Here is a 144,179-nt window from a genome sequence, read left to right as displayed (position 1 = left end):
TCACGGCGTAGCGGCGTCTATGCAGCGTACTAGGCCGGAGCCTGCCCGGAGTGGAGAAGAAGACAGTGGGAGAAGGACAGCCCGGACCGGACCACCCTCCACCCGGAACGCCCCCGGACACTACATGAAGGAAGGATGGATGGATGGCCCGGACCACCCCCATTACGGGTAAGTTTAATTTTTTTTATTGACTCGGAGGGTGGGGGAGGGGCCCGACCGGTATAGCGGTATGGGAAAAAATCCATACCGGTATACCGCCTAGCATCACGATGGGGGGTGTGACGCGGTGCAGTGGGTCGGAGGTGCGGTGCGGCGGGTCGAGGGAGTGGCGGTCGCGGTGGGGGTGGTGCGGGGGGCGGGGCATTATCGGCAAGATAATTGCCGATACCGATAATGCACAAAATCGTGATTATCGGTATCGGCATACCGATAATCGGTCAATCCCTTTATATATATATATATTAAAGAAAAAAAGAAAAAATATAGCAGCACTCAGCTTGATGCAAAAGTTAAAGTGCAGGGTGCAAGTCACTGATAAGAACCAAGTCCTTCGATTCAATAAAATCCATAAAAATACAATTCAGTGCAGCACTCCATAATATGGAAAAAGTGAAGTTTATTCCATCAAAAAAAGTGAAAACAGCAGCAACGTTTCAATCCTCTCCAGGATCTTTCTCAAGCGTTCACCATGTGGGATCATTTACATTATAGTTTTATAGTACACGTCATTATGGAAGTGGCAATACTTGTTATGTATATGATTTGTGTTTTCGATCTTTTTTTTTTTTTATGACAATACATGGGTTTTATTGGGAAAGGGACATATATATATATATATATATATATATATATATATATATATATTTGTATTTTTTATTTAGTTTTTTTACACTTCATACATGTATTGAACTTTTTATTATTTAATTTTTAACTTTTTACAGGTTATACTATGCTGCAATACATTTGTACTGCAGTACGGCATGACCTGATCTGCTGCAGATACTACACACTGTACAATCCAGCCTGGATCTCACAGGCTTCCGCAGTAGGCAGACAGGAGGTCATCATCTGACCTCCTGCCATAGCAACCAACGGCAATCCGCGATGGCATTGCGGTGCCGCCGTTGGTGAACAGGGGGGAGCGTGCTCCCCCTGTCAACACCATAGATGCCGTGATGACAATTGATCAAGGCATCTATGGTGTTAATGCTGCCGGGGCCTGCACGATCGCGGCCCAGGCAACTGCGGTGTGTCAATCACAGCCGGGTCCTGCCGCCGATCTCCTGCGCTGCCTGCGGCAGTGCAGAAGATTGCTAGGACATATGCGTGCGAACATGTCGGGTGCTGGGACATATGCATACGTCCTATAGTGGGTAGGGGTTAATAATACTCCCCACCCCCACGTTATCCACACTTTCATTTTGGAAATCTACACTTTGATTTTGTTCATAGATTTTAAGTAACAATATAATTAGACAATACTTAATTGCAAAAAAGTATGCACCCTTTCAACAGGGAAGCAAAGAAAAAAAAATTGGGAAAAAACTATTTATGGGAAAATCAATCTTTCAAAATGCGTAAATTGTAGAAAATAAATAATATTTTTTGCCACACATAACTCATTTTAGCATTGTCTGTCCTTTCAGCATTAAATAGCATTGTATAATTCCACCTTATCAGGAATACTTGTATTGATAACAATCTAGCCATTTGAATGCTAGTACCAGTGAAAATGTGTGATACCAGGAGTCTCGCTCGGAGTGGCAGTGACTCAAACTTTATTGACAATAAGGCCTGCCCTGTGGTGCAATAAATGTTAAATCCTAGTATAAACTCTAAAACCCCTCATGTCATGGAACATTTTTCAGAAGCCTATGTGGAGTAGAATACCAGTGGTATTTTGCAGTGTGTGCGTTGCAGCAGAATCCTCGAGACCTCTGCAAGAGAACAGACTCTGCAAGAGAGCAGTACCCCTCGAGACCTATGTCAAAGGCTTTTCATCTGTGTCAAAGAAATTGAGTATGGAATATGTTCTTTTATAATGATAGATAATGGCCCTGATTTACTAAGAGTGGAGTGTAGGTTTCTTTGTAGGTTTTAATTCCCTACAGTTTTTTTCTAAGGCTTCCCTACATTTTGCACTTTTTTTCCTACATATTGCTTTTTTTTTTTTTTTTTGCACCTGCTCTGATCTGTCTGGTTTTCCTCAACTCAAATCCACCACATTTTCTGTGGAAACCTTAGTAAATATGTTGGATTTTTCTGATAATGTCAGAGACTCTCCCCCTTTTCAGTAGCCACGCCCCTCTTCCTGATGGTCACGGGTTTTCACAGTAATATGGAAAGTTGTCAGGGTTTTATTTTGATTCTGGCACAAATTTTGGCACAGACAGGATTTCTGGTGCAATGGGCCAGAATCTGGCACACAACCTGACAAAACATGTCTGGTTTACAATAATCAGGGCCAATATGTTTTACACATGGTATTCAAGCTATATAACAAATAGACCTTCATGAAAGACATCTGAGAATCTTTGCAAGTTGTCCAGACTCACCTGAAGACAAAGCAAATCCTGAAATACAATTCAAATTCTGAGAACGCAATATACATTTCTGTCTCTAGGGGCACTGTTTCAGTTAAGTTTGGTTGTGGTTGGGCTCCACTGTAGTGGATTGTCTGTCCTCTCAGATCGGCCTGAAAAGGGTTATCCAATCAAGGGTTTTTATCTTTCCATTCTGCACACCCTGCAAAAAGAAAAATAACAAACCTTAATTTTCTGTCCGATGAGAGCATCCAGCATTTGTAAAATTAATGTTTTTTTCTGGAAAAAAACAAACCAGAAAAAGCAGTCAGCATTTCCAGAAATTTTACATCTCAGTTGACACCAGAAAAACAGCTTTCATCTGAGCCAAGATGCATACCAGGTTTCATTCCCTATACCAGTAGATCTTAGTGAAAAAAAATAAATAAATAAGAACCTACCTTACCCCAAGAACCTTTGTGCTGAAGCATTTGTTCGAGGGAATTTGTGGTTCTGCACACAGGAAGACAATGATCTAGGTCAGTGTTTCCCAACCTTTTTCGGCTTGGGGCACCGCTCCCCAAATTTTTTTTTCGCGGGGCACCCCTACCAAGGTTGATGAGCAAAAAAAAAAAGGGAAAAGCACTGCAATACATAAAATGCACAATATCTATTTATCTGTGGAGATGTAGATTAACGTGCGGCTTTAGACAGCAACTCACAAATGACATCTTCTCTAATCAGCATCGTTCCCTTTTCTTCTCCATCTGGTCCGGGCCATCATGACAATTTCTTCCAGCCACAATTCTTCACCATTAAACCTGCAAAACAAACCTATTAGGCTCTGCACTTTTTTTTCCATGGGTGACAGAGGGGTGTAGAAGGGTGTACATGGGTAACAGAGGGGTGCACATGGGTGACAGATGGGTGTAGAAGAGTGTACATGGGTGGCAGAGGGGTGTAGAGGAGTGTGCACGGGTGACAGAGGGGCGTAGGGGTGACAGAGGGGTGTAGAAGTGTACATGGGGGACAGAGGGGTGTAGAAGAGTGTACATGGGTAACAGAGGGGTGCACATGGGTGACAGATGGGTGTAGAAGAGTGTACATGGGTGGCAGAGGGGTGTAGAGGAGTGTGCACGGGTGACAGAGGGGCGTAGGGGTGACAGAGGGGTGTAGAAGAGTGTACATGGGGGGCAGAGGGGTGCACATGGGTGACAGATGGGTGTAGAAGAGTGTACATGGGTGTACATGATTAGAGCTCCATTAGACTCACTAGGCAATCTCAGTATTACACGTGTGTAGGGCAAACATAAACTGACCGCACGCCAACTAAATTGATCTGTGTAGGTGAGATTAAATTGGAAACATGACTCACGATTTCTTTGGAAAATTCTTCCGGATTTATTTCCTTATTTCTTATTGCACATCGGATTGTCTCGGAAAACTTTATAACAACATTTTAGCAGCATAAACCATATGTGCCATGACTGGTGGAACTACGGTTTATGCTGCTAATTTCTGCTGCTAAAATGCTGTTATAAAGTCGTCTGAGACATGCCAATGTGCAATATGAATAAAGAAATATGAATAAAGAAAAAATTTCCAAAGAAATCGTGAGTCATGTTTCAAATTGAAAGGGGTTCTCCGGTGCTTAGACATCTTATCCCCTATCCAAAGGATAGGGGATAAGATGCCTGATCGCGGGAGTCCCGCAGCTGGGGACGCCCGCGATCATGCACGCGGCACCCCGTTTGTAATCAGTCCCCGAAGCGTGTTCGCTCCGGGTCTGATTACTGGGGGCTACAGGGCCGGCGGCGTGTGACGTCACGCTCCGCCCCTCAATGCAAGCCGATGGGAGGGGGGCGCTGGGTGATGCCGAGAGACACTGTGGGCGCAGTACGCACGCAGGCTTCCCTCCCCCCCCCCCCCCCCCCCCCCCCCCTGCGGTGCCGTGAGTTGCAGACTGGGGCGGGAAATAAAAAAAATAAAAAAAATTTACATTCACGGCAAAATCCTGCGGCACCCCAGGCAGTGCCGGGGCACCCCGGTTGAGAATCACTGATCTAGGTGGTCTTTGTTCTGTAAGTGTAAGGACAATTTTGTGAGGTTACAAATGTTTTAGTATTTTCTCTCCTATATGCTCTCCCATAGAGAAAGTAACTTAACATTAAGTCCAATTGACCCCATTTCTTTAGTTTCAACATGTAAGGCTTTGAAACTGTAATTTTGAGTTACTTTTCATTTTTATTATGAATTACCAACAGGACGTGTTGTTTTCCACATTTCGGATTGGTTGCATCACCTGTTAATGGGAGGTCGAATCCTATTAAAAAACACCCTTGAGACCTACACTGACCACTACCTGCAATGTAAACTTGAACAGCTCAGTCAAGAGCATAGACTGGTTTCACTTATTACACTCCTTAGAGGTACGTATCTGAAAATCTTTTCTCTCCTTATACAATTGCAGACCACCATATTGATTATTATGAAATCCTAAATCCTACATTGTAAAATAGTTGATTTTGTTGATTGCTATTATTCTTATTTGATCACAATAAATGCATTTAAACAGCTTTATGAAGTGCTTTAACTCCCTCCTACCATAGTACATTTTTGTCAGCAGTGTGTGTTTTTTTTTTTTTGTACAAATAAAGCTTCCTTGACTCGCATTACTTGTCTTCTGTTTGCTGTAAGTCCCGTCTATTCCTATGTAATGCAGCTCCACCTGATCTCCCCTGTCTCCTATCACAAGCAGCAGGTAGTGTAGGCAGACTGAAGCATTATCTTTTAGAATACACTGGACTGCCAGTAGATTCCTGAGACAGGCAATGTGAGTGGAGGGGAGAGGGGGGTTATAACTCTGCAGCTAATCATTGCCTCCTGTCTACACAGTAATGAAATTGGGGTTGGCACAACACAGCTACCCAAATTAAAAGGGTTAAACATGTATTGATAAAGCTGGGCTGGCAAAAAGTAAATGACACTAGGTGTCTGAAAAAAAGTTTTTTTGTTTAGACTGAAAGGCTGCTGAAAGTAGTAAAGGGTACTCCAGGAAGTCAACATATCCCCTATCCAGGGCATAGGGAATAAGTGTCTGATTGTGAGGGGTCCGACTGCTGGAACCTCCCTGTGATCTCCAGAATGGGGCCTACGAAATTGTCCGTTCTTTCAGCGCAGCAGCTTCTACCTTCCGAGATAAGCAGGAGTGACGATTTGCTCAGCCAGTAACTGTCTGAAACAGGTGATTGGCTGAGCGGGTCGTCATTCCCGCTCTTCTCCGAGGGTGGGGACTGGAGGGCTGCAATAACATGTGGGTTGCTGGGCCCTGTTATTAAGATTGCAGGGGGTCCCAGTGGTTGGACCCCGAGCGATCAGACACTTTTTTCCTATCCTGTGAATAGGAAATAAGTAGACTTCCCCAGATTACCCCTTTAATAGTCATGAATAGGAATTTTTTTTCTGATTGTGCTTGTTTCCACAGGGGATAGTAGTTTGTGGACATAGATCATCAGTAATGGAGACGTCCCATGCTAAAATTTCTTCAGTACTATGCCTAGGATGCCTGCATATAAAACAATAAAGCGGACTCACCTGCCGCCTCTCCCTGAGTGTCCTGGTATTGTGCGCCAGTTTTCTGTTGGTGTCTTCTTCCGTGTTGCCCATGGTCAACGTGTCGCACCGCGACTCGGCAAATCACCGGCCGCATTGATGGCACTCCTCGGCTGACGATTTTCTGACCCACGCTGTGGCGCATTGATCACAGCATTGCAGAAGAAGACACCACCGGAGAACTCAAGCTCGATACCGGGATAACAAGGGAGAGAGGCTGCAGGTGAGTCTGGTTTATTGTGTGATAAGCAGGCAGCCCAGGCATAGTACTGACATTTTTTTAGCATGAGATATCCTTCTTTAAGGAGGAAACATACAGTAGTTTTTTTTTTTCTTTTCTTTGTAGATGCTGTGTTTTGTGAAACCACTGAACCGCGATCTGCAGTAGCCAAGCAGAAACGGGCAAAACAGACCTTTGAAGAAATGATGGCTTACATTCCAGGTTTGTGACACTTGTAAGAAAAATTTGTCAAAATCAAGAAAAGGACATGGCTTTATGCACTACATGTATTTCTTTCTATTGCTATAGCAATCTTCAATTTTTTGGAGCATTGCACCCTGTCTGTCAGATCAACGCTTCCCATGTCCTCTTAGCTTTAATACTGATATCAGCCTCGCTACCGACCCCACACCCACAGAGGGACACAGCATTGCTCTGGGATCAATCACTAGACTGTCATAACTAATACAAGCATGCTGAGCAGGAGAAATAGCTCTTCGCCATGGGAGACCCACGTGTTTGTACTCCACTGATTATAACGGAAGGGTGTCTCCTAGTAATAGGACCTAACAAAACTAGATGGAAATGCCCCTGTAAGCTGTCTTTTACAGTTCAGGCGAAACTCTGAACTGGGAAACTCTACTTGTGTTTAACCATTTCTACACCTGTGGCACTCTGCTTAACAAATCCCTTAATATATGGTGGATCTTTTATTTATTATTATTATTATTTTTAAATATAGCATTATGTATAAAACTCATTAAAGGAGTACTGCAGTCTTAGACACTTATAAGTGTCTGATCGCAGGGGGGGTCCGACCCTGAGATCTCCGATACAGGAACCTGGCATTGCCGCTCTCGCTGAGGTCGACGACATTCCCCCTCCATACAGCTCCTATGGGAGAGGTGGGGATACACAAACTCTGCATCTCCACCTTTCCCATAGAGATACACGAAGTGGGCATGTCGGCCGCGGCATCATGCTGTGGCCGACACGCCTCCTGCACGGGAGAGCCGTGCGAGGGCCCCTTACAGGAGATCGCGGGAGATGCCAGCGTTCGGACCCTCCGCGATCAGACACTTATCCCCTATCCGCAGATGGCTGCAGATCTTCTTTAAAGGAGTACTCTAGCATATAAAATGTATCCCCTATCCTAAGAATAGGGCATAAGTGTCAGATCGTGAAGGAGCTACCGCTAAAACCCTCCTATGTGATCTCCTGTACACGGCCCCGGCTCTCCTCCTGAATGGGGCGTGTTGACTACCAAATGAAGAGGCAATCGACATGCCCCCTCCATTCAGCTCTATGGGAGAGCCATAGCGCTCCACTCAGGAATCTCCGGCTCTCTCATAGAGGTGCATGGAGAGGGCGTTTCGGCCACAGCTTTGTGCGGTGGTCAACACACCCCATGTAAAAGGAGAGCCAGGTCACGGGGGGCCCCAGCGGTCGGATCTGATACATGTTCCCTATGCTTAGGATATGGGACACGTTTTTATATCACGGAGTACTCCTTTTAAATGTTTTTTTTTTATTTATTTATTTATTTTTTTTTTTAACATTCATTTTATCAGATTTTATGTTTAATTTTTTTATTGTTCCTTTTTAACACCTGAAAGGAAATCGGTCATTAGTGTCACATGCACGTTGGTACAGAGAGGTAGTGCAGACGACACTGATGACAAAGATACTTACCTAGTCCCATTCCATGCTGTGGTTCTCTGGCTATCCTCTTCAGTATCTTCAGCTGCAGGCACGACTTGGAGCATGGGCGGAGCTTTGTGACGTTACCGCTGTTGGGTCCCGCTGCAAAAAGCAGCAGTGACATCACACGCTCCAAGTCGGACCCAGTGCTGAAGATGCCGAATAGGATAGCCGGAGAATTGCAGCACGAAACGGGACCAGGTAAGTATAGTTGTCATCAGTGCCACCTGCACTTACCTGTCTGTACCAACAGGTTAGTGCAGGTGACACTGATGACATTTTAGTTTTTTTTTTCCAAAGGAAATCTGTCATTACCCTTTTTAAAATGAAACCGGTGAAAACATGTAACCTTTCTTTCAATGGGCAAATTGACAAAAAAAATTTAAGTTATTTCTCTTGGCGTGCAGTGAGCCAAAAATTACTTTTTTCCATAACTTTTTTTTCCCATAAACACATTATTGTACAAAATGATACTTACACCTTTATAAGGTATCACCTTATTTATATTGACCCCTTGAGTAATGTTAATGGAAGAAATTTATCATTGATATGCGCTGTGTATTTTGCGCTAAATAATCACAAAAGTTTAAGCAAACTTAGGCATGTATGCAGTTCGCACATACAGGGCCCATAAATATCCTGAATTTATTAAATACAACTTTTTACAGCAAAAAGTTGTATTTTGATGCCACGGGGGCCGTTTTTATTTCAAATCTTAAATCAAGGGATGGTGTATTACATGGTTTATATATCGGTGCACAGGCCAAAAAATATGAGACGTCTAAGTAATAATAAATGACACACTGGGAAAACCAATCTTTCAATAGCTCAGCACCAGAAACTGAGCAAATGATACATTTCGACAAGTGTTTTTTGTCTTGTTACCTAGTCAACATCCTATCCTTTATTCTGTGTTTTTTTTTTAGATTTAATAGCAAAATGTATCGGGGATGAAGCCAAGTATGAAGGAATTCGATTGTTATTTGATGGTCTACAACAGCCAGTGCTCAACAAACAGGTGATTTTATTAGAAACTCAAATTAGGCTGCATTCACACCACGATTCTTTCATATAGGGACCGGATCCAGCTGGGAGATGTGAAAACCTTGCGCTCCCGTACCCCAGCCGGATCCGGCCCACATTTCATTTATTCGAATGAGCTGACCGGAGTCAGATTGTGACTCCGGACGGCTAATTTTTGATCTGCATCCGGTTTTGTGACCGGACTGAAAACTGTGGTAAACTACGGTTTTTAGTCTGGTCACAAAACCGGATACAGGGCAGAAATGAGCCGTCCGGAGTCACTATCTGACTCCGGTCGGCTCATTCAAATAAATAAGATGGGGGCCGGGTTCGGCAGGGGTACTAGAGTGCCTGGTTTCCACATCCCCCACCTAGATCCAATCACCTTATTAAAGAATGGTGGTGTGAATGCAGCCTTACAGACTCTTTCTGTTACATTAGTTTAACATCTCAGCAACAGGAATGGTTTGGAGTACATAATTATCAAAAGTACAAAGCCAATAGGTATCAGTATAGAATAGGTAATCCAAAATAATATATAAAGCCTATAACAATTAGGGGTGTTAATCGCCAAGAATTTGGCGATACGATTCGAATCGCGATACCAGTGTGGCGATTCGATATATCCCGATATATCGCGATACCGTCTAGGTGAAGATACATCACGATATATCCCGATACATCGCCCACATGGGAGCATTCATAGATCCCAATAGACGCCGCTGTCAGCTTTGACAGCGGAGATCTAGTACTCCGGTGCTCACTTTTCTCATTTTATCCCGTCCGGGCTGCAAAATAAAAGAAAACGCACTTTATCTTACCTGCCAACGAGCCCCCGGAGCTCCGGTACAGGTGTTCGGTCCCCGGGCTGTATTCTTCTTTCTTCCTGTTAGCCCGGCACGTCACACGGAGCTTCAGGCTATCACCAGCAGAGGCGGGACATCGCTGCGGCCAGTGATAGGCTGAAGCTCCGTGTGACGTGCCGGGCTAACAGGAAGTAAGAAGAGTACAGCCCGGGGACCAAACACCTGTACCGGAGCTCCGGGGGCTAGTTGGCAGGTAAGATAAAGTGCGTTTTCTTTTATTTTGCAGCCCGGACAGGATAACATGAGAAAAGTGTGCACCGGAGTACTCCTTTAATAGCCAGCCGCGGCGATCGCCGCATGCTGGCTATTAGCGGCGGCCCCCGGCTACTGAAATCAGCCGGGGGTCGCATAGTACGGAGGGGGCACGAGTTGGAGCCCGCTCCATACACCCAGAGCGCCACCGTGTCAGATCCGGCCTGCCCGGCTCCACAAATGTGGAACTTTTATCTCCTGATGCCCAGGACATGACATGCTGTTCCGGGCGTCAGGAGATAAAAATTCCACATCCCTAAAAGAATCGATTCAAAAATATTTTGAATCGATTCAGTATCGGCAAATGAAAAAATCGCGATTATCGCGAGAATCGATTTTTTTCTTACATCCCTAATAACAATGAAGTACATGCCTCACCATATAGGTATCTCTCCCAATATAAACTTGCATTCAAACCAGCACCGATTCTTCTATGTACACTTACATACAGCTAGCTGCATTATCAACCAATTTTTACAAACAGATCATCCTCAGCACTCCATGACTTCAAACAAGTGGTCTGTTTATTTACTCAGTTATTTACTTATCTATTGTATGCATTTTTTCTAGTATAGTGTTATCTTTTTAGTGGGTATATATACATCACTACTGTCAATCTATATCAATCGAGCTCTGTTATACATTAAAACACAGTGAAATATATACATGTAAAAAATATGAAAAATACTTAATTGATCTAATAACCATAATAATAAAGGAGAGGGGAAACAGCATCAATTGAATATACAGATCACGGTAAGAAGACATTGAGTGAGAGTGTCTCTCTCTCTCCTGCACTCTCTCACTTTTTTACTCTCTCTCTCCCTCACACATTCTCTCACTCACTCTCAAATATTCTCTCACACTCACTTTCTCTTACACTCACTCTCTTTTACTCTCTCTCACACTCACTTTCTCTTACACTCACTCTCTTTTACTCTCTCTCACACTCACTTTCTCTTACACTCACTCTCTTTTACTCTCTCTCACACTCACTTTCTCTTACACTCACTCTCTTTTACTCTCTCTCACACTCACTTTCTCTTACACTCACTCTCTTTTACTCTCTCTCACACTCACTTTCTCTTACACTCACTCTCTTTTACTCTCTCTCACATTCCCTCTCACTCTCTTACTCTCTCACACTCTTACTCACACTTTTTTTTAAATGACATTGCTTATTTATATATTCACATTGTCATCTTTTAATATACCTTTTATAATGCTGTATTTTTGTTTAAAATGTTCTTATTATGCCTATTAATGTTAAATTAACACCAAGTATGTCATGTCATTTCAGCTATCTTATGTTCTATTAGATATTGTTCTGCTTGAAATATTCCCAGAACTTGGAAAGGTACAGTGTATTTTTGTATTTGTACGGTTATAATTATATTTTACCTAGGATGCCATACACATATTTGGCTAACTATGGGATGTTACGGCTATGCAACAAAACACGAAGGCTTTTACAATGAAAGTTGAGTCCAGCAGGTTATCTAAAGAGTAGAATTGTGAACCAATAATGATACAGAAAGTAGTGTTTTAGACTGACGCCCTATAGTTAGGCACTAGTTAGTCGCTGATCACTGCCCTGCCTTAATTGACCTAAACTTAAAAGAAGCTAGCAATGAGGAAAATAAAAAGCAGCACCTATAGGTGCGGACTTGGATATCATTTTCAAGTGCACAACTGGACTTTTAAAGGGGTATTCCAGGATTTTTTATTTTATTTGACTATGCTACAGGGGCTGTAAAGTTAGTGTAGTTCATAATATAGTGTCAGTACCTGTGTGTCACCGTGGTCTCGCAGTTCTTATAGGATTTTTCACCCCAATATTTAGTTTTAACAGCATAAAAAATGACTCGGGTCTCAGGATTTCCCAGGTTGCAGTGCGTCGAGACCTGACTCACTAGTCAGTTGTGTGCAAAGGGAGACAGCTGTAGGCACACTGATTATAAAACCCTGAATGGATGCAGCTCATTTGTGTTGCAATGGGTGGGGTCTCAAGCGTGAAACTATGGGATGTGTAGTTTGAGAACCAAATCCAACAGGAAATACCCAGTTCACAAAAAGAGAGCCTGGCAGGTATGTACTAAAATCACCTTATGGTGGATAACCCCTTAAGGACATAGCCCATTTTGACCTTAAAGCAGTACTCACTGCTCAATGCTCACTGTAGCCCTTGTTACATTCCTTGAGGGGTATAGTTTCCAAAACGTAAAGTCCATTTCAGTGAGGACTGTGGGGTCAATTTGGTTTCTTGGGTGGCCAACAAACCCAGAAATCAGTGGCTCATAACCGTCCGGACTGGGGTCCAGGCGGGGTCACCTATATGGGGGGACAGGGGAAATTGTATAGGGGACAGGGTCAATAGTATGGGGGACCTCTACTGTCATTGCCCTGCGGCGCCGTCTTCTGGGGGCTCATCATCACTGGATGATGATGGGGAGGAGAAAGAAATGTGGGGTCTTTCTCCTCTCCCTCATTGGCGGTCTCTGTGTCAGAGGCAAGCGCATGGCATATGCCTCATGCCTCCTCTACTGAAACACCTTTTGGGGTATTTATATTTTATGGGGGGGGGGGGGGGTTTTAAGTAGGGATCGACTGATATTGATTTTTTAGGGCCGATACCGATAATCTGTGGACTTTAAGGCCGATAGCCGATAATTTATACCGATATTCCGGTATGAATTATCGGCTATTTCACCGGTCGGTCACCGGTGGTCTCTGGCGGTGTGGTGGGGGGTGCGGTGCGGGGGGCATTATCGGATTATCGGCAAGGTAATTGCCGATACCGATAACGTCCAAAATCGTAAATATCGGCCAATAATATCGGCCAACCCTAGTTTTAAGTGTGTAAATGTAGTGTTTTCACTTTATTACAATGTGTAATGTAGGTGTAGTGATTTGTACGTTTATTGAGGTGCAGGTTTTTATTTATTTTTTACACTTTTTGGGGGGCGTATGCAGTCCGTGCAACCAGCGACTGTTCTGCGCTGTGTGGCTGGACCGGACCCCATGTTCAGACTACGCTGATTTCTGATCAGCATTTTTTTGGTGCAGGTTCTTTTTGTTTGCACTTTTTTGTGGGAATTTGTGCTCTGTGCCACCAGCGATTGTTTTACGACTCCCCTCCAAAAAAAAAGCAAAAAAAAAATAAATTGCCTGTACCCCAAAAATGTGCTGATCAGTAACAAATCAATGATCAGCAATGGGGTACGGTCCGGCCACACAGCGCAGAACAGTTGCTGGTGGCACTTTTCCCAAAAAAGTGCAAAAAAAAAAATGTGTACTTTTCCAACAGTGGTCATCAAACTATGGTCCTCCAGATGTTGCAAAACTACAACTCCAAGCATGCCCAGACAACTCCAAGCATGCCCAAACTACAACTCCAAGCATGCCCAGACAGCCGTTCCAACATAAGATGACCACAGTTTAGAGACCACTACATTGTGGGCTCCAAACTGTGGTCCTCCAGATGTTGCAAAACTACAACTCCTGGCATGTACAGTTAATGTACACCACAAACATGGTATAAACAGAATAATATACTGGCAGTGTAAGAAAATCTATATGATTGTATTTAGATGCGTACTTCATTTGATGTATGCAGTTAAGGTTAGGATTAAATGAAAAATAATAATGCTATGCAAAGGATGTTCAAGGTATGTTGCCATATGTGTATAAATGCAAATAATTGTATTGTCTTTTATTTTAGCCTCAAAAGGAGTTGTCCTCTTTGCCAACCTGGATGTAACAGACAACTGCAGTTCTATTACATTTCTCCTTGTTACTGGGATTGATACGGACCAACGCAATAAATGAATCAGTAAACAAGTCAGTCAGAACTCTAAAAATGTAAAGAAAGAAAAACCATCAATAATTGCTTAGAGATTTGCAGTATAATAAAGATTACATCAAGATTACAGAACCGAAATGTTCTATTGCCACAAGTTATAGGCCAAAGTACATAAAAGTTCATTAAGGTCAATGGTTAAGGTAAAAAGTAACTGATAACAACCACAAAGATAAAAATAAGTGGGTAAATACTCTGTCTATTAGGCTTTAGTGATATAGCCTGAGCCCTGACTGACTCAGTTTCTGCTTATTTAGAGTGAGAGGTTGTCAGTTCCAGTTTTGTAGATTTAGCGTCAGGTAAGCATTATACTTGGAGCTGACCAGCACAAAATTTATGTTGCAGGGTTAAAGGGGTACTCCGCTGCTCAGCGAGTGGAACAAACTGTTCCAAACGCTGGAGTCGGCGCCAAGAGCTAGTTAGGTCATAGCCTCGCCCCCTCATGATGTCACGCCCCGCCCTTCAATGCAAGTCTATGGGAGGGGGCGTGACATTCGTCACGCCCCCTCCCATAGGCTTTCATTGAGGGGCGGGGTGTGACATCATGAGGGGGCGGGGCTATGAAGTAACTAGCTCCCGGTGCCGTCTCCAGCGTTTGGAACAGTTTGTTCCACTCGCTGAGCAGCGGAGTACCCCTTTAACTTAGCTTCACATTGTGTGACATGCTGTATTTTTCTTGTACATTAGTTTGTAAATATTTGCACTGTAAACATATTAACACTCCAAAAACAAATAAAACTTTTAACAAGTAATAGTCTCATGATGTTTTTTGTCTGATCATAATACAGTACTTTGTCATTCAAGGTTCCACCAGTGAATTTACACACTCCCCGATGGGCAACTCTGAACCTGTGAGGTAGTGTGCGGTGAAGTGTCTTTAGGATTTGCGGATTTATAGATGTTAGTGGTTTTTTATCCTCCTCTGTATTTCATTTGGGTTATCTGCTATGCTTTCACATGTATGCAGACACTTTTAAAGGGGTTATCCAGAAAAAAACTTTTTTATATATATATATATATATATATATATATATATATATATATATATATCAATCTGGCTCCAGAAAGTTAAACAGATTTGTAAATTACTTCTATTAAAAAAATCTTAATCCTTTCAGTACTTATGAGCTTCTGAAGTTGAGTTGTTCTTTTCTGTCTAAGTTCTCTCCGATGACACGTGTCTCGGGAGCCGCCCAGTTTAGAAGCAAATCCCCATAGCAAACCTCTTCTACTCTGTGCAGTTCCTGAGACAAGCAGAGACGTCAGCAGAGAGCACTGTTGCCAGACAGAAAACTACTCAAAAAACAACTCCACTTCAGCAGCTAATAATTATTGAAAGGATTAAAAAAAATTTATAGAAGTAATTTAAAAATCTGTTTAACTTTCTGGAGCCAGTTGATATATAAAAAACATTTTTTTCCTGGAATACCCCTTTAATATCATTTTTTTAAAACTAGCACAATAGTCTCCTGTTTGAAATGATTTTTGTTTTGTTTTCAGAGTGCGGTGTAACCTTGTGTCCTGGGCAGTTCCTGTCTGTAAAGTCGATAAACTAAATTTGAGTATGTAGGCCCTTGCCAGACCAAAAGATCGCAACACTGCCAAGCCTGTAGTGGATGTCATTTGTTAAACAAATATTTCCGGAAAGACTGATGTACTGTGTTATGTCTAGTGCAGGGCCTAAGGGGGCAGTGCATGACTCCTATTCTGAGAAAGTGGCATTCCACCTAATCCGGCCCTCACTAGTCATACCATACTTTATCCATCTTGTTCAGCTGTTTTATCCCGCAAATGGCATCAATAGCTCTGGCACCGCAGCCACGCTATGTACTGATGGGCGGATTGGGCATTTCCTGTGTGCTAAAAGTGACACAGCTAGCGGTAAGCAGTGGGAACCTGGCACTCTTGCAGTGCTAGTAGCGGGGGAACAGGCAGGTGGATATACTGGCAAGGCTAGTCATGCTGCCCCGCTAAGAGGGATAAACGTGTCAATCATCAGCAGGTGGGGACTTAATGAATGCTGATGACTCTTCTCTCATCGCAGTGAAAACAGCGTTCCTGTCACTATATTATGCTACAGCACAAGTAACCTAACAGGTTACCTTTAAACAATCCTGATTACTTTTGCAGGTTTTTTTTTTACCTTCTGGGAAACTTCCTTTGATTAATGTAAATTGGAGTTTAAAATATAAAAAAAAAGGGATTTTTCAGTCCTCAGCACACCACCTATTGGATGTCCGTTGTTTTCAGAAAAAAATTATTCTTTAGACCAATGTTATTTCTAAACAATTTATTCTAAGGTACATTCCACACAGTGTATCCATTCAAATGGAACATTTCTGATTTAATAACATGCAATAGATCAGTAGAACGGAAAGGCCACTAAAAGTCAGAATCTCCAAATACAAATATAATCTTAAAGGTTGCCCGAAACACCCCCTTTCTAATCATTTTTCACAATTCCATAACAAGGATCCCTTAGGACTGTTCTTTGTAGGTATCCAGTTAGTGAGAAAAGATTGTCGTGGAGGAAGTTTTATGTTAAAGAGGTTCTCCTCTGCTCAGTGTTTGGAACAAATTGTTCCGAACGCTGGAGCCGGGAGCTTGTGACTTCATAGCCCTGCACCTCAATGCAAGTCTATGGGAGGGTGTGTGGCACCATTAGGGGGCGGGGCTATGACATCACAAACTCCCGTTCCAAACGCTGAGCAACGGAGTACCACTTTAAAGATGTCTAAGGCCGAGCGTCAGAAAAGATTTTAATTCGAGAGCTTGGAACCAAGGGGCCTTAATTCAATTTTGGAATTATTCGGATTTCTGTAAAGGGATGGGCTCCGTACTGGGGCTCACCCCGTGTAATGATAATCGGGTGACCTCCAGTACGGCCTCCATCCCAAAACTCTTTCTACTGTGATTTTGAATTTCATTGCTGTATGCTAGTTTTACTGGCATCATTTTATTTTTATTTATGTATTTCTATTTTTTATTTTCTTTATCAATTTTTATTTTTATTTTATCTATTTCATTCTATATATTTTTCTTGTTGTTTTCTTCAGAAAATTTTCTTGTATTTTATTTTTATATTTATTTTTATACTTATTTTTATTTCTACTTTTTATTTCTCAATATATTTTTTGAATTTTTATTTTCCTTTTGCTTTTCTCTAAGGTATCGATTATTAGTCTTTCTACAAATAACTTTAATGAAATATATGGGGAATGATGTTTCCTTTATGTGAGATAAGTTTATATAGTGAAGTGTATGGCCTCTATACTATTTGAGGTAGAAGGCTTAAAGGGTTACTCTGCTCCCCAGCGTCCGTAACATTGAGTTACTGAACAATGTGTGCGGGCTTCCCTGTTCACGCCCGCCCCCTCGTGACGTCACGCCCCGTAATGTGACATCACGTCCCGCCCCCTCAGTGCAAGTCTATAGGAGGGGGGAGTGACGGCCGTCGTGGCCCCTTCCCAAAGAATTTCATTGAGGGGGCAGGCCGTGAGGTCACGAGGGGGCGGGCGTGAACACGGAGGCCTGCACACAGTATTCAGGAACTCAATGTTCCGGACGCTCGGGAGCGGAGCAATCCTTTAAATACTCTTTGGAGGGATAGCCAGCAGGCTCCATTCGATCCATCCTGAATTTTGGGTGAGACCGGAAAGTAATCAACTCTATATTTTGTGTAAATTATAGATAAAAAACAGGTGTGAGATTCCCAGACCATATAAAAAGCTTGCTTTCTTTTATTGTATCATATACCACTGAAGAAGGGGTACAGAATTGCTTTATACACCCCGAAACGCATTTGGTTATGACAGCTACTCAATCCAGCACATGATCCCTATTCACATTGAGGATAACGACACTGATGCGATTTTGGTCATTTGAAGCAAACAGGAGGAGAGTCCTAGATTTCCTTGTGGAGAGGAGCGAAACCTGCATAAGAGCCTGCACAAGTTTGCCAGCATATTTAACAATCCCTACAATCTATTTAAGCCAGTGAACCTTAAAAAAAAACTATAGAGTGCGTGCTCTACTCTGCCCTGTCAGCTGACTGCCCACATCACACGCCACCGGAGTGAGCGCTACAAATCCATCACCGCCTCCACCTAGAGCTGAGAACCACCATTACCAGAACAGCACTGAGTGGTGAGTGCCGCGCTGTGCCCAAATCATTTACTTAGAGCCATCCACCCATTTGTGCTGGAAATGAAGTGCTATCATATAGCAGGACTTTGTCACTTCTATTGCAGGATGACGCTACATGCTTTTCCTTTGCATGATTCACAGTGACACGTTCTGCTACTATTCGTCAGAATTCACTACAACTTCTTTTCCCACAGGACTGGCCGTATACAATTTACAAAAACATTGCGTGATAATGAATTATTATTTGCAGGACTCTATTTGTTTTTTCATTGCAGGACTTTATTTACTGTACCGTTTGCAGGACTTTATTGATTACAGGACTTACAGAGCATTTATTTTTACACAATACTTACCAGGATAAATAGTACTAGACTGTGACAATAGCAACGTTACAGTACAATACTGCTATCTATCATCATTCCTTATATGTGTTGGTTATTATAGGATAAATTCAGGAGATATCTTTGTGTATATCGGGGTATCAAGTGACACCTACATTTATGATCAATTGAGTTATTTTAAATGCTTGCACAACCGTAGGGCCCTGCGGTTTGTGTATTCATCATTGTTTTATATTTTAGAATAAATTGTTTAGATATTACATTGGTCTAAAGAATCATTTTTTTCTGAAAATAACTGACATCCAACATACAGCTATTTTGAGGACTAAAAAATCCCTTTTTTTTAATATTTTAACCCTTTTTTCTCTCTCTGGGTGAGAGAATTCTTCAGTTTAATCTGGCACATTTATCGCCGTGAGCTGCATAATCCTATTTTACATTAAATTGGAGTTTAATTAAAAAATACAGAAAAGCTTCTCTATAAAGCAGGCACCTGCACCAGTCCCCCCACATAACAAGATGTGCAAAAGTTTATCTGAAGTCTGAACATCAGATAAAGAGGGGCTGGGGGGTGATGGCAAGCGAGGAGGCGTGCATCAGCTCCAGGAAAAGTACAGTTTGCTTTTATACCCTAACAGCTATCTAAAGTGAATCTGTCAGCTTTATTTGCTTCTTAGAGCTGCAGACACCATTGAATAGTCTTATTAAAGGGGTATTCCGGAATTTTGGTTTCTTTGAATGTAAGATAGCGGCAGTAAAGTTAGTCTAGTTACTAATATACTGTGTTTAATGGCTGGTATCATATTTATTTGTCTATCTTTACCCCGGAAGTTCATTTTCTGAAAATGACTGTTGTCTCGGACCTTTTGCCAGCTTGTTGTGTAGCCCGAACCAATACATCACAGGTCGTGCTAAAAGGGAGCTTGGCTGCTTTGTTTGTTGTGTGTGAAGCCAGTGCCCTTATGACAGTCCCAGCGCACATCATCCCACTGCTCCACAGCCACAGGGGGCGCGGGGGGGGGGGGGGGGACCAATGTGTGGGAGGGAAATAAATCTCTTCCCACCTTGAAAGAAAGAATTCTGGGGATTGTAGTCTGTGGGATGCCACAGAAATGGTAAGTAGCGAGTTTGCAAAAGCAATCCATAAGCATAATGGGAGAGACAGGACACGGCCATTTACCACCAACACAAGCACAGATCCTTCAGAAGCATTATCATTACCGTATGACGATTACTAAAGTCACCTTATGTTGGTGACCCCTTTACTTTTCAAATCCTTATCTGTGACATCAAAGTATTGCTGCTGACTTTACTTTTGTCTAGGCTTCCATTGTAATATTGTGTCTATTTATGTTTGTCTTGAAAGGATGTTATAATAGAGGAGAATTTGTTCTTGCTTGATATCTAAATGGATCCTGTGAACCAAAACATTAACTTGAAAAGCATTTGTACTAAAGCCACTGAACTTGTCAGTAAGATTATGTTTCAGATGCAAAGACATCATAGAAGGCAATTATAAAAGTTGTCCTAGCATGCAATGGTGCACTGTCCTTTTAGGCATTTTCATCTCTCTAACTCATTAATGTGATCTATCCAAGTGTTGGTAATGACACATCAATCCTATTAAACTGCAGAAAATATGTTTGGCAAAGTTCTGTAATCAAGATTCATTAACGTTCCCTACATGGAAACATTGTCAGACTGGGGTGCCTAGGACCCATCAGTAGAATTTACCCAACAATTATTACCTATTTATTTGTAAGCCTCATGCACACTAGCACTATACTAAACTCTATTGTATGCTGGACTTGTGATATCAAATCAAGTTTTCTGTAACATTGCTATTGATCATTTTTGTTATATTATCATATTTGGTTTATGGAAGTCTGCTTTTATACAGGCATTGGGGATTTTCTATACAGGCATGTATCTGGTACAGCAACTCAGTCACATTTAACTGAATGGAACTGGTCTGGTGTGCATTAAATGACCCTGAGGTCAGGCCCACACAATAAAACATTAAAGGGGTATTCCAGGCAAAAACTTTTTTTTATATATCAACTGGCGCCGGAAAGATAAACAGATTTGTAAATTACTTCTATTAAAAAATCTTAATCCTTCCAATAGTTATTAGCTTCTGAAGTTTTCTGTCTAACTGCTCATTGATGATGTCACGTCCTGGGAGCTGTGCATGATGGGAGAATATCCCCATAGGAACTGCACAGCTCCCGGGATGTGAGTCATCAGAGAGCCGTTAAACAGAAAACAACAACTCAACTTCAGAAGCTAATAACTATTGGAAGGATTAAGATTTTTTAGTGGAAGTAATTTACAAATCTGTTTAACTTTCCAGAGCCAGTTGATATATAAAAACAAATTTTGGCCTGGAATACCCCTTTAATGGCCTATCCATTTAGCCACTCAAATGTTTTTATTATTGTCATGTATACCACTTATATATTCCATAACTTTGTACAAAACTATGGTAAAATACAGACAATACAGGTACGAGCTTACAATCTATGAAATAGAGACAAGATCTGACATATAGAACAGCTGTAGGCCAAACACTTGACAGCTTTCTTCCTAAAAGGTTGCACATGAGAAGTCCTGTAGGTCATGCACTGGTAAGATTGAGGTAGTGCTTGTAGTGGCATTTATAAGAATAAATGGATACGGAGGCCAAGTAGATGCTGTAGAACTGAGTTATCGGATTTGTAGCTTGAAATGCTGGTTAGTTAGAAGCCAGTGAAGGTTATGACAAAGAGTTGTCATTAGATGAACGAGCAGAGAAAGTTGTTTGTCAGAGTATAGAATGTATTGATGTGCTGCCAGTTTGTATGATCGCAGGCCAAAGAGGAAGGAGTAGGAGTCAGGATATGAGGGCATGTGCCTGCATGCCAGCAGTGTCAGGAGTAAGGAAGCGGTGGACAAGAGAAATGTTTTAAGCCATAAATAGTAGGGTGTTGATGTTTGAACAAGAAATGTGTAATCCCTAGGCAGCATTATAAAGGAGGCTGGGTGATTGTAGGGTTAGAAAGGGTAGGTGTTTGGACAGTGGAGAATATGTTGATGGTAAATATTATATTTTTCCAGAAAAACATCCAGGCCCCCCTTGAACTTGTTTATTGAGTTATACGTCACATCATATGGAAGAGAGTAGGGATGTCCCGGGGACGATACCAGGTATTTGCATGTTATCGGGGACTCGTCTAATGTCCCCGATACCAAATCCTATACCTGGTGGAGTGCTTCGCTCCACTGCCCTGTTCTGCCATCCGCATCACTGCCGCTGCCCCGTTCTGGCGTCTGCATCATGGCGTCTTATTGAGGAGCATGTGACACACATGTCGCTCCACTGCGCCCAGCGTAACGCTACGGAGGATGTGACGTATATGTCACATGCTCCTCCATAAGATGCCATGATGCGGACAGCAGAACGGGGCAGCGGCAGTGATGAGTATGGGGCTGCAGAGTGGTGACACCGGACAGGTGCAAGTGAGAAACTACAAGGGGGGCTCTGCTATCTACAAGGGGTGTCCTGCTGGTTACAACGGGGGGTCCTGCTGGCTACAAGAGGGGCGGTCTGCTGACTACAATGGGGGGGGGCTGCGGTCTACAGGGGGGCTGCTACTAATGTCTGCGCCTATCTATACTCCCTACCTAAAGGCAATCTTACAGCAGAGTCAACTGCACTAACTTGAATTTATAATTATTATTCCCTGTTCTACCCAATGGAGAAGAGAGAAATCTGTGCTCATACTACAGCAGCCGCCTCCATTGTACACAACAAGGAACCCACATATCAGCACGGTAAGCAGCGCCAATGACCTGGTCACCCTGTTATCAGATTCCCTTTAAAATAAACGTAATCGTACTTGGTATAGGGACATCCCTAGTAGAGAGTTCCATGGTCTCACTGCTCTTAGGAGCTTTATAGCATGTGTTTCCATGACCGAGCAGCTGCAAAAATGGACAGGCACCGCTAAATAGTAATACGGAAAGCTTGCATAGTATTATATGGATACCTAACTAATATCTACTGAAAAAAGAAGGTATGCAGACAAGAAATCTGAACTCAAAGTTCATTTTCTGCAGCCTACAAAATTACTGTTGTCTCGGACCTTTTGCCAGCTTGTTGTGTGGCCCGAAACAATACATCACAAATCAGGTGCTTAAAGGGAGCTTGAATGCTTTTTGTTGTGTGTGAAGCCAGTGCCCTTATGACAGTCCCTGTGCATATGTGTGTGCATTCATCCTCCCACTGCTCCACAGCCACAGGGGGGCGGGGGGGGGGGGGGTGGGGGGGGGTGACCAATGTGTGGGAGGGAAATAAATCTTGTCCCACCTTGAAACAAAGGATCCTGCCTGGGCATTGTAGTCTGAGGGATGCCACAGAAAGTAGCCAGTTCCCAAAAATAAGGCAGAAGCATCATGGGAGACACAGGACACAACCAAATACCACCAACACAAGCACATAGTATACAGAAAGCAAAAATCGTCAGGCAACGCTAAATAGCCTAACTAATATCTACTGTAAAAAGAAGAAAATATGGTATGCGGACAAGAAATCTGAACTCTGGTTCAAAAATACAAGCTTAAATGGGCACTGTCAGGTTCAAAAACGTATTATAGAAATTATTATTAATAGAAAAAAAAGACCACTAGGGGTCCCTATATTATCCAGAACACAATCCTGTCCGGATGCATCATCATCCTTGTCCAAGCTGAAGCACAGGCAGTAAGTGAGGGCGGGACTAGCACTCTTAAATAAAAAAAAAAACACAAAGTGTAGATACCACAGTGCGAGGAAACAGCCAAAGGCTGGGATCCAGTACTATTTTAGGTTGTGCAAAGCCAACCCTTAAAGGGGTACTCCGCCCCTAGACATGTTATCCCCTATCCAATAGATGGGGGATAAGATTTCTGATCGTGGGGGTCCCGCCGCTGGGAACGGGCGATACAGGGGCCGGAGTATTGTAATGTCACCCCCCCCCCTCATAGACTTGCATTGAAGGGGTGGGCTATGATGTCACGATACTCCTGCCCCTGTATCGCCCGTCACCAGGCACGGAGCGAACTTCGCTCCGTGCCTTGTGATGGGCGATACAGGGGCTGCAGTATGACACGGGGTGCTGCAGGAGAGATCCCGGGGGTTACCAGCGGCGGGGCCCCCGTGATGAGACATCTTATCCCCTATCCTTTTGGATAGGGGATAACATGTCTAGGGGTTGAGTACCCCTTTAACATCACACAGAAGAAAAGGATTAAAGGGGTACTCCCATGGAAAACTTATTTTATTTTTAAATCAACTGGTGCCAGAAAGTTAAACATATTTGTAAATTAGCAGAAATATGGAGAGGCTCTGACTACCAAGTGGACCTGGGCTACCCAATATAGACATCTATACCCACAATATTAGGGGTCAAGGACTTTAATAATAATAATTTTATTAGTAATTATATTATGCACAATAGATGTAAATTGGATGGAATAGCGGAGTCCGTGTCACACAGGGCCCTTATGATAACACGGCATCAACTATGTGGTAATAACATTTTCAATTATATATCTAAAATATATGAATATATATTTAAACTGTGACCACCATAAAATATGTAAAATAAATAAATAACTTCCCAATCAAATATATTCAATTACAAGTTCATAAGAAATTCAAAGTTCATAAAAATCAGCTCCAAAAGTCACTTATTGTCCATATAGATCATATAGATCAAGTTCCAAAAGTGCTCCAATTAATAAAATGTCACTGTAGCAAATCATTTGTCAATTGCAGGAAAAAGTCTTAAGTGTTATAACCAATAGCAACTGCCAATCAAAGAGGTGTAACCAATGGCAACCGTCGGTTCACTCCTATAAATACCAGTACTCTGCAGCCAGCAATATTACAGCAATGGTCGGGCAACAGCAGATCCTGTACTGAATATGCAACTATCGGCAATAGATAAATTGTAGCAGTATATGATACTTTTAAGCTCACTACTAGAGATGAGCGAACTTACAGTAAATTCGATTTGTCACGAACTTCTCGGCTCGGCAGTTGATGACTTTTCCTGCGTAAATTAGTTCAGCTTTCAGGTGCTCCGGTGGGCTGGAAAAGGTGGATACATACCTAGGAAAGAGTCTCCTAGGACTGTATCCACCTTTTCCAGCCCACCGGAGCACCTGAAGGCTGAACTGATTTATGCAGGAAAAGTCATCAACTGCCGAGCCGAGAAGTTCGTGACGAATCGAATTTACTGTAAGTTCGCTCATCTCTACTCACCACCCCGGGACCGCAAGAGCAAGGATGCAGAGCAAGGATATGAACTTGCGGTCCCAGGGTGGTGAGCCTAAAAGTATCATATACTGCTACAATTTATCTATTGCCGATAGTTGCATATTCAGTACAGGATCTGCTGTTGCCCGACCATTGCTGTAATATTGCTGGCTGCAGAGTACTGGTATTTATAGGAGTGAACCGACGGTTGCCATTGGTTACACCTATTTGATTGGCAGTTGCTATTGGTTATAACACTTAAGACTTTTTCCTGCAATTGACAAGTGATTTTCTACAGTGACATTTTATTAATTGGAGCACTTTTGGAACTTGATCTATATGATCTATATGGACAATAAGTGACTTTTGGAGCTGATTTTTATGAACTTTGAATTTCTTATGAACTTGTAATTGAATATATTTGATTGGGAAGTTATTTATTTATTTTACATATTTTATGGTGGTCACAGTTTAAATATATATTCATATATTTTAGATATATAATCGAAAATGTTATTACCAGATATAGTTGATGCCGTGTTATCACAAGGGCCCTGTGTGACACGGACTCCGCTATTCCATCCAACTTACATCTATTGTGCATAATATAATTACTAATAAAATTATTATTATTATCAATGTCCTTGACCCTGAGCCCTAATATTTTTCTTTAATAGATTTGCAAATTACTTCTATTAAAAAAAATCTTAATCCTTCCAGTACTTTTTAGGGGCTATATGCTACAGAGGAAATGATTTTCTTTTTAGAGTTCTCTGATGTCATGACCACAGTGCTCTCTGCAGACATCTCTGTCTATTTTAGGAGAAAATCCCCATAGCAAACATATGCTGCTCTGGACAGTTCCTAAAATGGACAGCAGAGGTCAGCAGAGAGCACTGTGGTCATGATATCAGAGAAATCTAAAATGTAAAGCATTTCCTCTTTAGTATATAGCCCCTAAAAAGTACTGGAAGGATTAAGATTTTTAATAGAAGTAATTTACAAATCTGTTTAACTTTCTGGCACCAGTTGATTTAAAAAAAAAAAAAAAAATGTTTTCCACGGGAGTACCCCTTTAAGCAGGCCGAATACAGCTACTCCTGATGTACAATCAATATAGAAACTTGGAAACTCCGCCAACCAACAGGATGATCTCTACGCTGACTGGATAGGGTAAAAGTTAAAAATAAAATAATGTCTGTTTCTATATCCTTTAATGCAATGTATTTCTATGTCCATCCTGTTTCTTCATCATGCATGTATGATATATATGTATAACTACCACCAAGGAATATGATTTTTAGCGAGTATTCTCCATAATTTTATTTATGACTAGCTGAGTACCCGGTGTTGCCCGGTTTTTCCTTCCTAATCCTTGTTGGGAAGAAAAATAAACAAAGGAGGAAGCTTTTGACGTCATATCCCGTCCTCATGTATTGTTGTCATATCCCGACCTCCTGTCCCGTCCTCCTGTCCCGACCTCCTGTCCCGACCTCCTATCCTGTCCTCCTATCCCCACCTCCTATCCCGGTTCTCCTATCCCGGTTCTCCTATCCCGACCTCCTATGTCGACCTCCTATCCCGACCCGTAATATGTGTACCAGTTATTTAAACAAAAACCCCGACCCTCACAAAAGGGGGTAGTTAAGGGTTAAATTAACTATCCTATATTTTAAGTGGACATATAAGTAACATGTGACCAAGTATTATCGAAATATCTCGAGCCTTTTGGAAGTTATGCAGTAAAATATATTTCCCATTGACTTGTATGGGACTTTAAACATAAACCCTGCCCCTGGCAAATGGGGGTGAGAAAGAGTTAAATCACCTATCCTATGTTTGTTGTTGACATATAAGTAACATGTGTGCCAAGTTTCATGTTAATATCTTTAGCCGTTTGGACGTGATGCTGGAATATACACACATACATACATATATACATACACACATTGAGTTTTATATAAATATATAGATTAAAGGGGTATTCCAGGATTTTTTTTTATTTGACTTTGCTACAGGGGCTGTAAAGTTAGTGTAGTTCATAATATAGTGTTTGTACCTGTGTGCGTGAAGGTTTTCTCACAATTCTTCTGTGATTTTAACCCCAATATTTATTTTTAACAGCATACAAAATGACTGTTGTCTCAGATTTTTCCCAGGTTGCAATGCGGCCGAGACCTGACTCACTAGTCAGCTGATGACAGGGAGCCTGTCTGCTTCAGTGGGTGGAGGGATCACTTGGGAGAGAAATCAATCTGCAACTAATTCAAAAGCTGTAGGCACCCTGATTTAAAACCACAGGTCTTTTGTTTCAATGGGTGGGGTGGCTGATGTGTGGGAGGGAGGAAAATGGAATTGTGGGATTTGTAGTAAAAAAAAAAAGAAAAGTCTAACAGGAAATACCAGTTCACAAAAAGCTAGCCACAGTATTATGGTAATCTCACAATATAGCCATTTAGCCCCAAGACAAGTCCTTCCTAAGCATGTCCATTACTGCCTGCCAGGTACGTACTAAAATCACCTTATGGTGGATAACCCCTTTAACTTGTAAACCAGAATACGGGCCAAATCATAAACCTCAGAAATGGTTCCAATGTGTACAAAACACAATACTGAAAAAACATATCCAACCACACTAGACACATATAGGTTGAATCACTAAAAGATTTTATTGAAAAATAATGCATAAAATAAAATTAAAAGCAAGGAACAGGGGGAGACAGCAGCAGACAGAATGAACCTGATTGCACATGGGGTAAGGATAGATATTGGGCCAAAATCACATAGGCATATACATAGACTCCATGTAAAACTATCGTACACAGGTACAAATAGAGAATAAATATGTGCTGAAAGAAATTAGCTCCTGTAAAGAATGCTCTATAACACATGTATAAAATGATACACTGAGCCCTCACAAGTAACAAAACGCATGAAAGGGGGCCTGGTCACCGAATAAAAGTTGCTGGGTCCACTATGATTGGGAACTTATGTTACTATACCAGTGTTTCTCAGCCTCCAGATTCCCCTTATACATGTGAAGAGGAAAACGGCATATAAGTGAAAAGGGGTAACAGAGGGGTGTAGAAAGGTTACATTGGTGACAGATGTGTAGAGGAGTGTACATGGGTAACAGAGGGGTGAAGGAGTGTACATGAGTGACAGAGGGGTGTGGGGGATGTAGAGGAGTGTAGATGAGTGTACATGGGTAACGGGTGTACATGGGTGACAGATGGGTGTAAAAGAGTGTACATGGGTCACGGGGCATAGGGGGTGACAGGGGTGAACATTGGTGACAGATCGATGTAAAAGGGTGTACATTGGTGACAGATGGTTGTAGAAGAGGGTACATGGGTTACAAAGGGGTGAAGAGGAGTGTACATGGGTAACAGGGGTGTTGGGGTGTAGAGGAGCGTACATGGGTGTCAGAGGAGTGTAGATGAGTGTACATGGGTAACGGGTGTATGTGGGTAACAGATTGGTGTGGAAGAGTGAACATGGGTGACAGGGGTGTAGAGGAGTGTACATGGGTGAAAGGAGGGCCTAGGGGGTGACAGGAGTGTAGGGGGTGACAGAGGAGTGTACATGGGTGACAGATGGTTGTAGAAAAGGGTAAGCGGATGACATGGGTGTGGAAGAGTGTACATGGGTGACAGAGGGGTGTACATGGGTGACAGATGGATGTAGAAGAGTTTACATGGGTGACTGGGGTGTAGGGGGTAACGGAGGGTTGTACATGGGTGACAGGGGGCGTAGGGGAAGACAGATGGGTACAGGGGTAAAAGAGGGGTGTACATGGGTGACGAATGGGTGTAGAGGGGTGTACATGGGTGACAGATGGTTGTAGAAGAGTGTACATGGGTAACAGAGAGGTGAAGAGGACTGTACACGGGTAACGGGTGTTTTGGGGTGTAGAGGAGCGTACATGGGTGACAAAGAGTGTAGATGAGTGTACATGGGTGACAGAGGGGTGTACATGGGTAACAGATGGGTGTAGAAGAGTGTACATGGGTGAAAGGTGGGCATAGGGCGTGACAGGAGTGTACATGGGTGACGGGTGTAGGGGGTGACAGAGGAGTGTACATGGGTGACAGATGGTTGTAGAAAGGGTACACGGGTGACATGGGTGTGGAAGAGTGTACATGGGTGACAGGGGTGTACATGGGTGACAGATGGATGTAGAAGAGTTTAAATGGGTGACAGAGGGGTGTAGGGGTAACGGAGGGGTGTACATGGGTGACAGGGGGCATAGGGGAAGACAGATGGGTACAGGGGTAACAAGAGGGGTGTACATGGGTGACAAATGGGTGTAGAGGGGTGTACATGGGTGACAGATGGTTGTAGAAGAAGGTACATGGGTAACAGAGGGGTGAAGAGGAGTGTACACAGGTAACAGAGGGGTGTTGGGGGTGTAGAGGAGCGTACATGGGAGACAGGAGTGTAGATGAGTGTACATGAGTAACAGAGGGGTTTACATAGGTGACAAAGGGGTGTACATAGGTAACAGATGGGTGTAGAAGAGTGTACATGGGTGAAAGAGGGGCGTAGAGGGTGACAGGAGTGTACATGGGTGACAGGGATGTAGGGGGTGACAGAGGAGTGTACATGGGTGACAGATGGTTGTAGAAAAGGGTACAAGGGTGACATGGGTGTGGAAGAGTGTACATGGGTGACAGATGGATGTAGAAGAGTTTAAATGGGTGACAGAGGGGTGTAGGGGGTAACGGAGGGGTGTACATGGGTGAAAGGGGGGTGACATGGGGGGGGGGGTGGACATGGGATAAAGGGGGGGGGGTGACAGGGGGTCAGAGGGGTGGATGGGTGACAAGCGGGTAAAAGGGTGGACAGGGGTGACAAGGGAGTAAAAGGGGGGGCAGGAGTGACAAAGATAGGGGGTAGACATGGGTGACAGAGGGGTGGATGGGGGGTGAACATGGGTTACAGGGGGATAGATAGGGGTTACAGAGGGGTGGCCAAGGTAGACATGGATGACAGGAGGGTGTACATTGGAGACGGGGGGTTGAAAAGGTGGTAAAAGAGGGGTGGACAGGGGTGACAAAAGGACAGAGGGGTGAATAGGGGGTGGATATAGGTGACAATGGGTAGACTGGGGGATTGACGGGGGGATGAACATGGGTGACGGGGTGGACAGGGGGGGCATGGGTGACAGGGATGGCCAGGGGGTGGACAAGGTGGGCATGGATGACAGGAGGGTGGACATGGCTGATGGGGGGAGGTGGACAGGGATGAGAAGGGGTAACAGAGGGGTGGACAGGACAGAGTGGAGAAGGTACAGTACCTTAAGCAAGCCAGCTTGTTCCGGCTCAATGCCTTCTACGGGGCATCGGGAATCCGGCGCAGCATTCTCGGTGAATTCATCCCCTTTCTGGTGAGTCAAGAGCCCTGAGGCCGGGACAGGAAATGAAAAAAAAATTTGCTGGCGCCATTTTTTTTTTTTTACCAGAGCCTCACGGCCCGCCGGCTAGGGCCTCCTGCCACCCAGATTGGGAATCACTGGACTATACCAATTTAATTTACCCAATCCGGGTGCCACCTATTTGCAGTCGTACTCCATGAAAACAGCACAAGAAAAAACACACGTAAACAAACGGAACCAGCAAATCCCCTAACAGCATACCCACATGGCAGATCAGGACTCCTATGAAATTTCACCATTAGGCTTCCTCAGGGAGGAATTTTATTTATGACTAACTTGCAAAATCTATTTGGTGTCTTACTAGGTACGGTTTCCAAGATAGTCAGTCTCAGATTAGCTTAATTTTATGCAACAGGTATATCTTTTTTTTATTAAAACAATGTTTATTCATGCAGGTGCGCACTGTCTGAAAAGTGTGGCCCATGTAGCGGCGAATGTAAGTACACTCCAGTAGGTCTCCATAGGATAAACTGCATCCATGTTATCACAGTTAAAGGACCCCTTGATCTAGAATGTTTCATGTGTTTGATTAGACTGAAAAGACATGACCAATCCTATTACAACACAAACATCGTCTACCACATCTAGTTACACCTATCCGAATGGGAACATTTAAAAAAAATTCTTTCCACTAGTTTCAAACAACTGTATGCTAACATATTACCTAAGGTGATAGTGTCTCTAAGTAATCCTTGGTAAAATGTCTTTAAAGGGATACTCTGCCAAAGGGGTACTCCGCCCCTAGACATGTTATCCCCTATCCAAGAATCTCCAGGCCAACGCTGCAGCGTTACGGACACAGAATTCTAGGACTTCCGTGATTGGGGTGTTTTGTTAAGATCTCCTTAATTTCATTCGAACTACAATTAAAATTGCTATTAATAGTAGTCCATTAGCCATCTAAGATAATGGCAACTTTCGCACCACTCAGTTCTGATACCGATCCCATTCATAAAGCCTGAGGAAGGGCACCTAGCCAAAAATGTTGCTATAAAGCAAATAAGCACAGTGATGTATAACTAAACATGAATGAATACTAAACCACTACACAAGTCCCTATTGGTGTGCCAACTTTTCTCTTTTTACTTTGAATACTGTCTTGTGGCAGAGGTGCACCACATGGGTCTGGTACCCGTGTATACCTGGTATTAAAATTTGGTATGATGTTTGTTATATTTTTCTAGAGACAATTTTCACATCAAATATATTTAATGGTCCATTTAGCGGCATATTTACCCCTAGACATCTATTGTAGCAAGGATGGATCATGGATCATTCTCTACTATGATAATGCAATGAGCTAATAAAACAATAAATAAAATAATTGTGCACCATTTCAAAGTAAGGTATAGCCTATAGGTAGCTGAGGGAGGGCCTGATCACATACCTTTTTACAGTATGTTAACTCCCCCTGCCTCCCCCTTTTCTTAGCTATAACTTTCTAAAGCCCCTCTGATGATCTTATCAAATTACAGTACTCAGTGAAAGGGACGGGGGGGGGGACGGGGGGGGGGGGGGGGGGAAGTGGGGGGGGGTACTAACATAGTATAAACTGGAATATGATCAGTCCCACCTCAGCTTTCTATAGGTAACACTAAGTCATTTTAAGAGAGACCCACGGTCCTTTTAAGGTTATTTTTCTGGTGTATTCTTAATATGTTATTAAATATTAAATCATCTGAACTTTGGTTATTGTTTATCTATGTTCATACATACAGTGGTCCCTCAACATACGATGGTAATCCATTCCAAACGGACCAGCGTTTGTTGAAACCATCGCATGTTGAGGGATCCGTGCAATGTAAAGTATAGGACAGCGGTCTGCAACATCTGGAGGTCCGCAGGTTGAAGACCACAGTTAGAGGAAGTTGTACTCACCTGTCCCTGCCACTCCAGACCATCACCACTCGTCACCGCTGCCCGGGATGTCGCCGTCCATCGCTGTCGCCACGTCCCCAGGGCTCCGGCAAGGCCTCTGCCTCTGCTTCTGCTTCCCGCGCGCTCCGTCACCGCCATCACGTTGTTACGCACGCCGCTCCTATTGGATGAAAGGGACGGCGCGCGCAGCGACATGATGACGTCGATGGAGAGCGCCGACGATGCAGAGGATCCCTAAGAGGATGCGCCGGAGCCCCGAGGACAGGTAAGAGACATCACCGTAAACGGCTATACGGTGGCAGCTGAAGCAGTCAGCACTGCCGGATAGCCGTTTATGCGATGGCGCCGACATACAAAAGTATCGTATGTTGATGCTTCCTTCAACATGCGATGGCCTCTGAGAGGCCATCGCATGTTGAAATTATCATATGTCGGGGCCATCGTAGGTCGAGGGGTCACTGTACTCAGTATTGAGGACACGAGTTGCAGTTAACCTCCTTGATAGGTAAACCAGGAAAATGAATATTGCTTGTGTTAAAATATATACAGACTTGCTAGAGGAAGCATACTGAACTGTTACTGTCTTATTGATATGTACAGTAATGTTTTTCTCTATTGTTGTGACATCAGTTCTTTGTATCAACCACTTTAATATCTGATGTAATGATGTGTTTGTGATTTTCCTCTCTGTATTTCTCAGGTAAACATTTAATTCTCCCATAGAGGGGTATTTATCAACGGATTTATGTGTCTTATATTCCGTATGTTTGGCGCATTAGTCTTGAGTCCGGTGTCTTTTTGTGCCAAAGTTTGGCGCGGTCCTCTCCACTCTCTTTTTGTAAACTTACTAGGATTCTGACGGTCCTGTGTATGATTTTTGCAGTGATCAGTAATTTATAATTTGTTCCAATTGCATTTTGGCGCTAATATGCCTGTTTTTGATGCATGTTTGGTGCAAATCACAGCCAACAATATGCTGACATGGAAAACACACATACCAAAGGAAGAATATGGTATGTGCCAAAGCTACTAAAGGACATGTGCCAAATGATAAATTTGGCGCACGTTTGTAAAAACCAAAGAGAAACTGACAACAGGTAAAAATGATAAATACCCCCATAATATTTAAATGCTAAAGCTTCTACTGCACCCTGACTCACAGCAACAGTGTATGGTCACTTTCCCCTTCTGTAACCTCTTTACCACTATAGCATTTGTATTTTCAGCGGATAAACATAGTGATCTTCCCTTATTTTCCTGCATACATTATTGTACACATCTTCTGGTCCAGTTGTAAATACTGGTTTTGGTTTGGGTGTAGAATACCACTTCACATTGATGGCAATAATAGAGTGATACAAGGACTTGGCTGACATGGATATTTTCTATATGTGGTTGACAAACACTTTTTTTAAATAATTTTTTTATTTATTTATTTATTTACCATCTGTGGTTTGAAAATAGAAAAGCAAGAGAAATCCATGAACAACTTAGGCTGCATTAAAAACACTTCATTTTTACATTACGGGTGCCGGATCCGGCTGGGGGAGGGGCAAACTGGGCTCTCCCGTACCCCAGCCGGACCAGTGCTGAACTCCATTTACTTTAATGAGCCGACCGGAGTCAAACGGCTCATTTTTGACCCATATCCGGTTTTGTGACCGGATCTAAAACCATCAGCTCATTAAAGTAAATGGAGTTCAGCACTGGTCCAGCTGGGGTACGGGAGAGCCCGGTTTGCCCCTCCCCCGGCTGGATCCGGCACTTGTACTGTAAAAACAAAGTGTGAATGCAGCCTTAGTGCCATTTAACCCTTACATATACACTCATATCTAAAGAGGTTTCCATTCCCATGACAAAGGTGAACATACACTTTCATTCAGTAGATACAGTTGGCAAACAACAATTACCAGCAATGAAATTACGGGAAATACTGGCAACAAAAATGTTTTACTGTTATAGGGTTTAGACATCATGGAGATGTTGCCAAATATTACTGAGGTGATTTGGCTTTCCCGTTAGTCCTGTTTTTCCTATAATCTGGATCACATTTACACTGTTGCTCATAGCCTTTGCAGTAACATTGTTGCATCATTTTACAGATGTGTTCAATAAATAGCTTTATTATCGGCAAAAGTAGCACCATACTGTATCTGCTTTATTACTGGCCGTCTCACCCAGGTTCATGAACAATATTGGTGCTGAGAGGTCATATATACTCGATATACATTTTGGTCACCAACCAGGCACCCGGGGGGGGGGGGGGGGGGGAGGGGGGAAATCCATGTGAATGCTGTGTGGAAAATGATTGTGTTGGCTTACACATGGAATATTTGTCATCTTTTGGGAAACAATGAAAATAAGAATATGATTCCTATTTTATAATGTAACTATAACTAAAATCTATGAACATCAATGCACATTTATATGTGTTAATGTTTCTTTGGTATAGCTATATGTACATGAGGTATATACAGAGTATATAAGAACATAAAATAGCACCATTTGACTACATTGGGGCTATATGGAAATGCAGACATGGTATAATCATATTACTGGGATGCTGCTCTTCTCAACTTCAAAGTTAAAGGGGTACTCTGCTGCTCAGCATTTGGAACAAACTGTTCCAAACACTGGAGCCACCGCTGGGAGCTTGTGACGTCAAAGCCCCACACCCTCATGACCTCACACCCCGCCCCTCAATGCAAGTCTATGGGAGGGGGTGTGACAGCCGCCACGCCCCCTCCCATAGACTTGCATTGAGGGGGCGGGATGTGACGTCACGAGCACCCGGCTCCAGCGTTTGGAACAGTTTGTTCCAAACGCTGAGCACCAGAGTACCTCTTTAAGAAGAACCTGGATGTCTTGCTTGAAATATATATTATTACTATTTGTAGTTACTAGATTTCTGGAAGAGAGGCATTGATCCATAGATTAGTATTTGGAGTTGGGAAGGAATTCTTTCCTTGGTATTGAGTAATTGACATTTGTCTCCTAAGGCTAGGTTTCCATTTTTTTTTTGTACACAAAAAAAACGCCAGAAAAACTGCCACAGGCTTTTCCTGCGTTTTGGTAGTTTTTCTGGCTTTTTGTCTTTGAATGGAAATTGCATTTTTGGACACTTTGGCGTTTTTTTTCTAAATTTGTTGGGTACCCCCCCAAAAAAAAGATGCAGTAGGGATGGGAAAAAATCTATTTAACAAAATTTATAAAATTATATTTTATAGCGAAATGTAATTTTTTTTTAATAAAGTGTGTGTGTTTCACTTTTTTTTCTCTATTTCTTTCATTTTATAGGTAGTACTACGACTCCCAGCATGGAACAGACTGTTCCATGATGGGAGAAGTAGTACCTGTACTAATAGAAAGATCGCCCTGGGTGTCTCTCCTGACACCCGATGCGATCGTCCTATCTATTGCAGAGATGCGGAGAGGCTCTACTGTACAGCGATCGCATCTCTGCAATAGATAGGACAAACGCATTGGGTGTCAGGAGTGACACACGCTGTAATCTGTGCTTACCTGCAGGTACTACTACTTCCAACATGGAGCACACTGTGCTCCATGCTGGGAGCTGTAGTACCTGCATTAATAGACAGATCGCAGCGAGTGTCACTTCTGACACCCGATGCAATCATCCTGTATAATGTATAGATGCGGGCGGCTGCTCTTCTACAATCCCCTGCACTAATGTATTACACCTATTCATATTTCCCACAGAGTTGTGATTGGCTGGAACCAACTGACCAGCTCTAGGTGGGAAATATGAATAGGTGTGTATATATACAGCAGTGCAGGGGACCATAGAAGAGCAGCCGGCCGCATCTATGCATTATACAGAAGGATCGCAATGGACCCGGGGCGATCTATCAATTAGTACAGGTACTACTACTCCCATCAACGAACAGTGTGTTCCATGCTGGGAGTAGTAATACTACCTAAAAAATGAAAAACATACACACACTACATTTTTATTATTGCCGGCTACATTTTTAGTGCCCTGCCCGCACACATAAATTGATCCCTGTTTAAAAATCAATAAAATGTTATTATAAAAAAAAAAAATTGTTAAATACTATTTTTCCATCACTACTGTATCTTTTTTATTTTTTTTTCTAATGGTACCCAATGAAATTTTATTTAAAAAGGTATCTCCATCACTTTTTGGATCGCTTAAGTCCAAAAAAGAATAAAAATGCCGGCAAAAATGCCAGTTAAAACCCACATGACGTTTTTCTTGGCCTTTTTTCATTCCCATAGACTTCTATGGGACAAAAATGCCAAGATTTTCCTTAAAAAAAACGGCAAAGTCTCAACAAGAGGTAGTTTTTGAAAAACAGCCAAGGAGCCAAAAATTGCTGAAAAACACCAAAAGGATAAAAAAAACATGGCAAACTGAAAAATGCCAAGTGGATATGGCATTTTGCAGTTCCCTATTGACTTGCAGCTAACATCTGGCCGCAGCGTTTTTTTCACCCAAAAAAAACCCCGTCATGTGGCAGAATAGGCATTTTTATTGGCGTTTTTGCCAAATAAAACCAAGTGGAAACCTAGCCTAAGGATGTTTATCTTCCTTTAGATCATCACAATAGGAAGGGTATTGGTTGGAAATCCTTGATCTTTATCTTTTTGCCAACCTTATCAACTCTAGTAACTATGAAATGAGAAGGGTTGTCCTGTTGTCTAGAAGTACAAAAAGGTTCTTAAATGTATATACAACTTTCTATGTATATAGTGCTTATAGAATTATAGTACAGATTACTCCCTACAGGTTGTATGTACAACAGTGTTTCAACACAAAATAAGTCAAATTAAACCTATTTATAAAAGAAAATCCTCATAAAAATTTTTTTTCTATTACACTCCTTAAGGTAAATAAAAAATCTTTCTAATCTACTTTGTTTTTAAAAATGAAGTTTTCTATGTTTTATTTGTGTTTAAAAAGCTGCCACTAGGTGTCTCCCTACTTGTCCAGAGCAGATTTTCCCCCCATCTCTTGCACAGACTTTGGACTCCTGTTGGCCTGGCAGAAGTCCAAAAGCAAGAAATGCTGTTTGGGGGGGGGGGGGGGGGGGGCGTGCAGCCTTATCCAATCATAGCTCATCTCACACTGAACTGTTCTGGGCTGTGTGTAGCAGAGTGAGGGAGGAAGTACACCCCTGTATGGCTTCACATGATGTCACAGCTGCTGGGGAACGCCCCTTACCAGTCTGTGAATCTGACTGAGACTGAGCAGATAATACAGGGCAATATCAAGGTAGAAATCTAACAAATAATAAAAATAAAGGCAAGGGGTGGTTTATCATGATGAGGGCAGTGAGCTGGGAGGATTATAAAATTTAACAAGATCATGACAGGTACTCTTTAACTATTTGCAAAGAGAATCTGTCAGCATGAAATTACTCTAATTTATGTATAGATGAGAACACAAAGATTACATGCATATGTAGTTCTTATGTTTAATTCATCCGCAAGTCTGGAAAAAGCTAGTGCCTATATGGTAATTCTGTGCCCCCTGGCTGCTATTCTCTATCTCAATTGCTGAATATTCATACATAAAGAAAGATTCTTATTTTACAAAATGAAGATTATGGCTGGTACTATTGGGAGTGAAAAATCTATTGATAAAGAGGGAGAATAATGGGTATGAATAATTGTATACTCCAAAGCTCTGATAACAGAACAGCAGGCTCCATGAGACATTATTTGAATGCAAAGGACTAAAGATTTATGGCTCAAATTGAGCTGGAACAAAACCAGTCCATTTTTATAGGTATCGGTATACCGTATATACTCGAGTATAAGCCGTCCCGAATATAAGCCGAGGCCCCTAATTTAGCCCCAAAAACCCAGGAAAAGTTATTGACTCGACCTATAAGCCTAGGGTGGGAAATAAATCATCCCCCCCTGTCATCATCCAGACCCCCGTCATTATCAACCCCGTCATTATCACCCCCGTCATTATCACCCCGTCATCATCACCCCCTTCATCATCCCCCTCGTCATCATCACCGCCTGTCAATCCCTCGGGCCTTCATCATCATCCAGACCCCCCTTTTGTTTTCTACTCGCCACCCTCAGTGGGAAGGAAGGGTGAGCTGGTCCGTGCCATCTATATTCGACCAGCTATGCTGCAGGGACCGTCCGGTGGGGAGGGTTAGTCGTTCCGGACTGTCCATCTTCATCGGGAGGCCCTCTTCTCCGCTCCGGGCCATCCCTGAAGTAGTGACGTTGCCTTGACGAGGACGCGCAGCAGATGTCCGTGTCGTCCCTGCACGGTGGCGTCAATGCAGCGTCACTAGTTTGGGGCTGGCCCGGAGCGGAGAAGAGGGCCTCTCGGTGAAGATGGACAGCCCGGAACGACTAACCCTCCCCACCGGATGGTCCCTGCAGCATAGGTGGTCGAATATGGATGGCCCGGACCAGCTCACCCTTCCTTCCCATCGAGGGGAGGTGAGTAGAAAACAAAAGGGGGGCTGGATGATGACGAAGGCCGCAGTGTTCTTCAACCTGCAGACCTCCAGATGTTTCAAAACTACAACTCCCAGCATGCCCGGACAGCCATCGGCTGTCCGGGCATGCTGGGAGTTGTAGTTTTGAAACATCTGGAGGTCCGCAGGTTGAAGACCACTGAGAAGGAATTGACAGGCGGAGATGGACGGCCGGGACCATCCCCTCACAGCTAAAGCCAGAATCATTTTTTTGTTCACTTGAGTATCAGCCGAAAAATTGTGCTGAAAAACTCGGCTTATACTCGAGTATATACGGTATGTGTATTTTAGATATCTAAAAGTTTAAGCGATTTTGCTTCTTGGATGAAAATAGTTACATTTAATAATAACAAAGAAGTCTGAAATATAAAAATATTTGTATCAGTACTCTGGGAATATGGAATATCATATTATATGGCATATATATTTTTTTCTACATAGAAAAACAAGCCAGCATATAGTCATATGCTTTACATATGCATATAACATACTGTAGTTATTCTGAACTCTGAAATAAACCCTACTCCCCCACACGGCCTGCATTCCTTTTCTATCTATTTCATCAGTAGATCTCTCCAAGGGCCCCAATCACATTAGGAAACAAGGCAGTTTGGAAATAGTATTGATTTTTTTTTATCAGCTCCTCACGTACAATGGAATGGAGGGCCAGGTTTGTGCAACAAATTCTGGACATTTCAATGTTTTTCCTTACAAAATGGCAGGGTTAGTAGTATTACATTTACAAAACAAGTGAAAACAGTATTTATTACTAAGACTTTATCTTTGTTTCATATCTTCGATGAAGATTTTCAGAGAATTTTATGTATCAACAGAATTAAAGTTGTTAAATAAACCAAGGGCAAGTTCATCTGAATGGCGCTTGAAGAGGACTTGTCAGCGTCATCTTGTGAGAACTGAATCCTCCCGTCCACTGCAGGGTAGACTCTTAACATTTTACGGATAAAATTTCCAACCACTGCTACATCAAGATCACCTAGAGAAAAAATATAAGTATAAATAAGAGTAAAGATCTATACAGTTCAACACTCTGGGGGACATTTCTCAAAACCTGTTTCGAGGAAGAGTGGAGCCGTTTCCATATTTGTTTGTTTGTTGTTTTTCGTTTCGTTTTTTTCCATCCTCACCTTCTAAAAATCATAACACTTTCAGTTTTCCACCTACAGACCCATATGAGGGCTTGTTTTATGTGCAACTAATTTTATAATGACATCAATCATTTCACCACAAAATCTATGGCAAAACCAAAAAATATATATATATATTTGTGGGACAAAATTGAAAAAAAAAAAAGCCATTTTGTAATTTTTAGCAGCTTCCATTTCTACGCAGTGCACTTTTCGGTAAAAATGACAGCTTATATTTATTCTGTAGGTCCATACGGTTACAAATATACCACATTCATGTAGGTTTTATTTTTTATTTTACGACAAAAAAAAATTGTAACTACATGCACCAAAATTAGTATGTTTAAAATTGTCCTCTTCTGACCCCTATAACTTTTCCCGCATACGGGAATGTATAAGGGCACATTTTTTGCACCGTGGTCTGTAGTTTTTATCGGTTCCATTTTTATTTTGATGGAACTTTTTGATGACTTTTTATGAGATTTTTTTGGGGTATGCAAAATGACCATAAATACGCAATTTTGGACTTTAGAATATTTTTTTTTTACATATACGCCATTGACCGTGCGATTTAATTAACAATATCTTTTTATTGATCGGACATTTACACATGCGGAGATACCACATATGTTTATTTTTATTATGTTTACATATTTTTTATATGGAATTTGGGAAGGGGGGTGATTTAAACTTTTCGTATGAAAGGAGTTAATTCACAATTATTTTAACTTTTTTGACACCATTCTTTAGTCTCCATAGGGGACTATAACATGCAATCTTCTGATTGCATACATTGTTACATTGTTCAATGCTATGCCATAGCCTAGCATTGATCAGTGTTATCTGTGCTCTATTGCTCCAGCCTGCTGAGCAAGGCTGGAGCATTGCAGAAGAGATGGAATGGCGAGGAAGCAGGTTAGGACCCTCTCTCCATTCTCTAAGCTGATCGGGATACCACGGTTTCACTGCAGTGATCCTAATCAGCCTGACTGAGCTGCCAGGAATGTCTATTTTTTATTTTAGAGTTGATAGCCGCATCTAAGAGGTTAATGCTGGGCATCACTGCAATCGGTGATGTCCGACACAAAACACGGGTCCCAGGACCACCCTGCTATGTGAGAGAGGTTAAAAATGAAAGAAACAACGCACCACTCTTCCTCTGCACAGGTTTTGATAAATCCCCAACCCCCCACCCTGTTTATATGTAAATATTAGGTCGTATGGTCCCTATATACCTTTTACTATTCTTGTCAAAATGGCAGTTTGCTGCAAAAATGTCATATGACTCACTGACTGTGTAGAGTATGCAGATGGTTGTATTTTCAGAGGTCTCTTCCAACTGTATGTGGCCTACACTGAGATGAGAAAAAGGAAAATATGACCTTGCACTGAGGCAGTGCCGGTGCCATGACGCCACTCATCAGTGCCAACACTATGGAGGAGGAAAGACGCAGCAGACTGTACTACATATATATATATATATATATATATATATATATGTGTATATTTATATTCATACACAAACTACTGGTGAGGGCTAACTACCTAAGGACATATGAGCCTCCTATGGTGAAACTGCCTAATAAGGGACCTACCTACCTACTGAAAGGGGGGAGCTACCTACCTAAGGACATACCTTCCTACTAGGGGGACTACCTAAGAAGGGAAATGCCTAGCTACTGTAGGGGAAATACCTGCATAATTAATTAACTATTGTAGGGTACCTACCTACAAAATGAGGGTCCACGTTCCTACTCTGGTACATGCCTACTTAATGGATAAACTACCTGCCTACTGTGGGGGATATTCCTACTATAACCTACCCATATTTTCTGTGTGGTACATCAAGGGGGGCATTATTACAGTTTGGGGGCCTATAGATGGGGAAATTTTGTAGAGATGGGGAGGGTACTGGAAAAATGACAGGCGCCCAACTCCTTTAAAGATACAACTACATTTGTCCCACCATGCACAAAAGTAGACTTGCCACGAGCTTTGCAGCCCCATAAAGAAAGCTAGAGAGCCACATGTGTTTCCCAAGAAACTGGTTATAAACCACTGACCTGCCTACACCCTGGATCACAAGTTAAAAAACTTTGTAAAATGTTTTATTGATAAGTGGTAAATGTAAGTAATTTGGAATGGAATGGGCATTATGTTTATTATAGAACACAGAATAATATTCTTTATTTCTATAATGGGCAAACACCAAACTATGTGGTCACTGCTGGTTTAAAACATTTTACCTTAATGCAGGGTTTTCCAACCAGTGTGCCTCCAGCTGTTGCAAAACTACAATTCCTAGCATGCCTAGACAGCCAAAGGCTACAAAGAATTGTAGTTTTGCAACAGCTGGAGGCATACTGGTCGGAAACCACTGCATTAAGGTAAGTTTAACAGGCATTTCCAGCAACGGATAAATATTCTTACATTTTCATGTCCTAACAACACAGTTATAATACACTTCTCAAAAAAATAAAGGGAACACTTAAAGGGGTACTCTGGTGAAAACCTTTTTTCTTTTAAATCAACTGGTGGCAGAAAGTTAAATATATTGGTAAATTACTTCTATTAAAAAATCTTAATCCTTCCAGTACTTATTAGCTGCTGAATGCTACAGAGGAAATTCCTTTCTTTTTGGAACACTGATGACATCACGAGCACAGTGCTCTCTGCTGACATCTCTGTCCATTTTAGCAACCGTGCATAGCAGATGTATGCTAAGGGCAGCATGGTGGCTCAGTGGTTAGCACTGCTGCCTTGCAGTGCTGGGGACTTGGGATCAAATCCCACTAAGGACAGCAATAAATAAAGCGTTATTATTATTATAATAACGTCTACAGAGAGAACTGTGCTCGTGATGTCATCAGAAAGCATTCCAAAAACTAAAGAATTTCCTCTGTAGTATTCAGCAGCTAATAAGTACAGGAAGGATTAAGATTTTTTAATAGAAGTAATTTACAAATATGTTTAACTTTCTGCCACCAGTTGATTTAAAAGAAAAAAGGTTTTCACCGGAGTACCCCTTTAAACAACACAATGTAACTCCAAGTCAATCACACTTCTGTGAAATCACACTGTCCACTCAGGAAGCAACACTGATTGACAATCAATTTCACATGCTGTTGTGCAAATGGAACAGACAACAGGTGGAAATTATAGGCAATTAGCAAGACACCCCCAATAAAGGAGTGATTCTGCAGGTGGTGACCACAGGCCACTTCTCAGTTCCTACGCTTCCTGGCTGATGTTTTGGTCACTTTTGAATAATGGCGGTGCTTTCACTCTAGTGGTAGCATGAGGCTGAGTCTACAACCCACACAAGTGGCTCAGGTAGTGCAGCTCATCCAGGATGGCACATCAATGCGAGCTGTGGCAAGAAGGTTTGTCTATGCTGTGTCTGTCAGCGTAGTGTCCAGAGCATGGAGGCACTACCAGGAGACAGGCCAGTACATCAGGAGACGTAGAGGAGGCTGTAGGAGGGCAACAACCCAGCAGCAGGACTACTACCGCCTCCTTTGTGCAGGCCACAAATGTGCATGTGTCCACTTAAAGGGTAGTATGAGGGCCCGATGTTTACAGGTGGGAATTGTGCTTACAGTCCAACACCGTGCAGGATGTTTGGCATTTGCCAGAGAACACCAAGATTGGCAAATTCGTCACTGGCACCCTGTGCTCTTCAAAGATGAAAGCAGGTTCACACTGAGCACATGTGACGGAGTCTGGAGACGCCGTGGAGAATGTTCTGCTGCCTGCAACATCCTCCAGCATGACCAGTTTGGTGGTGGGTCAGTAATGGTGGGGGGTGGCATTTTTTTTGGGGGATGGGCCGCACAGCCCTCCATGTGCTTGCCAGAGGTAGCCTGACTGCCATTAGGTACCGAGATGAGATCCTCAGACCCCTTGTGAGACCATATGCTGGTGCAGTTGGCCCTGGGTTCCTCCTAATGCAAGACAATGCTAGACCTCATGTGGCTGGAGTGTGTCAGCAGTTCCTGCAAGAGGAAGGCATTGATGCTATGGACTGGCCCACCGCAAAAGTATTTCATACAATTAGTTCATTCATTCAGATCTAGGATGAGTTATATTAGTGTTCCCTTTATTTTTTTGAGCAGTGTACGATGCATTTCTCTTATTCTCAGCTTACCACTATCATGTTTCAGACTCTCATTTTTCAGCATGGCAAAACCATCTCCACCCTCGGCAATGTACGCAGGAAGCACTACTTTGTACACTTCATCCATTTGCACTGAAACATATTTTGGTACTCGACATTTTGTGCATATAACTCGTAAACTGACAACTCTATCTCCAGGTTTGTTATCTATATTGTAAACCACTTTTATTCCTGCAAAAGACAAGTAAAACATGCAAACAACATTATGCAAACTTCTGGAGTACTATTAAAAGGAAAGAGATTATTTTCTGATTCTTAAAGGGGTATTCAGGCTTTATACATCTTATCCCCTATCCAATGAATAGGGGATAAGCTGTATGATTGCAGGGGTCCCGCGGGACCCCTGCGATCATACAGCTTATCCCCTGTCCTTTGGATATGGAAATAAGATGTATAAAGCCAGAATACCCCTTTAAGATTGCACATGTGCAATAGACAAAAAAAGTGATAAGCAAAATGCACTGTAATAAGGATTTCCTGCCACATTTTTCCATCTCCATAGGGATCAATCATATCTGTAAGAAAATCAATTTTTCCCTAATTTGTACAGACAAAAATTGGACTATGTAAGAAAAGGTAGTGAGTGCCAAGAGATAGATAGTTTTGTGTCCTGTTGACATGTTAATGTCTTTTATGTGTGTTTGTTCTTTTGAACATTTACACATTTTTTACACTGTTAGAAAGACAACTGTTTTATGTGAACTTTTCTAAGTGTGCATGTTCTTCTAAAACAATATCCTATTGTTTGCAACTGTATGCTATCCATCAACTATTAACAGAGGCGTAGCTTGTAGCTTCGGGGCCCCAATGCAAAATCTGCAACAGGGCCCCCTATGCCAACTATTGTACTGCTCTCTTATGGGGCAGATGTGCTTTGGGGCCCCTTCAAGCACCAGGGCCCCGATGCGACTGACACCTCTTTAGCTATGCTCCTGCCTATTGACTCCCATCCTAAAAAACATAAACCATTCAAGATATATATACTGTGTGTATATTATATATGCTCACCATGACTCCACAAAGCATCCCAGCTAAGATTGGATCCCCATAACTCCAACAACAGTCTTCGAAAATCCGGCTGAAGGGTAAGGTCACACGAAGCACATCTGCCGCATATTTCAGTGGGTGCGCCTAGGGCAGTAAGAGGGAACTCCCTGTTTCGGCGGATTGCACTGTGTGTCCACTCGTAGTGGCGGATTTCCCACCATGCACCTGCTTCAAACAGGCACTGTGTCTACAGCGGGAAATCTGTGCTATGAGCAGACACGCAGAGCTACCCAGCCGCAGCAGGAAGCTTGTTTTAGTGACTGCCATTGGTGCATCTGCAATGTGAAATACGCTGCAGATGCGCTTCGATAAGATCCTACCTGAAAGCTGCAAAAGACTACATAGACCATGAGCCTCTGCGCTTGTTTCCTTTTATAAGCTGCGGGAGAGAGCTGAGCAGGTCACATGGTTAGAGAAGCAGTGAATATAAGTGAGAGAGGTGTGTGTGCCTCAGCCTATCAGGGACAATCATATGTCGCACACTGAAGCTCTTAGCCCTCTGAGCTGAGAAGAAGGGAGTGTGACATTACAAAGTGACTTGTGGGGCTCAGCAAACTGATGCTCAACAGTCATCATGTGTGCCTCCTGACTGGAGGAAAAGTTATATTATAGTTATAAAACTAACTATAATATAAGGTAATTTCATTATGCTGAAGATCTCTGGGTATGGGCTCATGTATGCCAAAAGCATTGCCAACTTCTTTTCCACACTGTAGCATCATACACTTTTATACCATACTATTAAAGGGGTACTCCGGTGGGAAAAAAAATTGAAATCAACCGGTGCCAGCAAGTTAAACAGATTTGTAAATTACTTCTATTTAAAAAAAATCTTAACCCTTCCAGTACTTATCAGCTGCTGTATGCTCCACAGGAAGTTCTTTTCTTTTTGAATTTCTTTTATGTCTGACCACAGTGCTCTCTGCTGACAGCAAAGCTATCCTGCTCCGGACAGTTCCTGAGACAGACAGAGGTGTCAGCAGAGAGCACTGTGGTCAGACAGAAAAGAAATTCAAAAAGAAAAGAACTTCCTGAACTGCAGCTGAACTGAAGTACAGGAAGGGTTAAGAGTTTTAAATAGAAGTAAATTAGATATTTGTTTTACTCTCTGGCACCAGTTGATTTAAAAAAAAATAATTTCCACCGGAGTACGCTTTAAAGGCTATGGATTCACTTAGTGAGCTTATTTAGAGATTTTCCAGGTTATACAGTATGCTTACAGCATTTCTTTTAATGGAGTGTACTGCCCTTTTTGTTTTTCCCCCACTATAAGCCAAATCAGTCTATATTGAAATTGCATGCACAAAATATTTGCAGCCCTGCTTAGATTCTGATTTTGGCTATGCTCGAAGAATAACAAATGATTGTAAACTTTTTAAAACATTTTTATCATATGCTAGATGATTTGTGCTTTGTTATTAATGACACTGGGAATGAGAAATTCAACATACCACCAACTTGCAAAAACTCTCCAGTACTGGCTCCATATCTATGTACGCTGTGCTCAAATGCTGCTTTGAGGGTTGAACCTTTAATTTCGATTATATCAAAAGTACCTCCAAATGGTAGTACGGATAACAAGTCTTCAAGCGTTATGCTTCCTGTAAACCAGACAACGTAAGTATTATAATAAAGAATTGACCATATTTTATTGTGTTTCGTCATAAAAACTGCTCAAGATAATATACAACGTTAAGGGTCTGAAATTTCTGTGACTGTCCTTTTCGTCAGCATGGGGTTTGCAGAAATCCCTGTACGTGCTGCAAATTAACTTCATTCGCTTGTATTGGGATGATTTTATTCACAGAAATTTCTATTTATACCTGTAGTGTGACGTAGTAAAGTGAAGGGAAGCCCTTTACCAGCAGAGACAGTTTTAACTATTACACTCTACATAGTGACTGTGTATACAAACAAATACAATACTAAAGTGACATCGGCAGTTGGAGTCTACTGCTTAAGAGTGCCCTGCTGTGCATGCAGCTTTTCCGCCTTGCTGTAGATTCCAGATGTCCTTCTCTTCTGCACTGTCACATGCTGCAGGAGTTTCTGACAACCATTCCTCTGTCTGCTTATCAAGCCTGCTCCACCTGGTGGCATCAGAGCTCCTCAGCTCTGCTGTTTTAACAGCTCCAGCTTAGCTATAACATCAAGTCAGGTTTGCTTCATCAGACTCTGTTGATGTGCTAATACCATTAAGGCTATGTTCACACGGCAGAATTTCTGCACGGAATTCTGCATGAAAATTCTGCAGTATATTCTGCATAAATTCTCGACAGCGGAATCCCCTTGAAGTGTATTGGCTATGAATGCAGCCTTAAAGTGTTAGCTTGCCCCACCTGCCTGTATCCCTATTTCTTGGCACCAGAGCATTCTAGCCAGCAGGATCGCTGATAACCACCATTACCAATGAGGTCCCAGCTTCTGATAACCGGTCAGTTCCGATCACCGTGTCGGGTGTCACAGTGATCGTGGAACCCTGCAATTTACACATACATCCTGTGTCATCTATGAGATAAACAAATAAGCAAGCATTTGGTATTTCCAGATGTGAAATTGTCTAAACTATTAAAATATAATTCTATTTCTGCATGGTGAATGTCAAACTTCCACATTGCAGCTTTCTGGACACATCATATATCTGCTATCCCTGCCCTCAATGTCAAGGAAGGCCCTACAACAGTACTAGGTTACAGAGAAATGAGGTCTAGGTCATACTAGGTCAACATGTGCAGGAAATGAGCAGGAAGGAATATCAGGAGAAGGAGGTAAGTTAACTAAATCAATGTATTAGCACAAACATTTACCTTAACATTTCTTACATTCATGTTAAACTACATGAGTCGACTATAAACCTATGTGCGGCCCCATGAAGTATAGCCGATTTTTATTTTGGCCCCCACCTACTGCCAACTTGTGCAGGGGCCTGATCTAAGGCTAGCTTTGGCCATTGTATTTCGTTTAGTACTTTTAACCATACCAGGAGTAGAACCATCACAGAAAAAGGTGCACATCTTTCCAGTATAGTTTTTCTCTTTGTTGGTTCCACTCCTGGTTTTGGTTTAATAATACTCATCAAGATGTTTACCAAAATACTATTTGTGAACAAAGCCTGATCTACACCCACAATAGTTTATTTTTCTGGAAAATATGTATCTATGTATACAGTCATGGCCGTAAATGTTGGCACCCCTGACATTTTTCATGAAAATGAAGTATTACTCACAGAAAAGGATTGCAGTAACACATGTTTTGCTATACACATGTTTATTCCCTTTGTGTGTATTGGAACTAAACTAAAAAAGGGAGGAAAAAAAAGCAAATTGGACATATCATACCAAACTCCAAAAATGGTCTGGCCAAAATTATTGGCACCCTTAACCCTCAACAGTCTGATGACTGCCGATCACGGGGCCGGAGTATCGTGACGTCACGGCTCCGCCCCCATGTGATGTCACGCTTCGCCCCCTCAATGTAAGTCTATGACAGGGGTGAGACAGCTGTCTCGCCCCCCTGACATAGACTTCAATTGAGCGGCGGAGCGTGACGTCACGATCACCGGCCCCGTCATCAGACCTGGAGCGGATGTTCGCTCCGGGGCCTGATGAGAGTGGGTGCTGCGTGCAAGATCGCGGGGGACCGCGCGATCAGGCAACTTATCCCCTATCCTTTAGATAGGGGATAAGTTGTCAGCACGGTAGTACCCCTTTAATATTTGGTTGCACACCCTTTGGAAAAAGTAACTGAAATCAGTCGCTTCCTATAACCATCAATAAGCTTCTTACACCTCTCAGCCGGAATGTTGGACCACTTTTCCTTTGCAAACTGCTCCAGGTCTCCCAACAGCAATTTTAGGATCTTTCCACAGGTGTTCAGTGGGATTTAGATCTGGACACATTGCTGGCCACTTCAGAACTCTCCAGCGCTTTGTTGCCATCCATTTCTGGGTGCTTTTTCATGTATGTTTGGGGTCATTGTCCTGCTGGAAGCCCAAGATCTCAGATGCAAACCAAGCTTTCTGACACTGGGCTGTACAGTGCGACCCAAAATCCATTGGTAATCCTCAGATTTCATGATGCCTTGCACACATTCAAGGCACCCAGTGCCAGAGGCAGCAAAAGAACCCCAAATTATCATTGAACCTCCACCATATTTCACTGTAGGTACTGTGTTCTTTTCTTTGTAGGCCTCATTCTGTTTTCGGTAAACAGTAGATTGATGTGCTTTACCAGAAAGCTCTATCTTGGTCTCATCTGTCCACAAGAGATTTTCCCAGAAGCATTTTGGCTTACTCAAGTTCATTTTGGCAAAATGTAGTCTTGCTTTTATATGTCTCTTTGTCAGCAGTGTAGTCCTCCTGGGTCTCCTTTCATTCCTGCGTTTCATTTAAATGTCGACAGATAGTTCGCACTGACACTGATGCTCCCTGAGCCTGCAGGACAGCTTGAATATCTTTGGAACTTGTTTGGGGCTGCTTATCCACCATCCAGACTATCCTGCATTGACACCTTTCATCAATTTTTCTCTTCTGTCCATGCCCAGGGAGATTAGCTACAGTGCCATGGGTTGCAAACTTCTTGATAATGTTGCGCACTGTGGACAAAGGAAAATCTAGATCTCTGGAGATGGACTTGTAACCTTGAGATTGTAGATATGTTTCCACAAGTTTGGTTCTCAAGTCCTCAGACAGTTCTTTCTCCTCTTTCTGTTTTCCATGCTTAGTATGGCACGCACAGACACACAATGCAAAGACCAAGTACAATTCTCTCCTTTTTATCTGCTTTAGGGTGTGATTTTTATATTGCCCACACCTGTTAATTTCCCCAGGTGAGTTTAAAGGAGCATCACATGCTTGAAACATTCTTATTTATCCACCATTTTTGGAGATTGGTGTGACATTATGTGCAATTTGCTTTTTTTTCTCCCTTTTTGGTTTAGTTCCAATACACACAAAGGGAATAAACATGTGTATAGCAAAACATGTGTTACTGCAATGCTTTTCTGTGAGAAATACCTAATTTTCTTGAAAAATTTCAGGGGTGCCAACATTTATGGCCCCTGTATATAAGGACATGGATGAACTGGAGAGGGTGCAGAGGAGGATGACAAAGATAATTGGTGGTATGGGAGGATTACAAGACCAAGGCAGGTTGTCAAGCTTGGGGTTATTTAGTTTAGAGAAAAGACGTCTTAGTACAGAGATCTTTCTAGTGATCTTTTTGTACCTATGAGCTGATAACCATGATGGGGGGCATCCTCTTTGTCTAGAGGAACGAAGGTTTTACCATCATCACAGACAGAGATTCTTTACTGTAAGAGCAGTGATACTATGGAACTCTCTGCCGCATGATGTTGTGATGTCTGACTTTAAAAAAAAAACAAATTCAAGGGGGGTCTGGGTGTTTTTCTGGAAAAATATAATATTACAGGTTATGGATACTAGATTTATGTGAATAGAACATTGATCCAGGAATTATTCTAATCGCCATATTGGGGTCAAGAAGGAATGTTTTCTCTGTCATTGGGCAATTGGCATCAGCCTTACTGGTTGCCTTCCTATGGATCAACACAGTAGGGTTTTAGATTGAACTAGATGGACTCCTTTTTTTCCAACCTTACAAACTATGTAACTATCACTGTATATCTGGCCATGCTAATTCTATACATAACATGTTCTCTTCTCTCATGTAAATAAATAAACCATTTCATTGTAAATTCTCTGTAACTTGAAACTGAAAGTCAATAGCATTTTATTCTGCACTAGTTTTGATGGCTGTAAGAAGATCATATAACCTATGACTTCAGTGTTAGTTTGTTTACCGAAGGATGTGTTTGGTTAGTGAAGTGGTCATTTCTAGGGTGTAAGTAAAAATAGCGTCCAATGTCTATAACATTTTCAGTGTGCAGGAGAGACAAATTATAGAGATGAACACAGACATTAAGAAATAGGGGCAGTCTGATTTATCCGCTATAGTAAAATATATTTCAAATGGTTTAGTAGAATTATAATGTTTGCAGAAAGTTCAACTAGATGGATTAATATGTGAAAAGAAAACAGTCATTCGTGCTTACCGTATTTTTCGCCCTATAGGACGCACCGGCATATAAGACGCACCCAATTTTAAAGGTGCGAAATCTAGAAAAAAAAGATTCTGAACCCAACAGTGATCTTCAACCTGCGGACCTCCAGATGCTGCAAAACTACAACTCCCAGCATGCCCGGACAGCCGCGTCCGTGTGGTGTCCCCGACGCTCCGGACGTCTTCTTCCCCGGGATCCACACTCTCCGTCGCCGTCATCATGTCGCTACGCACGCCGCTCCTATTGGATGACGGGACAGCGTGCGCGATGACGTCGAAGGAGAGCGCCGGCCATGCAGGGGATTCCGGCACGGAGCAGACCCCGAGGAGGCAGGTAAGGTCCCTCCCGGTGTCCTGTAAGCTGTTCGGGACGCCGCGATTTCACCGCAGCGGTCCCGAACAGCCAGTCTGAGCAGCCGGTTTAGTGTCACTATCGCTTCAGACGCGGCGGTCACCTTTGATTGCCGCGTCTGAAGGGTTAATACATGGCATCACCGCGATCAGTGATGTCCTGTATTAGCCGCGGGTCCCGGCCGTTGATGGCCGCAGGGACCGACCCGATAAGTGTGTGGATTTGCCATATAAGACACACCAGCTTTCCCCCCCCCCCCCCCAGTTTTGGGGACGAAAAAGTGCGTCTTATACGGCGAAAAATACGGTATTTACCAAACAGACATACGCAGTGAAGCATAGAACCTGAAAGCATCAACTTCAGACAAGTAGAATACATGTAGATATCTACACATGTAAATGGTATATTTAGAGGAGAACTCTGCCGGAAAACATCTTATCCCCTATCCAAAGGATAGGGGATAAGAAGTCTAATCATGGGGGGGGGGTCCCCCACTGGGGAGCCCTGCGATCTCCGCTGAAGCACCCCAGTCATCACTCTTCTCCGTGCTGGATGACTGGCAACTACAGCCACCATGCCCCTTCCATTCATGTCTATGGGAGGAGGCGTGACAGCTTCATACTAGCCATCATACCCCCTCCCATAGATATGAATGGAAGGGGCAAGGTGTGACATAACTAACACGGAAGCTCCAAGCTTCCGTGTTCCGGACACCGCTGCTGCCGGCCTGGAGATCACAGTGCTCCCCTGCGGCAGAACCCCCGTGATCAGGCATCTTATCCTCAATCCTTTGGATACAAGATAAGATGTTTTATAAGTACCCCTTTAAATGTACACTTTTTTTTTTATAAGGGAAGGGGTCTACACAATTAAAGGGGTGTTCTAGTACCCTATGATTTTTGATATATTGTTGGATGCACAGTAAAAATAAAATACAACCATACTTCCTGTTCCAGTGATTTCCAGTCCCTGCTTGGTGCTACTTCTGAGATGAGTTTATATACTACAGCCAGTGATAGGCTTAGTGGACACTTCCTGTTGTGAAGACCGACACCAAGAAGTGCTAAGCAGTGGGACTGGGCACTGGAGGGTGACATCAGGGAATTGGGGAAGGGAAGTAGAGTATTTTTTTTTTTATACACCAGCCTTAGCATATTCTCTTAAGCACTATACAAAGTCACTAGAGATGAGCGAATTTACAGTAAATTCGATTCGTCACGAACTTCTCGGCTCGGCAGTTGATGACTTATCCTGCATAAATGAGTTCAGCTTTCAGGTGCTCCCGTGGGCTGGAAAAGCTGGATACAGTCCTAGGAGACTCTTTCCTAGGACTGTATCCACCTTTTCCAGCCCACCGGAGCACCTGAAAGCTGAACTAATTTATGCAGGATAAGCCATCAACTGCCGAGCCGAGAAGTTCGTGACGAATTGAATTTACTGTAAATTCGCTCATCTCTAAAAGTCACTTGACAGGTTAACCTAGAATTTTGCATTATTCAGTGACCTTGCTGTAATGTAGTGAAAGTAACATTTTTTTCCTTATGAAGAATATAAATAATCTGATTGTGAAACATATGAATAGTTTCTTTGTTCTCTGTTGGAGAACAATGACAAGAAGTGCTTTCCAGTGTACTGGCTGATTGCATATAATAATATGTAAATCAAAGAGTAGAATAAAAAGTTATGTGCAGTCTGTGCAGAGGGCAGTAGATGATGAAGAAAGCAGTCATTGCCATATAATGACCTTGGGCCCGGTAATAAAAGGAGAGCAATATTTTCTTAGGGTACATTTATACAGACTGCATTGACTTTGGATTTAAAGCTGTGGATTTGATGATTTTAAAGGAGCACTCCGGGACTTTACTGCAGCATAGGCTATTATTAGAGAAAGATGAAGAGGTTCTTGTGAATGCCTTCTGCTTACGTGTAGTTGATGTAGCAGACATGGGACTGGCTCCATAATCCTTTGCAAATCTATCACTAAAATAGTTATGTAATGCAGCCAACATTTGCCATGAATCCTCTGGGTTTAAGAGTAGTATTTGATTACTGCAGCTGGTCATTAAATCTGTCTGCTAGTGGTTAAAAGGATACTCCGCTGGAAAAAAAAATTTTTAAATTAACTGGTGCCAGAAAGTTTAACAGATTTGTAAATTACTTCTATTAAAAAAAATCGTAATCCTTCCACTACTTGTCAGCTGCTGTATACTACTGTCTTTTTGAATTTCTTTTCTGCCTGACCACAGTGCTCTCTGTTGACACCTCTGTCCCATTTAAGAACTGTCCAGAGTAGGATAGGTTTTCTATAGGGATCTGCTCCTACTCTGGACAATTCCTAAAATGGACAGAGGTGTCAGCAGAGAGCACTGTGGTCAGACAGAAAGGAAATTTAAAAAGAAAATAAATTCCTGTGGATCATATAGCAGTTGATAAGTATTGGAAGGATTAAGATTATTTAATAGAAGTAATTTACAAATCTGTTTAACTTTCTGGCACCATATGATTTAAAAAATATATATATTTTCCATTGGAGTAATCCTTTAATAGTCCCCTATTGGGATTTAAAGGGGTAATCCAGAGATAGAGAAACAGAGCTAATTTATTCCAAAAACAGCACCACACTTGTCCCCTGAGTTTCAATACCACACACAGCCTGAAGACAAAGGTGGTGCTGTTTTGGAAGAAACTAGCTTTGAAACTAGCCCCTTTGAAACAAATGTGAAATAAATAGTAAAATCTCCCATTTTACAAAAAAATATGTTGAATGTTAAAAAATATAAAAACATATTTGGTATCTCTGTATGCTCAAATGTTTGAACTATTAAAATATAATCTTAACCCCTTACGGACAACATTTATTTTTTTTTATTTTGCACTTGCATAAAAAATTGTGGGGCAAGATTGAAAAACTATTAAACCATAAACCAAAAATGATACCCAGTTAGTATAGGTTTTATTTATTTTACTACTTTCAAACAATTATAACTTTTTGTATGAAAATTAATATGCTTAAAATTGTCCTCTTCTGACCCCTATAACTTTTTTATTTTTTCATATACGGGGTTGTATGAGGGCTCAGTTTTTATCGGTACCATTTTTGTTTTGATGGGACTTTTTGATTGCCTTATATTCCTTTTTTATCATATATGAAGTGACCAAAGGTACTCAATTGTGGACTTTTTTTTAACATACTTTTGTACGTTTACACCATTGACCGTGCAGTTTAATTAACATTATATTTTAATAGTTTGGACATTTACACACATGGCAACACCACATATGTTTGTTTATTTTTGTTTACAATATTTTATTTACAAAATAGGAAAAAGGGGGGATTCAATTTTTATTAGGGTAAGGGGTAATTCACATTTAACAACTTTTTTGTTCCACATTTTTTTTAGTCCCCATAGGGGACTATTTCATGCAATCATTGGATTGCATACACTGTTCAATGCTATGCCATAGCACATCATTGCTCTGTGTTATCAGCACTGCTATGTCTGATTGGAGCCTTGGAGCACCGATTGGATGGCTGGAAGCAAGGTAAGAGACCTCCCGCCATCCTCTTCCGTCATGGTGATCCCGATCAGCCCACGGAGCTAACCGTCAATGCTATTTCCCGCATTTAGATGCCGCTACAACTTTGATCGTAGCGCCTAAAGGGTTAATGGCAGACATCAGCCCGATCGTCGATGTCCGATATTAGTCGTGGGTCCCAGTTGATGATAGCAACTGGGACCCACAGGGCTCCTGAGAGTGCTTTATACAGCAGGAGCTGGCAATGGACTTAAATATATTATCATTAAGGGGTTAATGATCCTGTGGTAAAGAGCATAAATATAAAAATGCCAATGTCCATAATGGCAAATTTTTAGTCACTTAACATCAGAGAATTTTTTTTTACAAAAAGTGATCAAAAAGTTCCATATCTGCAAAAGTGGTAATAGCAAAAAAATTTACACTTATGCAAAAATTTATTTGAAAAGCAGTACATTAATAGAAAATGATGTAGAGTTTTAATTGTATTGACCCACAAAATAAAGAGAACATTTCAGTTTTACCATAAAGTTCACTGCTTAACCCCTTAAGGATGCAGCTCATTTTCACCTTAAGGACGCAAGCCTTTTTTGCAAATCTGACCACTTTCACTTTAAGCATTTAGAACTCTGGGATGCTTTTACTTTTCATTCTGATTCCAAGATTATTTTTTCGTGACATATTCTACTTTATGTTAGTGGTAAAATTTCGTCGATACTTGCATCATTTCTTGGTGAAAAATTCCCAAATTTGATGAAAAATTTGGAAATTTTGCATTTTTTTTAACTTTGAAACTCTCTGCTTATAAGGAAAATGGACATCCCAAATAAATTATATATTGATTCACTTATACAATATGTCTACTTTATGTTGGCATCATAAAGTTGACATGTTTTTACTTTTGGAAGACATCAGAGGGCTTCAAAGTTCAGCAGCAATTTTCCAATTTTTCACTGCATTTTCAAAATCAGAATTTTTCAGGGACCAGTTCAGTTTTGAAGTGGATTTGAGGGGCCTTCATATTAGAAATACCCCATAAATGACCCCATTATAAAAACTGCACCCCTCAAAGTATTCAAAATGAAATTCAGTAAGTGTGTTAACCCTTAATTTTTACAAGGTGTAAAAGGAGAACAATCTCCCTAAAATTTGTAGCCCAATTTTTCTCGAGTAAGCACATACCTCATATGTGTATGTCAAGTGTTCGGCAGGCGCAGTAGAGGGCTCAGAAGGGAAGGAGTGACAATGGGATTTTGGAGAGTGAGTTTTTCTGAAATGGTTTTTGGGGAGCATTTCACATTTAGGAAGCCCCTATGGTGCCAGAACAGCAAGAAAACCCCCACATGGCATACTATTTTGGAAACTACACCCCTCAGGGAACGTAACAAGGGGTACAGTGAGCCTTAACACCCAGCATGCTGGTTTTCCCCAAAATTTTACATCTCTACAATGGGTAATAGGAGAAAATGCCCCCCAAAATTTGTAACCCCATTTCTTCTGAGTATGGAAATACCCCATGTGTGGACGTCAAGTGCTCTGCTGGTGAACTACAATGCTCAGAAGAGAAGGAGTGCCATTGAGATTATGGAGAGAGAATTTGGTTGGAATAGAAGTCGGGGGCCTTGTGCATTTACAAAGCCCCTTGTGGTGCCAGAACAGTGGACCCCATGTGACCCCATGTGACCCCATTTTGGAAACTATACCCCTCATGGAATTTAATAAGGGGTGCAGTGAGTATTTACACCCCACTGGCATTTGACAGATCGTTGGAACAGTGGGCTGTGCAAATGAAAAATGACATTTTTAATTTTCACAGACCCCTGTTCCAAAAATCTGTCAGACACCTGTGGGGGGGGGGGGGGGTAAATGCTCACTGCACCCCTTATTACATTCCGTGAGGGGTGTAGTTTCCAAAATGGGGTCACATGTGGGTATTTATTTTTTTGAGTTTATGTCAGAACCGCTGTAAAATCAGCCACCTCTATGCAAATCACCAATTTAGGCCTCAAATGTACATAGTGCGCTCTCACTCCTGAGCCTTTTTGTGCGTCTGCAGAGCATTTTACGACCGCATATGGGGCATTTGCGTTACAAATTTTGGGGGTCTTTTTTTCCTTTTACCTCTTGTGAAAATAAAAAGTATGGGCCAACACCAGCATATTAGTGTAAAAAAAAAATTTTTTTACACTAACTGGCTGATGTAGACCCCAACTTTTCCTTTTCATAAGGGGTAAAAGGAGAAAAAGCCCCCCAAAATTTGTAGTGCAATTTCTCCCGAGTACGGAGATACCCCATATGTGGCCCTAAACTGTTTCCTTGAAATACGACAGGGCTCCGAAGTGAGAGAGCACCATGCGCATTTGAGGACTAAATTAGGGATTGCATAGGGGTGGACATAGGGGTATTCTACGCCAGTGATTCCCAGGGTGCCTCCAGCTGTTGCTAAACTCCCAGCATGCCTGGACAGTCAGTGGCTGTCCAGAAATGCTGGGAGTTGTTGTTTTGCAACAGCTGGAGGCTCAGTTTTGGAAACACTGCCGTACAATGTTTTTTATTTTTATTGGGGGGGGGGGGCACTGTAAGGGGGTGTATATGTAGTGTTTTACCCTTTATTTTGGGTTAGTGTAGTGTTTTTAGGGTACATTCACACTGGCGCAGGTTTACAGTGAGTTTACCGCTAGGAGTTTGCGCTGCGGCAGAAAATATGCCGCAGCCCAACTTGAAGCAGGAAACTTACTGTAAACCTACCTGTGTGAATGTACCCTGTACGTTCACATGGGGGGCAAACCTCCAGCTGTACTGACAGACCGTGCATGCTGGGAGTTGTACTTTTGCAACAGCTGGAGGTACACTGGTTGGAAAACCTTCAGTTAGGTTCTGTTACCTAACTCAGTATTTTCCAACCAGGGCGCCTCCAGCTTTTGCAAAACTACAACTCCCAGCATGTACTGATCAACGAAGTGCATGCTGGGAGATGTAGTTATGCAACAGTTCGAGGTGCGCAACTACAACTCCCAGCATGCCGAGACAGCTGTTTGCTGTTTGGGCATGCTGGGATTTGCACTTTTGCAACATCTGCAGGGCCACAGTTCAGAGACCACTGCAGCGTGATCTCCAACTGTGCACCTCCAGATGTTGCAAAACTACAAATCACAGTTGTAGTTTTGCAAGATTTGGAGGACTACAGTTTATAGATCACTGCAAAGTCATCTCCAAACTGCAGCCCTCTAAATCTTTCAAAACTATAAATCCCAGCATGCCCAAGCTGCTGTCTGGGCATGCTGGGAGTTGTAGTTTTGCAACATCTGGGGGGGGGGGGGGGGCTACAGTTTAGAGAGCACTGTATGTGGTCTCCAAAGTTTAGCCCCCCCCAGATGTTGCTAGGCAACTACTAACCGGCTTCCGTAGTCTTCACCAGGGAGCCATGAGGGAGCCGCACATCATCACCGCCCGCCGCCACCGATCAGGTAAGGGACCTTCACCGCCGCTGCCGCCAGTCACGCTACAGTTCCCCCATTCTGCCCGGAGTACCGTCGTTGGGCAGGACGAGGGAACTGAACTTTAACCCCCCTGCCCCCGATCTGCTATTGGTCTTGACGACCAATAGCAGGGATAGGAGGGGTGGCACCCCTGCCACCTAATTCCTATCCCTTCAGGGGGACCGGTCCCCAACCGGCTAGCGGCGGGGACCGGAATTCCCACGGGCGTATGCATACGCCCCACGTCCTTAAGGACTCGGGATGCAGGGCGTATGCATACGCCCTATGTCCTTAAATGGTTAAAAACTAATCCCTCCAAAAGTTACTGTTTTTTTAACTTTCAGTTTCCCTCACAAATAATATTTTTTTCATTGCACCGTTCATTTTATGATAAAATAAAATATGTCATTACAAAGTACAAATGGTCACACAAGACAAGTCCTCATGGATCTGTAGATGGAAATATAAGAAAGTTAGGGCTCTTAAAAGGCAACAACTAAAAAATAAAAAATGCAAACATTAATATTATCTGTGTTCTCAGGGACAAAATGAGTCCTTAACCAATAGAAATAATAGAAAGAATGATAGAAAGAGGTGAGCACATTATGAAATCTGCAGCAGATGCAGTAGATGTGAATGTACGCTAATAAGGGAACTGTTTATAGCTGTATATGTATTTCCTGGGCAAGGACAGGTTCCATCGATTCTTTCCACATACCATTACTGGATCTCTCATCAATAGACGCTCTTATTCCACCACCATTCATGATACACAGGGAAACATGGTTCCATCTCACTTCATCAGGATTCCGAATATTGTTATATATCTTAAATGGAAAAAGCAAAAACACAATCCTTGTTTTATAATTATTTTATATATAAACTGGTCTCTGACTGTTCATCCGTTCTAGCGACCTTTGGCTCTCCGGTTCAGGCACCCTAATTGTGAAGTAATAATTTGGGAACTAGAAATGGTGGAACATAAGGAGGTAAGTACATTACTGGACACTAAGCACGAATCAGAATGTGCCAATTAACCCATTTACTTCCACAGACAACCAGAGATAATCAAATGAACCTCTTCACTACCAATAACAAAATCATTATGATTCTGTGGCTGGTGAGGAGAGACTCAATATTTCTAGGGCATCAAAATGCCTTTTCCTTGACTGCTCAAAGTCTGATAGGGAGGGCAGTGTAATCTTCTGTAACTTTTTTTTTATCAAGAATTTTTCAATACATAGGGCAGTGGATTATCTGGAGTAGTAGACTGTACCTTTCTAATCTCTCTAGGCTGATATGGTGATAGTTCTCTTGCTTGTTTTTGTTTACGTTACGTTTTAACAACCCTGTCTTTGGGCTCAGGTAGTCCTCCTGGGCAACACAACAAAAAATGCTCTAAATCCAGTTTGTGTGTTGTTCAGTGGGGGTACCTATTCTGACAACTGTTGTATGTATGATACTGCCGAAAAGGCTTTCCACAACCTGCCCCATACGTACATCATCTTATGACACAAAAGCATGATAAAAGCAAAAGAATGGGAGTCATAAAGATTTTGTATGCAAAGATTGTTAGTATTCTAAGAGAGGTTTTGGTGTCTGAAACCTGAAGAAATCGCTGCTACAGACCCATATTCTCAATTAAGTGCTGTTGCCACAACACCCTTTTTGGATATTACAGTGACAAAGTAAGCATGGCTGCTGCCCATACTGTTACCCAAAAACCCTACCTCATCATTTTCTGTGTGAACCCATGTACTGGAGATAATGCTATTTTGGGGTCTTGTCCTGCATATGGCTAGCTAAGATGCTGTAGTTTAGGCAGTACCAGTGTACTTGAATTGAATATTTTGTACTTGAATTTTCAGCATTGTCATGTTCCAGACACACTTTGAAGCAATTCAAAATGTTCGCATTAAAATGGTTATGCATAGTGTCAACTTACAATTCAATTCAGAAAATTGGGTCTTGATCAATTAAGCACCAAGTTTGCCTGAGGGTACATCCTCCGTTTTAAAGGGATGGACCAATTCAGCCAGAACCTAAAAATTACTATTTTATGTTCTACTTCCACTAGTTAGTTATAAGAAAGATGTTTGTCAGTGTGGATTGCTTATATAAAATGATTCATGTAAGCACTATTGATTAAAATGATTACAGTATATTTGAAAAAGCACTTTTTTTTGTCCCCCTAGGGTACTTGCATGAGCAATATTTAGATTGCTCATACAGATCAATGTATCCATTAGATCAGCATTCTGCCATAGGCAGCCTTAAGTAATAGATACATTATGGCAGTCATGGAGGCCAGGTGCTTGCCTTGACAACAGATCTGCTTCTTGCAAACCCATTGCAGGAAGCAGTGCCATCTAAACAGTTAATAGCTGGCTACAGAGATTGCTCCTTTCTGGATATTAAAGAGGAAATGCCCGAGGGTAAAATTCAGGTGAGTGGGTTTTCCATTACCCTATTCACACTGCAGAATTTTCTGGGTAGCATTTCCGTCAGAAAATTACGATCTAAAAACTCCACCAGAACATTAAACTTACTCAATGTTCTGGCGAAATCCGCACCACAGACATTGCCGTTTATTGGGATGGCAATGTCCGTGTGAATATCCGGCCGGAAAAATTCTGTGCAAACCTAGCCTTACAGTATATCTTTTCAGTGGGAGGTAACTCAAAACTGGCCTGGGTGGTGCAAAACTGGACAAAGTCACAATGTTTTGTTCAAAATAAGGCTTCTGCTAAAATGTTAGACTTTTGTACACCATGGTTACCTATAATACTCCCTTTTGTCTTTTAATTCCTCATTATTCATGATTGTTGTGAGTGATCGAGAACAGTAAGTGCCGAGGGGGAAAATCCATGGAAGAAACTTTTATAGCAGAGCTCATGATCTTAAACTAGAATCATATGGCTACCTTCATAACCATAACCTGAAGCATCTGAACCACTATGCAAAATTTGTTACGGGGGCCTTTACCCACCATGTAAGGGTGAGTTCACACTACGCTTTGAAGATACGGTCACCGGATCTGCCTGGGGGAAGTGGAAACCGGGTGCTCCCGTATCCCAGCCGGACCAGGCCCGTATCTCATTCATTTGATAGTGACTCCAGTCGGCTAATTTTTGCCCCATGGTACAATCATAAAGATGAAAGAAACGGAGCACATACCGGTAATGTTGTCAGCCGTAGATTCTTTATTGCATATCTTCAATCATGGGGTAAGCGGTGAGGGAGGAGGGAGGGTGGACCCACACTAGGAGGGGGAACGTCAGGCAACAGTCCGTATCAAGGGCCTGACGAAGCGTATTCCAGCGTGATACGGACCGTTGCCTGACGTTCCCCCTCCCGGTGTGGGTCCACCCTCCCTCACCGCTTACCCCATGATTGAAGATATGCAATAAAGAATCTACGGCTGACAACATTACCGGTTTGTGCCGTTTCTTTCATCTTTATGATTGTACCGTATTACCAAGGACTATACCTTTGATACGTGAGCACTACCTTTTCCAGCCTACGGGGTCATTACATGTCTGAAGGTGTGTAGGATCCAGTTGATTTGTTCAAGAAATCCACTTGTGTGAGTGGTGCCTAATAGAACCTTTGGTATGCATCATTTTTGCCCCATATCCGGTTTGGTGACCGGACCTAAAACCGTGGTATGTCGCTGTTTTAGGTCCGGTCACAAAACTGGATATGGGGCAAAAATTAGCCGACCACATTCACTATCTGACTCCGGTCGGCTCATTTAAATGACTGAGATACAGGCTGGGTGACTGTATCTTCAAAACGTACCCTAACACTTATATTTCTGAAAATGCTAACAAGTGTACTTTTCAGTGCATGACTGTAGATGAGGTGAAGAAAGAAAGAAATATCTGCCAGTATATTACTGCCCCTACCATAGCATCGCAGATTAGATTTCCCAAATTGCATTCCCGAAATCGACACTCCAAAGAAGAACCGTTCAAAAACACTAAAGTCTTCCCAATTTCTTGAGCTGAGAAGGCATTTAGCTGTTCCCTCCACTTGTTTATTTCCACTAGAAGCTCTGAATCTAGAAAAGAAATATACACAGATGTTTTACTATACACAGGCATTTTATAATGATGACTTACTGTAGATCCATTGTATCAAATTGCCCATATACAAGCAATGCACGTTTACCTGCAATATTCACTGACAAGATACCCAGCAGATCATAAGTACATAAGGAATTGCAGTGAATTTATAAGGCTGTGTTCACACACTGGCTAATTAACTGTATCACAATCAATGACCAATTATGAAAATCATGTTAAAATGTGTTGCCTTCACTATACGCCCATTATATTTGAAGCCCAGCTTTGTAAGGTTTATTTTCTTTTAAGCATCATTCTCAAATACATGGACGCATATAATTGCTATGATTTTTTTTTTTTTATAATCGCGGAATGCATGAATAAAAGTAATTCTGTCACTGTTTATGATTTTTCTTTCTGTTAAAAGGGTACTCCGGTGGAAAATTTTTTTTTTCAAATCAACTGGTGCCAGAAAGTTGTACCTATTTGTAAATTGCTTCTATTTATAAATCTTATTCCTTCCAGTACTTATCAGCTGCTGTATGCTGCAAAAAAGTTGTGAAGTTCTTTCCAGTCTGACCACAGGGCTCTCTGCTGACACCTCTGTCCATGTCAGGAACTGTCAGAGCAGGAAAGGTTTGCTGTGGGGATTTGCTCCTACACTGGACAGTTAATTTAACCCTTAACTACCCCCATTTGTGAGGGTTGGGGTTTTTGTTTAAAGTCCCATGCAAATCAATGGGAAATGTATGTTCCCACATAACCTGCGTATGGCTGGAGATATTTCAATACCTGGTACACATATTACAGGTCGGGGTATGAGGATGGGCTGGGAGGTTGGGATATGAGGACGTGATGGGAGGTCGGGATAGGAGGTCGAGATATCAGGTCGAAATAGGAGGTCGAGATAGGAGGACAGGATTATCGGGATAGGAGGTCAAGATAGGAGGTCGAGATAGGAGGTAGAGATAGGAGGACGGAATAGGAGGTCGGGATAGGAGTTCGGGATAGAAGGTCGGGATTGGAGGTCGAGAAGGGAGGTCGATATAGGAGGACGGGATAGGAGGTCGGGATAGGAGGTCGAGATGGTCGAGATAGGAGGTTGGGATATGAGGACGGGATAAGAGGTCGAGACAGCAAGTCGAAATAGGAGGTTGTGATAGGAGGTCGGGATAGGAGGTAAAGATAGGAGGTCGTGTTAGGAGAATGGGATATGAGGAGATAGGAGGTCGGGATAGGAGGAAGAGATAGGAGAACGGGATAGGATGTCGGGATTGGAGGTCGGGATAGAAGGTCGATATAGGAGGACGGGATAGGATGTCGGGATAGGAGGTCGGGATAGGAGGATGGGATAGGAGGTCGAGATAGGAGGTCGGGATAGGAGGTCGAGATAGGAGGTTGAGTTAGGAGGATGGGATATAAGGTCTAGATAGGTGGACAGGATAGGAGGTCGGGATAGGAGGTAAATATAGGAGGTCGGGATTGAAGGTCGGGATAGGAGGTCGATATAGGAGGACAGGATAGGAGGTCGGGATAGGAGGTCGAGATAGGAGATCGAGATAGGAGGACGGGATGGTCGAGATAGGAGATCGAGATAGGAGGACAGGATAGGAGGTCGGGATAGGAGGACGGGATAGGAGGACGGGATAGGAGGTCGGGATAGGAGGTCGGGATAGGAGGTCGGGATAGGAGGTCAGGATATGAGGATGGGATAGGAGGTCGGGATAGGAGGACGGTATATGAGGACTGTTGGCAGTATATAAGCAGCGCGAGAAGGCGGGTTCCCCTGCGCGCAGACTCGGTAAAAGTCCTCAAAGGATGTTGATCTTCAATTCCATGAAATAGCAGATGTAATTTTTCGGGTTGTTTGGTTGCCCGTAGACTTTTCCCAGAGCGGCCTCATTACTACAGGATCGTAAAAAGTAAATCTATGTTACCCCAAATTTAACGCGAGCGAAGCCGCGGGCAAAAGCTAGTAATGACATATTTTTCATAGCTGTGGTAGGATCCCTTAGTGCTGCAATTTACACTGTAGCATAACAGGGCCCCAACTGACAAGTCAGGTCAATGGCTTGCGGAGTGTAGTGAACTTGACTGACCTGCACAGAGACCTGACCATAACACCATCAACAACCTGTGGCATAACTTGGAAAGCTGACTGTAAGCCAAACCACTTCAGCCTGTACCGGTGCCCAACCTCAGTAACATTGCTGAATGGATGGGAATCATTCAGTCACATTCAAAATCTATTGGAAACCCAAGCGAGCTCAGTCTTATATGGCAGCAAGGATGGGACCCACTCAGTATTCATAGTAATGTTATTGAATAAGATGTTCCAAAAGTACATGGCTGTGAACCCATGGATACTTTTAACCATGTAATTATTTCCTGCAGGGGAAGTATACTATATAAACAGGATATGAAGGCTTTATAAGCTTATAGCAGGGCTGTAAATTACTTTATATATTGTTTAGTATAAAGCTGTAGTCCTTTTGTTATTGGCATCTGTTAAAGGGGTATTCCAGGATTTTTTTTATTTGACTATGCTACAGGGGCTGTAAAGTTAGTGTAGTTCATAATATAGTGTCTGTACCTGTGTGTGACGGTTTTCTCACAATTCTTCTGTGATTTTCGTCTGAAGGACAGGAGTGATATGCCTACCAGGAAGTTTCTGAACAAGTGGTCTTAGTCTTAGATACCTTAACATTTTAAAGCCAAGTTAAGAAAGAGATATTTTGCTAACCTTCAGGAATGCTGCTGTCCAGTAGAATTGGATTTCCAGAAGAATGTAAGACATTTCCTTCTTCATTAAATGTAACATTTAAGTATCCAAGATATTTTCCAAAGGCATATGCTTGAACTACTGGCACAGATCGACCATCGTCCGAATTTACTATAAAAGGATATTTCCCAACAGGTACTTCATTGGAAGGTGGCGTGCCTGCAAGTATATTGACAGAAAAAAGTCAATAAATATACAATGCGGTCAAGCTGTTCAGCTAATAGTTAAAAGCCTGAACAAACCTATTTTCAACCTTGAGGGTATGTTCACACTCTTGTAACTAGTGCGTTTCCTGCTGCGGGAAATCTGCTGCGAGTTATACTACCATTGACTTTAACAGGTCCGCTGGCAATTGCGGACTATCCACAGACCTATACAAGTGAATTGTAGTAGAACTTGCAGTGGATTTCCTTCAGTGTGTGAACGTACCCTAAAAGGGTTGTCAGTGTTTTTGTTTGTAAAGGTAGGTGATTAAAAAAAGATAACCCACACTTACCCTCCTCATTCCCTGCTGTGCCTAGCTTCCAGGTTTGAGGACTGACCTTTTACACCTGTTCAACCAATCAACAGCTGAGGGAGGACATCTCTGTGGCAGCTGATTGGCTGGGTGGGTGTGTAAGGTAACATCACCATCCATGATACCAGTGGCAGTGTGGGAGTGAGGAAGGTAAGTATGTTTTTTTTTTTCTTTTTCTCCATCATCCCCTCCCTGTATAAATATGTAAACATGCTCTGCCCAGACATCTCTTTTAAGGCCATGTTCTCACAGTATTTATTGTGCATATTTTGGCTTGTGTTAAAATACAACTGTAGAAACATGAGCTATATGTGTTTCATTGTTTTCAATAGGAATACACACCTGTGGACTGCGGTACACAAATTTGGGATGTGTAGTTCAAGTATGCACAGATACGTGTCATTTATACACATTGGAAAGACAGGATTGTTGTCCAAAAACACAACAAGATATAGGTCAAAGACAATGAGATATGTTGAGAATTATAATGATTTGCCACAGATTATTACAGCATATTCTGTGGAATATTATTTCAAAGGAAAGAAGGCCCCATGGGAACATAGTCTGGAGGGGTCATAAAGAATTGCTCTTGGATAGACATGACTGTCTTCTTTAAAAAAGAGTGCCATAGCTATCCACAGGTGGCATGGTGTCTACAGAAACGAAAGGTTGTATATCAAAGAAGAATTGAATCATTTAGACTACAGGAAAACAAATAGTAACTTTGTTTTTAAACAATATGTAAAAACAACAATATAGGTTATTAGCAGAAATCCAATACACTGTATAACGCTTATAGAACAATACAACTATAAAAAATCCCTATAAGCAGTATACGTAATAATATCAGCCTGCGTGGGTTACCTCAAAGTGCATAGTGCCATTATTGCAAAATACACATGTACAACTAAAATGTATACACATTTCTATTGGTCATATGTTTACAGGTACCATATACTTCATGTGTACAGGGGTGAACAAGGTGAGAGTTCCATAGGTTTGACATGTATATATCAGGCATTTATGGCATATCCTTTAGATAAGTTTTTTGGTCAGTGATCTAGAAGAGGTAAGGTTTAAAGTAAGTATTTGGTAAAAAAAAACAACACTTTTAGCATGAACGATTGGTTCTCCCAAATATATGATGTGGTATAACGCAATCTAGAGATTTATGGGCCTCAATGAAAGCTCGCCCATCTGCCAGACACATTTCCTCTGCACAGCTTTATGGCTTGCTGTGGTGTTTTGTTGCTAAGTTTGTGTCATTCTTTCCCTCATTAACTAAAACAGGGAAGACATGGGTGAAGAAAGTAAAATATACACTTAGGCTTTGTTACAAATAGTACTTTAAGTCAGTTTCTAGAAATGCTCCTCTAAAAGGCCTGTAGCCAGTGATTGTTAAAATGACATGTACCAAAAATATCTGGACTGGAAGATATAAACTCTAAGCAGGTGCTGATGGTGTCAAGAATCACCCAAAGGATCTAGAGATCTAAACATCTCAGCTTTACAAGGCCAAACATAAGAAGTATAATAGAAGTAGAAGACAGGTCCAAGTGCATTTCGGGGTCCAAGAGCTGCTCATGTTACAGATAACAGCTTATAAACAAAGTACAAACCTGTATAAAGAAATGTATTCGTATGTCCTCCTACTACGACATCAACTCCTCTCACTTTCTGAGCAATGAGCTTATCCGTCTCAAAGCCTGAGTGTCCCAATGCAATAACTTTGTTTACACCAAGAGTTAATACTTTAGAGACCTCAGTTTGTAACACAGAAATTTCATCCTCAAATATCAAATGTGGGCCTAAAACACAAAGTATAGGAATACATTAGTAAGGAAGATGGAATGCAATTTCCATCATGGGGTTCACACACTTTTTTTTTTTTTTATCCCAAACTAGGAGTGGGTCCAAAATACAGAAAAATGAGATCTTTCAACTACAATTTTTAAATTAACAAAATACTGTTTGTGAACCCAACCCAGCCCAAACCAGGACTTTCAGTTCACAGAAGCTGAAGAACCAGATCCTACATGTGTTTACTTGCATGCTCATGTTCACCTCTCATGTAAAACAATGAAGGAACTCATGTTTTATTCAAATTTACATAATTATGAAAACATTTACATAATTATGACATGCAATGTAGTATCTTACAGTGGAAATGTATCGTAAGCATTTAGGTTAATATCCACAATGCCAGTTAGTTGTGGGTCCCTCCTCTCTGACCAGTCAGGGGCATACCTGTGCATCAGCAAAGGGGCCAAGTAGAAAAGGGGCCCTGTCAGCAGATGAATAGCTTCTATTGTCTATTAGACTGCAGGTAAGTGCCGAACCCAATACGTTTTATAGCTGACAGAGACATTGGAGAAGGCTCTATGATTGAATATTGGATAACAGACACATATATTGTTCTTGCACAGGCCCGTCTGTGTTTTCCCCTGGGTCTAGCAATACCTGTCTGGGGATTTCTGATCATTACACTGTTCATACAGTACAAGAGAGGTGAAAGACCTGAGCAAGCTCTTTCTGTAACCCTTATGGATATTAATGGAGAGGGCCACCCGCACGCTCAACACCATCTTTATTTAACAGTATAGAAAGAGAGAGACAACTATTGGCCCAAGTCAGTCTTCATCTCTCTTTCTCCTGATAAGTGACCTCCAGGACAGACAGATATTTATAGCATGTCCTTGAGAAGAAAAAAGCCATCTTAAGGCTAAGTTTCTAACTCTTTTCTTTTTTTATTTTGCCCCCAAAAAACGCCAGAAAAAACACCACAGCACTTTCTTGTGTTTGGCGTTTTTTTCTTGCGTTTTTTCTGGCGTTTTTTGCATTTGAGTGGAATCGCATTTTTGGCCCCTTTGAAATTTTTTCAAAATTTGTTGGGTACAAAAGTAAAAAAAAAGGATGCAGTAGTTATGGAAAAAAAATGTATTTAACAAAATTCATATTTTTTTTATAACAACATTTTTATACATTTTTAAACAGGAATCAATTTATGTGGGCGAGCAGGGCACTAAAAATGTAGCCGACAATAATAAAAATTTAGTGTGTGTGTTTTTCACTTTTTTTTCATTATTTTTTATATTTTTTAGGTAGCACTACTACTCCCAGCATGGAACACACTGTTCCATGATGGGAGTAGTAGTTCCTGTACTAATAGACAGATCGCCCAGGGTGTCACTCCTGACACCCGATGCGATAGTCCATAATATAGCAGAGATGCGGAGCGGCTCTATACAGTGCTTGCATCTCTGCACTATACTCCGGCCAGTGATGTGAATAGAACTCATTCACTCATTCATATTTTCCACCCAGAGTGGAGTATGGTGGCAGCCAATCCCCGCTCTCAGAGGAAAATATGAATGGTGAGTGGCCGGCCGGAGTACAGAGCAGAGATGAGAGCGCAGGAGAAAGCCGCTCTGCATTTCAGGGATGAAGGATGATCGCAGCGTGTGTCAGGAGTGACACCCACTGTGTTCTGTCCTTAACTACAGATACTACTGCTCCCAACATGGAGCACACTCTGCTCCACGCTGGGAGCTGTAGTACCTGCATTAATAGACAGATCGCAGCGAGTGTCACTCCTGACACCCATTGTGATCCTCCTGTATAATGTATAGATGCGGCCGGCTGCTCTTCTATGGTCTGACGTTTATATACAACTATTCATGTTTCCCACAGAGAGTTGTGATTGGCTGGAACCATCTGGCCAATCACAACTCTCTGCAGTAAATAGGAATAGGTGTATATATACAGAAGTGCAGGGGACCATAGAATGGCGGGCGGCCGTATCTATACATTATACAGGAGGATCGCAACGAGTGTCAGAAGTACAGGTACTACTATTCCCGTCATAGAACAGTGTGTTCCATGCTGGGAGTAGTAGTACTACCTAAAAAAATTAAGAAAAAAGCAAAGTGAAAAACACACACACACACACTACATTTTTATTATTGTCGGCTATATTTCTAGGTCCCTGCCGCCCACATAAATTGATCCCTGTTTTCAAAATTAATACAAATTTAGTTATAAAAAAAATTAATTTGCAAAAACTCCAAAGTTAAAACCCACATGTCGTTTTTCTTGGCGTTTTTTTTAATCCCATAGACTTCTATGGGAGAAAAACGCCACGATTTCAGGGAAAAAAAAGCCATAGGCTCAACATGCTGTGACTTTGCAAAACCGCCAAGGAGCTAAAAAAAATTGAAAAAACGCCAAAAGGAGTTAAAAAAAAACACCAAAGTGAAAAAACACAAAGGGGAAAAAGAATTTCTCATTGATTTACAGCTAACATCTGGCCGCAGTGTTTTTTTCAATGAAATAAACGCCATAAGGGCCGCCTTGGCGTTTTTTGGGGTAAAATGCACAAAAAAAAGTTGAAACTTAGCTGAACTAAAGGGTTCTCTGAAAGCTTATAAAATATATTGCAACACAACAGTAACAGAAGAATAACCGTGGATTTTAGGTAACAAAAACAATTACTCTGTACTGCTATTGTGGTGCCCATGTGGTGCTCCCACTGTTTATACTACTCTACAGCTCCATGTGGGTAGGATTGTAAATTCCGGCAGTGTGACTAAAAACTGGTCTCTGAACCTATAAAATCTATTCCTATTGTTTCAGGTTTTTTTTCTTAGCCCACAACAATCACGAAAAAATAAATGATTCAGAAAACACACAGTGGATACCTTACTGGGTATAACCGTTCGTGTACTAAGCAGGACAACTATTCGGCTTCAGAACCATATTGGTGTCATGGATTCAATTAGGTATTGGACATGGAGAGGTTTTGGGTTATGTTTACAGAGGCTGCAAGTAACATTTGAATAGTTAATCATATGTATTAAAATACAAGTCTAGCCCTCACTTCATATCAGGAACTAGTAAGAAAAACTATGTAGGATTTGACTTTCTTACTACTACTTACTTCTACTACTACTACAATTCTACTCAAAGTGTACCTGTCATTGACAAAAACTTTTTATAAAATGTAGAAAATAAAAATATACGTATAATTAATGTATTAAATGTATAACATACATTTGTTAAAGAATGTGTATATTTTGTCCCTGCAACTATTAACTGTGTGTCTCTGTAATGATGCCAAATAAAGGAAATGTGGGTGGACAAGCAGGGCTTTGGGTACTGAGGACAAGCAGGGCTCTGTACACTGAGGACAAGCAGGGCTCTGTACACAGAGGACAAGCACGGCTCTGTGTACTGAGGACAAGCAGGGCTCTGTACTCTGAAAACAAGCAGGGCTCTGTACACTGAGGTCAAGCAAGGCTCTATACACTGAGGACAAGCAGGGCTCTGTACACTGAAGACAAGCAGGGCTCTGTACACTGAGGTCAAGCAAGGCTCTATACACTGAGGACAAGCAGGGCTCTGTACACTGAGGACAAGCAGGGCTCTGTACACTGAGGACAAGCAAGGCTCTGTACACTGAGGACAAGCAAGGCTCTGTGCACTGAGGACAAGCAGGGCTCTGTACACTGAGGACAAGCAGGGCACAGTACACTGAGGACAAGCAGGGCACAGTACACTGAGGACAAGCAGGGCACAGTACACTGAGGACAAGCAGGGCTCTGTGCACTGAGGACAAGCAGGGCTCTGTACACTGAGGACAAGCAGGGCTCTGTACACTGAGGACAAACAGGGCTCTGTACACTGAGGACAAGCAGGGCTCTGTGTACTGAGGACAAGCAGGGCTCTGTGCACTGAGGACAAGCAGGGCTCTGTACACTGAGGACAAGCAGGGCTCTGTACACTGAGGACAAGCAGGGCTATGTGTACTGAGGACAAGCAGGGCTCTGTACACTGAAGACAAGCAGGGCTCTTTACACTGAGGTCAAGCAAGGCTCTATACACTGATGACAAGCAGGGCTCTGTACACTGAAGACAAGCAGGGCTCAGTACACTGAGGTCAAGCAAGGCTCTATACACTGAGGACAAGCAGGGCTCTGTACACTGAGGACAAGCAGGGCTCTTTACACTGAGGTCAAGCAAGGCTCTATACACTGAGGACAAGCAGGGCTCTGTACACTGAAGACAAGCAGGGCTCAGTACACTGAGGTCAAGCAAGGCTCTATACACTGAGGACAAGCAGGGCTCTGTACAATGAAGACAAGCAGGGCTCTGTACACTGAGGACGAGCAAGGCTCTGTACACTGAGGACAAGCAGGGCTCTGTACACTGAGGAAGAGCAAGGCTCTATACACTGAGGACAAGCAGGGCTCTGTACACTGAGGACAAGCAGGGCTCTGTACACTGAGGACAAGCAGGGCTCTGTACACTGAGGACAAGCAGGGCTCTGTACACTGAGGACAAGCAGGGCTCTGTACACTGAGGACAAGCAGGGCTCTGTACACTGAGGACAAGCAGGGCTCTGTACACTGAGGACAAGCAGGGCACTGTACACTGAGGAAAAGCAGGGCTCTGTGCACTGAGGAAAAGCAGGGCTCTGTGCACTGAGGACAAGCAGGGCTCTGTACACTGAGGACAAGCAGGGCTCTGTACACTGAGGACAAGCAGGGCTCTGTACACTGAGGTCTAGCAGGGGGCTCTGTACACTGAGGTCTAGCAGGGGGCTCTGAGCAGTGAGGACAAGCAGGGCTCTGTACACTGAGGACAAGCAGGGCTCTGTACATTGAGGTTTTATGGCATGCTCCCAGCTCACATGCAGGCTTATTGACAAGCCAGGAGCCTGCACAGAGCCCTGTTTGTCCTGTCCTCACTTCCTGTATTTTGTCTCCTCCTAGAGACACACATACAATAGCTGCAGGGACAGCATTTTTTCACCCAAAAATATACACAATTTTTAACCCATGTACATTACAAATATATTTACAGGGTGGGCCATTTATATGGATACACCTTAATAAAATGGGAATGGTTGGTGATATTAACTTGTGGCACATTAGTATATGTGAAGGGGAAACTTTTCAAGATGGGCGGTGAACATGGCGGCCATTTTGAAGTCGGACATTTTGAATCCATTTTTTGTCATGTGACACATCAAACTTATTGCGAATTTCACAAGAAAAACAATGATGTGCTTCTTTCTTAGTTACTTACAAGTTTCTGATCACTTATAAAATTTGTTCAATGTGCTGCCCATTGTGTTGGATTGCCAATGCAAACCTCTTCTCCCACTCTTCACACACTGATAGCAACACCGCAGGAGAAATGCTAGCACAGGCTTCCAGTATCCGTAGTTTCAGGTGCTGCAGAATGGGCAAAACAAAAATTGGAACAGGGCCCTCAGTTTACGCAGAAGATTTTGTTCAGTGATGTGGCAAACTTTTATGGGAATGGTGAAGTTAACAAACAAAACAGCCGCTATTGGTCTGACACTAACCCACATTGGATAGATCCCTCCAAGACTGTTGGAACACAAAAATTGATGGTATGGTGTGGTATATGGGGTACAAAGATAGTGGGGCCATTCTTCATCAATGGAAACCTCAAGGCCACTGGATATGTGAAATTGCTACATGAGGATGTGTTTCCCTCTTTATGCACTGAAGCTGGCACGTTCCCTGAGTTTTTCCAGCAAGATGGTGCACCACCACATTATGGGTGTCAGGTCCGAGCATTCCTAGATGAACAGTTTCCTGGAAAGTGGATTGGTCGTCGTGGGCCAGTTGAATGGCCCCCAAGGTCTCCCGACTTGACCCCCTTAGACTTTTATCTCTGAGGTCATCTGAAGACAATTGACTATGCTGTGAAGATACGAGATGTGCAGAACCTGAAACTACGGATACTGGAGTGTGATCAGTGTGTGAAGAGTGGGAGAAGAGGGTTGCATTGACAATCCAACACAATGGGCAGCACATTGAACACATTTATAAGTGGTCAGAAACTTGTAAATAACTCATGAAACAATAATGTTACGTTAAAGCCAAGCACATCATTGCTTTTCTTGTGAAATTCCCAATAAGTTTGATGTGACACATGACCTTCTTCCTATTGAATAAACTAAAGTTGGATTCAAAATGGCCAACTTCAAAATAGCCGCCATGGTCACCACCCATCTTGAAAAGCCCCCCCCCCCCCTCACATATACTAATGAGCCATAAACAAGAAGTTAATATCACCAACCATTCCCATTTTATTAAGGTGCATCCATATAAATGGCCCACCCTATCTATATATATATATATATATATATAATGATTTTATGTACATTACTTAAAAAGGTTTTGCTAACGACAGGTACACTATAATGTATAAAAAGAAAATGTTAAAGAGAATCTGTCAGCTCTAGATCATGGTCAAAGCTCAAGTGTCAACCTGTTAGTACTTAGCTACAGAATGCATGCCCCCTCCCTGCCTTTACTGACTGAATCAGCTTGACTGAATCCTCAGCTCGGTACTAGGCCCTGTATGTTAATCAATCACGGCAGGGTGGAGTAGGGGAGGGAGGAGGCATGCATTCTGTGACTCAACACCTCCTCTTTGATACTTGAGATCTGGCCAAGATCTATAGCTGACAGATTGGCTCTAAAATATGGCTTTAAATGCTATTTCCGCATACCAAGTGTTAAGTACTGAAAGTGGTGTAGTATGGACAGAATTGAATGCATTCACCTGGATCAGACAATACTGGAGTTTCTTTTGAGGTATATCCAACTATTGCAATTTTTTCACCACCAACATCCAGAATCTTATAGGATTGAAAATATCCAGTGATGTTAGATGAAATATAGGTGTCCGGTTTAATGTTGGCACTCAGAACAGGAAATTTTACATTCATGAGAAATGGGCTCAGAAGACCAGAAACTCCATTGTCAAATTCATGGTTTCCCAGAGCCTAAACAAAAATGAGGATTATTATTACTATAATGTAACAAACATGAAAAAGCGAATGTCTACAACAAGTGCCTCCTAGAACATTAGGCAATATATTAACAATTGTATATTTTGTTGAGCACATCTGTAATATAACTAGAACAGGAAGTTGTCCACAAGTTTTAGAAAGCTGGTAAATCCCCTACTATTCCAGCACTATGCTCTAGTGCTCTCCGATAATCATTGTTTATTTTCCTGGAGTGATGACATGCCGTATATCCACATCACTACTGTAGTAATTCTCTGGCTTTTGCAGTCATGTGCCATCCTTGTTAGCATTGGCCGCAGTGGTGAAGTGAATGCATGGAATGCCATCACTCCAGGAAAATAAACAACAACCATTGGACTCTCACTCTGAGTTCAGGAAACAAATCAACATTAAAAAAGGTCACTGCAAAGATATCCATGTCTTTAATCATCATGCATCAGTTTTTGTAATACATTCACACACACAGTACACTACCTAAAAATAAGAATTCATATATATGGCGTAAGACTTGTCTTTATTCACAAAATGGAATGTGGTTTGTCTGAAAACTGTAAGTAGATTTTCACAGACCTAAACCCTATTTTTTTTCCCTTTCTCGGATACAAAAACTTGATTGCTCCACACACAACATTGTTCTTATGCCCAAAGATTTGTATAAACTGGAACAGCCTGATTCTGAATTGCAGAGCTGCACATACTTTTTTTTTTTTTTTTTATATATATCAAATAAGGCTCCATAGTAACATAATGCATGTCCATCGTGGTGGCTTATTGGTTGCAACTGTTGCCTCCGGAATTTTTTTTTATTTTGGGATGATTTTTCATTTTTTTTTTTCATTTTTAACATTTTTAACATTTTTACAAAAAGACACACGTTAGACAGAATAATACAATTTAGTTTACAACCTTACCATTTCTTTACAACCTGGAGGCAGGGAAAAAACAAAACACCTCCGAAACCATTTAGCACTTCCTCTAAGTCTTCATAAAGCTTATCATACCCTTTTTAAGATTTTCTTGCTGTTAAAGGGGTACTGCACTTCTAGACATTTTATCCCTTAGCTAAAGGATAGGGCATAACTTGTCTGATCCCAGGAGTCCTGCTGTTGGGAACTCCCATCGCTGCTCTCCACCGCCGCACCCCAGTCATTCGGTGCATGGAGCGAACTCCACTCCATGCCAAATGACTGCCGTCACAACCCTTCCCATACACATGAATGGAAGGGGTGTGGCCTGATGTCACAATCACGGAAGCCCAGGCTTCCGTGACCGTAACGCCGCAGTGCTGGTGCAAAGATTGCTTGGGGTTCCAGTGGCCAGGCCCCCTGTGATCAGAAATGTTATCCCCTATCCTTTGAATAAGCGATAACATGTCAAGGGGCAAAGTACCCCTTTAAGTAAAGTTTCTTACTTAACCTTCTGGATTAACAATTCCCATTAAGGAGAGGATTTATCAAACCACAGTTGTAAAATCAATACTGTAGCATTTAAAAATAGTTAGAAAAGTAATATATCATCTTAACCATAATCTTCTTCTTCCACAAATCAAAAGAAAATAGATGAAGCAGATAGTGTTATCCCAACATCACTTTTGGACATTCCCGTACTAAATGAAAAAAATTGTCTATTCAACATTTTGGGTAGAATGAATGATCACATTGAATTGAACCTCATTCTTTATTTTGAAGTGCTTAAACTCATACCTTAGGAGAAAATCCCCCATATCATCTTCCTATTTCTTCTGAATTTTATAATGATCTAAACATTTTACATAACATATACAGGGGTGTAGAAATGTAATAAAAAAAACTACTTGTCCATGGGACTAAAAAGGAGCAAAATCTACTTGTCCCTCATGACGATCCACTTGTCCGGGCCAATTTTCACTTTTACACTCTTATTTTTTCCTCCTCGCCCTATAATAGCCATAACTACCTACTATAATGATACCTTTTAATTTTTCAATAATATATTCTCCAAACCAAAAAAATATATATATAATTGGTGAAGTGAAATTGAAATAGTAAAAGATAAATTTAGCAAATTTGGTGGTTTTCTTTTCTACACCATTTACCTTGTGGTTGAGTTAACATGTTATTTTGATACTTTAGGCCGGCCTCATTACAACAATACCAGATTTGTATAGTTTCCGTCATGTTTTACTCATTTAAAAAAAATTCAGAACTTTTTCGAATTTTTTTATTGCCATTTTTTTGACCTCTGTAGCTTTTTTATTTTTTTCGCAAACCAGGCTGTATGAGGGCTAATTTTTTGCGCCATTATCTGTTTTTTGTATTGGTACCATTTGGCTATTGATCTGACTTTTTAATCGCTTTTTAACTTTATTTTCTGGGATATTAAAAAAATTGCAATTCTGTGGTTTGATATATTTTTTTTTTTACATTTACGTCATTTACCGTATGGGATACATAATGTTATATTTTAATAGTTTGTACAATTACACATGCAGCGATACTAAATATGTTTATTTTTATTATGTTTACATGTTTTTTTATATAGGAAAAGGGGACGATTTGAACTTTTAACATGGAAGGGGTTAAGGTGTGTCTTTTAAACTTTTATTAAAACTTTTTTTTATTTACACTTTATTAGACTTTTAGGAGGAATCATTAGATTTCTCATACAGATCAATAGAGTTTTATTGAACTCCATTGATCTGTGTGCTCTGCGCTCCATTGATAGAGTCTAGACCAGCCAGGCTCTATCAATGACAGAGCCACAGACAGCAGGGAAGCAAAAGTAAGCCCTCCGGCTACCTCTATAGTGGATCTACCCCCCGCGATCTCGCTGCGGGCGGGCTATACAACCCACTAGACCACCAGGGAGCATTCACATGTCCCTTTAGGAGCCACTGTCAGCTTTGACAGCGGCGATCTAAAGGGTTAATAGCCAGCCGCAGCGATCGACACATGCTGGCTATTAGTGGCGGCCCCAAGCTACTGAAGTCGGCCAGGGCCACATAGTATGGAGCGGGCACGAGTCGGGAGCCCTTTCCATACAGACTGCTGAGCGCCGTCGCACTTGTCAGGTCTGGCCCTGCTTGCCCGAAGCCGGGCTAAGAGCCGGAAAAATTCACCTGACCGGTGCCCGGAACTGCATGTCCCGGACGTCGAGCGATAGGAATTCCCTGCATCCCTCTTATTTATATCCCTTTTGTATATATATATATATATATATATATATATATATATGAGATATTTTCTTCCCTCCTCCTCCCTTTTAAAATCTATCAAATAGTGAGATTTTACTGTGAATTGATAACCCTCTGTGCATTATATATCTGAATATAATGAAACTTATGGGTATCCAATATTCTATAATCCCTTTTAATCTTCTCAATGTATTACACATCTGTATCCTCCCAAAATTTGTGATTGTGAAATTTAATCAATTCTTTTAAATTCTAATTATTCTATTATACATACCCTCTATCTTGTATATATTTTATTCCAAACCTTCCTTCAAAACCGTATCATACAGTTTAGCATATGAATACCCTCTTACCATCCTTTTATTTAATATCCCTGTTTCCAAAATGTCAAAAAATCTTTATAAACCCCTCCTTATTATTAGAAATGAGTCAGCATAGCCCGACGAACCTGGTATTGCTTAGAACATTGGGGTGACAGTGGCTTGCCAACTTCTCAAAATTTGCCAGGCTAAGCTAGCACCAGCCTGGCAATGGTATTAATAGGAGTAGAAACGATGAGGAGCACGTGCCATTTTGGTGCCTGAATTAAAGGAGGAAGTACTGAGAACACAGAGATAACATCAGGGTAGCCCAGCATACCTTGCAGCTAGCAACAAGATTACATGACCACAGGTTATCTAATCATTGATGGGACATGCAACTCCATAACCAATCAGGACACAGCATAGGGGTGGGTTTAAGAACCTAATAAAACCATGTTCACTGCATTGCGGCTGCCATCTTGAAGCGGGAAAGCTGAGAGAGGGCAGGAACTAGTAATCCCAGAAAGCCTTCACAAATCCAATAGAATTTGAAAGCAAGCTAAGCAAAGCATTGAGCAGTGGGCTGAGCTCAAACAGTGACCTCCTTTCACCTGCATTACTGTGTCCAGTTGGTGCACTACAAATCCCAGCCAGCAGTGTCACTATAGAATGGCCCATAAAATCTTTCACATTACAAGCTGAGCAAAGCATTGGCAAGTGGGCTGTCTTAAGTCAGAGACCTCCTGTCACCTGCATTACGGTATCCAGTTTGTGCACTACAAATCCCAGCAATCTGACTGTTAAACAAGGTCACAAAAGCTATCAAAGTACAAAACATAGCAAGCTGAGCAAAGCAGTGGGCTGACCTGTGTTTTAACATACAGTCATAGCCGTAAATGTTGGCACCCCTGAAATTTTTCAAGAAAATGAAATATTTCTCATAGAAATGGATTGCAGTAACACATGTTTTGCTATACACATGTTTATTCCATTTGTGTGTATTGGAACTAAGCCAAAAAAGGGAGGGAAAAAAACAAATTGGACATAGTATCACACCAAACTCCAAAGAGGGGCTGGCCAAAATTATTGGCACCCTTAACTTAATATTTGGTTTCACACCCTTTGGAAAAAATAATTGAAATCAGGTGCTTCCTATAACCATCAATAAGCTTCTTACACCTCTCAGCCAGAATGTTGGACCACTCCTCCTTTGCAAACTGCTCCAGGTCTCTCTTATTGGAAGGGTGCCTTTTCCCAACAGCAATTTTAAGATCCCTCCACAGGTGTTCAATGGGATTTAGATCTGGACTCATTGCTGGCCACTTCAGAATTCTCCAGCGCTTTGTTGCCATCCTTTTCTGGGTGCTTTTTGATGTATGTTTGGGGTCATTGTCCTGCTGGAAGACCCAAGATCTCGGATGCAAACCCAGCTTTTCTGACACTGGGATGTACAGTGTGACCCAAAATCCATTGGTAATCCTCAGTTTTCATGATGCCTTGCACACATTCAAGGCACCCAGTGCCAGAGGCAGCAAAACAACCCCAAAACATCATTGAACCTCCCCTATATTTCACTGTAGATACTGTGATCTTTTTTTTGTAGGCCTCATTCTGTTTTTTGTAAACAGTATGTGCTTTACCAAAAAGCTCTATCTTGGTCTCATCTGTCCACAAGACGTTTTTCCAGAAGGATTTTGGCTTACATAAGTTCATTTTGGCAAAATGTAGTCTTGCTTTTTTATGTCTCTGTGTCAGCAGTGGGGTCCTCCTGGGTCTCCTGCCATAGCGTTTTATTTCATTTAAATGTCGACGGATAGTTTGCGCTGACACTGATGCTCCCTGAGCCTGCAGGACAGCTTGAATATCTTTGGAACTTGTTTGGGGCTGCTTATCCACCATCCAGACTATCCTGCATTGACACCTTTCATCAATTTTTCTCTTCCGTCCACGCCCAGGGAGATTAGCTACAGTGCATGGGTTGCAAACTTCTTGATAATGTTGCGCACTGTGGACAAAGGCAAATCTAGATCTCTGGAAATGGACTTGTAACCTTGAAATTGTTGATATTTTTCCACAATTTTGGTTCTCAAGTCCTCAGACAGTTCTCTTCTCCTCATTCTACTTTCCATGCTTAGTGTGGCACACACAGACAGACATGCAAAGACTAAGTGAACTTCTCTGCTTTCAGGTGTGATTTGTATATTGCCCACACCTGTTACTTGCCCCAGGTGAGTTTAAAGGAGCATCACAGGCTTGAAACAATCTTATTTTTCCACTATTTTGAAAGGGTGCCAATAATTTTGTCCAGCTCATTTTTGGAGTTTGGTGTGACATTATGTCAAATTAGCTTTTTTCCCTCCCTTTTTGGTTTAGTTCCAATACACACAAAGGGAATATAGCTAAACATATTACTGCAATATTTTCTGTGAGAAATACTTAATTTTCCTGAAAAATTTCAGGGGTGCCAACATTTACGGCCATGACTGTAAATATGCATTATAAGTGTTGTAAACATAAAATCCAAGGCCAAGTTACTTTTTTTCCCCCCTGGGTTTATTCAAACATACAGTTTTTTTTTTACCTGTCTTTAACCCCTTAAGGACGCAGGATTTAAGGGGTTAAAGACAGGTACTTTCCTTTTTTCCTTATCACCTTCTAAAAATCTATTTCAATTTTGCACCTACAGACTATTTTACTTTGTAATGACATCAATCATTTCCCCACAAAATTTGCCGCAAAACCAGAAAAAAAATATTTGGGGAGCAAAATTGGAAAAAGAAATGCCATTTTGTAAATTTTGGGGGTTTCTGATTCTATGCAGTGCACTTTTTGGTAAAAACTACACCATATCTTTATTCTGTAGGTTCATATGTTAAAAGGATACCTAATTCATATAGGTTTGATTTTGTTTTACTACTAAAAATTATAACTACATGCACCAAAATTAGTATGTGTAAAATTGTCATCTTCTGACCCCTATAACTTTTTTATTTTTCCATATATAGGGATGCATGAGGGTCATTTTTTTTTTGCGCCATGATATGAAGTTTTTATCGGTACCATACTTGTTTTTATGGGACTTTATGATCGTTTTTATACATTTTTTTTAAGGTATACGAAGTGAACAAAAATATGTTTATTTTTGTTTACATATTTGTTTTATTTTTATGGGAAAAGGGGGTGATTCAAGCTATAATTACTAAAGTGGTTAAATCCCATTTATTAACTTTTCTTTTTTTTACTTTTCTTTTTTGTCCCAATAGGGGACTATTTCATGCAATTTCCTCCTTGGATTGCATACACTGTTCAATGCCATAGCATAGCACTGATCATTGTTATCGGTGCTCTACTACTCCAGCCTGGATCTCAGGCATGGAGCAGCAGAGCGAAGATCGGATGGCGGCAAGCAAGGTAAGAAGCCTCCCGCTGTCCTCTCAGCTGTTTGGGACACCATGATTTACCGCAGCGGTCCCGAACAGCCCACTGAGCTAAATGGCAACTGTTTTCTCCCATTTTAGATGCCGCAATCAACTTTGATTGCAGCTTCTAAAGGGTTAATACCGGGCATCAGCCCGATCAACGATGTCCAGTATTAGCCACCAGCCCTGGTTGCTGATAGCAACAGGGACCTGCCGGGTATGAAGCGTGCTCAGCTCCTGAGCGTGCTTCCCATAACGGGAGCTGGCCACGAGCTTAAATATATGCTCGTGGTCATTAAGGAGTTAACATAAAAACTCATTGAAATTATTGAGAGTAAACAAAAATATGTTTGGTAAAGGAATTGTTGGACTTGGTAGAGAACAAAGCACCTATGCCATGTCCTCTGCCAGTAAGAATGTTGGTGACAGTGCAGGTAGCAGCAGCAGCAGCCTGTTGGTAGTAGTAGCAGTCATGTCAGCAAGCAAAGGTTGTCACTGTCTGCCAGGGGTTGTGAGGTTTCAGAGAATAATATGACCCTTTTAAACTGGTTGACTCGTTTAAGGTCTTCTCAGGTGGAGGAAGAAAAGTTTGACGGTAAGCCAGGTGTCAGTGGATTCCTCATTGTCTTTAGTTACATGGCATGGTGGAAATGTATGTCCTAAATGATCAGTCCCATCATCTCTTTCTTTGCTTCCACCCTAGTGCTAAGCAGAATGATAATTAGGCATGAGGAGCAGTGCAGAGGAGGTGGAGGTGGAAGGAGTGGCCAAGCATAACACTAGTGGGACTATTGGTGGTAGGCATGTTGGTGAGATTATAAGGCATCATGGTGGATATGCTATGGGAAAGAAAGGAGCCCATGCTCAAACATCAGAAGATCATAGTGAGAGGAGTGGTGGGGATGATGAAGAGGGGTTTAGGGATGAGGATAACAGCAGGCCTATTGGTCTGATCAGCTTAGGAGCCAGTAAAAGCATCGCTGCTGCATCTTCAGGTTTGAGAAAAAATCCTTCCAGAGGAGGGACAGAGTAGGGTGGTGGTGTTCCTGTGCCTTTATGGTATCCTGCCATGAGGAATTGTTTTCTATCTTACCAGATGAAGAAAAACAATCACAGTACCATATCTGCAAAAAGAAAAGTAAGGCATAGCCAAGGTCCAAGTTTAGTAATTATGGCTCTACGTAAGCACACTGCCTGCTGTCCTTTGGCTACTACTAGCACTAGTCCACCACTGCCTGCTTTTCACTGACTACTATAACTAACTCCAGTCCACCACAGCCTGCTGTCTGCTGGTTTCTACTAGTAGTACTAGCTTACCACAGCCTGGTTTATGCTGGCTACCACAAGCACCACTAGTCCCTCACCCTTGCTGCTGCTATTATCAGTCAAACCTACACACACACACACATATATATATATATATATATATATATATATATATATATATATATATATATATATATATATATATATATATATATGTGTGTGTGTGTGTGTGTGTGTGTTTTCATTTTTTCATACAAATTCTATTTCTTCTTCACCCTTTCTTGTCACCAATCCGTTTGCAACTCCGACAAAAAGGAAGAATTTTCCGACAACCCATGATGCCAAAGAAAAGGCTAATTTTTTTCTTTTTTTTTTTTAAATACAAAAGCTATCTCCTCTTCATCATTTGGGGACACCAGTCCTGTTAAAACTCCCAAAAGAGAGAATTTTTAAAAATGCTGGGAAAAAGTTCTGTTGCAGAATTTTTATTGGTCCCTAAGACATCAGGATAGACCTCTAAATATACTATATGCATCCAATGATTTATTGCCCACCAGCCTTTATTTACAGCAACAATAACATACTCATTCAGCCAGTGATGGTTTACTGAGAAAAGCTCATGTTTATGGCCATATTATCAGTAAATTCTCATTTGTCATAGTTTCACACGTAAATACATTAGTAGTTTAAAGGCAATGAACCTTATAATTGGCATTTCAGACATGATGATAACAAAAAGGACATAGTTCACAAACACAGAAAATGCAAAACAGCATTAATCTATCTGAAAAACAAGTTATCAGTAACTTAAATGAGTTGCTACTTATTCTTCCAGGATTATATCAGAAGCCATTTACAGTAGTGTTGGCAGTAGTGTTGCTCGCGAATATTCACAGTTCGAATTTTATTCGCGAAGCTACTCTATTAGTCCAGGCTGCACAAAGAAACTTCAAACTAAAGGAACTTTTACACATGCCGTTATGGGCCTAATGAATATTAATAGGAAAGTTAGTTCCCAATTATGGACCTATATAATAGGGTGTTGTTTATGCAACTGTTTAGCCGTGTATGCAAGAGATGTGCTGCCGACATAGTGAAAGTGAATCGCTCTGGCGACTGATTGTGCGCCTGTTCTCTCCTGACACTCGGACGATGTAAATGGCCCTGCCAGTGAGCATCAATCAACTTAAATATAGTCATTTGTCAATTGTAATTGGGAAATAATCTGTCCTTGTAAAGATGCTTTAATTTTATTCAGTATCAGTTTAGTGGTATTAGTCAGTGATTAGTCAGTGGTAATGGTAGTGGTCAGAGTGTGGCAGAATAAGTCCCTTATTGGTAACACACAAATTTTTTTTTTTTTTGTATCCTTTACTTGTTGAGAAAGCCAAGGTTCAGAATTTGCTCTGGGGCCCATGGTAGACCAGAAAATTGTGAACAAGCAACAGCACACAGGGCAAAATTGCACAAAAGCTGGGTATCAACTCTCTGCGCAGATGACGTTGGGGAAATGTTAAAATGTAGTATATGTCTGCCCCTGCAACAAAGGCTGGCATACTTACCTCCCCTGCTACCCTGACTCTGCAACTGTGAGATCTTCCAGTCCATGCTCCTGTGTTGTTCTTCAGCATTCTGATGATGCCCCACTCCCCGCTAAGGCAATCACAGGGTTGAGCAGGGCAGCCAGACTTTACCAGACTCCGGCAGAACAGAAGCACTGTGCGGAGCAGAAGATCTGACAGCTGTAACCAGGGGCACTTATGTCATGAGGCCACTTGAGTTCACTTGCTGTTAGAAGAGAGGGGTGGCACAGAGAGGACAAGTATAACCCAGCCCAGGACTTGCTGCTGTCTGCAATGAGGCCACTTGAATTAGCGCCACCAGCAGTCTGAAGGGAGGGGAGTGGGCAGAACAGAGGTGACAAGAAAAATCCAGCCCAGGACATGTCATTGACCGCTACACATCCTGTGCAAGTTTTCCTTACTGTAAGGGCCTATTGGAATGTTCAGGTCATGAGTGGTGAAGCAAGGCCTGCTCATAGGGTAACAGCTGGACTCATATAGTTTAACCTCTTCTTGACCCATGCCAATGTAATGGCCAACATCATAGATTACTCAGATGCTGGTCATTTAACTGTCTAAATGCCACAATCAATACTGATCGTGGCATTTAAATAGTTCTATCATGCATCTCTGTTGTCTAGTGCATCACAATACATTGAACTATCAAATGATTGATTAAAAAAGTGTAAAAAAAAATCCCCCCCCTAATAAAAATTCAAATCACCCCCCCCCCCATTTACCATGTTCCAAATAAAAAAAATGAAAACAAGAATTAATCAAAAAGCATATTTGGTATCACCGCATTTGGAATGCATTTGTAATCCTGCATGGTCACTGGCATAAATACAAATAAATTCCTTCAAGACAAAAATAAAGTTGTTGGTCTTGGAATGTCACAACACATGTTCTTTTTTTGTATTTTTTTTTTTTAAATGTACCAGTTTCAAAAGATTTTAAAAGCATGTTTGTTAGAATGGTAACAAGGTAATTTTAGTGCTCTTACTGTTAAGCCCATAAGTGTTCCCTCCATGCTGCACAGCTTTTTCCCATTCTGTTTCGGGGGTGGGACTAAACCTGGCGTGTTTGTCAGAAGTACTCACAAAGGGGCTTCCCTTAACTTACCTCTCTGGCCAATCACAGCATAGCGCATACTTTTCTCTGCTATGCCATGACATAATGCCAATGAAAGTGTATTGAACAAGCTGGAATTGTGGTGGGATGAAGATGATTTACACAATACAGTACTATATATATATGGCATGTGGAGTCTGAAGTTGTTATTGATGCACTGGCTTTGCAAGGTATTATGTAAGCAGAAATGAAAGAAACAGCAGCACATCAAGAAAGGGAGGGGTGAGAAGATTACACTGCAGCACTGTGGACATACAGTAGTAGGTGCACTGCTATTTACACAAGGGACAGCTGCCCTGAGCTTTATGGGTGGTAAAAGATGAGAAATAAACCTTGATTTACCTTTGAGGAAAAGTGTTGGATCATTTTTAGCAAGCAGACTGGCTCAGCTTGCAATTATATAGTATTTTTTTTTTTAGAGATAAACGAACCAAACCCGTAGAAACCAAGTTTGGACAGAACTTTGCTAAAAGTTCAGTTCAGCTAGGACACAAATTTAGTGGGGTTTGGCAGAACATCAGCCATATGGCAAAAAGAACAAGGAGGAAAGCTCATATGACCTCAGGGAATCTTATAATGTTTTTCAAACAGCTCTCCCAGCCAATATAGAGGAGGTGGTATAGGGGTGATGTCAAAGCCACTTTAAAAGTTTAGGCACATAGCTTAGGCAGCCATTTTAGAGACGTTTCAATTGAAAGTGTGCCAGTTTTTTTTGTTGTATACCAATTGTGGAAAAGCTGTGCATAGAGGGTTTTACGTCACTTTTGTGGACTTTCTAGGACACCAATCCTGTCGCTACGCCCCAAAATGGGAATCATTTTTCACAGTTTGTATAAAGTCATTGATTCTCCATTTTCCAGGCACAAATCCCAACAAAGGAATAATTATTGGACCATTTGGACAAAGCCATTATTTTTGTACATTAATTTTAAAAAGCATAAAGAATCCACTCGTGCAGTATTGTATCACTTACACATCAACTTGACTATGTATTTATTTACTGAAAAATATTTTTTGCCAAGGTCGAGTCTTTTTATAGTTGGAATGTAATTCTCAGAGAAATCTTCTTACACATTCTGAGTTATTAGCTGGATTATATAGCATAAATAAGGGAATGTAAGTGGAATTAGTACATTAATGTAACTTGTCCCTTTTTCCAAACATAAAAATGATTTATTGTTATCACTGGATTATGTAAAGACCTGTGTTTGGACATACTGCAGGTTAACAATGATAAAGCTTTTTCTGAACTTTTTTCTATTTAAGGAAGTCTTTATATATCATATACCCTACACTGTTTCACTTACAGCAAAAGGCAGGAAACAAATTCCTTTTGTTAATCAAAATACTGATTTTATCTTGGGAAAAACCTTTGCAGTGTATTTTATAAGGATTACATTGACAACACCCTAGCAAATATCAGTTGAAGCCAGATTATACCAACACCATGATCACCATGGTTTGAATGATTCTATTAGTAAAAAGAATTGATATGTGTAAATGTGCAAAACAAATAACAATAAGTCATAAAACTATAATTTATAGGTGTGAACAATTGGAGCTGTGCCCTAGTGAACATCAGCAGGATTCCAGCTCCTGCCATAACAGCCAGGAGACACAGAAACCTTAGATTCCAGCCAATTTGTGTTTAACTCCAATAGTAACCAATTGATCACCCTCTGTTATCCACTGGCACCCTGCAAATGTGATCAAGGGTCTGCTAGGATGCCAAAGCAACCAGAAGGCTAACAAAACCCTCCCAAAGAGCCATTTTTTTTGCTTACTGGGCATAGCCTTATAGATTGCCTTGAGGTTTGCCACTGACAGGCAATAATGCCTTGGTATACTGGGTACCCAAAAATACTATTGCAGAAAATTAAAGATTGCATTGTAAAAATCCATTGTGGGAAAAAACTGTAAAAAAAAACAAACAAAAAAAAAAGTTGTGTTAGTTTTTTTTCCCCAATATAATTTTTATTAAACAAATTTTAGCCCTCAAAACAAAACACGTACACAAGTATACAATCATAAAGATAAATCAAAGAGTCAATACAAAAAGAGACATGCCCCATGAAAAACATATTAAACAGTCTGGTTATACCACAATACAATCATTCCAAGGAAGTCCATTTGGTCAAAGGCTGCTATCCCTCCCAGTCCCCTGCAAACCCTCCCCCATCAATACAATTGCACTTCACATAGAGCATTGAAGAGAGGTTGCAGTAAAGAAGTACATACACGGCCTCGCTACCTATTACAACATCTCCACACACAGGCAAGTATAAAAACTCCTGGTCCGGAATCAAAGGTTCGAAATCATAAGCTTCTCCCCTGACTTCCAAGGGATCTCATAATAATATGTCGTAGTATTGCCTATAGTTTGGTGGATTAATCCCATTGTAAGCGCAATGCACCAAGGGTGCCTTTAAGCACCTTCTATCAAGTGGTATGTTGGAATGGACGCACAAATTCAGCAATCCCCTGAGAGAGAGTCAAAGTGAGTCACAACAAGAGATCCCCATTTCTTAAGGAACTTTTTTGTTCCCGATTCTCTATGTCTCTGGGCATCTAGCCTGTCCACCCCTAGAAAGATCTTCAATTTTGACACCAGCAGTGGCAAACCTGGAGTATTCGCATCTAACCAGTTGGTGAAAAGATATCTCAGTCCAACCAAGAGCACGATATGCACAAACTGTGGGATCCTCTCCCCTCCCTCCCCCTCCAGTGGACGCAACTATTGGAATAGAAAGGCCTGGGGTGTGAATTGGAGCTGTATTTTCCAATGACCCCTAATGTAGATTTGTACCCTCTGCCAATAATCCACCGTCAAAGAGCAGTCCCACACCCCATTATATAAGTTCATGAGCGGCGTCTGACACTCGTAATCCTGTCTGGGAAGGATGGCAAAGGGAGAATATTAAATCCATAGAGAGCAGCATGAGCTAGTTTAAAATAGGTTTCCCTCCACCTCGTTAATGATATGTTTACGCACCACTCCCCAACCCGCCAAGATCATATCAGTTATGTCATCATCACCCATCCACCATTCCCAAAATCTTTTTAGGGTCAACTTTCAGGAGCCAATTGCGGAAGGTCAGGTATATCGACAAAATCATGGCCGTACGCGGCTCGTCACCTATGATGTCATCTAGAGATGACTAGATATACATTAGCCTCCCATGTGAGATCGTGAAGACTAGAGGAGCAAAACGTGTACACCTTATTTGCGTATAATGCATTAGATTGAGGAAGTCCAAAAGAGTGGAGAATCTCCCTATGTTAACCACTATGCATCAGTCAGCCTACCATTGAAATACCCTTAGTGTCCCACAGCCCCAGCCAGGAGGAAGAACTAACCTGCGGAAACTCTAGATGGTCAAGAAAGGGCATCCTTTTAGAAAGAAGGAATGGGAAATTAAAAGCCTTCCGCACCCCCTTCCATGATATAATGACCCCTTAACTACCACCAGCAATTTAGCATAAACGGTATGGAGCAGTGCTGTAAGAGACCATGGCACCACTAGTGCTTTTTCTACCCTCAGATTGGAGAAAAAAAGACGAACGCTGTATTCAATCTATCACATGGTGGAACAGGCTCGCTAGATTATACCCTCGGACATTTGGGAAGTTGATTACCCCCTCCGCTCTACCAAGCATGAGCTACTGCAAAGCTATTCTCAGGCGTTTACCTTGCCACAGAAAGTGAGTGTAAGCCGCATTTAGATGGCGGATATCGTCATGCTTTAAAAGAAGTGGGAGGGTTTGCAAGGGGTACAATAAACATGGAAAACTGATCATTTTAATAAGATGACAGTGACCCAGAAAAGAAAGCGGCAGGTTCTCCCATCATTTCAATTCCAATAGCATACGCTTTAAAAGGGGGACATAGTTCAAGGAATACAACGTATCCGGTGTCCGACCAACACAGATACCCAGGTAAGTAATAAAGGAAGTAATCACTCCCAGGTCTCCAGCAGTGGTTATCCACCTTGCAGGTGTCGACCCCAGCAGTAACAGCATACTCTTGGAAGCATTGATTTTGTATGGTGGGAAGTTACCCACATGGGATAGAAAATCAAGTATCGTGGGAACCGCCTCCCTTGGGTTGCTAAGGTAAAGGAGAACATCATCAGTAAATATGGACAATTTTGTCTCCTGAGAGCGCACTCTGATTCCCCTATACGTGTTAGTTTTAATCTAAAACTTGTTTACCTTAGTCCCTTTCTGAAACACAACATGTGGGGATGTCTCCAACCTCTGAGCTAAAAGGACAGTTGAAATTTTTTGGATGAAACCTGTGCCTAAATAATGAGCTCCAATCTCCACCCCATTGTTATAGAAGTATAAACTTGACTTACTAACAAATAAGGGATGAAGCCTGGTGCTGCTGAAGGGACACAAGGTTTATGTTAAAACAAACACTTCCATAAAGTCCATGTCAGCAGCACAAGATATGGGGCTATAGCAAAAAATCCCTTTTTTCTCCAGAATTGCATCCAGGCCCTTTTTGAACTCTTTTATTGAGTTCACCATGACCACTTCCTCTCCAGAGAGTTCCATAGTCTCACGGCTTTTACAGTAAAGAACCCGAGTCTGTCCTGGGTATGGATACAGGTTCTATTAATATACTTTTCTGTTCCATTTTGCAGTAGAGAGGTGGAAATAAAAACATTTGTTTTCATGGAACTGAATAGGAGTGTCAAAAACCTTTTATTTCTTTAACTTCCATTTAATTCAGTGCAATAATTAAATCAACTTCTACATGGTAGTGGAACACATTTCGGGTCATTTACTAAAGTGATCCCTACAGTTTTCTCAGGTTTTGTGCCCTAATTGTGTTGCAACCAAAGAATACAACCAACCCAAAAAACTCTCCATTTTACTAAAAAAACGAAAAGAAAACAACAAAAAAAGCAACCAAAAGGGGCATGGCCAAATGTAAAAGTTGGCGTGGTCACAAAAAATGGATGTGTCTCAGACATTTAAAAAAAAATAAAAAATCCCAACATATTTACTAATAATCTCACATATAATATGGTGGATTTGAGCTTTGGAAAAACACGACAGCCCAGAGCAGTTGTAAAAAAAGCAAAATGTAAGAAAAAGTTCTAAAAATAGGGAAGCATTAGTAAATACCATGGAAAAATACTGGGGAAAAAACCCACAGAGAAAAATACACTCCACTCTAAGTAAATCGGGGTCATTCTGTTAAGTAGGGATGAATTTTATATACTAAGCAAGCTTGTCAAATGCACCCCTTTCAGTCTGGTCCAAACACTATACAATTTTAAAAAATCCAATATCTTTCTAGAGGCTTAAAAATTTGAAAAAAAATGTCAACCTCCTTAAATGTCCAGTAGTATTATCAATTGTATAGCAGACATGACCACTCATAACCTCATCTATCAGAAGGATAACATTCTTTCCGTGCTTATGTCATGTGATTATGATTGGCACTGGAACAAGAGGTGACATGCTATAGGTCACTCAATAGCTCCTAACAGGCCACAGTGGAGGACAGAACTAAGACCAAATGGTTTTTTGTTGACACACTTGTATCTATATAAGAGGGCACTGTGGCTGTGACACATGGTGACTCTTTAGGGGTACTTTACTTAGTTATTTTACAAAGACATAGTGGGCCTCTGGCTGGCTCTGCACCGAGACTTATTCTCACACTTCTCAGGCAGACTGCCGAAAAATGTAACATGTTAAATCTTATGCCAGAATCCAACCTTGTTGGATGTTTCATTGCAGAACTTCTGATGTGTAAACTGTGCATCAGAACTTCCATTAAAATAAACCGGAGGCTGCTGCCAGCAGAATCTGTATGGAATTTCCACAAAGAATATCTGTAGTATAAATGGGGCCTTAGATTATGTGCATACGGTTACACACAGTGTTTTGAACCTAATTTGGGTTATTTTACCAAACCAAGAATGGGTCCAAAACACAGAAAAGGCTGAAATCCTTTCTAATAGTTTTCTTGTCAATTCCACTCCTGGTTTTGGCTTAAAATACTGGCCAAAATACCTAGGCTAAGTTCACACACAGTTTTTGGTCACATTATTTTAGCTGTGAAAAAATAGCAGTATTTCTAGCGAGTTCCACTGAGCTGACAGGCTTCTTTTTTTCAGCTGTGAAAAAGACCAAATATTGACCTTATCTATACAAAAACAACTAAAAATTATGTGCGAACATCTGCACCACTTTTATTTTGTATAGGTCTTGATAAATTTCCCCAATCATCTATACCGTATTTTCCGGTGTATAAGACAACTTTTTAACCCAGGAAAATTTTCTCAAAAGGTGGGGGTAGTCTTATACGCCGGGTGTCGTCTTATAGGGTGGGTGCTGCAGACACCTGGGGTATGGATACAGTAGCGGATCCAGGGGGAAGGGGGGGGGGGGTGAACCGGGCAATTGCCCCCCCAGATTAATTTCCCCCGTCACATCCCAAAAGATCTTCTCTGGACACAAGGATGTCCTGGTTACCTTTCTGCGGCCCCACGATAACTTTAAAATGCAGGGGCTGCCGGGAGGTAGTGCACGCAGGAACTTCTATGATGCCCCGTGTGTGCACCCATAGAAACAGAGCAGAGTGGAGCAGCTAGGAAGAGGACGCGCGCATGGTAAGTTACCTGCGGCACATCATCTTCGGTGCTCCGACCACCACTCCTCCAGTCCAGGAACCTACTGCTATGGCCTATAGGCCATAGTAGTAGATCATGACCCCTGACCGGAGGAGCAGTGGTCAGAGCACTTAAATGGGACAGTACACAGACATACAGCCTCCAGCCATACGCTGTATATGGCTTAAGCTTGTATGTCTGTGGGGGCCACTGCCTACCTGATGTGGGGGAACTACAACCTAATGTGGGGGGAACTATACTGCCAGTCTAATGTGGGGGGAACTATACTGCCAGCCAAATGTGTGTGTGTGTGGGGGGGGGGGGGGGGGGGGGACTACAACCTGATGTAGGGGAACTATACTGCCAGCCTAATGTGGGGGGACTATATTGCCAACCTAATGTGGGGGAACTACAACTTAATGTGGGGGAACAATACTGCCAACCTAATGTAGGGGGAACTATGCTGACAACCTAATATGGGGGGAACCTATACTGCCAACCTAATGTGGGGGGAACCTATACTGCCATCCCAATGTGGGGGAAACTATACTGCCAACCTAATGTGGGGGAACAATACTGCCAACCTAATGTGGGGGGAACTATACTGCCAACCTAATGCAGGGGGAACTATACTGCCAACCTAATGTGGGAGAACTATACTGCCAACCTAATGTGAGGGAACTATGCTGACAACCTAATGTGGGGGGAGCTATGCTGACATCCTAATGTGGGGGGAACTATGCGGACAACCTAGTGTGGGGGGAACTATGCTGACAACCTAATGTGGGGGGAACCATGCTGACAACCTAATGTGGGGGAACTATGCTGCCTATCTAGTGTGGGGGAACAATGCTGCGTACTTAAAGGCGTACTCCACTGCCCCAGCATTCGGACCGGGTTGTGATGTCACAGCCCACCGCTTGTGATGTCACGCCATGCCCACTCAATGCAAGTCTATGTGAAGGGGTGTGTCGACCACTGCACGATACTCTGATAGTGACCCTCCCGAGGCTAGACTCTGGATCCGTCCCTATATGGATAGAGATAGATTGGGGCTCCCAGGGTATGGATAGAGAGAGAGCGGTGCTGTGCCCAGAAAAACACGCATCTTTCACCCGTCTGGCCCGCCTTTGTATCCTATTACCGTACCTCCTTCTCTGCCTCTCGGATCTCGCTCCTGAGGACTGCAGTGAAGTGGCGCATGTGCGAGATCTGAGGCGGCGCAGGCGTGAATGTGCGAGATCTGACATGTGGCTCCTGTACGCATGTACGAAATCTGACAGGCGGAGCTGGTGCGCATTTGCGAGATCAGAAAGGCGGAGAAGGAGGTGCGGTAATTGGATACAAGGGTGGCGCATGTGCGAGATCTGAGAGGCAGAGAAGGAGGTATGGTAATAGGATACAAGGGCGGGCCAGACGGATGAAAGAGGAATGTACCGCTCTGACCACTCGTCTTGGAGACAGGGAGGGCTGGGTAGGCAGGGAGACCTGACCAATCCAAACAGGCTTTGTATACAACAACCAGACAATCACTGGTAAGGTACCGTATATCGCGGTAGAGGGGTAGTCTTATACGGCGAATATATCCCAAACTCTATATTTTAACTGTATAAGTTGGGGGTCGTCTTATACCCCCAGTCGTCTTATACCCTGGAAAAAACGGTATGTATAAAACTCAACGTGTGTGTATGTTCCAGCATCACTCTTAAATGGCTGTTGATATTTCGAACCTGGTAAACATGTTACTTATATGTGTCAACTAAAAATATAGGATAGTTAAATTAATCTTACCCACTCCATTTGCCAAGGACTTCAGGTACCTTATTCCACAGAGTTTGCTCTGTATCTCCTGGTGTGTTGGCCCACGACCCTTCAATGAGCCCCGGCTTTCTATTTTCGGCCCTTTTTTTGTTTCATCTACAGGCCGAAAACAAGATTTTTACCGGATATACCTACATCAAAGGTCATTCAACCACAATCTCTTCATGACAGCTCAGCCCCTTACTCCACAAGCTTCGACTCTCTGGGTGAATATGTCGGTCCAACTTGCAAGCCATGCCCCTCCCACAAACAACACCCGGTAAAGCCATGCCCCTTTCAGCTTACAATCTCTTCACCACAGCTCAGCCCCACCTGAGGACAGGATATGAGGTCAGGAAATGAGGATGGTATATGAGGATGGGGTATAAGGTCGAGATATGAGATCAGGATATATAAATGGGATATGAGGACAGGGTATGAGGTCAGGAAATAAGGATGGGATATGAGGACAGTAAATGAGGTTGGGATATGAGGATGGGATATGAGATTGAGATATGAGGACAAGGTATAAGGAAGGGATATGAGGACAGGGGAAGAAGGTTTGTGTATGAGGTCTGGATATAAGGACGGAATATGAGGACGAGACATATGGATGAGATATGAGGTCAGGATATAAGGACAAGAGAGTCATTGTTGCCAGCAGGAACTCTGCTAGTATAATATAAAATATTAGTGAATGCTTTTAAAGCTAAATTATTATAATGTTAATACCACCCAACAAGTTGCACACCCACCTAGAGGGGCATCCCTTTATTCTATGGAGGTAAAACGGGATTGTCTGCCATATTTGTTCTTATGTCATAGGAATAACCCACTGACGTCTTGAATTTAAACAAGAACAAAGATACAAAGAAATGGGTTTAAGGCTTGAAAATTTCCGCATCTAAATGATATGCACTTAACATACTCTTTGATAATTGCCCCTATGGTCCATATTCATATCCCTGTTATGGAAAAAAAAACTTTGTATAGCAGTGTGAACTGCTCTTAAACAATCCTGCATCTGTTTACAGTTGCAATATTGTTAAAAGAAATCTGCAGTAAAATAAACATATCCACAGGATAGGGGATAAATGTCTGATCGCGAGTGGTCCGAACGCTGGGAACCCCTACTATCTCTTGCATAGGGTCCCGGCTTTGCTGCAGCTCTCCCGCGCAGGAGGTGTGCCGGCTGCAGCTCTCCCATGCAGGAGGCGTGCCGGCTGCAGCATGACGCCATGACTGACACGCCTACTTCATGTAGTTCTATGGGAGAGGTGGGGATGCAGCGTTCGTGCAGCTATCCTGCGGATAGGGGATAAGTTTATTTTACTGCAGATTTCCTTTAAGTGTGAATACTGCACTTACTTAGTTAATTGCACCAATGTCCCATTGTGTCAGTATGTATTGTTTGATCCACACACACATATATTACTAAAATAGAAATCTCTTTTGGTGCCGCAATAACCAGGAAACATATGATGTGCAATAGAAATTTTTTTTTTTATTATCACAATGCCTTGCTTTTCACATATGAATAGTTCAAGTGTCCAAATACTGCCCACCCTTGTTAACGATACTGTACATAATTTCTCCAAGAATTGAAATCCTCCCTTTATATTGAAGCAGAAACATGGCTACAAACTTGGATATAAAGTGCATATTTAAATATCCAAATATTGCACTCCCGTTTAGCATATGTGTATTATTGGACATATGGGGGAGATTTATCTAAGTATTTAGACTTGTTTTTACTGTCTAAATTTGTCGCACAGAAAGTTGCAGTCTAAATATGTGCGACTTTTGCTTTAGAGGATTTTTTAGAACATACTAGTCTATTTTAGAGGGAAAAATGCATTGGTGCTGAATTTATCAATAGCGACTTTTCGTCGAAAAGTCGCATTGGCCGAAAGCATGCTGAAATGTTAGACCATGCTGGGGTAGGTTTAAATACTGTCTAAAGCATAGATCCTGAAGTCCGTGCGCAGAATTTATCAAGAGCCTTGCGATTTGATAAAATAAGCGCACATTAGACCAGCCTAACCCTCTGTAGGTTGGTCTATATTGATGCGGGAAATAGACAACTTTGATAAATCTCCCCCTTGGTCCTTAAAGGGGTATTCCAGGCAAAAACTTTTTTATATATATCAACTGGCTCCAGAAAGTTAAACAGATTTGTAAATGACGTCTATTAAAAAAAAATCTTAATACTTTCAGTACTTATGAGCTTCTGAAGTTAAAGCGTACCTGTCAGAGCAAAAAAAGAAAAAAAGTGATATGTTACTCAGGACCCAATCCTGATCATGTGCATATAATTTTTATGTGTCTCGGACCAATATATCCAGAGATATAAGCATTTATCTGCTGGTGAGTTACGTTTTCATTGTGCAGGCTGGAGGGGGCGTGTCAGTCTGTCTATCTCCCTCACAGGAGCAAGCCTGTGCAGTCAGCCAATCAGTACTCTCTACTCTGTAACCCTTTCCTCTCTGGTTTTATACTGTGTCATGTGTCAGAGGAAGATACTTGGAGCTTGCCTGCAGTAATCAGAAGACATTATGGTGAATTCATAACAGGATAAAATGTATAAATATGAGAATAGATCTTTATAAAATTAGTGCAAGGATTTTTTAGATAAAAGTAGAGCATTTTTATGAATACATGTTCTATCTGTTTTATCTTCTCCTAGTAAAGCTGGATGCTAATCAGCATAGCTGTCACTATGTGTGTCATTCATCTTTCACAGACTCCTGAATGTCTGATCAACTTATTTGTCATTCAGTAGTTCGAGAAAGCTTTGACTATTTCAGCATGCTGGGAGATGTAGTTTAGTAACAACTGAAGCTGCAATGTTTGTAAATAACTGTGTTAGAGCAGTGTTGCCTCCAGCTGTTGTAAAACTACAGCTCCCAGCATGTCCACACATCCTTTATCTGTAGTTTTGCATACACTCAATAGAAATCTCCTATACTGGATACCGGTATTCTTTACGGCCGGTATCCAGTATGCTGTAAAATCTAGACTAGTCTGTCTGGCTAAAAGACAGGCGACCCCTAGTGGCTATTAGGTGCGTATTGTGAAATGTCACATTATAATGAGTCCTGCTGAAAAGTTTTTAACAATGACAGAGCCTCTCTCCGATGACACGTGTCTCGGGAACTGCCCAGTTTAGAAGCAAATCCCCATAGCAAACCTCTTCTAAACTGGGCGTTTCCTGAGACAGGTGTCATCAGAGAGCACTTAGACAGAAAAGAACAACCTTAACTTCAGAAGCTCATAAGTACTGAAAGGATTAAGATTTTTTAAAAGAATTAATTTACAAATCTGTTTAACTTTCTTGAGCCAGTTGATATATACCTTGCTCCTTGGGTTAATACCATCTGCCCCCATCCACCTACACTGCTACACCCCATGGTTCTGCCATTCCCCACGGCTCACCACATATTTAAAAATGTTTTTAGTTTTAAGCAACTCCCATAACTGTATCCATCTTCACAAAGTTATTTAGGTTTATGTTTGCCGGGAGTAATCACCAAGTGGGGCCGTGTGATGGTCCAGAACATAATCTAGCACAACACCATTTTGGAATATAGATTTCCCAGGACACTGAAAAATTAACTCAATGGAAATACTAAGTCTACATACAATAGTATTATGCAAATGTTGGCATGGCATTTACTCTGACATTATAGCTCAGTTTTAGTAAATCTATCTAATTCTTAGACAAGACAATCTAAGAATGAGCCAGATATATCACAGTGCCTCAGGTAATAAATCTGGCACATTTCTAGACTGTCTAGTGTAAGTCTAGACTAACTATTAGTTGGCTTAAAGGGTTATAGTATTGTCTTTAATTGTAGCTTCAGCATGTTTTTGTATGAAATATCTCTCACAGGAAGTTGTATAGTCCTTTTATTGTCAGTGTAGTGTTGCCTCAGCAGCTCCTTGACTCCTCCCTTCAGATATTACGTATCATCTACTGCTGTTTCAGGAATCTTGACTAGATCTTCTCCCTGAGTAATGTCCCTACCTCTTACCAACCCCTTACATCCTTTATTTTATTTTGGCACATTTAATAAAGAATGAGGTGCATGTACAGAATGCTACCTTGTGTTGAGCAAGTCCACAGACAGAAGCAGACAGGAATGAATACAGCAGGTGCTGCAGATTTACTGACTGTGAGCAATAGTCTACTGTGTACTGAAATGTTTGGCAGCAGCTCTGGGAGTAATCACCAAGTGGGGCCGTGTGATGGTCCAGAACATAATTTAGCACAACACCATTTTGGAATATAGATTTCCCAGGACACTGAAAAATTAACTCAATGGAAATACTAAGTCTACATACAATAGTATTATGCAAATGTTGGCATGGCAGTTACTCTGACATTATAGCTCAGTTTTAGTAAATCTATCTAATTCATAGACAAGACAATCTAAGAATGAGCCAGATATATCACAGTGCTTCAGGTAATAAATCTGGCACATTTCTAGACTGTCTAGTGTAAGTCTAGACTAACTATTAGTTGGCTTAAAGGGTTATAGTATTGTCTTTAATTGTAGCTTCAGCATGTTTTTGTATGAAATATCTCTCACAGGAAGTTGTATAGTCCTTTTATTGTCAGTGTAGTGTTGCCTCAGCAGCTCCTTGACTCCTCCCTTCAGATATTATGTATTATCTACTGCTGTTTCAGGAATCTTGACTAGATCTTCTCCCTGAGTAATGTCACTACCTCTTACCAACCCCTTACATCCTTTATTTTATTTTGGCACATTTAATAAAGAATGAGGTGCATGTACAGAATGCTACCTTGTGTTGAGCAAGTCCACAGACAGAAGCAAACAGGAATGAATACAGCAGGTGCTGCAGATTTACTGACTGTGAGCAATAGTCTACTGTGTACTGAAATGTTTGGCAGCAGCTCTGGGCAGGGAACTGGCAGGAGTGCTGTGGGAGAGGAGTGTGCAGGGTAGAGTGACCGTGATAGAAAGCGGAAGGAAAGCAGTACATTCTGAGAGTTGTAGTATTGAGCAACTGCTCTACCAGGAATTAGTGAGAGAAAGAGGACTGCATACCCACATAACAGATGGATTTTTGGTGGTTCCAGAACCTGGGCAAACCAGTAAGCTATGGTATATGCTTCTGTAGAATTATAATTTTTTTTTTTACCTGACATCAGCTTAATGATAATATCATGTAATTCAGTACAGTGAATTCAATTAGAGAAAACAGACATGGTCGCACATCTACATTATGTATTTTGATTTAATTGCTTCCCAGCATAAATTCAAAAACTAACAAGTTGTTAGTATACATTTTGATCACAAGATACAAGCCCACTTGCCACGTCAGGGCCACCTATTTAGAGTGGGTCCCTAATGTCCCTAGCATAAAATGGCGTAGCACTGGGCAGCGACCACCACCGCCACAACATCAGAGCCCACTGGGGGAATGACCCACTGGCAGAGCAACCACAATGCCACTCAAACCAGTCCCTGGGCTGCACCTCCCCACAGACACGGTGCCACGACAGCAATGGACACTGCACAGCACCACACCAGTGGGAACAAGGTGTAAAAGCTCACTTACCATGTGCTCCCAGTCAGACTGGGAGGCTGCAAGAAATTAAAGGGCCCTGTGTAGCTACTTAAATAGTTGTTGGGCTGAGGGGGTGGGGCAGAGTGCAGACCAAGTGAGAGCAACAAAAAAAGGGGGGATAGAAAACACAATGTGAATTCAATTAGAGAAAACAGACATGGTCGCACATCTACATTTTGTATTTTGATCTAATTGCTTCTCACATTGTGTTTTCTATCCCCTTGTTTTTTTGTTGCTTTCACTTGGTCAGCACTCTGCATCACCCCCTCAGCCCAACCCTATATAAAGTAGCAGGTAGCTACACAGGGCCCTTTCATTTTTGGCAGCCTCCCAGTCTGACTGGGAGCACATGGTAAGTGAGCTTTTGCACCTTGTTCACACTGGTGTGGTGCTGTGCAGCGTCCATTGCTGCCGTGGCACCATTTCTATGGGAGGTGTGGCACAGGGACTGATTTGAATGACATTGGGGCTGCTCTACCAGTGGGTCATTCCTTCTGTGGGCACTGGTGTTGAGGCGGTGGTGGTCGCCGCCCAGTGCTACGCCATTTTATGCTAGGGAACCACTCTAAATAGGTGGCCTTGACATAACGAGTGGGCTTGTACTTTTGATCAAAATATATACTAACAACCTGTTAGTTTTTGAATATATGCTGAGAGGCAATTAGATGAAAATACAAAATGTAGATGTGCGACCATGTCTGTTTTCTCTACTCTACTTTCTCTAATTTAATTCAGTACAGTAAATTGAGAATGAATAATAAAAAGTAAAATTTCTCAAGCATATAGTCAGCTGAATGACAGTCTAGTAAATCAATTGACAATGAATAATAAGAACAACATTAGTGGAATGGAATATTTCTATAACCAAAACACAAAAAAAGGAAGAGGGGAATTCTGGGTTTTAAAACACTAAAGACAACCCTTATATAAGTCTAATATTTCACTGGAATATGCTACATCTGAGATTGATAACAGACACAAGGTCAGTATGTGTTCATACACATTTAATTATGATTCTTCCTTTAGCTGTACATCTGGAGACCTCATATCCTTCCTGCTCTGTAATATAGCATAACTCTCATACTTTAGGGAAAGAAAAACAGACTGAAAAAACCTGATACTTATCTCCCTCTACCAAATCCCTCATGTAAGAGTCTGCCAGCTTCCATAGACATTAGACAGTTGGCAGATGTCATCAACATTAACAAGATCCGGACAAAAATCAGGTTTCCATGACCGACCGAACACACCTCAATTCAGAAGGTTTATGGTTCTAATCCCGCCTCACAAGGTAATGACATACATATAAATGCATGCCTTTTTAGGCAAGTAGACTTAAGCTGATGCACATATAAAGAGATTATGAGATGCCACTTTAATTTATTTTCACAAAACCAGACTACAGTGCACAAATAAAATAGTATATAGGCCTGCTGAAAGGGTTAAAGGAGTTACCACATGAATCGCTGTCATACAAAAAGTCCACAAATGCTGTTAAATACTGTTTAAAGTAAGTTGAAATATTTCAAGCAAAAAGTTTCCCATTATTTTTCACTTCCATGTGTGTTAGTTGGTCAGACCCCTGTAATCAGGTACTTATGCCCTATCCTGTGGATAAGGCATAATTTGTTTAGTACCGGAGTTTCCCTTTAAAGGGGTATTCCAATAATTTTTTTTATTTGACTATGCTACAGGGGCTGTAAAGTTAGTGTAGTGCATAATATAGTGTCTGTACCTGTGTGTGACGGTTTTCTCACAATTCTTCTGTGATTTTTGCCCCAATATTTATTTTTTAACAGCATACAAAATGACTGTTGTCCCAGATTTTTCCCAGGTTGCAATGCGGCCGAGACCTGACTCACTTGTCAGCTGATGACAGGGAGCCTGTCTGCTTCAATGGGTTGAGGGATCGCTTGGTGGGAGAGAGATCAATCTGCAACATCTGTAGGCACCCTGATTAAAAACCACAGGTCTTTTGAATGGATGCAGCTCATTTATGTTTCAATGGGTGGGGTGGCTGATGTGTGGGAGGGAGGAAGATGGAATTGTGGGACTTGTAGTAAAAAAAAAGAAAAGTCAAACAGGAAATACCAGTTCACAAACAGCTAGCCACAGTAATATGGTAATCTCACAACATAGCCATTTAGCCTCAAGATAAACGCAGATCCTTCCTAAGCATGTCCATTACTGTCTGCCAGGTACGTACTAAAATCACCTTATGGTTGAGAACCCCTTTAATCTTTGCTGCTGGAGGTTCTGGACAGCATCAGTCTCCGTTCCCTCTGGCAGTTGACAGAATGTTGATATTGTGGGATCCACAATAATGAACTAGTGATCCCACAGTATGCATGACCTTAGGGACCAAGTATGGAAGAAATCTACTTTTACTTGCTGCATTGCAGTGAGCGGGGGGATGGGGGGGGGGTCGGGATCACTTTTAATACCAGGTACACTATGTAACTATGTAAGTAAATGTAATAACTTCACTGGATCGCCTTTTGGACAGTAGTTAATGGCAAAGAATGTTCACTTTTAATGATCTGTACAAGGAATATGATGATTCTTAAAGGGGTACTCCGGTGCTTGGACATCTTATCCCCTATCCAAAGGATAGGGGATAAGATGCCTGATCACGGGAGTCCCGCCGCTGGGGACCCCCGTGATCTTGCACACGGCACCCCGTTTGTAATCAGTCCCCGTAGCGTGTTTGCTCCGGGACTGATTACCGGCGACTGCAGGGCGTGCGGCGTGTGATGTCACGCCCCTGCCCCTGTGTGATGTCATGCTCCGCCCCTCAATGCAAGCCTACGGGAGGGGGCGTGACAGCTATCATTCCCCTCCCGTAGGCATGCATTGAGGGGCGGAGCGTGACATCACACGGGGACGGGGGCGTGAAATCACACCTCGCCCGCCCTGTAGTCGCTGGTAATCAGTCCTGGAGCGAACACGCTCCGGGGACTGATTACAAACGGGGTGCCGCGTGTAAGATCACGGGGGTCCCCAGGGGCGGGACTCCCGCGATCAGGCATCTTATCCCCTATCCTTTGGATAGGGCATAAGATGTCTAAGCACTGGAGTATCCCTTTAATGGTGGTACAGCCCATTTAAAATTTACCATATACTCTGATACATCAAATTAGAATTAGTATGTGTGGATATATGTAATTCTTCTCAGTTATCTTAGAGTAAGAACTCCAACTGTTACTTTTTCTTTTCCTAAATATTTTTTCTCACTGATCTGCACAGCCAGACATCATGAGGGCGAGGGGCTATGACGTCACTAAGCTCCCGGCGCCGGCACCAGCATTCGGATCAGTTTGTTCCAAACACTGAGAAGCAGAGTACCCCTTTAATAAGTACATATTGCTGTCAATACCATGTGACTAAATAAATGGATATATAAGAAGGAACTGGTTATTGCTTTTTTTATGCCATGACTAAGGACATGCTTGTCCAAAACACGTAGGCTGCTGTGCCCAGCTTGTATTTTATATTTATGCTTCAATAAAGTTGATCCTTTTACCTGCCGTTACTCTTTTCTGCTTGTACTGAAGGAGGGAAGGCGCAACCCCACAGCCCGAGCACAACGGAGGTAGTGAGGTTTGGAACGATCACTTGCTATATGGAAAGTGTCTATTAATCCATCCCTGGAATCTATATTTTCAGTAAATTTGTAGAATTCAGCATTGTATGCATTTTACTTTAACCAATGGGTTGAAAATTGATTTCTAAGTAAGCCTTTGCAGAAATATGGTACCTTTTCTTTTACTACTTTCCACCAGCAGAATTTAGGACTTAAGCTTAAAGCATTAGGCCTTGTTCACATTGCACTATTTTTTTTCTCTCCACTAAACTACTGGATCCCCGGCAGATTCCATTCAAGTGAATGGTGTCCATCGGGACCCGGCAGTGTCCGTTGTGTTTTCTGACCAGTTTCAGGGTCCGTTCTGCTCAAGAAGAAGAAAAAAAGAGCCAAACGGACCCTGAACAGGACGAAAGGCAATGTAAATGTGAATCTAGCCTTACTCTCATTTAAATTAACTCTTGACATGGTGAACAGGCATGTCAATATGTAAGATTGGTGTAGGTCCAAGTGCTGCAACACCTCTCTGATTAACGCAGGAGATGGGCTTTATTATAGTCTATAGCAGGGATGCTCAGCTACTTTTGGTAAGGGTACGCTTACCCAGGTCTGCCATCAGGTGAAGATCCTAGCGGAACGCTAAGATCTGGTTCAACTAGCAACTGCAGTGCCATGCAAGAAAGAGGAGCTGCCTTTTGTAGAACATTAATATTACCCTAATCATAAGAAAGAGCGTAAAACGAGTGACTAAAGCCTGTAGTATGTAAATCCATTGTTACCTGCTTGACTTGAGTACTGCAACTCTATGCCCCTAAATATTATGCTGCCACACACTCTGCCCCTGAATACAATGCTGCCACACACGTTGTTCCTGAATGTAATACTGCCACAAACTGTGCATGAGTATAACACTGCCATACACTATGCCCCTAAATATAATACTGCTACACATTGTGTCCCTAAGTATAATACTGCCAAACACTGCTCCATGAGTATAATGCAGCCCCACAAGGCCCCTGAACATAACCCTGCCACACACTGTGTCCCTAAATATAATACTGCAACAAACTGTGTATTTGAATATATTCTTACCACACACTGTGTCCCTAAACATAATACTGCCACATCCTGTGACCCTGAGTATAATACTGCCCCACGATGCCCCTGAACATAATCCTACTACACACTGTGTCTCTAATTATAATACTGCCCACACTGTTCCCCTGAGCACAATACTGCCACATGCTGTGACCCTTTAATATAATATTTACAGATGCTATGCCCTGAACCAAATAATTATGCAACTGTACCCGTTAAAACAATAAATTTTTTATTTATCTCTCTTAAACAATGAATGATGTCACTGCCCTTCTAATAAACTGTGCTACTACCAGCCTAATGAACCGTGCCACTGCTTCTCCAATGAACTGTGCAACTGTCCCCATATTAAACTGAGCCACTGTGCTCCCTATTGAACTCTGCCACTATGTCCCCTAATGAACTCTACCACTATGCGCCCTAATTCACTGTGCCCCTGCTGCCCTAATGAACTTGCCATTGCTCTCCTAATGAACTGTACCATTGTACCCTAATATGCCCCTAATGAACTGTGCAACTGTCCCCATAATGAACTGAGCGACTGTGACCCCCCCCCCCCTATGAACCGTGCAACTATGTCCCCTAATGAACTGTGCCTCCTACTGAACTGTGTCAAGGTACCTCCCAAATGAACTGTCCCATTGTGCCTCCTATTGAACTGCACTACTACCCTCTAATGAACTGTGCCCCCTAATGAATTGTGTCACTATGCCTCCAATGAACTGTGCAACTGTGCTCTTAAAGGAGTAGTGCAGTGGTGAAAAATGTATCCCCTATCCTAAGGATAGGGGATGAGTTTCAGATTGCGGGGGGCCTGACCGCTGGGGCCCAAGCTCGCTGGCCAGATAGCGCTTGTTGACCACCGCACGAAGCGGCGGCCGACACGCCCCCTCAATACAACTCTGTGGCAGAGCCGGAGATTGCTGAAGGCAGCGCTTCATGCGGTGGTCAACATGTCCCCTTCCCGCGTGCTGTCGGGACCCTGTACAGCAGATCGCAGGGGGCCCAGCGGTCGGACCCCCCGCGATCTTGAATCATTGTTTCCCCAACCTGTGACTCTCCAGCTGTTGCAAACTACAACTCTTATCAAGCATTTATAGAAGGGCATGATGGAAGTTGTAGTTTTGCAACAACTGGAGAGCTACAGGTTTGGAAATATAACCCTCAATAACCTTTTCTTCCGAGAATACTCAATTCTGCATTGACTTCTGCTCTGGCCTCTACTAGTCAGGCCTAGGCAGATCAGAATGATGTAGGTAGCGCTAATTGTGATCTACCTCATAGGGAAAGTGCTGGGTGGCTGGCTTTTCATTTTTATGGATGTCTTAAAGACAGTGATACAATTGAATGTATGGAGAGTGGATGCCTCCTTTCATCAGTTCCCAGACTGGAGGGAGTGGTGGTCCTGACATATAGTGGCCATAATCCAGTTCTAGACTGAGGTCCACCAGTTGAGTACTGCTGGTCTATAGTAGAAAGTCTATAGTCTCTTGTAGGGAGTCGGGCAACACGCCGAGTTGTGGAGTGAAACGCATAGCTGTTAAGTTATTTAAAAAAAAAAAAAAATACCGGTCTTATTTTAGTTTGGCAGCGCAGCTGTTCTTCAGAAGCCTCTTATCTGAAATATTCAAATGTTCATGTCACAAACGATTCGCTTAGTGCTCACTTACATGTCTTTTAAGCAGCTTCCCTCCATTGGTTCTCTTAGTAATTGTCTTGTTACATGGTCTTATTTACTGCTCATAACAAGCACCAAGTGACAATATAGCAAGCTGAGGTTTACTTTTATTTACATGGTCCAATGATTGTGAGAGGTTTATCCAAATGATTGTTCATATAAGTGTTCATACAAACCTCTTAACATTATTCTCAGCAGAACATACATGAGGAGATGTGCTGCTGACAAGCTCAGTGTCTGCAAAAAAGATGTGATCATTGACAAGTAAACCGGCCACGAATGATAGGCGAGTTCCCTTTAAGCTTTGTGTTTTATTTAATTGGGATTTTTTTTCTTCCTTGTAAATAGTCACTGTCGCTTTAAACAACTTCCCTCCAATGTAATTACTATTGTTTTTGTAAATCCCTTCATTAACCAAAAATGACTCCTTACCCTAATGATACAGATTTAAAGTCTTGGCCACTAGGTGACTCTCTTCAGCTGTCTATTGCTTGTTGTCAGGGGAAATCTGACTCTAGTAACAGCTAGATCTGGACAAATTTGGGAAGCCGTTGTCGTCTCTTAACCCTTAACTCTACAGGCTAACCCCTAACCCTTAAGAACAATGGCCAGAATCGCTCTGCCATCGATTGCCTGTTTGTAAGTGCTGTAATTTTTGAAGAACAGAACAGAGATCTGAGATTGTGTGTTTAGTAACTCTTAGAGTACGTTCAGACGAGCGGATTTTCCACGCGTATTTCTCTGTGGATCCACCGCTGAGGGACCTCTATATGCTGCCTTTACATGTGTCTGCTCGGAGCGGCAATACACCGCTACGAGCATACACACTGCGATGTGCGAGTTGTTGCGCGCATGAGCAGTATACACGCACATCGCGGCAGCTCTTGGCCTAGCTCATTGAGCAGGGGGAGCGACTGCAATGTGTGCGAGTACACGGCGCATGCGCAGTGACTTTCACATCGCTTCAGTGTGTCTGCATGTATCGGCGTATTGCCACTCCGAGCAGGCACATGTAAAGGCACCATACAGATGTCCTTCAGCGGCAGATCTGCAGCATAAAATACGCTGTGAATCCACTCGTCTGAACATACTCTTATGTTGGAGGGCCAGTTGAGACTGTGTTACTGGAAGGGACAAAGTAAAGGTTTCTGAAAGGGGCAAGTCCCCACCCCCACTTCCTGTAATATAAAGTAAGTTATGGTAGTTTCAAATGGGACATCTGTCTTGAGCTTTATGAGAAGAAAGAGAAGCTGGATTTACCTGGGAAGCAGCGAATGTCATCTTATGTGGACAGATGCACATCCCAAGTTCTCTCCCCTCTCCTGAACATAGCAGTGGTATTGTGTTATTTTCATCGACCCGTCAGAAACCTCAACTGCATAATTTCCGGTGGAGATGATCTACGCTGTCCAGCTTCTCTCTCATCTCTGACCACCCATATATCTCAGGACACTGTCCCTGTGTACCTATGAGTCTACATACTGCTGTATGTCTACAGTGCACAGTAAACTCCCCCCCGTTTAGCTTCTCAACAGTAACAACTGTAGCAGCTCAATGCTTACGGTAACCCCTTCCTTGCTGTGCTCCTGCTAGTACTTCCTGTTCACATAGTGCTTTGCAAATCTAGTGCATTTTCTTTTTGCCTCCACATACCATCTATTAGTGTACTGTGTATATTACCAGCCAAGCATAGTGCCAATCTGTTTAGTCCAGTGCACTTTCTCTAGCACTATGTCATAGCATAGCAGAAATAAGTTTGCTGTGCTATGTTGTGATTGGTCAGAGAAGTAAAAAAAGAAACAGTCTATAGAGAGAATAAAAGTTGGCAACTCCCCAGTCTTCTTCTGAATTTTATTAAATACTCACATAATAGTTACAGGAGAGGGACGAAGTGTAGGGGGTACAGCAGGCAACGGTAGCAGTTTCGCACAAATTAGTGCTTCATCTGGCCTATACTCAGAGTGGTAGACACACTCTAATCCTACAAATGTCAACACTTCTGAATTGCCGTTGTGCGTTCTATTACATGGGATATAAGGTGAGGAGAGCCTTTTCTAGTATGGATAGAATAAAAATGTTCCCTGATACGTATGAACAGGTTTCTAATAGTTTTGCCAATGTAATAGAATCTGCAAGGACAAAAAAATCGCATAGACAATGTTTTTCGATTGACACGTTATGTACTCATTTACTGTGTGAGTTATCGGTCCTATTCGTAGTGTTTTCGAGTTCATATTGTATTTGCAAAAAAAAGAAAAAGAAAGTTGTGTATGTGTAGTACTGGCACACAGTTCAGCCTTGGCCCCACTCCCTGAAATGGAGGGAATGAGCAATAAGTAAACACCATGAAGGGGGCTCCTTGTAGGCTCCTTCTGAGAGCACTTGTCATTTTGCCATTTTGAAATGACAGGTATTTTATGTCGTAACTGTTTGTACAATCTGCACATGTAGTCTTTCCAGAATGTTCTTCATACTGCTTGGAAAGGCCATAAGGGCTTATGTGATGTTATTGGGCTCTGATCTGAGTGCCTAAAACATTTACTAATCAATAGGAATGTAGTTCAAGGGACGGGGCAAGGCATTCTAGCTGCATAAAAGGAAGCCCCACACTGCTAACCTAAAGCAGAAATAAATTAGTTGTTTTACTATTTCTGTTGCACTTTGTACTCATAATGCACAGGATTTATCTCTCCATAACCTCAACTCTAGTACATCTGTACTTTGGCAAATAAGTGATCACTCCTCAAGGATCTATTTCTGACACCGCAGGGGTTATCAAATTGTACAGTCCTTATGTCCTGTTTACATTAGTGAAACAATCCAGGCATTGTCAGTATTATCAACACTGTCAACTGTTATCAAGCCTAAATGCCACAGCATTACGAACATTTGTAGATTCCAAAGTGGCATGGGTGGGGAGATCCAGGTGACTGAATCCCTATGTAAATCACACTTCTAATGACTAATACAAAGGAGTTCTGTCTGAAATGAATAAAACTCTTTAATGTGCTAATTGATATAGACGTCGCAGTCTGAATGTATCAATGCAGCAGAGCTGGGTTTGACATGATGCACAGAATGCCATTATACTGCAATATGTTATTCAGAGAACGGCAAACAAACCACCTGCTGAGTTATGTTCGCCAAAAGAAACATTAAACAAAGACCTCTTTGCGCACTGCCTACACTAGACGTACACTATAGAAAGATTCTGTAAAGTGGAGTATGTGCTGCACATTCACATACATACATCTGTGCAACACATGGCATACCTGGTAAAGAATTATTGTGCTATTTCTGTTGAATGAAGCTTGTCGGCAAACAAAGCCTGATAATATGTATGTACCCAACACAATGTCTGCAAATAACAATGTTGGAAAACTATGTTCTATCCAAGAGACTTTGTATTGTGCCGCACATAACTATAACCTGTACACAACATCAGATCTATTCATAGCTTTTATATACAGTTCTAGAAGTCTATAAGACAAATCATTAAACTGTGCCCACTTGGCCATTACAGATGTACGTCAGAAGGCAACTACTTTATCTGTCACTCACCATGGCATCATACTTCAAGTGGTTCATGAAATATGCAGCTTCATCTCCCTTATAAACATTAAACCATATGGTCCCCTGAAACTGGTCACCTCCATCCAGTAACAAAACATTTTGATGGCTAGCGCGGATCTCCTTGATCTTGGTAAGTCTCCTGGCCACCCCTCCATAGCAGTCGGCAGGGTTGCCACATTTACCAGAGTCTCTGTTGGTCTGCTCTACACGGGCATGGACATCATTTGTGTGTAGGATAGTGATCTGGAAGGAAGCTGAAAGAGTGCAAAGCTCACTACAGAGCAGCAATAGCCCAGACACAAGCTGCATTCCCACAAGCAGGCAAGAGCAGTGTGGAGTCTCCTTGTGCACTGCTAGAGAAGACTCACATGAAATTCATTCCATTACAGAAGGAGGCGACGCTTCAGAGGAGGATCTAGGAGGTGTTCTTTAGCTGGCATAAAAAAATAACTGGCTTCTGGGGTCTCCTTACAAGATTCTTTTTTTTGCTTTTTTTTTATTTTTTTTTACTCCATACTGTGGATATAACATCCTAAAGCAATTGCAACTACAAAAAATAGTATGATCTATCTTCATCCTTTTATTAAAAGGTGGCTATAAAAAAAAAAAAATTATGTCAACGTTCCTATACATTTCCACCTTATTTTGAAAGATTCTAGGATGATGAATAAACCTTGGAATTGCAATTTTAAAGCATATGAACATGTTCACATGTATATATATATATATATATATATATATATATATATATATATATATATATATATATATATATTATATATATATCTCCTGGATGGCACCATATTTCCATATCAGGACCCTGTATGCACAAAATACCCTTGGTAAGATTGGAATCAGCAGGTGTATAGCTGGCCATACACATAATATAGCTGGCCATACACATAATATAGCTGGCCATACACATAATATAGTTGGCCATACACATAATGTAGCTGGCCATACACATAATGTAGCTGGCCATACACATAATGTAGCTGGCCATACACATAATGTAGCTGGCCATACACATAATATAGCTGGCCATACACATAATATAGCTGGCCATACACATAATGTAGCTGCCCATACACATAATATAGCTGCCCATACACATAATATAGCTGCCCATACACATAATATAGTTGGCCATACACATAATATAGCTGGCCATACACATAATAGAGCTGCCCATACACATAATATAGTTGGCCATACACATAATATAGCTGGCCATACACATAATATAGCTGGCCATACACATAATATAGCTGGCCATACACATAATATAGCTGGCCATACACACAATGTATCTGGCCATACACATAATATAGTTGACCATACACATAATATAGCTGGCCATACACGTTAAATAGCTGGCCATACACATAATGTAGCTGGCCATACACACAATATAGCTGGCCATACACACAATATAGCTGGCCATACACATAATATAGCTGGCCATACACATAATATAGCTGGCCATACACATAATGTAGCTGGCCATACACATAATGTAGCTGGCCATACACATAATGTAGCTGGCCATACACATAATATAGCTGGCCATACACATAATGTAGCTGGCCATACACATAATGTAGCTGGCCATACACATAATGTAGCTGGCCATACACATAATGTAGCTGGCCATACACATAATGTAGCTGGCCATACACATAATGTAGCTGGCCATACACATAATATAGCTGGCCATACACATTATGTAGCCGGCCATACACATAATATAGCTGGCCATACACATGATATAGCTGGCCATACACATAATGTAGCTGGCCATACACATAATGTAGCTGGCCATACACATAATGTAGCTGGCCATACACATAATATAGCTGGCCATACACATAATGTAGCTGGCCATACACATAATATAGCTGGCCATACACATAATATAGCTGGCCTTACACATAATGGGCCATACACATAATATAGCTGGCTATACACATAATATAGCTGGCCATACACATAATGTAGCTGGCCATTAAGGGGGCGGGACGTGATGTCACGAGGGGGCCGAGCCGTGAAATTTGCTCTGTGCAATGATGACAGCGGGGTGCCGCAACCGAGATCACGGGGATCCTTTGGATAGGGGATGAGAGGTCTAGATGCGGAGCACCCCTTTAAGAGGGAAAAAATTATATATTTAACCCCAACCCAAATGCACCTTATTTTTATTTTCTACCTAAGGTATATAAAGACTGAAAAAAAAAACACCTGGTTGTCCGATAGTTGCCAGATGTTTATCTGAATATATAGACCATTAGTTACAGAAATGTGTGGTGTCTTTACCAGCATACCTCAGAGATAAAAGGCATTTATTAACCCTATTGAAAGATATCATACGGGAAGAGGACTATATGTGGGCAACACTAGATGTTGCTTCATTATGTAGTAACATACCACATGACAGCTGGATGATCTTTTTTAGTGGAAAATCCCTTGATGCTCATACATCAGGGGAACTTCATTTTTGAGGCCATTAACCACTTAAGGACTACAACTGTTTGCTGTTTGGGCATGCTGGGATTTGTAGTTTTACAACAGCTGGAGGGCTACAGTTTGGAGATCACTTTGCAGTGATCTCTAAACTGTGGCCCTCTAGATCTTGTAAAACTGCAAATCCCTGCATGCCCAAACAGCAAACAGCTGTCTCAGCATGCTGGGAGTTGTAGTTCCGTACCCCCAGCTGTTGCATAACTACATCTCCCAGAATGCCCTTCGACGATCAGTACATGCTGGGAGTTGTAGTTTTGCAACAGCTGAAGGGCACACTGATCGGAAAATACTGAGTTAGGTAACAGAACCTGAAGGTTTTCCAACCAGTGTGCCTCCAGCTGTTGCAAAAGTACAACTCCCCGCATGCATGGTCTGTCAGTACATGCTGGGAGTTGTAGTTTTGAAACAGCTGGAGGTTTGCCCCCCCACGTGAATGTACAGGGTACATTCACACGGGCGGGTTTACAGTAAGTTTCCTGCTTCAAGTATGAGCTGTGGCAAATTTTCCGCTGCAGCGCAAACTCCTAGCGGGAAACTCACTGTAAACACTACATTACACTAAAAACACTACACTAACACAAAATAAAGGGTAAAACACTACATATACACCCCCTTACACTGCCCCCCCCCAGCTGTTGGAAAACAACAACTCCCAGCATTTCCGGACAGCCACTGACTGTCCAGGCATGCTGGGAGTTTTGCAACAGCTAGAGGCACCCTGTTTGGGAATCATTGGTGTAGAATACCCCTATGTCCACCCATATGCAATCCCTAATTTAGTCCTCAAATGAGCATGGCGCATGGCGCTCTCTCACTTGAGCCCTGACGTATTTCAAGGAAACAGTTTAGGGCCACATATGGGGTATTTCCGTACTCGGGAGAAATTGCACTACAAATTTTGGGGGGCTTTTTCTCCTTTTACTCCTTAAGAAAAGGAAAAGTTGGGATCTACACCAGCCTGTTAGTGTAAAAAAATAAAACATTTTACACTATTATGCTGGTGTTGCCCCATACTTTTTATTTTCACAAGAGATAAAAGGAAAACAAGACCCGCAAAATTTGTAACACAATTTCTCCTGAGTACGGAAATACGCCATATGAGGGTGTAAAATGCTCTGCTGGCAAACAACAAGGCTCAGGAATGAGAGCGCACTATGTACATTTGAGGCCTAAATTGGTGATTTGCACAGAGGAGGCTGATTTTACAGCGGTTCTAACATGAATGCAAAGCAATAAATACCCACATTTGACCTCATATTGGAAACTACACCCCTCACAGAATGTAACAAGGGGTATAGTGAGCCTTAACACCCCACAGGTGTTTGACGAATTTCCGTTAAAGTTGGATGGGAAAATGAAAAAAAAAAAAATTGTGTGGGGAGGGGGAACCGTTCTGGCACCACGGGGGGGGGGGGGGGGGGGCTTTGCACATGGCCCCTTACTTCCATTCCAAACAAATTATCTTTCCAAAAGCTCAATGGCGCTCCTCCTCTTCTGAGCATTCTAGTTCGCCCGCAGAGCACTTGACGTCCACACATGGGGTATTTCCATACTCAGAATAAATGGGGTTACAAATTTTGGGGGTAATTTTCTCCTATTACCCCTTGTAAAAAAATTAAAATTTGGGGGAAAAAATGCATTTTAGAGAAAAAAAAATTTCCATTAAGTTGTGAAATACCTGTCAGGTGTTAAGGCTCACTGTACCCCTTGTTATGTTCCTTGAGGGAAGTAGTTTCCAAAATAGAATGCCATGTGTTTTTTTTGCTCTTCTGGCACCATAGGGGCTTTCTAAATGTGACATGCCCCCCAAAAGCCATTTCAGCAAAATTTGCTTTCCAAAAGCCAAATGTGACTCCTTCTCTTCTGAGCATTGTAGTTCGCCTGCAGACCATTTTACGTCCTAACATAAATTTTGGGGGGCATTTACTCCCATTACCCTTTATAAAAATTGTAAATTTGGGAAAAAAACTACACTTTAGTGAAAACATTATTTTTTTCATTTACACATCCGTCTTTAACCCCTTAACGATGAGCGCTGTAAATGTACGTCCTTGTGACGTGGTACTTAACGCACCAGGATGTACATTTACGTCATAAGCATAACCGCGGGCATCGGAGTGATGCCCGGATCATGCGCTGCAGGTCCCGGCTGTTGATCGCAGCCAGGGACCCGCCGGTAATGGCGGACATCCGTGATCCCGCGGATGTCCGCCATTAACCCCTCAGATGCCGTAATTAATACAGATCACGGCATCTGCAGCATCGTGGTCACTTAACTGGATGATCGGATCGCCCGCAGCGCTGCCGCGGCGATCCGATCATCCAGCACGGCAGCCGGAGGTCCCCTCACCTGCCTCCGCTGTCTTCTGGGAGTCTTCTGCTCTGATCTGCCTTCCCGCAGACCAGAGCAGGAGATGACCGATAACCCTGATCAGTGCTATGTCCTATACATAGCACTGAACAGGATTAGCAATCAAATGATTGCTATAAATAGTCCCCTATGGGGACTATTAAAGTGTAAAAATAAAAGTAAAAAAATAAAGTAAAAAAAATTTGAAAAACCCCCTCCCCCAATAAAAATGTAAATTGCCCCATTTTCCCTATTTCACCCCCAAAAAGTGTTACAAAAATATTTTATATACATATTTGGTATTGCCGCATGCGTAAATATCTGAACTATTAAAATAAAATGTGAATTCAGGTAGAAGACAGATATGGTGCACATCTACAATCTTGCATAATGATCTAATTGCTTCTCAGCATAATTTCAAAAACTAAAAGGTTGTTAGTATATACGTTTTGATCAAAAAGTACAAAGCCCACTCACCACTTCAAGGCCACCTATTTAAAGTAGGTCCCTAACGTCCCTAGCATAAAATGGCGTAGCACTGGGCGGCGACCACCACCGCCGCGACACCAGTACCCACAGGGGGAACGACCCACTGGCAGAGCGGCCCCAATGCCACTCAAACCAGTCCATGGGTCGCACCTCCCCGCAGACACGGCACCACGGCAGCAACAGACGCGCACAGCACCACACCAGTGTGAACAGGGTGTTATAGCTCACTTACCATGCTCTCCCAGTCAGACTGGCAGGCTGCTAGGAAAGAAATAGCCCATGTGCAGCTAACTACTACTTATATAGGGTTGGGCTGAGGGGGTGGGGAAGAGTGCAGACACATGTTCAAACAAAAACAAAAAAAAAGAGGGGATAGAAAACACAATTATGGACATTTATCAACGGGTTTAGTCAGGTTTTCTTTACTATAATTGTCGCAAAATTGTCGCAACTGCGACTACGCGATTTTTTGTGCGACATTTTGACTGGAAAGCGAGAAAAGCAAGTTTTCCAAAAATTAACTATGTAGTAATAATTTTAAAATAGACTACGGGTAGTCAGGTATTTATTAACTGCGACAGTCGCAACTGCGCAAAAAAAAGTCGCAACAGGGTTAAAAATTGACTAAATTTACTCCAGCTCAAACATGGAGCAGAAAAAGATACTACCAAAGTAAAAAAGGAAAAATTGCTTATGTGAAAGAAAATTATCAACAGGCTGAAAGCAGTTGATAAATAAGTCACACATAAGCAAAAAAAAAAGTAAAGAAAAAATTACTAAAAAAAGAATACATAAGCAAACATTGATAAATGTCCCTCAATGTGAATTCAGATAGAAGACAGACATGGTGCACATCTACAATCTTGCACAATGATCCAATTGCTTCTCAGCATAATTTCAAAAACTAACAGGTTGTTAGTATATACGTTTTGATCAAAAAGTACAAAGCCCACTCGCCACGTCAAGGCCACCTATTTAGAGTGGGTCCCTAACGTCCCTAGCATAAAATGGCGTAGCACTGGGCGGTGACCACCACTGCCGCGACACCAGTGCCCACAGGGGGAACGACCCACTGGCAGAGCGGCCCCAATGCCACTCAAACCAGTCCATGGGTCGCACCTCCCCACAGACACGGCGCCACGGCAGCAACAGACGCCGCACAGCACCTCACCAGTGTGAACAGGGTGCTATAGCTCACTTACCATGCTCTCCCAGTCAGACTGGGAGGCTGCTAGGAAAGAAATGGCCCATGTGTAGCTAACTACTACTTATATAGGGTTGGGCTGAGGGGGTGGGGAAGAGTGCAGACACATGTTAAAAAAAAAAAAGAGGGGATAGAAAACACAATGTGAATTCAGGTAGAAGACAGACATGGTGCACATCTACAATCTTGCACAATGATCTAATTGCGTTACAGCATAATTTCAAAAACTAACAGGTTGTTAGTATATACGTTTTGATCAAAAAGTACAAAGCCCACTCGCCACGTCAACGCCACTTATTTAGAGTGGGTCCCTAACGTCCCTTACCATGACTGGGAGAGCTTGGTAAGTGAGCTGTAGCATCTTGTTCACACTAGTGTGGTGCTGTGCGGCGTCTGTTGCTGTCGTGGCGCCGTGTCTGCGGGGAGGTGCGACCCATGGACTGGTTTGATTGGCATTGGGGCCGCTCTGCCAGTGGGTCATTCCCCCTGTGGGCACTGGTGTCGCGGCGGTGGTGGTCGCCACCCAGTGCTACGTCATTTTATGCTAGGGACGTTAGGGACCCACTCTAAATAGGTGGCCTTGACGTGGCGAGTGGGCTTTGTACTTTTTGATCAAAACGTATATACTAACAACCTGTTAGTTTTTTAAATTATGCTGAGAAGCAATTGGATCATTGTGCAAGATTGTAGATGTGCACCATGTCTGTTTTCTACCTGAATTCATATTAAAATAAAATGTTAATGATACCGTACGGTGAACGGCGTGAACATAAAAAAAAAAAAAGTCCAAAATAGCTGCTTTTTATAACATTTTATTCCCAAAAAAATTCATAAAAAATGTATTAAAAGTTATATTAATTATGTATTAATTATATTGCCTGAATGACACAGCCTGGAGTTGACTGATGCACGAGTACACAGCAGGGTTTCACAATTCCCCCCAAAAAACAACACAATTTTAGAAATTTTTTTAAAAGATTTTGGATAGCGGGTGCTATAAGAAAATTTGAAATTCTCAGACCCAGGCCCCACAACGGCATCAGTAAACCATATATTGCCTGAATGACACAGCCTGGAGTTGGCTGATGCACAAGTACACAGCAGGGCTTCACAATCACCCCCAAAAAAACACAATTTTAGAAATTTTTGAAAAAGATTTTGGATAGCGGGTGCTACCTATGAGAAAATTTTTAATTCCCAGACCCAGGCCCCACAGCAGCATCAGTAAACCATATATTGCCTGAATGACACAGCCTGGAGTTGGCTGATGCACGAGTACACAGCAGGGCTTCACAATCCCCCCCCAAAAAGCATCACAATTTTAGAAATTTTTTAAAAAGATTTTGGATAGCGTGTGCTACCTATGAGAAAATTTGAAATTTCCAGACCCAGGCCCCACATCGGCATCAGTAAACCATATATTGCCTGAATGACACAGCCCGGAGTTGGTTGATGCATGAGTACTCAGCATGGCTTCACAATCCCCCCCAAAAAACACCACAATTTTATACATTTTTTAAAAAGCTTTTGGATAGCGGATGCTACCTGTCACGATTCGGCTGGCTGGAGGTGGATCCTCTGTGCCAGAGAGGGATTGGCGTGGACCGTGTTGGTGGACCGGTTCTAAGTTGCTACTGGTATTCACCAGAGCCCGCTGCAAAGCGGGATGGTCTTGCAGCGGCGGTAGCAACCAGGTCGTATCCACCAGCAACGGCTCAACCTCTCTGACTGCTGAAGATAGGCGCGGTACAAGGGAGTAGACAAGAGCAAGGTCGGACGTAGCAGAAGGTCAGGGCAGGCAGCAAGGATCGTAGTCAGGGGCAACGGCAGGAGGTCTGGAACACAGGCTAGGAACACACAAGGAACGCTTTCACTGGCACAATGCCAACAAGATCCGGCGAGGGAGTGCAGGGGAAGTGAGGTATAAGTAGGGAGTGCACAGGTGAGCACACTGATTAAGCCTGCTGCGCCAATCAATGGCGCAGTGGCCCTTTAAATTGCAGAGACCCGGCGCGCGCGCGCCCTAAGGCGCGGGGCCGCGTGCGCCGGGACAAGACAGACGAGGAATGAGTCAGGTACGGGAGCCAGGATGCGCATCGCGAGCGGGCGCCTCCCGCATCGCGAATCGCATCCCGGCTGAGAGAGATATTGCAGCGCACCCGGTCAGCAGGTCTGACCGGGGCGCTGCGAATGTGAGGATGCTGCGAGCACTCCGGGGAGGAGCGGGGACCCGGAGCGCTCGGCGTAACACTACCTATGAGAAAATTTGAAATTCCCAGGCCCCACAGCGGCATCAGCAAACCATATATTGCCTGAATGACACAGCCTGGAGTTGACTGATGCACAAGTACACAGCAGGGCTTCACAATCCCCCGCAAAAAAACCCACAATTTTAGAAATTTTTGAAAAAGATTTTGGATAGCGGGTGCTACCTATGAGAAAATTTGAAATTCCCAGACCCAGGCCCCACAGCAGCATCAGTAAACCATATATTGCCTGAATGACACAGCCTGGAGTTGGCTGATGCACGAGTACACAGCAGGGCTTCACAATCCCCCCCCCCAAAAAAAAACATCACAATTTTAGAATTTTTTTTAGAAGATTTTGGATAGCGGGTGCTACCTATGAGAAAATTTTAAATTTCCAGACCCAGGCCCCACATCGGCATCAGTAAACCATATTTTGCCTGAATGACACAGCCTGGAGTTGGCTGATGCACGAGTACTCAGCATGGCTTCACAATCCCCCCCAAAAAACACCACAAATTTAGACATTTTTTTTAAAAGATTTTGGATAGCGGATGCTACCTATGAGAAAATTTTAAATTCCCAGACCCAGGCCCCACAGCGGCATCAGCAAACCATATATTGCCTGAAAGACACAGCCTGGAGTTAACTGATGTACGAGTACACAGCAGGGCTTCACAATTCCCCCCAAAAAACAACACAATTTTAGAAATTTTTGAAAAAGATTTTGGATAGCGGGTGCTACCTATGAGAAAATTTGAAATTCCCAGACCCAGGCCCCACATCGGCACCAGTAAACCATATATTGCCTGAATGACACAGCCTGGAGTTGGCTGATGCACGAGTACTCAGCATGGCTTCACAATCCCCCCCCAAAAAACACCACAATTTTAGACATTTTTTAAAAAGATTTTGGATAGCGGGTGCTACCTATGAGAAAATTTGAAATTCCCAGACCCAGGCCCCACAGCAGCATCAGTAAACCATATATTGCCTGAATGACACAGCCTGGAGTTGGCTGATGCACGAGTACACAGCAGGGCTTCACAATCCCCCCCCAAAAACATCACAATTTTAGAAATGTTTTAAAAAGATTTTGGATAGCGGGTGCTACCTATGAGAAAATTTGAAATTTCCAGACCCAGGCCCCACATCGGCATCAGTAAACCATATATTGCCTGAATGACACAGCCTGGAGTTGGCTGATGCACGAGTACTCAGCATGGCTTCACAATCCCCCCCAAAAAACATCACAATTTTAGAATGTTTTTTTTAAGATTTTGGATAGCGGGTGTTACCTATGAGAAAATTTGAAATTCCCAGACCCAGGCCCCACAGCGGCATCAGTAAACCATATATTACCTGAATGACACAGCCTGGAGTTGACTGAGGCATGAGTACACAGCAGGGCTTTACAATCCCCCCCCCAAAAACACAATTTTTGACATTTTTGAAAAAGATTTTGGATAGTGGGTGCTACCTATGAGAAAATTTGAAATTCCCAGACCCAGGCCCAACAGCGGCATCAGTAAACCATATATTGCCTGAATGACACAGCCTGGAGTTGGCTGATTCATGAGTACACAGCAGGGCTTTACAATCCCCCCCCCAAAAAAACACCACAATTTTAGAAATTTTTGAAAAAGATTTTGGATAGCGGGTGCTACCTATGAGAAAATTTGAAATTCCCAGGCTCTGCAGCACCATCATTTTTTGATTTCAAATTTAAAACAAACTTTGAGTGTCCCGGACCCCAGCGTGTGAGTTCGAAGGTCCAAATCCAACAAGCCCCCACAGGGCTCATGTTGCCGGGAGATGTAGGCACAACTTCTCCATTGCCCTGACTGGCCATTGTTTACAAGACTTTTCGCCAATGCCAACCATGTGAAGAACAGCGTGACACCACCGTTCCCTGCACATATGGTATGCTGAAGAGCCACTGAGACTTGTCCGGGCAGTGGAGGCTTAAGACACAGTGGAGGATGTGGAGGCGGAGAAGCACACTGTTACAGGACCAACGGGCTGACAGAGTGTAGCAGGAAGCAGCATTGAGTACACACCAGGGCTTCACAATCCCAAAGAAAAAACAACAATTTTTTTTTATTTTTGAAGAATATTTAGGACAGCGGGTGCTACCTATATATTGCCTGAATGACACAGCCTGGAGTTGGCGGATGCATGAGTACACAGCAGGGCTTCACAATCCCTCCCAAAAAACGCAACAATTGTAGAAATTTATGAAGAAGACTTTTGGATAGCGGGTGCTACCTATGAGAAAATTAGAAATTCCCAGACCCAGGCCCAGCAGCGGCATCAGTAAACCATATATTGCCTGAATGACACAGCCTGGAGTTGGCTGATGCATGAGTACACACCAGGGCTTCACAATCCCACAAAAAAAACACAATTGTAGAAATTTATGAAGAAGATTTTTGGATAGCGGGTGCTGCCTATGAGAAAATTTGAAATTCCCAGACCCAGGCCCAGCAGCACCATCAGTAAACCATATATTGCCTGAATGACACAGCCTGGAGTTGGCTGATGCATGAGTACAAACCAAAGCTTCACAATCCCTAATAAAAAAAGGCAAACATTTTTGAGGAAAAATTTTGACGAAAATTTAGGACAGCGGTTGCTACCTATATATTACCTGAATGACGGAGCCTGGAGTTGGCTGCAGCATGAGGAGACCATTGAAATGTCTGATTTTTTTATTTGAAATTTAAATCAAAATTAGTGTCCCGGACACTGCCGTGTGGGTACAAAGTATCTAATCTCACAAGCACCCACAGGGCTCATGTGGCCGTGAGATGTAGGCGCAACATCTCCATAGCCCTGACCGGCCATTTTTTGTTTTTGTACTTTTGTTTAACCTCTTAAGGACCCAGCCATTTTACACCTTAGGACCCGGCCATTTTTTGAACATCTGACCACTGTCACTTTAAACATTAATAACTCTGGAATGCTTTTAGTTATCATTCTGATTCTGAGATAGTTTTTTCATGACATATTCTACTTTAACATAGTGGTAAAATTTTTTGGTAACTTGCATCCTTTCTTGGTGAAAAATCCCAAAATTTGATGAAAAATTTGAAAATTTAGCATTTTTCTAACTTTGAAGCTCTTTGCTTGTAAGGAAAATGGATATTCAAAATATTTTTTTTTCATTTACATATAAAATATGTCCACTTTATGTTTGCATCATAAAATTGACACGTTTTTACTTTTGGAAGATACCAGAGGGCTTCAAAGTTCAGCAGCAATTTTCTAATTTTTCACAAAATTTCCAAACTCACAATTTTTCAGGGACCAGTTCAGGTTTGAAGGGGATTTGAAGGGTCTTCATCTTAGAAATACCCCACAAATGACCCCTTTATAAAAACTGCACCCCCCAAAGTATTCAAAATGACATTCGGTCAGCCTTATAACCCTTTAGGTGTTTCACAGGAATAGCAGCAAAGTGAAGGAGAAAATTCACAATCTTCATTTTTTACACTCGCATGTTCTTGTAGACCCAATTTTTGAATTTTTACAAGGGGTAAAAGGAGAAAATATATACTTATATTTGTAGCCCAATTTCTCTCGAGTAAGCACATACCTCATATGTCTATGTAAAGTGTTCGGCGGGCGCAGTAGAGGGCTCAGAAGCGAAGGAGCGACAAGGGGATTTTGGAGAGTACGTTTATCTCAAATGGCACCATAGGGGCGTGTCGCATTTAGGAAGCCCCTATGGTGCCAGGACAGCAATAAAAAAAAACACATGGCATACCATTTTGGAAACTAGACCCCTTGAGGAACGTAACAAGGAATTAAGTGAGCCTTAATACCCCACAGGGGTTTCACGACTTTTGCATACGTAAAAAAAAAAATCACTAAAATGTGTGTTTCCCACCCAAATTTCACATTTTTGCAAGTGTAAATAGCAGAAAATACCACTCAAAATTTGTAACCCCATCTCTTCTGAGTATGGAGGTACCCCATAAGTTGACCTGAAGTGCACTACGGGCGAACTACAATACTCAGAAGAGAAGGAGTCATATTTGGCTTTTTGAGAGCAAATTTTGCTCGGGGGGCATGTCGCATTTAGGAAGCCCCTATGGTGCCAGGACAGCAAAAAAAACACACATGGCATACCATTTTGGAAACTAGACCCCTCACAGCAACAGCCCCTTGAAAAAGGTTACGAAACGGCGTTGGGGACGGAGGAGCAACAGCCAAATGGGTAAGATATCGGCACTTTAGACCCTACCCATAGACTATGTTTACAGCAGCATGCATTTTAAGACTAGGACTTATGTACAGTTAGGCACCTTATTCCAATAGGATATCCTGCACCTTTATCTGAGGTTAGTAGCAGTTTGCACTTCATCCTGAAGAGGCATAGGAAAGGTACTCCCCTTATATAGATGAGACATGGTTTACAGTCACTATTGAGACTAGTAGTGCTCCCAAGTGTCCGTGGTGTATATTGTTCCCTGTATGGTTGCTCGGCCGAAGCTCGGAGGCCCTCACTTATTGTATCCAGTTGGTTTATATTTTATATGTGTAATGACTACAATAAAAGTTATATTTTATTGAAGCGGCAGTGTGCAAACTCTTTTTCTCTTCTGGTTGTGGTATACTGTAATGAGGGGTACAGTGAGCATTTACCCCCCACTGGTGTCTGTCAGATCTTTGGAACAGTGGGCTGTACAAAATTTTTAATTTGCGCAGCCCACTGTTCCAAAGATCTGTCAGACACCAGTGGGGGGTAAATTCTCACTGCCCCCCTCATTACATTCCGTGAGGGGTGTAGTTTCCGTTTTTTTTTTTTGCGTTTGTCAAAACCGCTGTAACAATCAGCCACCCCTGTGCAAATCACCTCAAATGTACATGGTGCACTCTCCCTTCTGGGCCTTGTTGTGTGCCCCCAGAGCACTTTGCGCCCACATATGGGGTATCTCCATAGTCGGGAGAAATTGCATTGCAAATTTTGGGGGGCTTTTCCCCCCTTTTACCTCTTGTCAAAATGAAAAGTATAGGGCAACACCATCATGTTAGTGTAAACAATTTTTTTTTTTTACACTAACATGCTGGTGTAGACCCCAACTTCCCCTTTTCATAAGGGGTTAAAGGAGAAAAAGCCCCCCAAAATTTGTTAGGCAATTTCTCCTGAGTACAGCAATACCCCATATGTGGCCCTAAACTGTTGCCTTGAAATACGACAGGGCTCCAAAGTGAGAGCGCCATGTGCATTTGAGGCCTGAATTAGGGATTTGCATAGGGGTGGACATAGGGGTATTCTACGCCAGTGATTCCCAAACAGGGTGACTCCAGCTGTTGCAAAACTCCCAGCATGTTTGGACAGTCAACGGCTGTCCGGCATTACTGGGAGTTGTTATTTTGCAACAGCTGGAGGTTTCATTTTGGAAACAGTGGCATACCAGAAGTTTTTCATTTTTATTGGGGAGGGGGGCTGTGTAGGGGTATGTGTATATGTAGTGTTTTTTACTTTTTATTTTATTTTGTGTTAGTGTAGTGTAGTGTTTTTAGGGTACAGTCGCACGGGCGGGGGATTACAGCGAGTTTCCCGCTGCGAGTTTAAGCTGCAGCGCAAAATTTGCTGCAGCGCAGAATTGCAGCCTGATACTCACTGTAAGCCCCCTGCCAATGTGAATGTACCCTGTACATTCACAGGGGGGAACCTCCAGCTGTTGCAAAACTACAACTCTCAGCATGCACAGTCTATCAGTGCATGCTGGTAGTTATAGTTTTGCTGGAGGCACACGAGTTGGGAAACACTGAGTTAGGAAACAGACAATGTTTCCCAATCAGTGTGCCTCCAGTTGTTGCAAAACCACTACTCCCAAACATTCTCAGGCATGCTGGAAGTAGTAGTTCAGCAACATCTTTAGAGCCAGATGTTGCCGAACTACAACTCCCAGCATGCTTGGAGTTGTAGTTTTGCAACATCTGGAGGACTACAGTTTGCAGACCACTAATACAGTGGTTCCCAATCTGTGCCCTTCCAGATGTTGCAAAACTACAACTCCCAGTATGCCAAAATTGGATGTGTAGTTTTGCAACATCTGGAAAGGCACAGTGGTCTCCAACTGTGGACCTCCAGATGTTGCAAAACTGCAACTCCCAGCATGCCCAGACGCCAAGGGCTGTCTGGGCATGCTGGGAGTTGTAGTGTAAGGGGACCAGATGGAGCAGTCCAGCTCGCTTTATGGCAGTCTGGACTGCTGCAAAGGTCCTGCGCCGCCGAAGATCCACTCTCGCCACCGCCGCCATCTCTGCCGCCGGGATCCGGGTCTTCAGGGATGAGGTAAGTACCGGGGCCGGTCCCCAGCACTCCCCCGTCCCCCGCCACGTCCTCCGGTCTTCCTCTCGTCCTCCCTGGACTTCCAGGGGCCGGGCAGGGCGGGAGGAAGTAACCGCCCTCCCCCCTGCGATTGGTCGGTTAGCTAACCGAGGAATCGCAGGGAATAGGAGGAGGTGGCAGGCTTGCCACCTCGCTCCTATACTTCAGCATGGTCCTGGCTGTCTGTGACAACCGGGATCATGCAAAATTACCGGGCGGTCGGGTCCCAGAGACCCGATCAGCCCGGTATCGCCACAGATCGCAGGGGTGATTTCGCGCGCGATTTGCGGCGATCGCCGACATGGGGGGGCAGACATGGCCCCCCTCGGCATTTGCCCTGGATGCCTGTTGAAGCATTTCAGCAGGCATCCGCTTCCGATCTCTGCCCAGCACGCAGCAGGGACCGGAAAATGCCAGGGTGTATGGATACGCCCTGGGTCCTTAAGTCCCAGGGTGTGAGGGCGTATCCATACGCCCTGGGTCCTTAAGAGGTTAAGATCAAGCGCATATCCAAGAGTCCAGAAGACTCTATATTGCAGGATGGCGGTCCACCAAAAGACATTCTTCTCTAAAATAATTTTTTATGAATTAAAGAAGCAGAGTTCATCCCTCTCCGTATTGTTTTTGAAAATTTTAATAAAAAAATCACACGCAACAAGTATTCAATGGTGTAATGGTTATTATTCTGGAAAATTCAAGCTTATTACTCTGAAAATTATCAGAAAATTTGAAAAAAACACTACCCAAGAGTGTTTAATAACCCCATACATTGCACCAAAAATGTTGAAATTTTAATTAAGCATGTATGTATTTCAAAAATCCTAAAATTAAAGGCCCAAGCCCAGAAGCATCATGAAGTCAAGTAGTTCCTGAAAGACACAGGAGCAGTCAGGAGTAGGCATCAGCAGTACCCAAGAGGCTTTCATAACCCCTTACATTGCACGATCAATCGTGAGATCGACCAATAGCAGGTGTGTTATGCCCTCAGATGTCCGGGGCTGCACGCGCGCTATACTGAACGGACCAGCGTGTGTCTATCCTTCACCGACAGGTGCGGGTAACCCGCTGAACCCCGTTCGTAATATGGATCAGGGATTGCAATTATTTGCCAGGAAAGAAGAATCCCATCTAAGTGCGGGTCATAAGCTTGGGCTCATTAAGTCCCTGCCCATTGTACACACCGCATGTCTCTACTACCTATTGGATGGTTTAGTGAGGTCCTCGGATCAGCCCCGGCGGGGTAGGATAAGGCCCCGGCAGAGCGCCGAGAATTTAAAGATCATTGTTGAAATTTGCATTAAGCATGTATTAGCTACTGCTAAACTTCCAAAAATTAAAGGCCCAAGGCCAGAAGCATCAGTGAGGCAAGAAGTTCCTGAAAGACACAGGATGAGTCAGGAGCAGAGAGGGAGGGAGGATGCAGGAGTATATATTTTATCCTGCGATTCTTTGGATGAACTGCAAACTCTTAGCATTAAATCGCTGGAGTATCGCATACAGAACCTGGGTGAAAAAGAGACACGTACATTCTGGACTATAAAATCCCTGACAGCATATATGGAATGTAACAGGGTTCCAAGAGGTTTAAGAACCTACAAGCCCCCCTCTCAATTCACAGACGATCCTATGTTTGTAGAAAGGTGGAAAAATGCACATCTGAAACTAGAATTACAAAAACTCATTTTGGAAAAAAAACAAAAAAAGTATGAAAGTATCACAACAGAACTTTACGAGCAAAATCAGAATTGAAAAAAAGAATTCCTGCTATACAGTACAATGCATTTAACAATAATTTGGAAAAGAAATTACAAAAATTACAAGACACAATAAAAGAAACAAAAAGAGATAAATATATTAGAGATCGTAAGGACTTTGAAACCGGAAACATTTTTTCATGGAAGACTGATACACAAAGAACAAAATACAATAACAAAGCAAAATATCAACATAATATCCAAAAGAAGAATATCAATAAAAAGTCAACTGATTTTTTCAAAACAGAATCAGAGAGCTCCGATGAACCGGGACCCAGTACTACTTCTTTACTCATGCCTAATCAAGTGAATAACCCTTTAGGAGAAGGAAAACTAGAAGGGGAAGAAAGAGAAAATCGCAACATGAAAACACAGCCAAAGAAAAGGAAAAGTGTATCGTGGCGCCATTAAATTTACCATGTAATGTAATTAATCTGACGGACATAGTTCTTTCTGAGACATGTATTTCAGCCCTGCAAAAAGGACTTAACTTTGGACTAAATAAGCCATTTAAAGAAGAACACTTTGAAGTTGACATGTTTAAGGCTCTCAGAAAAATTGGTATAGAGAGGTTTTTCAAAATAACACTAAGCAAAAGTGAAAAAAATAAAAATGACACTGGTGAAATAGGGATTGAAAATAAAGGAGAAGTTCCATGTAAATTAAGTAAATTAGGTTTTCCTGTAGTTGAGGATTTTGATGAGACTGACAATGCATGTGTAAATATTCTCACCGAACTGCTGGCAGGGGAAATGCCTGATAATATTGAAGGTGACATTGATGGTAACAAATCTAAATTTTGTCCTCAAATTTCCCCTGGCAGCAGCATTGATCTGTTTGAAAAAGCTGTTAAAAAAGACATATTGTGTCTGCGCTATCCCAGTGCTATTCCCAATATGTCTAAAGAAGAACTACATGCTATAAAGGATTTAGCTAAGAATGATAATATTGTGGTCACTCGGGCTGACAAGGGTGGAGGAGTAGTGGTCTGGTCTTCCGCAGACCACGACTTCGAAGCCCATAGGCAGCTCAGCGATAAAAACACTTATGTAAAATTGGATCAAAATCCTACTGTTAAAATTATGAACAAATTACGGTCTTTTTTGAGAGTATCTGTTGAGAAAAATCTCATTACTGAAAAAATGGCTACTAGACTCCTCCCTGAAAACCCTGTGCCTGCGAAATGGTACATACTCCCAAAAGTGCATAAATCGCTGACCCGATCCCTGCAACGATCGGATGACCAGGGGGTCGGGTCTGCGATTTATGCACTTTTGGGAGTATGTGACTGTGTCACTGTCCAAGTATTTAGAATGGTTAATTTCACCTCTTCTCCCAGGTATCCTCTCTTTTGTTAGAGAAACTAGTGATCTTATTAATACCCTCAATGATTTTGTTTGGCAGGATTCCTATGTCTTAGTTTCTTTGGACATAGAAAGCTTATATACCCGTATCCCTTGGGATGTGGGTGTTAGAGCTATGTCCCATTTTCTTTCTTTTTCAGAAAAAAGTGACAATTTTATTTCATTTGTCACAGAAGCTTTGAAATTTATTTTAGAAAATAATACCTTTATGTTCAACAATGATTGGCATAAACAATTACATGGTACCCCGATGGGGTCACCTGTATGCTGTACTTTGGCTAATATCTACTTGGCTATTTTTGAAAAAACATACTTCCACACTCTAAAGAACCCCTTCACCCGTTGTGTGAAGCGGTTCTTGAGATATGTGGACGATGTGCTGATTATATGGGATGGCACACATGAAGAATTCAAGCTATTTGTACAGTATTTAAACAGTAACGATATGAATATGTTATTCACTTATGAATTCGGAGGAAAATCACTTAATTTCCTAGATATCAATCTAACCCTTAAAGACCAGGAATTAATTACATCAGGCTATAGGAAAAATATAGCAAAAAATTCCCTACTTGATTACAATGGTTCACACCCCTATTATGTAAAAAATAATATTACTTACTCCCAATTTAACCGGTTAAAGAGAATAAATAGCGATAATATAAAATACTACAAGCAGGCTGAAGAGCTAAAAATCCGCTTAAAAGAGAGAAATTATCCAGATAAAATTATGAAAAACGTATTTGATAAGGCAGAAAAAAGAAATAGAAAAGACTGACTTATCCCTAACAGACTAAAAAAGAATAAAAGAAGTAACAACAAAAATAATAAACGATTCATATTTTCTTTTGACAATAGCCCCATGAATAATATAATTAAAAATGCCATTCTGGCTAACTGGTTTATTTTGGAACAAGATACTCTAATATCAGAAATAGCTAGAAAAAAACCTATAATTACGTTAAGAAAAAACAATTCAGATTGGCGATTGGCAAAAACAATTCAGATTGGCTTTCCAAACAAATACCGCACGGAAATTTTCCCTGCCGTAATTGTAATTACTGTAAATATATCTGGCGACAAAAGTATCTAAACCTCGGTGGTAACTCTATTACTGTTAACCAATTAATCTCTTGCAAAAGTACCTATACAGTATATTGTTTGGTCTGCAAATGCGGCCTATACTATATAGGTAAACCAAAAAGAAACCTATATACTCGCATACGTGAACATATTTATTCACTGCGAACAAAAATAGGCGCAACACGCTTTATAATGCATATGAATGATGCTCATAACAACAGGTTAGAGGATTTTAAGTTTGCTGGGATACAACATATCCCAGCACAACCAGTAGGTGTGAACAGGCACCAAAAACTATTACAATGTGAAACTAATTGGATTAACAGGTTAAAATCGTTGGGCCCCAATGGGTTAAATGAAAGAAATGATTACAGTTCCTTTCTATAAAATCGCAGGATATTGTTTTAGCTTTGTTTTTACTATTATAAATTGTATATTCACCTGGTGATGGTTCACTCCTCCCCCCTCTCCTGTTATATATACCTGGATAGTAATCTAAAGACCTAGGAACCGGAAGAAGCGTCACAGACGAGAAACGGTGCTGTTGTTCCAGTATACTTCGGCTGTCTAGCCGCTAGCTGCTCCCCCTCCCTGTGCACTCGGGTGTGAACTTTTCTATGTATGGACACTGCCTGCCGGCTGAATAAAGTCCGATTTTAAAAGGAAGCCTATGGTGAATGCAGACTCTTTCTTCTCTACTATTGGAATTGTGGAATTTACTCTACTCCTTTTTGTCTGGCACCCCATAGCACCTTATTCACACCGAGTCTCCTTTACATGGTCTATGCTTGCAGCTGATTTAATTCAGGTGTTGTAGTGCCCATCCCATCTACGTCTTACTACAGGAGCAGTCATTCGCTGTACCCAAAAGGGTTTCATAACCCCTTACATTTAACCCCTTAAGGACCAAGGACGTACCGGTACGTCCTTGGTCCTGCTCTTCCGATATAACGCGGGGTTACACAGTAACCCCGCGTCATATCATGGTGGGCCCGGCGTCATAGTGAAGCCGGGACCCGCCTCTAATAGCGCGCAGCGCCGATCACGGCGCCGCGCGCTATTAACCCTTTAGCCGCGCGCTCAAAGCTGAGCCACGCGGCTAAAAGTGAAAGTGAAAGTTCCCGGCTAGCTCAGTCGAGCTGTTCGGGATAGCCGCGGCTAATCGCGGCATCCCGAACAGCTGACAGGACAGCGGGAGGGCCCCTACCTGCCTCCTCGCTGTCCGATCGCCGAATGACTGCTCAGTGCCTGAGATCCAGGCATGAGCAGTCATCCGGCAGAATCGTTGATCACTGGTTTCTTATGAGAAACCAGTGATCAACATAGAAGATCAGTGTGTGCAGTGTTATAGGTCCCTATGGGACCTATAACACTGTAAAAAAAAAAGTGAAAAAAAAAGTGAATAAAGATCATTTAACTCCTCCCCTATTAAAAGTTTGAATCACCCCCCTTTTCCAATAAAAAAAAAAACACAGTGTAAATAAAAATAAAAATAAACATATGTGGTATCACCGCGTGCGGAAATGTCCGAATTATAAAAATATATCATTAATTAAACCGCTCGGTCAATGGCGTGCGCGCAAAAAAATTCCAAAGTCCAAAATAGTGCATTTTTGGTCACTTTTTATATCATTTAAAAATGAATAAAAAGTGATCAATAAGTCCTATCAATGCAAAAATGGTACCGTTAAAAACTTCAGATCACGGCGCAAAAAATGAGCCCTCATACCGCCCCATACACGGAAAAATAAAAAAGTTATAGGGGTCAGAAGATGACAATTTTAAACGTATTAATTTTCCTGCATGTAGTTATGATTTTTTCCAGAAGTCCGACAAAATCAAACCTATATAAGTAGGGTATCATTTTAATTGTATGGACCTACAGAATACATATCAGGTGTCATTTTTACCGAAAAATGTACTACGTAGAAACGGAAGCCCCCAAAAGTTACAAAACAGCGTTTTTTTTTCAATTTTGTCGCACAATGATTTTTTTTCCCGCTTCACCATAGATTTTTGGGCAAAATGACTGACGTCATTACAAAGTAGAATTGGTGGCGCAAAAAATAAGCCATCATATGGATTTTTAGGTGTAAATTTGAAAGAGTTCTGATTTTTTAAAGGCAAGGAGCAAAAAACGAAAATGCAAAAACGGAAAAACCTCCGGTCCTTAAGGGGTTAAAGATCAATGTTGACATTTGCATTAAGCATGTATTTAGCTACTGCTAAACATCCAAAAATTAAAAGCCCAAGGCCCGATGCATCAGTGAGGCAAGTAGTGTCTGAAAGACACAGGATGAGTCCGGAGCAGGCATTCGCAATACCCAAGAGGGTTTCATAACCCCTTACATTTAAAGATCAATGTTGACATTTGCATTAAGCATATATTTAGCTACTGCTAAACATCCAAAAATTAAAGGCCCGAGGCATCAGGGAGGAGAGCAGTTCCTGAAAGACACAGGATGAGTCAGGAGCAGGCATTCTCAGTACCCAAGAGGGTTTCATAACCCCTTACATTTAAAGATCAATGTTGACATTTGCATTAAGTATGTATTTGGCTACTGCTAAACATCCAAAAATTAAAGGCCCAAGGCCCTAGGCATCAGGGAGGCAAGTAGTTCCTGAAAGACACAGAATGAGTCAGGAGCAGTCATTCGCAGTACCCAAGAGGGTTTCATAACCCCTTACAATTAAAGATCAATGTTGACATTTGCATTAAGCATATATTTAGCTACTGCTAAACATCCAAAAATTAAAGGCCCAAGGCCCTAGGCATCAGGGAGGCAAGTAGTTCCTGAAAGACACAGAATGAGTCAGGAGCAGTCATTCGCAGTACCCAAGAGGGTTTCATAACCCCTTACATTTAAAGATCAATGCTGAAATTTGCATTAAGCATGTATTTAGCTACTGCTAAACTTCCAAAAATTAAAGGCCCAAGGCCAAAAGCATCTGTGAGGCAAGTAGTTCCTGAAAGACACAGGATGAGCCAGGATCAGGCAATCGCAGTACTAAAGATGGTTTCATAACCCTAATTGATAACCCAAGAGGGTTTCATAACCAACCATAATTGGGAAGTGTTGGTGTAGCAGCATGGTCAATCTACTCTGAGGCATCTGGCATTGGTGGCTGAAAATCCTGTCTGATCTATCCCTGATTCATCTTGACAAACGTCAGTCTCTCCACATTTTTAGTGGACAGATGAGTTCGCCTTGGGGTGACTATGGCCCCAGCCGCACTAAACACCCGCTCTGATGGCACACTACTGGCCGGGCAGGACATCTTTTCCAGGGCAAACTCTGCTAGTTGCAGCCATAAATCAAGTTTGACTGCCCAGAAGTCCAGCAGATCTTCAATGGCTGTTGGCATGGCCATGTCAAGGTATGCCACCACCTGCTGGTTCAGGTCCTGCTCCATGTCTACCTTCTGCTGATGAGTTGCTTCACTATGCGGGTGAAGAAAGCTACTCATCAGCGACTCTAGACTCGTTCATGGCATAATCCAGGCCTCAGCAAACAACAGGTGTCACGTATGAGCTGCCACTGGTTCCCATTGAAGTTACACAGGGGCGTACTCCTATCTGCTTGGATCATCAAGAAATCGGTGATGGATTTTCTTTGTTCGTATAGTCTGTCCAACACATGGAGGGTGGAATTCCAACGTGTGGCAAAGTCACAAATAAACCTTTCTTATGGGATACCGTTCTGACACTGCAGCTCAAGGAAGGTGTGCTTGGCGGTGTACGAGTGGCTGAAGTGCATGCACAGATTCCTTGCCATTTTCAGGATGTTTTGCAAATGGGGTGAAGACTTGAGGAAGTGCTTGACAGCACGGACACGATGTTCTTCCCGTTGTCGGTCACCATGGTTCCCATTTCCAGATTTCGTGGAGTAAGCCATACTCGGATTTCTTTACGAATGAACTTTAGCAGTTCCTCCCCTTTGTGACTCCAAGGCAAACCATGTGAAGAACAGCTTGACACCGCCGTGCCCTACACACATGGTACGATGAAGGGCCACCGAGATTTGGACGTGCAGTGGAGGCTAAGGACACGGAGGAGGAGGAGGAGGCGTTGCACACTGTAACAGAACCAACTGCCTGAGAGCGAGAGCGGGGAGGAGGAAGCGGTAAGACCTGTCCAAGTTGCTGTTGTGGATGTGTAGGAACCCCATTTACCCAGTAGGCCGTAAAAGACAAGTAATGTCCCTGCCCGTAGTTACAGCTCCACACGTCGGCACTGCCGTGCACTTTTGAACACACCGACAGGCTCAAGGACTGGCCCACCTTCTCTTGTACAAACTTATGCAGGGCTGGTACTGCATTCTTCGCAAAGAAATTACGACTTGGGACTCTCCACCTCGGCTCGGCACAAGCCATCAATTCTCTGAAAGGTGCAGAGTCCACCACTTGAAAAGGGAGGGACTGCAAGACCAGCAACTTGGACAGGAGCACATTCAACTTCTGTGCCATTGGATGAGTGGGCGCATACTGTTGTCTCTTGGACATGGCTTTGCTGATGGATTGTTGGCGGAATGGCTGACTAAAAGCGGGAGAAGCAGGAGAGACAGAAGGAGGGTTTGACAAACAGCTCATTTCGGCTGAGGTGGTGGAGCCTTGGCTGGATGAAGGAGGGAGTGGATGGCCACTGGGTGATGCAGCAGGCTGGACCACTACTACATCGGAGCCACGGTTCTCCCAGGCCGCTTTATGGTGGCGAAGCATGTGTTGACGCAGGGCTGTGGTGCCGACATTGGGACCCTGGCCACGCTTCACCTTCTGCCGGCAAATCTTGCATGTGGCTACGTGAACCTCCTCCGGAAGCCTGATGAAAAACTGCCACACCACCGAATAGCTGATTTTTCCACCTGCAGTCTGCACTAATTGACTGCTACTGGTGCGGTATCCAGAAACCCCTGTTCCACTATCTCCCGGAAAGGTAGGCTGCCGCAAAGCAGGTGGTTTCCCCCGGGCACGTTTGGCTCCTGAATTTCCACTCCTGCCACCACGCTGACTGCCAACCGTGCTACCGCCTTGCTGCCTCAAGGGCAACCTGCAACTCTCTTCTCCTGATGATGATTAAGCCCCTTCTGCACCTGGCTCCCAATTGCGATCGGCTTCATCATCATCAACAGGTATGTGCACGTCACTGATGTCGTCCTCAGGTTCCTCAACAGTGTCTGCTTCAGGACCCTTAACCCTTGCAACACCGCCTCCCACGTCACTCTCCGCATCACTACTTGGCCGCCTAGCGGAGCAAGCGGCGCATGTCTCCTCCCCTTCTTGGCTGGCCAGTAGCTGCTGACTGTCCTCTATTAGATTGTCCTCAGTAAATAGTGGAGCTGAACCCACAGCATAAGATACTTCTTTAGGGGAGGGAACAGCATAGGACAAAGGCAATGGGAGGACAGGGACTGCTCCCAGGCCATACCAACTGAGGGTTGTGTCTGAGGAACCCACCGACTGATGACTGGGGGGTCAGATGTCACTTACGATTATGTGGATGAGCGTGTTAACCAATCGATGACGGCAGATGGGTTGCTGGTGGAGACACGACCGCTGGCTGATAACGGGAGCTCAGGCCTCTCGCTGCGACTCCTGCTGCCACTCGCCCCTAGTCTGCTGCCAACTCTGCCTGAAGTATTTAGGCCTCTGCCACTCCTCTGTGCACATCCTGGCACTTCTCTGCCTGACATACTTAGTGCGCTTATGAGGGTATTACAATACGCTACACTACTCTCTACACTAATACTAACAGTATTTGTCTAGAACAGCAGCAGGTGATTACTTATGGCTGTCCTTTCACAGTATGTAGACCCTTTACAGATTAACAGGTACAAGATGGTACACTACTTGGATGTACGTATGCGGTATACACTGATGAGGGCAGTAATATTCGCAACTATACGCAGAAAAAAAATCATTTTTTTTAAAACACCAGCCGGTGAATACTATTGTTTGGACTGTGACAGTATGTAGCCCCTTGACAGATTAACAGATACTATATGGTACAATACGTGGATGTACCTATGCGGTATGCACTGATGAGGGCAGTTATATGCGTAACTATATGCAGAAAAAACTCTGTATTTTTTAAAAACACCAGCTGGTGAATACCATTGTTAGGACTTTGACAGTATGTAGCCCCTTGACAGATTAACAGGTACAAGATGGTACACTACTTGGATGTACCTATGCGGTATGCACTGATGAGGGCAGTAATATGTGCAACTATACGCAGAAAAAAATCTGTATTTTTAAAACACCAGCCGGTGAATACTATTGTTTGGACTTTGACAGTATGGAGAACCTTGACAGATTAATAGGTAAAAAATTGTACAATACTTGGATGTACTTATGCGGTATGCACTGATGATGGCAATAATATGCCAACAATACGCAGAAAAATAAGTATTTTTTAAAAACACCAGCAATGATGAATTTGATTCTCTTTTTTCTAACTAGGTATTACACTTCACACACCAATATTACATTTTTATATTTTTTTATTTTTTTGTATAGGTAATATCACCAGCTCATATTATTGTGCCATGGTTACTGGCACCATATATAGTCCCCCAGTTATTCTTCTTTAGTTTGTTTTTCCGTGTCCTGTGCAGTATTTCTCCCAGAAGTCCACTTGATGGCCCACATGGTGGTCTACACCCCGAAGTCATCAATTTTCACTCTAAGAGAGAGTGTGCAGCTGTTTCTGGAGATGGTCAACAATAACTTCTGCATGGTGGAATAATAGGTCACGATGTTTATCAGGATCAGTAGAAGCATCACCCACTCGATGATTATGATGGGGATTTCACGGATCTCGTCCCAGTCTTCATCATTATAGAATAATTCCTTTAATGTTTCATATCCAAAATAGAAAATTGTGCAGACAAAAGTCAGGCCACAGCAGGTGCATCTCCTATGGTGGATGACTTTTTTTGCTCCTGGTAATTGTCACGATGCCGGCTGGCAGGTAGTGGATCCTCTGTGCCAGAGAGGGATTGGCGTGGACCGTGCTAGTGGATCGGTTCTAAGTCACTACTGGTTTTCACCAGAGCCCGCCGCAAAGCGGGATGGTCTTGCTGCGGCGGTAGTGACCAGGTCGTATCCACTAGCAACGGCTCAACCTCTCTGGCTGCTGAAGAAAGGCGCGGTACAAGGGAGTAGACAGAAGCAAGGTCGGACGTAGCAGAAGGTCGGGGCAGGCAGCAAGGATCGTAGTCAGGGGCAACGGCAGGAGGTCTGGAACACAGGCTAGGAACACACAAGGAAACGCTTTCACTGGCACGATGGCAACAAGATCCGGCAAGGAAGTGCAAGGGAAGTGAGGTGATATAGGGAAGTGCACAGGTGATAACACTAATTGGAACCACTGCGCCAATCAGCGGCGCAGTGGCCCTTTAAATCGCAAAGACCCGGCGCGCGCGCGCCCTAGGGAGCGGGGCCGCGCGCGCCGGGACAGGACTGACGGAGAGCGAGTAAGGTACGGGAGCCGGGGTGCGCATCGCGAGCGGGCGCTACCCGCATCGCGAATCGCATCCCGGCTGGAGGCGGTATCGCAGCGCCCCGGGTCAGTGGATCTGACCGGAGCGCTGCAGTGAGGAGAGTGTAGCGAGCGCTCCGGGGAGGAGCGGGGACCCGGAGCGCTCGGCGTAACAGTACCCCCCCCCTTGGGTCTCCCCCTCTTCTTAGAACCTGAGAACCTGAGGAGCAGACTTTTGTCTAGGATATTGTCCTCAGGTTCCCAGGATCTCTCTTCTGGACCACAACCCTCCCAATCCACTAAAAAAAAGGTTTTCCCTCTGACCTTTTTGGATGCCAAAATCTCTTTGACGGAGAAGATGTCCGAGGAGCCGGAAACAGGAGTGGGAGGAACAGATTTGGGAGAGAAACGGTTAATGATAAGTGGTTTAAGAAGAGAAACGTGAAAGGCATTAGGAATACGAAGAGAAGGAGGAAGAAGAAGTTTGTAAGAGACAGGATTAATCTGGCACAAAATTTTGAAAGGACCAAGATAGCGTGGTCCCAACTTATAGCTAGGGACACGGAAGCGGACATATTTAGCGGAGAGCCATACCTTGTCTCCAGGGGAAAAAATGGGAGGAGCTCTTCTTTTCTTATCCGCGAACTTCTTCATGCGTGATGAAGCCTGTAAGAGAGAATTTTGGGTCTCTCTCCATATGATGGAAAGATCACGAGAAATTTCATCCACAGCGGGCAGACCAGAGGGCAAGGGGGTAGGGAGGGGGGGAAGAGGGTGACGGCCGTACACCACGAAAAATGGGGATTTGGAGGAAGATTCAGAGACTCTGAAATTATACGAGAATTCGGCCCAAGGTAGAAGATCTGCCCAGTCATCCTGGCGGGAGGAAACAAAATGTCGTAAATAATCACCCAAGACCTGGTTAATTCTTTCTACTTGTCCATTGGATTGAGGATGATATGCAGAAGAAAAATTTAATTTAATCTTGAGTTGTTTACAGAGAGCCCTCCAGAATTTAGACACGAATTGGACGCCTCTATCCGAGACGATCTGCGTAGGCAACCCGTGAAGACGAAAAATGTGTACAAAAAATTGTTTAGCCAACTGAGGCGCTGAAGGAAGACCAGGAAGAGGGATGAAATGTGCCATTTTGGAGAATCGATCAACGACCACCCAAATAACAGTGTTGCCACGGGATGGGGGTAAGTCAGTAATAAAATCCATACCAATCAGAGACCAAGGCTGTTCGGGGACAGGCAGAGGATGAAGAAAACCAGCGGGCTTCTGGCGAGGAGTCTTATCCCGGGCACAGATAGTGCAGGCTCGCACAAAGTCCACCACATCTGTCTCTAGAGTCGGCCACCAATAGAAGCGAGAGATGAGTTGCACAGATTTCTTGATGCCCGCATGACCTGCGAGATGGGAGGAGTGACCCCATTTGAGGATTCCGAGGCGTTGGCGTGGAGAAACAAAGGTCTTTCCTGGAGGAGTTTGCCTGATGGAGGCTGGAGAAGTGGAAATCAGGCAGTCAGGAGGAATGATGTGTTGAGGAGAGAGTTCAACTTCAGAAGCATCTGAGGAACGAGAGAGAGCATCGGCCCTAATGTTCTTATCGGCAGGCCGAAAGTGAATTTCAAAATTAAATCGGGCAAAGAACAGAGACCACCTGGCCTGGCGAGGATTCAGCCGTTGGGCAGACTGGAGGTAGGAGAGGTTCTTGTGATCGGTGTAAATAATAACTGGAAATCTTGATCCCTCCAGCAGATGCCTCCATTCCTCAAGTGCTAATTTAATGGCTAGAAGCTCTCGATCCCCGATGGAGTAGTTCCTCTCCGCCGGAGAGAAGGTCCTAGAAAAAAACCCACAAGTAACAGCATGCCCGGAAGAATTTTTTTGTAGAAGGACAGCTCCAGCTCCCACTGAGGAGGCATCAACCTCCAATAGGAAGGGTTTAGATGAGTCAGGTCTGGAGAGCACGGGAGCCGAAGAAAAGGCAGACTTGAGCCGTTTAAAGGCGTCTTCCGCTTGAGGAGGCCAAGACTTGGGATCGGCATTTTTTTTGGTTAAAGCCACGATAGGAGCCACAACGGTAGAAAAATGTGGAATAAATTGCCTGTAATAATTGGCGAACCCCAAAAAACGTTGGATGGCACGGAGTCCGGAGGGGCGTGGCCAATCTAAGACGGCAGAGAGTTTGTCTGGATCCATTTGTAGTCCCTGGCCAGAGACCAAGTATCCTAGGAAAGGAAGAGATTGGCATTCAAACAGACATTTCTCTATTTTGGCATAGAGTTGATTGTCACGAAGTCTCTGAAGAACCATACGGACATGCTGGCGGTGTTCTTCTAGATTGGCAGAAAAAATCAGGATATCGTCCAGATATACAACAACACAGGAGTATAGGAGATCACGAAAAATTTCATTAACAAAGTCTTGGAAGACGGCAGGGGCGTTGCACAGGCCAAAGGGCATGACCAGATACTCAAAGTGTCCATCTCTGGTGTTAAATGCCATTTTCCATTCATCCCCCTCTCTGATGCGGATGAGATTATAAGCACCTCTTAAGTCCAGTTTGGTAAAGATGTGGGCGCCTTGGAGGCGATCAAAGAGTTCAGAGATGAGGGGTAGGGGGTAGCGGTTCTTAACCGTGATTTTATTAAGACCGCGGTAGTCAATGCAAGGACGTAGAGAGCCATCTTTTTTGGACACAAAGAAAAATCCGGCTCCGGCAGGAGAGGAGGATTTACGGATAAAGCCCTTTTTTAAATTTTCCTGGACGTATTCAGACATGGCAAGAGTCTCTGGGACGGACAGAGGATAGATTCTGCCCCGGGGTGGAGTAGTGCCCGGGAGGAGGTCGATAGGACAATCATAAGGCCTGTGAGGAGGTAGAGTCTCAGCTTGTTTTTTGCAAAAAACATCCGCAAAGTCCATATAGGCCTTAGGGAGACCGGTTACAGGAGGAACCACAGAGTCACGGCAAGGGTTACTGGGAACCGGTTTTAGGCAGTCCTTGGAACAAGAGGGCCCCCAACTCTTGATCTCCCCAGTGGACCAATCCAGGGTTGGGGAATGAAGTTGAAGCCAGGGAAGTCCAAGGAGAATTTCAGAAGTGCAATTGGGGAGGACCAAAAGTTCAATCCTCCCGTGATGAGATCCGATGCACATTAGAAGGGGCTCCGTGCGGAAACGTATGGTACAGTCCAATCTTTCATTGTTTACACAATTGATGTAGAGGGGTCTGGCGAGACTGGTCACCGGGATGTTGAACCTGTTGACGAGAGAGGCCAAAATAAAATTTCCTGCAGATCCGGAGTCCAAGAAGGCCACAGCAGAGAAGGAGAAGGCAGAGGCAGACATCCGCACAGGCACAGTAAGACGTGGAGAAGCAGAGTAGACATCAAGGACTGTCTCACCTTTGTGCGGAGTCGGCGTACGTCTTTCCAGGCGGGGAGGACGGATAGGACAATCCTTCAGGAAGTGTTCGGTACTAGCACAGTACAGGCAGAGATTCTCCATGCGGCGTCGTGTCCTCTCTTGAGGTGTCAGGCGAGACCGGTCGACCTGCATAGCCTCCACGGCGGGAGGCACAGGAACAGATTGCAGGGGACCAGAGGAGAGAGGAGCCGGGGAGAAGAAACGCCTCGTGCGAACAGAGTCCATATCCTGGCGGAGCTCCTGACGCCTTTCGGAAAAACGCATGTCAATGCGAGTGGCTAGGTGAATGAGTTCATGTAGATTAGCAGGGATTTCTCGTGCGGCCAGAACATCTTTAATGTTGCTGGATAGGCCTTTTTTAAAGGTCGCGCAGAGTGCCTCATTATTCCAGGATAATTCTGAAGCAAGAGTACGGAATTGTACGGCATACTCGCCAACGGAAGAATTACCCTGGACCAGGTTCAACAGGGCAGTCTCAGCAGAAGAGGCTCGGGCAGGTTCCTCAAAGACACTTCGAATTTCCGAGAAGAAGGAGTGTACAGAGGCAGTGACGGGGTCATTGCGGTCCCAGAGCGGTGTGGCCCAAGACAGGGCTTTTCCAGACAGAAGGCTGACTACGAAAGCCACCTTAGACCTTTCAGTGGGAAACTGGTCCGACATCATCTCCAAGTGCAATGAACATTGGGAAAGAAAGCCACGGCAAAACTTAGAGTCCCCATCAAATTTATCCGGCAAGGATAGTCGTAGTCCAGAAGCGGCCACTCGCTGCGGAGGAGGTGCAGGAGCTGGCGGAGGAGATGATTGCTGAAGCTGTGGTAGTAACTGCTGTAGCATAACGGTCAGTTGAGACAGCTGTTGGCCTTGTTGCGCTATCTGTTGTGACTGCTGGGCGACCACCGTGGTGAGGTCAGCGACAACTGGCAGAGGAACTTCAGCGGGATCCATGGCCGGATCTACTGTCACGATGCCGGCTGGCAGGTAGTGGATCCTCTGTGCCAGAGAGGGATTGGCGTGGACCGTGCTAGTGGATCGGTTCTAAGTCACTAATGGTTTTCACCAGAGCCCGCCGCAAAGCGGGATGGTCTTGCTGCGGCGGTAGTGACCAGGTCGTATCCACTAGCAACGGCTCAACCTCTCTGGCTGCTGAAGAAAGGCGCGGTACAAGGGAGTAGACAGAAGCAAGGTCGGACGTAGCAGAAGGTCGGGGCAGGCAGCAAGGATCGTAGTCAGGGGCAACGGCAGGAGGTCTGGAACACAGGCTAGGAACACACAAGGAAACGCTTTCACTGGCACGATGGCAACAAGATCCGGCAAGGAAGTGCAAGGGAAGTGAGGTGATATAGGGAAGTGCACAGGTGATAACACTAATTGGAACCACTGCGCCAATCAGCGGCGCAGTGGCCCTTTAAATCGCAAAGACCCGGCGCGCGCGCGCCCTAGGGAGCGGGGCCGCGCGCGCCGCGACAGGACTGACGGAGAGCGAGTAAGGTACGGGAGCCGGGGTGCGCATCGCGAGCGGGCGCTACCCGCATCGCGAATCGCATCCCGGCTGGAGGCGGTATCGCAGCGCCCCGGGTCAGTGGATCTGACCGGAGCGCTGCAGTGAGGAGAGTGTAGCGAGCGCTCCGGGGAGGAGCGGGGACCCGGAGCGCTCGGCGTAACAGTAATTTATACATCTGGATGGACTGCCCAAGGTAGTATAAGGCTTCACATGTAATTGAAATTATCGTGCTGACAAAGTGTATCCTGGGATATTCTTTGGGCGAAAATACATGCATGACAGCTGTGCCAAAACAGGAGACCCACACAATGGCCAGCAGGATCCTCTGGATCAGGACCTGATGACCCCTGAACTCTTCAGTATGCATAACCATATACTTATAAATAAGAAAGGTTAGTACCAAAGTGCCAATGGACATCCCTATGAATCCAATTCTGAATAATATGCTTTCGGGAAAGAAATTTCCCATGTCACTGTGAAGAAAAAGAAACCAATGTTATTATGGATATTTCATCCCTCCCAACCCATGAAATAAGAATATTGTGCTTGTTTATCTTACCTGATGCTCATCAGTGGTGAGGTTGCATGGCCGAGGATGACCTTCATGATGTAGCTGGTGGCAAGCCAGGCCGCACACCAAAACGCCAACAGGAGGGGGATGAACCCCAAACCTTTTAGCTCCATTTCAGACAAGTAGAAGAAGAAGACGCTAATCTCACTAATGTCACTAAACTCACTGGAACAATCTACAGACTGAAGGCTCGGGCGGCTGTCAGTGGGATGTCATGCCTCCAGCTGTCTATGACATCACATGTGACATGTCAGAATGACTGCTTGTTTCTTGGAGCTGTCATGATTTAGTATCTGCTATAGACAGAACCTGATGTTTTTACTATGGACCTTACAGACCCCAGAACCCAAGTAATTAGTGCAGGGGCTCCATTTTGATCATCTCATATTTCACATTATTTGAGTTCCAGGGCTCCCTCTATAGCAGTGGTCTGCAAGCTGCGAACCCCCAACCGCCTCAAAACCACAACTCCCAGCATGCCCAGACAGCAACTTCGCATAAGGAAATAGTCTAATTAAACTTTCCTTATATATAGAATCCCTGAAATCTACAATGATAAGACTCTAAGGGTCTCGTTCAATCTTAATGTTATACCTTTTTCAATAATATCGATGATTCCAAAATGTATGAATATAGAAATAATTCCATATAGGATACAAAAAGTTAGCATCCTCCATCTGACATTTTGGACAGTTTGCATCCTGTCTGAGGCCCATATGCTTCAATTCCCATGGATTATAATACATCCTATACAAAATCTTAGACTGTACTATTACATGGGCCTTATTATATGATGTAAAGTTCAAGTTTACAAAGGCTCTGCCCCATGAATCTGAATGTAAACCCCCCCCAAGTCCCTTTCCCATCTACCCTTGATAGCATCAACATTTTATACATTTTTGTCATGGGTTTAGGGACAGGGGGCCCTCTTATTAATTCAACAAGGCGATGTGAATGTACTCTCCTCAACTCTCCTTTTATTGGTTTATGATCTGCATTACTTATTTGTAAAAAACTATGTTTCTGATTGTCTGCCACCCCACACTTATGGGCTATCTCTTCAAACGACTTTATTTGACCTAAAGCGTATAACTGATTTACATAAATAAGCCCCCTTTTCACCCAAAAGAGTGAATCTTTAATTTTAAGGAATTCTTTAAGTGCTTTATTTGACCATAATTGTCAGGATTCGGCAGGCTGGAGGTGGATCCTCTGTGTCAGAGAGGGATTGGCGTGGACCATGTCGGTGGACCGGTTCTAAGTTGCTACTGGTTTTCACCATAGCCCGCCGCAAAGCGGGATGGTCTTGCAGCGGCGGTAGCAACCAGGTCGTATCCACCGGCAACGGCTCAACCTCTCTGACTGCTGAGATAGGCGTGGTACAATGGATTAGACAAGAGCAAGGTCGGACGTAGCAGAAGGTCAGGGCAGGCAGCAAGGATCGTAGTCAGGGGCAACGGCAAGAGGTCTTGAATACTGGCTAGGGATACACAAAGAACGCTTTCACTGGCACAGTGGCAACAAGATCCGGCAAGGAAGTGCAGGGGAAGTGAGGTAATATAGGGAAGTGCACAAGTGAACACACTAATTAAAAACCATGCGCCAATCAGTGACGCACTGGCCCTTTAAATCGCAAAGACCCGGCGCGCGCGCCCTAGGAAGCGGGGCCGCGCACGCCGGGACAGCACAGATGGGGAGCGAGTCTGGTAAGCGGGTCGGGATGCGCACCGCGAGCGGGCGCGTCCCGCATCGCGAATCGCATCCCGGCTAGGGACATTATCGCAGCGCACACGGTCAGCGGGTCTGACCGGGGCGCTGCGAACAGGAGAACGCTGTGAGCGCTCCGGGAAGGAGCGGGGACCTGGAGCACTCGGCATAACAGTACCCCCCCTTGGGTCTCCCCCTCTATTTAGAACCTGAAAATTTGTAGATAAGGTCCTTGTCAAGGATGTTGTCCTCGGGTACCCATGACCTCTCCTCCGGGCCGCAATTCTCCCAATCTACAAGAATTTTTTTTTTACCTCTGACAGTCTTGGATGCCAGAATTTCTTTAACCGAGAAGATGTCAGAGGACCCGGAGACAGGAGTAGGAGCAACAACCTTAGGAGAGAAGCGGTTAAGGATAAGTGGTTTAAGGAGAGAGACATGAAAAACATTAGGAATACGGAGAGAAGGAGGAAGAAGGAGTTTGTAGGAGACAGGGTTGATTTGGCATTTGATTTTAAAAGGTCCAAGATAACGTGGTCCCAGTTTATAACTGGGGACACGGAAGCGGATATACTTGGCGAGAGCCACACTTTGTCTCCAGGAGAAAAGACAGGAGGAGATCTTCTTTTTTTGTCGGCATGTTTCTTCATCCG

The 144,179-nt window shown here is 42.8% G+C and overlaps 2 protein-coding genes across 5 annotated transcripts in view; one reads left to right on the top strand and one right to left on the bottom strand.

Moving 5' to 3' along the window:
• The window catches only part of SNX14 (sorting nexin 14), an 87,204-nt gene extending 72,764 nt beyond the window's left edge, over nt 1-14,440 (top strand). For all 4 annotated transcript variants that reach the window (XM_056566025.1, XM_056566023.1, XM_056566024.1 and 1 more), the window contains 5 exons: nt 4,787-4,951; nt 6,481-6,576; nt 8,982-9,073; nt 11,497-11,553; nt 13,918-14,440. In XM_056566025.1, coding sequence (XP_056422000.1) covers nt 4,787-4,951; nt 6,481-6,576; nt 8,982-9,073; nt 11,497-11,553; nt 13,918-13,956 — 449 coding nt within the window. In that variant the 3' untranslated portion in view covers nt 13,957-14,440. The remainder of the gene's footprint in view (nt 1-4,786; nt 4,952-6,480; nt 6,577-8,981; nt 9,074-11,496; nt 11,554-13,917) is intronic.
• Nucleotides 14,441-38,741: 24,301 nt separating this feature from the next.
• On the bottom strand, nt 38,742-109,870 carry NT5E (5'-nucleotidase ecto). Its single transcript, XM_056563256.1, has 9 exons — nt 109,462-109,870; nt 74,413-74,635; nt 67,431-67,619; nt 65,256-65,453; nt 62,354-62,508; nt 59,164-59,272; nt 46,449-46,598; nt 43,921-44,121; nt 38,742-39,622 (listed from the first exon to the last, which is right to left on the bottom strand). The coding sequence occupies exons 1-9, from the start codon at nt 109,780-109,782 to the stop codon at nt 39,438-39,440; spliced, it is 1,731 nt and encodes a 576-aa protein (XP_056419231.1). The 5' UTR covers nt 109,783-109,870; the 3' UTR covers nt 38,742-39,437.
• Nucleotides 109,871-144,179: the final 34,309 nt, after the last annotated feature.

This window comes from Hyla sarda, chromosome 3 (assembly GCF_029499605.1).
Source record: "Hyla sarda isolate aHylSar1 chromosome 3, aHylSar1.hap1, whole genome shotgun sequence".
Classification (NCBI taxonomy): domain Eukaryota; kingdom Metazoa; phylum Chordata; class Amphibia; order Anura; family Hylidae; genus Hyla; species Hyla sarda.
Note: the sequence above shows the minus strand (reverse complement) of the source record. Positions and strands in the feature narration are given on the sequence as shown.

Coding starts and splice junctions, on each gene's coding strand:
- NT5E (XM_056563256.1), bottom strand. CDS start 109,782: ATGCAGCTTGTGTCTGGGCTATTGCTGCTCTGTAGTGAGCTTTGCACT. Junction 74,636..109,461: donor ACTTGAAGTATGATGCCATG/GTGAGTGACAGA, acceptor ATTTTTGTTTAG/GCTCTGGGAAACCATGAATT. Junction 65,454..67,430: donor GAATACATTTCTTTATACAG/GTTTGTACTTTG, acceptor ATATACTTGCAG/GCACGCCACCTTCCAATGAA.